The sequence below is a fragment of the Scatophagus argus genome, chromosome 7 (genome assembly GCF_020382885.2).
Source record: "Scatophagus argus isolate fScaArg1 chromosome 7, fScaArg1.pri, whole genome shotgun sequence".
NCBI lineage: Eukaryota > Metazoa > Chordata > Actinopteri > Scatophagidae > Scatophagus > Scatophagus argus.
Window position 1 is genome coordinate 22,488,488 of NC_058499.1, and position 132,730 is coordinate 22,621,217.

The 132,730-nt window shown below is 41.4% G+C and overlaps 9 protein-coding genes and 1 long non-coding RNA gene across 13 annotated transcripts; 5 read left to right on the top strand and 5 right to left on the bottom strand.

Annotated features, from left to right (window-relative positions):
- Positions 1-9,291: 9,291 nt before the first annotated feature.
- On the bottom strand, positions 9,292-21,198 carry csnk2a2b (casein kinase 2, alpha prime polypeptide b). 2 transcript variants are annotated; one of them, XM_046394863.1, is made up of 12 exons: positions 20,100-21,196; positions 19,555-19,666; positions 17,786-17,887; positions 16,678-16,728; positions 16,420-16,479; positions 16,241-16,324; positions 14,465-14,575; positions 14,214-14,315; positions 13,608-13,708; positions 12,333-12,481; positions 11,811-11,894; positions 9,292-9,957 (listed from the first exon to the last, which is right to left on the bottom strand). In XM_046394863.1, exons 1-11 carry the CDS (start codon positions 20,201-20,203, stop codon positions 11,818-11,820), a joined length of 1,053 nt encoding a protein of 350 aa, XP_046250819.1. In that variant the 5' UTR covers positions 20,204-21,196; the 3' UTR covers positions 9,292-9,957; positions 11,811-11,817. The 2 variants fall into 2 exon arrangements, with proteins under 2 accessions (XP_046250819.1, XP_046250820.1); XM_046394864.1 differs by lacking the exon at positions 16,678-16,728 and having other exon boundaries at positions 20,100-21,198.
- Positions 21,199-22,509: 1,311 nt separating this feature from the next.
- Positions 22,510-29,860, bottom strand: znf319b (zinc finger protein 319b). The gene is made up of 3 exons (XM_046393807.1): positions 29,494-29,860; positions 28,424-28,586; positions 22,510-28,324 (listed from the first exon to the last, which is right to left on the bottom strand). Exons 2-3 carry the CDS (start codon positions 28,426-28,428, stop codon positions 26,458-26,460), a joined length of 1,872 nt encoding a protein of 623 aa, XP_046249763.1. The 5' UTR covers positions 28,429-28,586; positions 29,494-29,860; the 3' UTR covers positions 22,510-26,457.
- A 298-nt stretch (positions 29,861-30,158) lies between these two features.
- On the top strand, positions 30,159-33,840 carry usb1 (U6 snRNA biogenesis 1). Of its 2 annotated transcripts, XM_046393811.1 has the most exons (8): positions 30,159-30,271; positions 30,458-30,625; positions 30,909-31,048; positions 31,189-31,372; positions 31,819-31,872; positions 32,406-32,511; positions 32,820-32,900; positions 33,385-33,840. In XM_046393811.1, the coding sequence occupies exons 1-8, from the start codon at positions 30,174-30,176 to the stop codon at positions 33,490-33,492; spliced, it is 939 nt and encodes a 312-aa protein (XP_046249767.1). In that variant the 5' UTR covers positions 30,159-30,173; the 3' UTR covers positions 33,493-33,840. The 2 variants fall into 2 exon arrangements, with proteins under 2 accessions (XP_046249767.1, XP_046249766.1); XM_046393810.1 differs by having other exon boundaries at positions 30,231-30,625.
- Positions 33,841-34,061: 221 nt separating this feature from the next.
- pla2g15 (phospholipase A2, group XV) lies at positions 34,062-44,126 on the bottom strand. The gene is made up of 7 exons (XM_046393809.1): positions 43,728-44,126; positions 41,643-41,799; positions 39,857-39,975; positions 39,560-39,658; positions 38,611-38,835; positions 36,377-36,489; positions 34,062-36,268 (listed from the first exon to the last, which is right to left on the bottom strand). Exons 1-7 carry the CDS (start codon positions 43,876-43,878, stop codon positions 35,867-35,869), a joined length of 1,266 nt encoding a protein of 421 aa, XP_046249765.1. The 5' UTR covers positions 43,879-44,126; the 3' UTR covers positions 34,062-35,866.
- A 217-nt stretch (positions 44,127-44,343) lies between these two features.
- Positions 44,344-52,146, bottom strand: lcat (lecithin-cholesterol acyltransferase). Its single transcript, XM_046393808.1, has 7 exons — positions 51,765-52,146; positions 48,921-49,077; positions 48,385-48,500; positions 48,059-48,154; positions 47,116-47,340; positions 46,682-46,877; positions 44,344-45,726 (listed from the first exon to the last, which is right to left on the bottom strand). The coding sequence occupies exons 1-7, from the start codon at positions 51,913-51,915 to the stop codon at positions 45,345-45,347; spliced, it is 1,323 nt and encodes a 440-aa protein (XP_046249764.1). The 5' UTR covers positions 51,916-52,146; the 3' UTR covers positions 44,344-45,344.
- Positions 52,147-54,428: 2,282 nt separating this feature from the next.
- uba2 (ubiquitin-like modifier activating enzyme 2) lies at positions 54,429-64,370 on the top strand. Its single transcript, XM_046393812.1, has 17 exons — positions 54,429-54,689; positions 55,568-55,651; positions 55,770-55,840; positions 56,022-56,086; positions 56,175-56,275; positions 56,422-56,543; positions 56,720-56,787; positions 56,956-57,077; positions 57,519-57,618; positions 59,143-59,294; positions 59,515-59,608; positions 59,784-59,896; positions 61,506-61,661; positions 61,874-61,970; positions 63,144-63,249; positions 63,378-63,520; positions 63,754-64,370. Exons 1-17 carry the CDS (start codon positions 54,549-54,551, stop codon positions 63,966-63,968), a joined length of 1,950 nt encoding a protein of 649 aa, XP_046249768.1. The 5' UTR covers positions 54,429-54,548; the 3' UTR covers positions 63,969-64,370.
- A 47-nt stretch (positions 64,371-64,417) lies between these two features.
- Positions 64,418-66,569, bottom strand: LOC124061683. The gene is made up of 2 exons (XR_006843791.1): positions 66,438-66,569; positions 64,418-65,691 (listed from the first exon to the last, which is right to left on the bottom strand). It is a non-coding gene; the product is annotated as an uncharacterized LOC124061683 (long non-coding RNA).
- On the top strand, positions 66,512-83,075 carry ca5a (carbonic anhydrase Va). Of its 2 annotated transcripts, XM_046393814.1 has the most exons (8): positions 66,512-67,079; positions 71,335-71,369; positions 71,504-71,701; positions 72,719-72,837; positions 75,229-75,324; positions 75,475-75,537; positions 76,486-76,644; positions 79,496-83,075. In XM_046393814.1, the coding sequence occupies exons 1-8, from the start codon at positions 67,036-67,038 to the stop codon at positions 79,664-79,666; spliced, it is 885 nt and encodes a 294-aa protein (XP_046249770.1). In that variant the 5' UTR covers positions 66,512-67,035; the 3' UTR covers positions 79,667-83,075. The 2 variants fall into 2 exon arrangements, with proteins under 2 accessions (XP_046249770.1, XP_046249769.1); XM_046393813.1 differs by lacking the exon at positions 71,335-71,369.
- Positions 83,076-88,550: 5,475 nt separating this feature from the next.
- On the top strand, positions 88,551-105,575 carry slc7a5 (solute carrier family 7 member 5). Its single transcript, XM_046394250.1, has 10 exons — positions 88,551-89,406; positions 91,740-91,865; positions 98,710-98,815; positions 99,566-99,610; positions 99,744-99,867; positions 101,109-101,212; positions 101,341-101,437; positions 101,861-102,010; positions 103,249-103,426; positions 103,532-105,575. The coding sequence occupies exons 1-10, from the start codon at positions 88,827-88,829 to the stop codon at positions 103,585-103,587; spliced, it is 1,566 nt and encodes a 521-aa protein (XP_046250206.1). The 5' UTR covers positions 88,551-88,826; the 3' UTR covers positions 103,588-105,575.
- Positions 105,576-121,898: 16,323 nt separating this feature from the next.
- On the top strand, positions 121,899-129,926 carry klhdc4 (kelch domain containing 4). Its single transcript, XM_046395030.1, has 13 exons — positions 121,899-122,130; positions 122,374-122,465; positions 123,778-123,856; positions 124,169-124,267; positions 124,606-124,742; positions 125,059-125,151; positions 125,779-125,941; positions 126,017-126,095; positions 126,234-126,442; positions 126,975-127,203; positions 127,288-127,470; positions 127,664-127,786; positions 129,473-129,926. Exons 1-13 carry the CDS (start codon positions 122,020-122,022, stop codon positions 129,643-129,645), a joined length of 1,770 nt encoding a protein of 589 aa, XP_046250986.1. The 5' UTR covers positions 121,899-122,019; the 3' UTR covers positions 129,646-129,926.
- Positions 129,927-132,730: the final 2,804 nt, after the last annotated feature.

The following is a 132,730-nucleotide window of genomic DNA, read 5'->3' on the forward strand; positions in this document are numbered from 1 at the left end:
TGATTCATAATGTCTCACAGTTCGTTAAATAATGATACATCAATATCAACATTTGTGTTTGCAGTACTGATGGTGCTCTCAAACAGAGATTAATATTATACCACACAATCCATACTTTGAAATAGCAGCAGGCATTATGACTTGACATTGTAGGAGAAGTACAGCTGGAACCAATGTTATTAACAACGGCTCCATAATATTAGGACCATCAGTGATGAATAAAAGCAGGACCATTTCACTGTAACACCTTTAGAGAATGCAGCTGATCCTGTGAATTGGCATTAGGTATACCTGTATTTGACTAGTCAAAATATCTGCCATGAGGAAGGTATTTAAATTACCCTTTTCACTGCAGCAACATTGACCTTAAATGCCATTGTATTTACCCTACTATTTAATGCCAGAAAACAAAATCAGAAAACTTTATTGGTTTCTTGGTTAAATGGCTGCTGTGAAAAAAGCCTGCAGTCTGTCTCTTCTTGTATTTCAATAACATTCAACATAAAGACATTCATTCAACATAAATTATTTTTTTCATCAGTTTCCTCATCACATCATATTTATTTTAAATCTTAGTTATTTATTAAAAAATAGTCACAACTCCTTATAGCTTTAGAATTAAATGGAAAGACGAGAAAAGAAAGTTGACCTGTGCGAGTTTCCCTTGTCTTTGTACATAGCTCAACATAAATGCACTGTTTACCTCAGAGATGGTTTGCGATTTGGTTTTCTATATTGCTTCTGCGTGATGCAAGAAGTGACTAATGGGCCCTTAGATTCCTGACAATTTAGGACAAGTCAGGAAAGCTTAAGCACACAATGGTATATCACATCTATACCACATACCATAGCGTTTCACCATGTGACACACTCATGCCTAATATGATTTGTATGACTGGATTATTTGACCAAAGGTAAGAACATCGCACTTTATTTTACTGGTTTCATAATTTCTTATTATTTCCTTCAAAGAAAGTACTGTTTAACTGTGAATTCCTATGCAAGTCCATGTAATTTGAGAGTACTTGTAGAGGAAATGAAGATAGTGTTCCGGTACACTTCCAGTTACTCAGAGGTGGGTAGCAGAGGATTACATGTCACCAGGACTGTGTAATCAACTTACAAAAAATAAGAAACTATAGTGAAGTATGGTAATTTGACTTGACTAACAGGCAAAATGCATTGAATGTGCACTGAAAATGATTTAAGGTTAAAAAAGAATAGAAATATTACAAATATTTTCGAGGTTTAATGTTTAAAAAGTAATCCAAAAGTGTTTATTAGAATACATTGTTTTCTAATTCAATTAGTTACAATTATTTGCTAATTACAAAATTATTATTATCCGCTAATTATAAAAACTGTCATGTCATTTTCTATTCATTGACTGACAATATTTCAAAGTAATCTGACTAACCTTGCAGTTACTTAATTCCAATTATTTGTTTGTGTTAACAAAAAATATGGAATGTGTCCAATAGAAACAAAAATAAAATAACATTTTTTGTGTTTCTGTGGTCAGTTAAGCTCAAAAGATAACAAGTTTGCTAACAGTAAGTTAGCTAGTTTGTTGAAAGCTTTATTTTCTCTCTTAAGTAATGTTTTATTGACCAAAATTGTGTACAACAGTGAAAAAAATACAGGGGGAAGTAAACAGCACTCTAAACAGAAATGGAAACTCAGAGAGGCTATTGTGACTGTTTATCTCTGGACTGGCTGGCTAGTGTGTCAGCAGTTAGCTTGTCAGTTACACCAGTTCATTCAGCGAGTTGTCATCATGTCACCACATTTATGGACCAAATACGTTGTGGGCACATCCATATTCATTTTTCAGGGCCACTATATAGTTATATATGGAACATCCCTCAAAAACATTGGTCTGAAAAAGAAAATTTCTCTTTAAGTATTGAAGTAGCTCATGTCCACACTGAGGTCATCACCAGTCATGAAGGGCATCCAGTGGTCCTTGATGCAGCTTTGTTTTACGTTCAGGTCAGCCTCACAAACTGAGATGTTTTACATGATTTTAAACATGCGTATTTGAATCATGTGTTGAGACAGTTAGTTCGAATGATGGTTTGGCAGTTTGATGTGCTGGCAGTTCAGCCCTTCTCCTGTTTCTCTTCTTTACCAGCTCATCAAAGTGAGTGTGTCTCACATCTATTGTTTCTTCCCATCAGTGATGAACAATATTGTAAGGATTGATGATATTTAATGCACCGATGCATCACATTGTTAAGGCACGTCACCTTATACTGTGTGACCATGGATGCCCGTGTGTGTGAGACGCCTGCTTCCCTCCTCACCCTGGCAGTCTTCTATTGTGCACCTGTTTTCTCTCTCCATCACTGTCTTTTTCTCCTCTCTTCCCCATTTTCTCATCTCTCTCTGCTGTCTTGACATCCCTCTGTCCTCCCACTCTCCCTCCAGTTTTTCTTTGTTGTCATGCTCTTCTGTTTTTTTTCCCCTCATTCCAGGAATTACACTTACTTCTAAATATACTCTGTGTAACAAAAGAGTCCTCAATAATAGACTGCGTGTCTGTGTATATGTAACCTGAAGCAACAGGCATGTGTGTGTGTGATGTTTGCTCACTGTGGTGATGTCAGAAGAAGGCGGGGCTATTTGGTCTCTTCTGAAGAATGATTGGCCTATAATCTGGCCTGGTCATGAAGGCATGTATAAGAGTCCTGTTCTGATGATTATTCCTTTATAACAGAGCATCAGCACTCCTCTTCCTCCATGGCTACTGTCGTCCCTGTAAGTATCTGTGTGGTGTGTATGTGTGTGTGTGTGTGTGTGTGTGTGTGTGTGTGCTAATGCATGCGCATGTACTTCTCAGACTTGCTCAGTTCAGAGTTATTCACTTATAAAGCCCCAAGCAGAAGTAAGAGTTGTGATTAAATGCTGTCTCACTGATGCAGACTGATGCAGCATTTTAACTGAGTTTTAAAGTGAATGTTGTATTCAAGCAGGCAGCACCACCGTTAAATGCAAACCCAACAGTGGAAGGGACCTACCAGGTGGAAATGCTGAGAATGAGTCTTGTTATTAAAGCTCTCTTCTGTATGTGACAATTTTAAGATACTGTAGCAGGTCAGCTATTGTGTCCTGTCCGTGTGTGCAAGTGTGTGTGGGTGTGTGAATGAGAAAACAACTACTGAGAGGCAAATCTACATGATCAAGTGTCGGTCCTGTAAATGAATCTGCACAGCTGAATTGTCTTTGTGTGATCGATCCTCTGTGTGTATGTGTGTGTGTGTGTGTGTGTGTGTGTGTGTGTGAGAGAGAGAGAGAGAGAGAGAGAGAGAGAGAGACCAGACCACTTAATTGGGCGTGGCTGGTACATCTGGGGACAAAATTGTCCTAAATGGTAAAACAGCTGATGTTAGGGTAAGGGAGGGTGACAAAGACTGCAAGAGAAAGAGAGTGGCTTGCTACTTAAAATGGAGCCATGTGTGTGTGTGTTACATTTGAAGTGTGAATGACAGAGGCACGCAGCTGAGACCGTAGCAGCTCACATGGCCTTATTCTGTTCTGCTGTCTGAATTGCAGTATCTATTATGCTCCACAAGATTAAAATGTTGGGAAGCCAATAATAGCAATTTGTAATTAAATAATAATCATTATTTCTTATGGTGTATCAGTGGTCAAATGATTCCTTGGGCCACCAAGTGGATAACGTAAAAACAGAGTCTTAGATCTAGTGAGACGGACACACATCACACAGAACGACATAGCGCACACATTTAGTTTTTATCACATTGTTCACTTAGGCTTACACACATATTCAGCCAGTCCAGTAGTGTGCTACTCCACATTTCAGTGCACAATTACACACTGCAGTTAAACTGTGCTAGGAAGAATGAAATGTACAAACTCAATATGGTGGATTATTTGTTTCAAAAGAAGTCCTTTAGTTGCATTTAGACGTTGAACTGAATGTATATGTGCTATCAAGGAGTGGAATTTTTACATAAATTAAAAGGCAAAACAGAATCATGAAGGTTTTGAGTTTGCAATTCTAGAATCATAACTTTAATGTTATAATCTTTTTCCAATTTAAATAGTATTTGGCATAGCCCTGGCTCTGTTGTCTGTATCATCTATCCACACAGCAGAAAACAACATCTGACAACCTTCTCCCTCTTGCTCTCTTTCCTCCCAGTTTGCATCCTGCTATGCCAGTGTTCAGCCACTGCAGCTGTTTGGGAGAGGACCCAGAGGGGGCAACTATCTGTCACTGCTCACACACCGGAGCCCTCGCTCCACGCCACGACCCCGCCTGGCATGCCACACTCCGAGGATGACCCTGAGACAGATCTGTCGCATGCTGAAGGTGATGAAGCAGGTCAGAAACAGAGAGGCTGCCACTCCTGCTGCTGCCGCCAGGTGAGGAGCTACTGCCCAAAGCTGTAACATGTAGCCAATGACTGGTGCAGTGATGGCCAAAGACAGTTAATCTTTATAAGTTTATTGACATCAGAAAATCCCACTGTTTTTAGCCGTACAGTCATTTATTGCTGATTCTCTGCCATTTTGTGTCTAATAACCATGCGTTTTTATAGTGGCTAAACTCTACAGCCATGCCAGCAGCTCTCTGAGTACTTATGCACATGGTGCTTTGAGTGAAATACTATCATCGGCAACTACCTTCTTTACTTACTAATTTAGCATGCTAATATTTACTTATCAGCACTAAACCCAACAGCTGAGGCTGATGTCAATGTTATTAGTTCTGTCATTAGTCAAATGAAAACTTACTGCTTGTGCCTTAGGCAAAGTCATTAATGATCTCACGATTATGAATGGTACTTCACTAATACTCAGAAGGAAGAAATGTAATATCGTATAAAACATTAAAATTTACTACCTTTTAACCATTTGTGAACTACTTTATTTATAAATGTTATGTTACTGTTGCTAAATAATTATTGTATGATGGGCTGTGTAGCTCAGTTATAAACCTTAGTTATAAACCATAAGTACACTCACATCCAGCTGTTTTGTGGAAGTTGAATGGAAATTTTTAACAGTGATAATGACTCTGACAGGTGTGGATAGGTATGTGTACTATTATTACATTGTAGGAAGGATTATAACCAGTCTGTGCTGGTGTTGGCAGCCCCAGAGTGGACTGTGATCACACCAGTGATTCCATCAGCAGAGGCCACAGGAGTCTGTGGTTAATTATTAAACCCTCTCGTGTCACTGCCAGAACAAACACTCAATCACACTTGCTCCTCTCATTTGTCTGCCTCCGTGTCTGGTTTCTCTCTGTGCACAGGAAGCAGGGGTCTGCAGTTCCGGCTCCAGCGTCTCCTGGCACCAAGTCGGAGAAGAAATGTGTACCGAGCTGTCTAAGAAACAAACGCAGTATAAAACGTGCTGGCTGATCCAGGAGCGCCACCCAGTTATGACTCTTTCAGAGACGGGGGATCACCAGTCTTCCAATGGGAGAGTTCATTCAGATTATTCCAATTTGGACAGCTAGCTGTTTGACTGAGAATGTTGGAGGACAATGTTGGCTTGACTTGCAGTCCGTCAGAGGAGAATGGCATGATGTTATTCAGACATACCCTGAGCTTTAGAAAGTGGAGCCATTCTTTTGATGTTTCTTTTTTAAAGACCAAAACAACATAAGCTACCATTTTAAAAGGGCTTCCTGAGTGTTTTTTGCTGTTTTTATTGTTCAGCAGAGTGGAACTATTACTGACTTTCTTTTTATTTTATTTTTTGGTCCCATTTAGTCTCCATATCCAAGATGAACATCACTTTTCCCTATGATTCTCTTGAGGAACTGAGGAGTAAAAATCTATCGGGCTGCCTCCTCCTTCCTACAGTGCAGCTTGTTGGCCTGGTTTCAAAGACCTTGTCTATTGTGTATTTAAATCTATTTATTTGCAAATTAAAGAAAAAAATTAAAACCCCATACTAATCATAACTGTGGGTGTTGAAAAGTTATGAGCACATCTGCCAAATCTGGTCAAAATAACTAACTGAACTAAAATAAATGAAGCTGTTCCCTCTGTTCTTTGCATGCAGTGTTGTTTTGTGGATTTGTCTCTTTAATGTGCAATAAAATTTTAAGAAGTCAAACGTAATAAATTGTAATTGTGTCATCCCACCTGCATCATCACTCTCACTCCTGACAAGTCCACTCTCTGTAGATCATTCAGTGCTTTCCAACTTGATACTAAAATGTTTGGTTGATATGGCACGTATTGTGTGAAGTTTAGCAGATGGTTTCATATTTTATTACATTAGATTCCTGAGTTTAAGTTAATTAAGTAGAGAGTGAGATGCCAGATTGTGGAAGCATAGTGATGTAAGTTAAAATAATAACCCCCCTTCCCCCAACACCGTTAACTATGCCAGTCCTCCCTTGACTACAATAGATTGTTGGAAGTGCTTCCTCAATTCCGTTTAAATGTGGACCACATCAAATGTTCTGTGCACCAGGGCTATTGCAAACCATATAACTTTTTGATATTTTTCTTGAAAATTAAAAATTCATGAACAATTTGAAAAACAGTCCTGACATATAGGCAGATAATGTTCCTATTGCAAACACGTTAGCAAAACTTTCCCATTTACAAATTCAGCAGTCAGGGAGCAGTTAGTATTTTTAGAATCATATTTCCGAACACTGATAAATTTAAGTTCATATGAGTTAATAAAATTCATAAACTTGTGAAAAATATTTGGCATTAGCTACTTAGCTCCCTAATCTGGAAGCTTCTTTACCAGCTAGTTGCTAACTTCCTCTGTCTGCAGTTTGGCACTGAGCAATGAACAGTGAGAGCAGAGAGGATGAGAACCATAATAAAAATAAAATAGTAAGCTAAAAGTGACTAAAAAGCAGTGTTTGAAGAAATACACATATCTCTTACTCGGGTGAAAGAAGTAATACACCTCTGTAAAAATACTAATTGCTTCATTGTGTTTTTCCTACCTTTGTGATTGAGCTGATTGGTTTCACCTGGTCCTGATTAACCTGTATGGAGTCCATGTGTTTTCTTTTTCAGTCGTTAGTTTGCTTGCGTGTGATCTGTATTCCTATCTGTGCTCCTGTGCGTTACTGCCGTTTTTTCTTTGCAATCTCTATAATGATCATAAGTGGTGTAGTTCAAAGAAAATAAAATCTGAACTGACCTTTGACTTCAGTAATGGCCTGATTTCCCCCCCTTACCCCACTATGAATTGGCATTCATGTTTTTGAAATACTTCCTGAACTGAATTCACTTCAGATCCTTTATCTTTTAATGTCATGTCATAATTAGGTTAAAAATGTTTTGCCCAATATTTTGTTTTATGACCAAATGCCTGCTAAATGACTTTCCCACAAGCCCTAGCTTTACTTTGTGTTTAGTGCCAATTTTTAAATGTTAGTACGCTAACAAGCTAAAGTAAGATAGTGAGCATGGTAAACATTATACCTGCTAAACAACAGGGCATTGATATTGTGATTGTTAGCATGTTAGCATAGTGACAAGCACATTAATGTCACGAAGCTGCTGCTGTAGACTTTTAGACTTGTTTAAATCTGCCACAACTATGATTTTCCATCTTTCCATCTAATCTAATGTGCAACTTGTTTTTACTTGCTTGCATTCGAAAAAAAAAACAAGTACATTATTGCACAAAAAGCCACTAAAATGTTGATGTTATACAAAACACAGATAAAACACCAGTTTAGTGAACACCGTCTGTTCTACTGTACATGTAGAAGAGTGAGCATCATGTGAGCTGTAGCAAAGGCAATCAGATGGAAAAGTACTAACTGAAAAGAGACCACGAGGTCCAGAAGTTTGTTTACTGCACAGAATTATTTATCTGCTGTATAAAAACCGTGGAAAGTACAGCTCACCTATACATTTGCACACAGAAAGCTTATCATATGTGTGCGTGTGTGTGTGTGACTGGGAGACCTGACACTGGGAGACCTATGACCAGTAGCCACTGCTGATCAGACAAGTCTTCTACTGAATGTTTCATGGCCAAGATGCTTTAAAGGGTAATGCAGACTTCCTGTGCGTCCAGGTCTACATGTCTCTTTCTATATATGTGTGTGTGTGCGTCTATATGTGAGTGCACCTGAACATGAGCGAGGAGTCAGGTTGTAGAACAGGGAGCTAAAGCTCTGGTTTCTATACAAGAAGGAAGCTGATACGTCAGATAACAGCACAACACACACAACAAAAACTGTGACCTGTAAAAGACTACTGTGTAATACGCCATAATTACATACTACATAACTACAAGGTGCAAGTTTGACATTATAAGTAAATAAACAACAGTAGCCTACATACATGTACCAACGAAAAAGAATTTCCATACTGCTCTCCCACATGAAACTGAATTTTCGGACCACTAATTCATAAATAAGAAAAATACAAATAATCCAAGGCGATGAAGTGAAATGTGAAATGCTGGGTGAGCTTCCACAAGCACCGAAATGTCTATGTGACTCTTTACCTGCATCACTATGTTGGTGCACCAGGATCGTGCTATTTGGTTAGGTTTGTGAAATTAAAAAGCAGAGCGTGACATCCTTTCATCATTTCTGGCTGTGAACTACCTGTATCAGCTTTACACATCTGAAGCTCAGCTGGCATAGTTACTCACTCCCTCACACACTGAGTTCATCAGCTGATTGGTGTCCACCACTCTCATTAAAAAGGCTCTGTGTCTGTATTGCGTAGGTGTGTCAGCTTTGCGGAGGTTAACATGTCATTTGGAAAGTTTGGTCATAAGGTTTTGTTTTCAGTGTGGGCTACAGTACATATGAATCAAGGTAGAGGTTACAGGTTGGGGTTTAAAATAGAGACAGTGGAATGTTTCCACTGATTACATGCGTCTGTGTGGGAGTGGGTTAGGTGGAACTAAAACAAAAACTGAAAATAAAATGGCAAAACGCAACAATCAGCTTGCACCATCTGTTTTTAAGACCTATTTTTACAGAGTGGTTTGTCATAAAATGATAATTCTTCTTTTTTCATCCGCTACATCTCTCTCTCTACATCCCTCATTTTATCAAGCCCACATAGCTAAAATGAATGTAACCTAACACAACAATCCTGCAATAAATTCTCCCTTATTAAAGGCTTACTGCAGGACAGACAACTGTATGGCTGCTCCTCACAAGTAAACTGACATCATCTTAACATATAAAGTTAATATAACACAAAACCCACGACTCTAGTTTTTCAACCACCTTCTCAAATCCGAAAGATGTCACACATTCTCAAAAATGAATGAACAAAAAATTCACTCTCACCACAGGCACAGTTCATCTAAATAAAAATCATTTATTTTTCATTAATATTATTATTATTATTAATATTATCATCATCATTCTATCTAGAGAGAGTCCACCATGCCGCTTTCAGAACTGGAGTAGTGCTAAGACGTCTGTCTGTCTGTTGGGGTACAGGATGGGGGGGTTAAACAGACGGATAAATGAACAGGTTGGGAGGGGAGGGGGGTTGGGACTTGTACAGGCTCACACTCCTGTTCATTCTCCATGCTGATGCAAACAAAGAGAGGATGACATAAAGGAGGGACGACAGAGAGAAGAGGAAGGACTGAATTGTCTTAAAAAGTAGTCTGTCCTCGTCGGCCTACATGACACTGAGCTGGGAGGAAAAACATGAGTTGGGGGACGACGAGGGAGCAGCTTCAAGCTCATTGGTCAGGCTGCTGGACAGGGAACCAGGGCAAGCCAATCGCAGACTGATACAGAGGAGGAGGGTGTATGTATACATGTCCGCAGGTGTGGATGTGCTTGCATTGGTGTGTGTGTGCGTGTGTGTAAATGTGTGTATCTGTATGCACATATCTGTGAATGTGTAACTGGTCAGAGTTACTTTGATCCATTGTCACTGTACACTTGTCAAAGTTACTGTCACAACTGGGTACAAAGTTGAGGTAACAAACATCGTTCTTCTTCCACTTCTGTAGAGAGAAAGAGAACAAAAGAGAGAGTGTGAGGAGGAAGAACAAGAAAAGAAGGGACATGATTACAGAAATCATGACTTAATGTTTCAGCCAAACTGAAGTGTTTGATATTCCCAGTCTACTACACAGTGAAAGCAGCAAAGGTAAACATGTTTTCACCCATTAATGATGCAGTCCTCTGGACAAGCCAGTCACAGTACAAGTACAGATGGGTGACAATTTAAAGGGAAAACGAATAAATGAGTGTATAAAATACAGTAGCAAGAACAGATGCTTCTATACAGTGTCAAAGGCTGTTTTTCCTTCTCCCATCATTCTGGACTGTTACTATATTGGCATGCATCTCCCTCACAGCACAGTCAGGTGGTAGTAATAGTGGATTTACTGAAAAGTGTGTTTACGCCAGCTGAATGTGTGAAGCTGCTCTTGAGTTCTGTTGTTTTGTTTCATTAACTGCCACAAACATTCACATGATCGCTTTGGTTAAAAAAAAAACAAAAAACAAAAAAACAACGGGGTGAGATTTTTCTCATTTCCAACGTGAAAGCAAAGCCAAGGACCTCAGATCTGTGAGTTAACAAGGAGACGCCGAATGGCCTGGATAGCAGCCGTGAGACGACCAAACATCACTGTCAACGCAATCACCAAAATCAGACACATGTTGGTGTGTTCACGGCATTTTCAGAAAATAAAATGAATGGCTGCTAATCTTGGTCTGCTTATTTCTATTTATCATTAACATGTCATTGATATGTCAGGTGCAGGAAAATGTCCTCAACTGCTACTTGCTCATATGGTGGCAAACACCAGGCCTACACTTTACAAACTGCCTGATGGTGATAATAAATATTGTAGTTCAGTAGCAATGTATGAAACTATATTCCAACTACTTTAATTAAGCCATAAGAAGTCCTCTGTGAGACCATGTGCCATTTACTCATGCAATAATGTGTAACACTTCTTGTTTAAAAGTCTTTTCAGTTTATTACAAACATTCTTGTACAGTGCAGTGACACTGTTAAAGTTCCAGTAACAGTGCAAATAAGGTGCCAACAGCAAAAGACTGTGTGCAAACAGATAAATAACACTGCAAATGAAGTGCAGTGTGCAAACCCAGATAAGTATCACTGCATGTGCTCATATGGATCGATTTCACCAATTTTACTAATTTTTTCGATGTACCGAGCCTTTGGAACAGGGTCCAGCTTGTTTCTGCTTTGTTTGAGAAAAAGTGAATCACAATGAAAATGTAAAATTTGGTGCAGTTTGTGTTGCTTTCAAAAATAAAAATTCATGATCCAAAAAGGCAGTCTGCAGCCAAAACATGACATCAACATGAAGTGCCAAAAACTGCAGTTCCTGGAGTGACCACTTGAGGGTGGCTCCAAAGGTGAGCCAATGCCAGGAAGATTCTATGTTAAAATGCTCAACTTTACAGTAGAAATAAACATGTCCATAGCCTAGAACAAAAAACAGTTTTGGTCTCTAAAGCTAAATTCCCTGTTCATGACAACTTTAAAGGGTGAATTTTTATATAGCTCACAAGATTAAAGAGTAATTCAACTACTTCTTTCTGCTGAAAATCCATTTAAATAGATATTTAGTAGTGTCACTGATCGATTCAGGCCCAAATCTTGACATTTTAGTGGAAAGTATTTGAATTTTCCGTTTTGTGCATAGCATAGCATATGCATAGCGACTGTCCTCTACAGGTTGAAACCCAGCTGACGGTTTGAGCGGATTACTTGGATTTAAAATTGTGACTGACTTGTTTCATGGTACTGTTAGCATAGATATTTTGGTGTTAAAGGTATACACAATGACCGATGAGTAACCTTTCAAGCTGTTACCTGCGTTTCATCGCGCTGTTGTGTTGCCACTGGAAACCATGTTGTTGTCAGAGTTTGACAGAGACTGTTCCTTTATTACTGGGTCTGCAGGAGGAGAGAGGAACTACATTTAAAGAATCCCTTACAAACTTTAGTTAATGCCTCATAGACATTAGGACTATTTTAAAACTGAGAAAAACACTGAAAATATAAATAGACAAAGGGTCAGATATTAATTTTAATATTTTCACCAGGAGCACATTTCCTGTTTGTTTACAATTATGAGGACCGTGAAACAAACACCCAGTATTGTGCTGCACAGTGAGCGTTATTTTCATTTAGGATGTATTCACCTGAGAAGGAATTTGCCACAACTTTACTGCCTTTTCACTCCAGATTACGATTAAACATTGAGCTTGTGCTGCAGACTGCAAGTATTTTCCTATCTTAGGTTTAAATGCCACATAACCTTCATCAAGTCTCACTGTATCACTGCGTGTGCTGCCTGTGTACGGTGTGCGATCTGGTGTGTGTCTTGCTTACAGAAGTAGGGGTGCTCCATGGCCTCTGTGGCGGTCAGTCTCTGTTGGTGGTCATAGCGTAGCAGCTTGTCCAGCAGGTCCAGAGCCTCAGGACTCACCAAGTGCTGGTTCTCTGTCTGCACAAACTGTTCCCAGCGCTTCCTGCTCTGCCTACAGACACACATAACAACCACCACTGCTGAGGGGACATCTACTGATAGTGCTGCCATAACTAACAATGATATTACTGATCCAATGTGAGCAGATTCTTTCATCTCCTGAACTCTAGGTCGTTTCTGTTTTCTCTTTTACATTATGCCCATATAGTATAAGCATTTGTGGCAAAGTATGTTCCTCTCTGATTAGCACATACAATTTCCCTTCATCTGTTCAACAGAGAAGCCATAGGTCAGGGATAGCTATAGAACAGGAACCCTGGAAGTGGCAAGCAATAGTTGTATCACAAAAAGAATTCAAAAGGTGTCATGTTCAGAAAACAACAAAAAAAAAACTTGAGGATTTACATGTATTCAGATGAGCAGTGGGAAATAAAGCAGCAGTGAAGTTTTTCTTACCAGAGCTGCCGCCAAACTTAAAGATGCCCTGTGACGCTAGGGAGCTAGATTAGCCTACCAAAACCTTTTCAAAATCAGACTTGGAAAATGGATCACCAGAATCTTTTTTTCACTTGCCTCTCAGGGCATCCTTAGAAGAGCTACTTGATATGAACGTTAATTGATTTAAGAAAGACTTCAAGGTTACACACTGTGTTGTTCTGGTGAAACACTGTATGTTTACAAGAAAACTTAACAGGGTACCTTTATGAGTGGCTTGCACATTACATAAGAGGAGCCACAACAAGGAGCTGCAGTGGAAAACATGAACTCATCTTTGTAACTACCACTGTGATGCAGTTTCAACATAGCACAATTCTTAACTTCTTTGTGTGCTGAAAAGTGAAAATCAAACTTACATTGTTTTACTTTCTTTTAATTTCAAATAAATCTTTACTTCGTGGGGGGGGGGTGTTCAATAGTTCCTGACTACAACAGGGGCTGAGTATGTTTCAGAAGAGAGCATATGCAGCACTAAAACTTTGAAAGTATCAAATTAGCGGGTTCATTGTGTTCCTTAGCGGGAAAGACATTCTTCTAATATTTGTACGAAGTCACTTTGTTGCCCCTCATGACATTTTTAGTCTGTAATCTGATTTGAGCCAACTCTACATTCAGCTCCAGAACACCTAATGCATTTCACAAAAAGTATGATGGGAATCCCAGTGACAGAGTGGACTTACTGTCCCAGCAGGTCTTTGAAGCGTGGGTCCAGTTCAATGTGGTATTTTCGCAGGTAGCCAAACAACTCGTCTGTCCCCAGGACCTTGGCAATTCGCACCAACTAGAAAACACAACACACCGGGGTTCAAACACTGTGTACTTTCACTCGCTGACTATTCACAAATAAAACAACAGTCAGGTGGATTGTTAGCCTCTGTGCTTAATCTATGTTGTTAGTTTTACTTGTCCCTGATCAACATGTATTTATTTTTCCCTGTCTCAGCTTTTCTAGTCTCTTGTGAGAGACGTTCAGAGTTCTAACACAAATTGTGCTGAACAACAGCGCCCTCTTCCTGTTACCACCATTGAAACTTCAGAGCGAGTCCCTACAGATTACATCTGATAAAAGTCCAGGATACAAATATAAGTAATCTCAATGTCATTTTATTTTTGGTACTTCCTGTGACACAGCCCTCTGTGTGCAGAGAAGCAAGCTTGTGTTCTTTCAGTGTGTGTGTGTGTGTGTGTGTGTGTGTGTGTGTGTGTCTTATTTGTCTGTCTCATTCGATATGAAAGTGTTTCTAGTGTAGCTGCATGTGGGAGTTACACATGTATGACAGCGGTACCTGGTCATAGTTGTCTTGTCCATGGAAGAAGGGCTCTTTCTGAAAAATCATACTGGCCAGCATACAGCCCAGGCTCCACATGTCTAGACTGTAGTCATACATCTGAAAAAGTAAATCATCAAACAGCACTGCACATGATGAAAACAGAGACGTTAGAATTATCCATGTGTGGTAACAACACTGTCCCATAAATACGTCACACAGAAAGAACCGTATCTCTAATGGCTGTTTGCTCAAGGTGAGTGTGTTACCTGGTAGTCTACCAGGAGTTCAGGGCCTTTGAAGTATCGTGACGCCACTCTGACGTTATACTCCTGGGATGGGTGGTAGAACTCTGCCAAACCCCAGTCTATAAGGCGTAGCTGTGGAAAAACACAATTTATCCTCACTCAGCTTCGCTTCATACTTTTGAAACAGAATATAGACAATGTGACGAAGCAACACTAACAGGTGTGATGTATTCTTTGGAATATATTGGGTCAATTCACATATTTGTGCACTTGCTGCCCCCTACTGGTCAACACTGGTAGTGTTTTTTAAGGGACAGCAGTGCATTAATACTGCTATATGTTAAGAGGCAATGAGTGGGATACCCTGATTAAAATGTACCGTATTTTATTTTTCTCATTTTTGTTCCTCATATTTCATTTTTGTGTTTTTCTGAACTCCAGTTCCCATAAATCAAAGCAGGGCCCAGTTCCAACTGTGGCCATGGCTAGTAGCTGTGACTAAAGCGTGAGTGGCTGTGGGTATGAAACATAGACGTTATAATAAATAGTGGACAGAGCCACTGTGACATCACCCACTGGTTTGCGGTTTGAAGCCTTGAGTCTGACATTATAGTTCATTGCTATCTTGGCTTTTTGGAATCAGTAGTGACCATATTTGGATGAGAGAGTGGAGCTGGGGAAGATATGCAATGCTATGCCTCTATTCTAATTAGATCGTACTGAGAACCCAAGGACACTCCATGCCAGCTACAAGGCAGCTACGCTCTAAAGCATAGCCTGCTTATCGTCCATTATACTCTATGTTTACTCTATGTAAAGCTCTGCGGTCGGCTTGCTTTTGTTAGTTAACATTATCTAGGTTGGTCTATTTTCCATTGTTCATTGATACTTTAGTCTGATGGTCGCTGTAGGTAACTTGGCTCTGCCGCTAAAGTTGAAATAGCTAGCACAGGCTTATTATTATGACTGAACAGTGCTAAAGCCGCAGTTGTGACAGATTGTGATTGTAGCTGTGATTAGACTGTGGCCATGGCTTTTCCTGTGGACATGGCTGTAGCTGCGATTATGGCTATCGTATCCAGTTCTGGGGTGGTTACAATGAGTAAGGCTCTGACGCAAACGTTTATGCAAGCCACAGTAAAGCTACTAGTTAAGCTAGCACAAACACCAGATTCTGCCAGCTTGCCAGGTTCTTCTGATCATGTCCGGCTTCACAATACTTTCTTGGCAAATGTAACTGTCTCTGTGCTGTAGAAAAAGACATCCAATCATAGACATAGCTAAGACTACATTAGCCATTAGCCATAACAAGATAACACTGCCCATTAGCGCTGTAGCCAGTGGCTATGACTACCATCCTAGCTTGGCTTGCTTGCACATGCTCACTCATCAAGAGATGATATTTCTTTGATCTAATGTTCAGAAAAATCACAATAAATGCTTTCATGAAATGGGTATGGACAGAATTGTGTTACAGTACGGCAATGGATTTGAGCTTCGCTCGGCTAGTACTTTAAGAGCTGTAAAGGAAATTATAAAATCCCACTGAGGACATTAATAGGTTAAGGATCTCAAGTGCACAGAGGCCAGTGCTAATGCATTACCAACAAACAACAATCTAACCCCTTTTCAAGATTTAAAAAAAAAAAAAAAAAAAACGCAATGAAAGGAAGTAGAGAGCCAGAGAGAAAGTAAACAGTGAGAGAGAAAGATGGGCTGAAACAGCAGGTGAGAGGTAATATTAAGAGTATGTGTGGATGTGTGAAGAAAAAAAGAACTATATAGGGCACCACCTACCTTTCTCAACTGGTGGTCGATCATCACATTGTGGGGTTTGACGTCACGGTGCATGATTCCCATACTGTGACAGTAGTCCAGAGCCTGGCAGACAAATAAACACAAAGCAGACAAAATATGAATATGTGTACACAGTCATCTGAAGAATTTGTGATTTATTGAATTTTGAAAAGTCTCACCTTCAGTAGTTCATACATATAGAAACGGATATCATAATCTGTCAACTTCTGATACAATTCCTATGGGGGAAAACAAATTTACATGAGGATTTGAACCTTAATTTGTTCCAGAAAAAAAATGATGCCCCCTGCACCATTCAACCCCCACTGACTAAGACAATACAACATGGAGATGAGATAAACAAGAATCATTCAAAGTGACCTCAAAGACTGAACAGCAGACCCCAGATGCATGCAGAAGACAGGTGATTGTTGTACCTTGAAGTCTGTGTTATTGATGCATTCAAAGACGAGCGCTGGAGTTCTGGACTGTACAGTCGAAGCAGAGAGACAGAGAGTGAGAGGGGGTGTCGGGGAGTTGAAATCAGTGAAAACAGAGCAGGATGTAGCTTTTGTGATTTAGTCCCCTGATTCATTGGAAATTTGACAAATCCACTGTGTGATCTTTACCCTTTCCAGATAATTTATCAAGTTATTTCTTTGGATTACACTTCTAAATTCTTTCATCCCGTGACAGTGGTGGGAATGCTGCCCTGCCCTCGTAAACTCAAATAACCACAAGATGAATAACAAAAAAGCTGCAATGTCAGAGCCTCCCAAAAGTGATTGTATCATTTGCAACACCTGTAATCACTCCTGAAATCCTTGATTTCCCTAAACCCATCATTACAATGTTGGCAGTTGCTTACTTGTGCTTTAAAAAACCATACGTGAGACAGACGTAAGGTAGCTCTTTGGTCACATGCTGCAAGAAGAGTGATTTTTTGTGACTGATAAGAGGTAACAGAAAAGTAAATAAATACAGTTGCTACTTTATTTTCTCAAATTAACTCCCGTGTCACCCGTAACCTAAGGTGTAGTCCACATTATAGAGACATACATTAACATGCAACAATAGACAGTGTGAATAATATATTAATTAATTATGGATATGCAGATACAATATGCGCCAGTGCTAATGCCAGTTCTGCCCCTATTAAGTGGCAAGTCAGTTCCATTAAAAACTGTTTCATTTCGGCCCCTGTTTTCTGCTCAGCTCCATTTGTTTGTTGGAGTGATCTAAAGCCACTATCTAATAGTAACTCATAGTTTCCACTTATAGTTAAAGGTACCCTGTGGAGTTTCTCACCACTAGAGGCGCTATAGATCAATGTTGTTAAAAGATCAGCGCATGCCTATTTGTATTGTCCTTATAGGAGTAACTAAAGCACACACTCAGCAGCTGTAATTCTGAGTTGTGGCCATCCTTCTGTGAAATCAGGACACCTAATAAAACATGGCACCAAACATCTCACAACATTTTCAGGCCAAAAGTCTCCATTGGTCTTTTAATTTAACAAGACAGACATGCTGCTAGTGAGCCTACCACTGGGTCCTTGACTGTGTCCACCAGTCGGATGATGTTGGTTCCTCCTCGCAGGTTCTCCAAGATTTTGATCTCTCGCTTGATCTTCTTCTTCTTGACCGGCTAATTCCACGGAAAAACAAACAAAGCAAACAAAGGCAGAGAATTAAAAGAAAGGTCTTGAAATTATGGGGGAGAAGAAAAATCACACCAAGATGTAAAGAGTAGACATGTTTGCCTGTATGTCTTTTCTGAATATTGATCTTGAACCTGCTGATCCTGCCGAACCTGCTGCTGCTGCATTCTTCAGAATCAGCCTGTCAGTCTTTGTACAAAGACATTTACTGTGGGAAGGATGTTGATGTTTACAATTAAATGAGAAATAACCTGACATTGCCTGTAACTCTGTCACTTGCATCCTCCTCTGTCACCTGCATCACCCCAACACGAGCTCCGAACATTACCCTGCAAAGCTAAAGCCACAGACAACATCCATAAATGCTGCTGACGTCTCTGGGCCTGAGCTCATCTGAGGTGGACTGAAGCAAAGAGTAGAAGTGTTCTGTGGTCTGACAAGTCCAGATTTCAAATTGTTTCTGGACATCATGGACATTGTGTCCTCAAGAGGAAAGAACCATCTGAACTGCTACCAACAGTCCAGCATAGGGGTAAAAAGTCAGCATATGCGATGGTATGGGGGTGTGTTAGTGTCCATGGCATGGGTAACTCGCATGTCTCTGAAGGCACCATTACTGCTGAACAAGCATTACAGGTTTGGAGCCACATATGCTGTCATCCAAACTGTGTCTTTTTCAGGGATGTCCTGAAGCCACATTCTGCACGTGTTAACCTCAGTGTGGCTTCAAAGTAAAGTGTAGAGTGTGGGTACAGGACTGGCCTGCCTGCAGTTCCAACCTGTCTCCCAGCACATTATTAAGCACAAAATACAACAACAGAGACCCCAGACTGCTGAGCGAATTAAGTCGTATATCAAGCAAGAATGAATTACGCTCCTCCACACTTTGTGCCCTCAGTTCTAAAACTCTACCCGAGTGCTGTTAAGACAGAGGATGATGGGACACAATGGTAAACATGCCACTTTGTTAAAATATGTTGTAGGCATCAAAGGATCTAGGCATAGCAGAGTAAGCATATAATTTATTTTATCACATGAAACAAAGACAAGCTGGAAAGGCTCACAACTGAGAAGCTTGAAGTCAAGAATGATTGACATGATGGCCAGCAAAATTACTTACTAAATAAGTATGTCAACCAATTAATGTTTTAGCATTAAGCTAACCTAAACATTTATCAGTCTACCAATAACATCTGCAAGAAAACCCTGAGGCACCACCTTCAAGCCTCTACTGTTCCTATAAGTCACTGCAGGGTGTGAGACAAGCGCGAGTCTGATACAAACACAGAAAACTATTAAGGTTGCAAATAACGATTTTCATTCGCTATTAAACTGGTAATTATCTGTAAAATGTCAGGCAACAGTGAAAAATGTCCATCCCAGTTTCCTAAAGCCCAAAGCAACATCTCCATGTGCTCATTCTGTCTGTCCAAAACCCAAAGATATTCAATTTACTGAAGAATGTTTGCTATTTTTGCATGACTTACTCAAAGAATTAAAATTCAGATTTTTTTCAGGAATTCTAACTATTCAGGAACCACAGTACTCATTGCAGCCATCGAAATCAATATTTCACTCCATTTCAAGCAAAGGGCTCCACACCACAGTCAGCTGAGACATTCAGCATTTAGCTCAAGGACATCCAACTGCTCACCTTCAGGATCTTGACCACCACCTTCTCATTGTTGGTGATGTTGATTGCCTCGAACACTTCGCTGTACTTCCCTCTGCCCAGCTTTCGAACCAGCTGGTAGTCCTCCTGGTTGCTATAGGGACAGACAGGGAAACAGTGCACAGCTTGTCTTACTATGCGAGAAAGAAAAATATTTTAATCTTCAGATCGTAATTAGGACATTAATGATGAGTGATGAAGCTCTGGCTCAGGGAATGAAGGGATTTCTGGTCCTGATCTCATGGCAGATGTTATTTAAGTCAAAAGACAAAGGTGAACTGGGGAACACAGATGCAGGTAAGGCCAAGGAAAGTGTTAGTGCAAAACAGCAGGGTAACGGAATGGGAGACTGAGAGACTGTACTACCGTGGTGTCATCACACCCTCACAGCTATATGTATAATAATAGACAGCCATCTGCCACACTTTCCCTCATCCACCAACACACATGCACACAGAAACTCATCATCTGCTGGGGTTAGATATCACATGACACATGCAATCTGCAGTAAACAGAAATGTTCTCACTTCCAGTTAGGTACGTGGGCCTCGTAGTCCCAGTACTCCCGGCTCTTCAGCGTGTTGACATCAGCGTACACACGGGACTTGCTACCGGCCACCGGACCCGGCATGACGAGACCCGAGGCTCGGGTGCTCTGGAGTATGTGTCACGGATCTGCTGGGGTGGGGATCCAACAGGAACGGGAGAGGGTGGGGGGTGTATGGGTAGATCGGTAACTGGATTTGTTGTCTGTGTGGGTGTCAAGTGGAACCGGCCAGCCTGCTAGCTTCCCTCTTCAGCCAGATTGAGAGAAGGGGATGGGGGTGGGGGCTTTGGGGAGAGAACCGGAGATGTCCGCCGGAGGTTCGCCGCAGTCAGTGCGCGCCGAGCAGCGCTCCTTAGTCGGATTGTCAGAAGCAGCAGAGCCGGTGTCTGTGGTGCTCGGAAAGGGGAGGGGGGCTGATGAGAGTCGGGGTGATAGTGCAGCAGAGGTTACACACACAGATGGGGAGGCAGCAGGGTGTTGAGGTAGAGAGGAATCGGACCCCTAAAAGGCCACAGAGGAGGAGGACAGAGGGTCGGTGATCTAAATATCACGGGATGAAATTCCGAAGCTACTCTCTGCGGGCCCTAAATCCGAAACGTCAGGGGAGGAAACGGGTGGGCTTCCTGCACTAGCCGATGGACGGTCGGGGAGGTGGGTGGCCCTCGGTGGTCCAGTGTTAGCTATAAATCAGCTGTTGATGTGACGGATCGGTAGTGGGGGTCGACCGGAGGGAGAGGGGGGTGGAGCAGCAGAGAGATCGATGTTGTTAGCTAACGTTAACCAGCGATGCTACTTCAGCGCGAAGATGTCGCACCGACTGGGAGCGCTCGGCGCCGTGCACCACCATCGGCGGAGCCCGCGTCATGTGCAACCGGCTGTGCGGGGAAGCAACGCCTAAATGGACCGATACCAGACGCCGACGGACGGCCCGGAATTCGGGAGTTTCTTCTGCAGCCACAGACCTCCCCGGTGGAGAGCGCAGGGAAGGGAAGCGGATTGCGATTGAAGGCGAGCGAGAGAGCCGCCCGGATGTGAACGCAGCTGGCTGCCGGGGTGAAGATGAGGAATGTGATTTTCGACTGAGCAGTCGGGAAAGAGCGCCCTCTAGTGGGGAGGATGTGACAGTGACCAAAGATGTTATGGAGACAGAAACTCCACTGACCTGATCTGATGGTGTTTTTCGAGTGAGACATGTTATCCCGAAACCACAGCTACGATTTCCGTAGTGTCAGTTGGCGAGGCGCCGGCCTAACAAGCACACAGCACCGCGATATATTTCACTGCATGTCGAATTACAATAACTAGCCTAAGTAACAGCAGGTTATCTTAGATTAGATGGTGTCTGTAGCCTGATAAACGACAGCAAGTCAATCTTATGCTGGTCAGTGTCCAATTGGAGACAGCTGAAAATAATATTGGCCCATGTCCCGTAAGGTGATTTATATTTATCTTGTACTCACAAAATAATAAACTTGTCCATGACTTAAATGCTAATTTCTCCTTAGATAATAAAAGCATCAAATATCACCTACATACTGTCACAGCAGATCTATCCATTAATCCTAGATCAAATTTTACAATGATTTTTCATGAATACACCTTTATTACTATTAATACAATCAGCCTATAACCCATCACTTAATTGTCTTAATCATTATTTCATATATAATGGGATAATTGCCATATTAGCAATAGAATTATGTGACTTTGTAGTATATGTTTGTCTCTTAGTTCCTCCTGTCCATGCAGGACATTGAGTGGACAGCAGATTGTGGTTATGTGAGGTAAGCACCTGCACTTGATATAAATCACAGTAGTGAAAAGTAGCTAAGTAGATTTAGTCAGGTACTGTAATTGAGAACGCTTTGCTTGAGTAATTCCAATTCTAATACATTTCAGAGGGAAATACAAATCTATTCAAAAACGGTAGTTAGTGTTTTTTTTAGAGATTAAATGGATTTTCATATACAAAATAATAGGTGGTCTTATAAATACGATGTATTTCTTTACATACGACATAAATTCTGATGGAAAATGAATGAAAATCAACTAATTTTTACATTTGTTTTGATATATCATTTAAAGGTACCCTGTGGAGTTTTTTGTAAACAAACACTTTTATGTTTACATTCATTATTTCTCACCACAACACGGCATTTACTCTTGTGGTCTAACACACATGCTAAAAGCATTTCCTTCATGAAACATTTGCAAGCAAGACATTTAAAGAATTTCAATTATTACTAGTAATAATAATCATATAATGTCTCATTTTGTGGTTGTACCATTTAACAAGTTATTTGTAAATGAGCTTCATGGAAGTACTGACTCTGATGAAAAACTGACCTTTGAATGTTGTTTTTTCCCCACTTAAATAATATCATGACTAATTTAAGTTAATAAATGAAAAAAAAAGTTTAATTTGTTAGTGCTGTGTGTAATTGAATGCTACATACATACATACATACAGTTAATCTTAGCATGAATTTACATGTACTGTACGTTGCCACAAGTTTCATTTCTTTTTTTCAACATCATTCACATAAACTACAGTACAATTTGAAAAGCTATAGGAGGGAACAGGGCTGTGAGGACAAGGAGGGGGGGGGGCACCAGTTCCCAAGGACAGAACACAGGAACTAACACAGCAAGCATGCAGAGAGCAAGAGACACCAGGGTCTGACAGCTTTATTCACTGGAACTGAAAAAAGAGCAGGGATGGTGGACTGGTGGGTGAACTGGTGCCTAAACTGACTTTTTATTCATAAAAACCATCAGTTAAAACACACAAGTGTGGATTTACTTAATCTGTGCTTATACAGGAGATTTTCCTCTCCTTTCCCTGACTGCTTATTGGATATGCTTTTTAAACACAGAACCTATGAAGAGGTAAAGAGCACAGTTCTCTATTTCACTTTGCAGTATTCTTAACTGTGGTCTCAGATTGGTCCATTAATGTTTGACACAGCTGAACAGAACACACAGGACAAATGCATGACCAGACATGAATACTAACAACTGAACCAGTGCTGCTGGGCTGGAATTGTTCTTCACACATGTTAACACTACACGTTATGCAAGGTCCTTATCCTGCACCTAGAGTGACTGGTTTTCCAGTGACTAGTGACTGGAATGACTAGTTTAGACTAGTCTGGCGATGTGTCAGCATCGATTTACAAATCAAAAGTCCTCAAGCATTTTGTAGAATCTTGGCATAGATAATCCAACCTTCACAGATTCCTGATGTGTTTTTGTTGTACTTATTCAACTTTTACACCACCTCCACCCTACAGAGTTCTTTGTGTAGATTTGGCATTAGAAACAACTGTACATTGTCAAAGCTCTATACCAGACCTAGCTCCCAAGGCCCTGGTCTCTCTCTCTCTCTATCCCTTGAGGAATATAGATATTCATATCAATTTAAAGAGTAATCATAAAAAATAGAAACAAATGTGGGAAAAAACATACAGTACTTCTTTACTTTAAGTCCAAGTTCTCAAAGTCTTATAATGCCAGATTTAGAAAATAAAAAAATACAAAAGCTGATGAAACCACCGCTCTGACCTTGCATGGTGATGATGATGGATAGAAACAGACAGCAGAAGAGGAAGAAGAGACACAGAGGCACTGTGCCCTCATTTAAAGGCTAAACTAAAATTACAAGCCAGAGAAAAATGTTACTTGACCTCCTCCATTTGTACTCAAAACTTTTCAATACTGTACTCAAACCATGAATGAACAGTGAAAAGGAGGGGGGGGTGGGGGGGTGGGGGTCAGGGGTGGATGGGGGGTGGTTCCCTTATGATCCGAAAAAGGAACAATGGCGACCACAGCTGACGTGTAAACCTACTTGTGTTCCAGGCTTCCTAAACTCAAGTAGAATCTCATAGCATTCCAAGAAGAGGAGGGTGTCATTCACTGTGGTACGAACCCATTCTGACAAACACAACGTCAACCTTAATGCAACATGTATCTTGAAAAACAGCATTAATATTTCCTTTCGAAACATGGAAAACACTTGGAAAACACAAAAACAGCTCAGACAGACCAGTAAGGTTAGTACATTAAAAAAAAAGGCGTAGGTCTGTTGAAACATTTCTAATACAATTCTCTACAGTCTGAATGTCCCTGTTTGACAGAATACTGTTTGTACATTCACACGCTCAAACACACACGCGCACACACACACACACACACATTAAGGGTTCTCTTTGAGACCCCCTGCAACATACTGATACAATCACTGAACAACAAAAGAGCATTTGTCAAAACAGTTCACATGGTAAAAAGTAGCAAGAATACAAAAACAGTTTTTACATATTGATTTTAAGAAAGACGAGTTCGGACATTTCCAGCTCACCTGGCGTAGCACACTCACACGTCCACAGTATGTACAGGCTGAGAGAGGAAGTATAACGTTGAAACAAGGACGTTTTCGGGACACTAAGGACAGTGATCTCTGGAGGAGCATGACAAGTATATTCAAATATATAGTTCTATGTGTCTGAACTGAAGGGTCAGACTGGTATCGATGATCAGGGCTTTTATTGGTTATTGTCCACTGGTTGGTAAGTCTACACACTTTAAGGATCAGGTTCTGCTTCATAATGGTGCTTCGGTACAAACAGGTGCAGCCGTGAAAAACAGGGCCCTGGCATACACCCACAGATATTTTATTTCCAGAATTATTTCACTATAGGACAAATCCTGAAACTCTCCCCACACAGTTTCCCTTCACATATGTTGAGGAGCTTACTGGCTGCTTCATAATTAATAAATGTAATAAAAATATTAAAACCCAGCAGGATGTGGATGCAGGGAGTTGGTTTGGGACTAGTCTGACTAACAAGTAGACTGCTGGTATAATCCTGCCATTGGCTGACCATTTCAGTCATCATTCTCCTCCCCTTTACTGTTACATTTCCAAACTGCTGTCACCATTTGACACAACAACCAGCTCAGAGAGGGAAACCTACATGCTGAAAATGGCGAGTTTTGAAGAAAATGTGGATGCAATAAGACAGGCCTACTTCGCTGTTACGCCAGGGCTTGCCTCCCCCAACACTATTTTGCAGAAGCACCATCGTTGTATCCTGACCTGAGTGCTGCCCAAGATGATCTTGATTGGTTTAAAGGAATACAAGCAAGGCAGAGTATTTTATTTCCCCTATATCAGAGTGACAATGGGTGCAGCCAGACCTTTCTCCAACTCTGACACAGAGCTAAAAGAAAGTGTGGAAATAGCTCTGGCTATACGAGACCTGTCAGGACCAGAAGGGTTGATAGTGTATTACTGGAGATGAAAACCAAAAAGTTATCCTTCAACTAACCAAAGACAAATATATTGGAATGGATGCGTGAATAAAACTCTGCAGTCTTCTGATACCAAACAGTGATGGCTGAGAGAGCAACAAGAGGACACAAAAGGAAGCAGAGAGGAGGCAAAAAGTGATAGGGGGAGGAACTGAAATGAAGGGAATGTCATTGGAGTGAGGGAGGAACGGGGTGGGGGGGTCTGAGAGGGTCTGAAAAGTCACTATGTTGGCAACACTGTGTTGTCAGATGCCCACAACTGAGGGAGGCAGCACGAATAGCTTCTTTTAGCACAAAAGTTTCAGTGATTGTATGGGCTCATATGTCATATTTGTGTTAAATATTTTGGCAGTAAATAAGAACTGTGACAAAAAAAACAAACAAACAAACTTGTGGCTGTAGCCCAATAGTCAAGTTCTAAACACACCCCTGGAACAGCTCCAGTTCAGGGGTGACAGAGACAGGTGTCTGAAAAAGGCCATAAATCCACAGCACATCCAGTGGCAAAACCAACCTGACCATGAGCAATGATGCACTCTGTCTATAGATCGCAAGCAAGCCTAAATTCAATAAGATTCTATGCCTTCACAATTCAGATTCCCATCAGCTGGTAGCATGACCTCTAAAACCCATAACACCCCTAACTTTTTTTTCCCTTCAGACTTACACTGACTTCATACATGGCCTCTCTGTAAAGTGGTTGTGCCCTCTTCACTGCTGCCTCTGAGAAAGAGGGGGGAAGGATAGGCATGACGAAGGAGAAGAGGTGGAACAAAAAGAAAAGTGTGTGGAGAGAAAAGGCCTCCTCTGGATTTTAAGGAATAACAGAGAACTGATGGTCTTTAGGCAGCTTAGTAAAGCAACAAAAACCTTATGTATGACTTGGGGGAATTGATGCATCTACAATAGCCTAGACTGTCCTGCAAATGTGGTGACAGTTAGGCTGAATAAACAGCCTACAAAGGATAAACAAGAAAACAGAAGTTTAGGGAAGTGTCTGTAGATGGGATAAAGTCTCCATGGGTTTATATGCACTGGGGCACAGCGTAACCCCCTCCATCAGCGGTGTGTTGCACTGTGTGATCCTGCAAAGAGCCCAAGTCACTGAAACGCTCACCACACCAAACACATTTGAACTGACCCTCTCTAGAGTGCGTGCTCTGGTGTTTGGCCAGATGCTCGCGCTGTTTGAAGCCCTTGTTGCAGTGGTCGCATTTATATGGTTTTTCCCCCGTGTGCACACGTCGGTGTCGGTTCAGGTCTGACGAATACTTGAAACGTTTCTCACAGTCAGGGCACTTCAGCGGTTTTTCCCGTGACGGGTCGCAACGGTGCTGGACAAATTCCGAAGAGGACAGGAAGCGCCGGTCACAGAGCGAGCATTTGAGGGGCTTCTCTTGGCAGTGAGAGTTTTGATGACGTTGTAATGTGGAGCTCTTCTTGTAGCCCTTGCCACAGACGTCACACTTGTACGGCTTGTCGGGCGAGGTATTAGATGTCTCGCCACACTTGTGTCTGAGAAGCTCTCCTGACTGGCTGAACTCTTTCTGGCATGAGGCACACTTGAACAGGTTGTCCATGCCGTGAACATGCTGGTGGTAAAGAAGATGAGAGGGCTGCATGAAGCCCTTGTCGCACAGATTGCATTTGAATGGCCTATCAGTAGGATCTTTGTGCGTGCGTCTATGACGCACCAGTGCATATTGCTGTTTGAAGCTCATCTGACACTCGTCACAGTGGAAGGGACGCTCCTCTGAGTGTGTGCGCTCATGCTGACGAAGGTCAGACGGCCGCTTGAAACCCTTACCACATGCGGCACAGCGGAACGGGCGAGAACCCTGCGGGTGGCAGGGGTGGTGAAGGAGCTCTGATGACTCTTTGAAGTGCAACTCACATAAGTTGCATTTGAACAAGTGCTCACCAGAGTGCACATACATGTGGCGCACGAGGTGGGAGCGGTGCTTGAAACTTTTTTCACAAACAGCACACTTGAATGGGCGTTCACTGCTGTGTGTGCGCTGGTGGTGCTGTAGGTGTGACGACTGGCTGAAGGCCTTGTCACACGTGTCACATTTGAAGGGCTTCTCTCCTGTGTGCACCCTCTCATGTCGCGTGAGTTCTGACAGGTGTTTGAATCCCTTCTGGCAAACAGAGCATTTGTATGGCCGGTCCCGGGCTGAGGGAAAAGGCAGAATAGATGAGCTACTGCTAGCTGACGCCCCATCACTGCTGGACTGCTGAGGATTATTTGAGTTTGGTGTGACGTTTCCAGAAGAACCAGGACGATAGGTCTTCTCACATATTGAACACTTCATTGGGTTGGTGCTGTTATGGGATGTATGGTGCTGGGCTAAAGATGTGAGTAGGGAGAATCCCATCTTACACACCCCACACACAAACGGTTTCTGCTCCACCTGAACACACTGATGTTCCAACAAGTCTGTCGCCTGGTGAAAAATCTTCATGCACTGGGTGCACTGGAAAGACCTGTCCTGGTTCACCATGCACTGGTGCTCATGTGGGTTGGCCAGGTGGGAGATATCATGTCCACAGGCCCCACACTTGTGTCCCCCCTCTGTCCCTACCTGTAGGGAGGTCTGCTGGGCCTGGGTGGGGTGCTGCTGCTGACCATGCTGCCCGCCTCCATGCTGCTGACTCCCGCTGTGTTGTTGGCCATGCTGGCTGTGCTGTCCATGCTGGGTCTGTTGCTGCTGCTGTAAAGATGTAGCATCCGGCTGCAGGACAATGCCGTACACAGCACAGCCCAGCGCGTTCTCAGCTCCTGGAGGGATGGTGTGGACAACTTGAGGTGGAGCGACTGCATGCTGCTGCCAGGCCTCTGTCATGCGGGCTCTGGTGTAGGGATTCAGTTTGGCAGCCGGTGTGGCCCAACTACAGTAAGAAAGGAAGACATATTTGTTATTTGACTATATTTTAAACAATGCACTTAAGGCTTCCAAGTGTGTTGAGAAAACAGAACAAGAAACTCACTCCATTTCAACAAATACCACTGAAGAACAGCCAAGTGTGCTTGGTGAAGGGGCTGTGACGGATGATTTAATGACAGGAGCAGTGTCGCACAGAGGAGAACAGCTGTGTGGGGATCAGACCTGTGTGGAGAGACTGGTGAAAATTCTTGGTCTTCAAGTGGTATCTGTATGAAGAAGAGAATAAATGTAAATCAAAATATGAAGAGAACAGTCAGCAACAACAGTGTTTTTAGGGTTACGCCATGGGCTCCAGTATTAGACCAAGATTGAAAATAATATTTATATACCAAAATGCTTTCTAAAAATATATAAAGACTACAGATTTGGTTTTGAAATCCTGCTCCATCAACTTTAGGAGTCAGTTATACTCTCCCCGTGTAAATTCAGCAGAAAGACACTAAAAAAAACTCATAATATTGTAGGACATGTTGCAATGTTTACAGCTCCTGGACGCCAGGATATGTAGTCTGCCTCTCCAGGTAACAAAAGCTGTAGTGATTAAAAGGCACGACTATTATCCATAAGGGACAAATTCATCATGCATAAGAACAGGAGTAATCTGAACAGTCTTCCCATAGTTTACGCTGCGTTTTACATGCTGAAAGCACCCAACGGCAATGAAATGTAATCGTTAAAAACTTGAAAATTTGCAGCATCCATGAACGCAGAAACAAACAGCAAGTGAGCACTCATTAACATACACACTGGGACACAAACGCTAAGTTGTATATTAAAGTCTTTAATACACTGGTTATGTAGTCCCACCCCGCCTATGCAAAAATCCAAATGCTCAACGATTCGCTGCTAAAAAAAAAAAAAAAAAGAAAAAAAAAACTGGAAGGCAGCGTCTGCGCATCATAACGTTTTCGTCTCCAACCAAATTTTACTGTAATCAGGACTGGTTAGCTAGCTAGCCTAGCCGCTTGCTAACACAGCCACAGAGGCACAGGAAAGAGCTAACGTTAGCAGCTTAGCCACGGGAATAAATATCATAGAAGCAACCGCTATAGCGATACGTTTGTTAGTGAGCAGTGCGTGTAAACTGTGGTGAGAAATTCCACAATTTCATACCTGGAGTGTCCATTCAAGCCCACCAAGGACTCCCGATAAAATGCCAGTCTGTAGTATGTTAGCTGCTCCCCTAGTAACGTTGGGTCCCTTCTTCTCATCCACAAACGGTGCTCGGATGCTCTGTTGTTGTGGGCCAAAATATGGGTTCTGCGGTTCATTAAAACGGGCAAAAATACTCCCGCGATCTCCCAAATCACCCCATAAACGCTGTCGTTTCACATATACATTCACTGGCTCCTAGGGCACCCGCTCGGCTCGCGAAAAGATATGCATTTTGTTATAAATTGCTAGCTAGCTTTCGGCTAGCCTCTGAGCCTCTGCCCGCGCACGGGAACATGAATATACCAAGAGTTAATTGGCATGCTCACAACACACAGACACACGCCACACACACATACACACACACACACATGCACGCCCCCCGGCTTTAATGAAACAGTCATGCAATAGTACTGTCATTTACCACATCTAATCACGAGTAAAATGTTTTGGTGACTGCTTCTAAATCCAAAATATGAGCATAAATAAGTAATGACATTGTTTTCTAGTTTCAGGTGAACCCAACACATTTTAAATGTGACATTAATTTTCTTTTTGGACAAATTAAGACATTTAAGAGAACCTTTTAAGACGAGCAGGCCACAGTATACATAAATCACCTGTACACAGGTTAATCGTTTATGTGCCGTTCACGTATTGTAGCAACCAACTGCAAAGGGGAACTCATCAGAGGCGGGGTTGTGTTTCACTGGGACCTAAATCATTATTACAATCCGCTGTTTACATCAGAAGCGCAGAGCTGTGTTGAAGATATGGCGATTGATTGACGAAGTCGCATGAAAATGCGTTTAAAAGCCGAGCGAAAATGTTTGCTTTCCCTGTGTTTATTAACTATGTTAATAAGTCGGCTTTTTTAGCTAATTAACGCATATATGTTCGATATGTTCTGACACACCACGCACAGCAGGATGTTGGTCGGCTACAGCAGCAGCTCGGAGGAGGAAAGCGAGACGGTCGCAGCTACCGCTCAAAATAGAAACTGCTCTCGAAAGTGCCTAGAGGAAGATGATGGTAACGATGGCTGCCCGGCGGGAAAGAAACCCAAAACTGGAGAACAGGTTCCGAAAACAAGGTGTGGGAGGAGTTGTGAGGTGCCTCTCTGTCTTATTTACTGACACAGAAAAAATAAACTTTTCTCAACTTTAATTGTATGACTAAGAGATCTCATTAAGATGACAAATAGACCAAACTTTAGATGTAATTTACTAATTGGTAATGGCCACCGCCCTGCATGATAAACGTACTGAGACGGCATTTTAAGGTAAAAGTTAGTTGAATTTTCAAGCTATGCAGCTACTGGCTTCAATAAGAAATGAGATGATGTGAGCACCTCGGTACTGGGCTGTTTCCTGCAGGCTGCCCCTTCCTGGTTGCCTGTTGGCCATGTTTCCAGAGGAAGCGGACCCACAGACTGACGACAGTGCTCTTCATGGTGGACGCATACGCTCCTTCAAACACGAGAGAGGCAACTGGGCCACCTATGTTTATTTACCATGTAAGACCGACACGCTTTAACTGTTGGTGATTTAGAGTCACATCACTATGCGTGTTATCCAAGTATGATTTTGGATCATTTCTTTAACCTGATGCCTTTCTTGTGGGGATATTTCTCTGCCTGTCTCGTCTCCACATCAGACCATCCTGAGGAGGAGTTCAGGGAGCTGTTGGAGGAGCTGCTCTCAGTAGCAAAGGCTCATGGTGTGGTTTTGAGCGCTCAGGAGGAGTTCCACCTCAGCCTGTCTCAGACTGTGGTGCTGAGACACCACTGGATCCAGCACTTCACACAGAGCCTCAGAGCAGGCCTGGTGCACTGCAAGAGGTTTGCTAATACTGAATACACATACACAGGATGAGTTGAGTTTGCAAGCTATTTCCAGGGTGTGTACCGATGATCATCAGCTGGTGGCCCGAAGCTTCCCGTCTGGTTCACATAACGTTAATAAATGTTTTGTAAAATTTTGGTCCATGGAAAAATGTAGTTGGTTAGTTACAGTATGTACTCAAAGTACATATGCTGATGAAATTAAACAACCCGTATCACAGAAGACAAGGTGCCACGTCAAAAGGAAAGTAAACAGATGAAAAAAGTGTACTTATCAGTGTATTACCATAAATGTAACTCTACCATAACCAACTCAAGGCAAGACAAATAAAGCTCTCCGACACTAGAGTAGGTGGAATGGTAAAGTAAATTAGGAGAAAATATGAAAATTTCATGAGAAGCTGTCTATAGTGGAATTTTCATTCTGTGTTTCCTTTTGCCAGGTTTGTGTGCTCAGCAGAGAGACTGAAGGTCTACTGCAATGCTGAGAGAACCAGGTACAGTCATTAATTGTCTCCTTGTCATAGTCCAGATATATGATATATGACTTTTGGGTGTGGTGGAGTGATTAATGAGAAAAATACCCCCCCCCCCCCCCCCCCATTAGCCGACTGATGTGCCCTTGAGCAAGGCACTTAACCCCCCCAATATGCTCCCCGGGCGCTTGATGCTGCCCACTGCTCCTGTGTGTGTTTCACTGCATGTAATTTGCCGGGTGTTGCATGTGTGTGTTCAACTAAGGATGGGTCAAATGCAGAAGACGAATTCAGTGTGTGTATGTAAAAATATATATACTGTCAATAAAGTGATTCTTCTTCTTCTGACTTGGTCATTGGCCAAAGTGTCATAAACTAAAAACTCTCCATGTGGCACATGCTGTTCAGTTGTTACTGCTGCCAAAGTGTATCTGTCAGAGCCATTTTTATGTGTCTGACTCGTGGTGCTCTCCTGATGCGTCTGTTTTGCTTCTCTTCGCATCACGTCTTCGTGGTCCAACTGCCTGTACGTGTTTGTCTGTTGTCCTCTGCAGGACATTTTTGGGGATAGAAGTGTCTACTGGACATGCTCAGTTGTTGGACCTGGTCCAAGTAGTGGACAGAACAATGACAGAGTTCCACCTGGACACCTTCTATAAGGTCAGGGTGCAACACATTTGAACAGACTAATTGATTTTATCTGCTGGTGTCTGCAGCTGGACAAGTTTGTGTGTCCCTCTTGATTTTAAATTAGCCTTTTCCTCTTATCGAAGTGTTGATATAGTGGCAGATATATAGAATCTGATATGTTTAGCAGTGTGGTATAATTTGTTGCTGAAAGGATTATCAGTGATTAACTGAGAGTGAGTCATTGTTTTGCCTTTAAAATTATGAAAACATCATTCCAAAGAATATGGAGTGCACACATTAATGTCTACTTCCACAATGTTCCCTCTGGTGTGTTTTAGGATCCGTCTTTCCACGTGAGTCTGGCTTGGTGTGTTGGAGACATGACAGAACAGATGAAGGAGTGCATTAAGGAGCTGCAGGTACTGAGAAGTCTGCTGTCTATCCATCCTATCAGCTTCACTCTAATTGACTATCAAGTCTAAATCATATACTGGCAGTGCAGTGTATTGGATATTAGTTTATTGCAGCCATATCGTTTTAAGCATAGTTGTTGAAACTGCAGCATATAAATGCCAAAGATATGAGTGAGGTAATTTATGAAGTTACATAGTCTGTCCACCAGAGGGCACCGTTAATACATGATGCCCTGTTCAGGTCCTACTTATTGAATAACCAAAAAAATTAAATCTGTATGTTATTGTTAAAAAAAATGACTATACTGACTATTCAGTTAGGCTGTAATTAGGATTTAGATTCCATGAGTGTTGTGAGGACTCATGTGACAGCAGCTAAATTAATGTTGGACACAGAAGACATCAGTTGGCTTCAGTAACAACAGTTTTGACTGAATGACCTGCATAGAATCTACCAAATGTTTTTTTTTCTCTGTTTTTCACTGTTAAGGGACTAATTGATGAACATGAAGAAGGACCATTTGTGCTAAGGTTGGACTGTGTGGAGCTGCGCTGCAAGACAGGAAATAAAACCTTTCACTTCCCTCTGGAGCCCTGACACTTGACACGTACATTTACAGCTGGCCGACAATAAATGTGATAGGGCTAGGGAGAGAACTGAATGATACGATTAAGGCCAAAACAATAACATTTTCAGAGTATCACATCTGTGTCAAGTACAGGAGCCATGCAGGACTAATCCAATCCAATGCAGCTGCTATTAAAGTGTTGGCAGAGAGGATGTAATCACTGTAATCATCATAATCACTGCTAACAGATATGCAGCATGTCCCAACAAAGACAGTCAAGGCTAACTGGCAAAAATAAGGAAAAATATATGATGTTACTGTATTTTTTTATGTTATTTTTAATACTGTATAGAAATAAAGCTGTTACTGTTTCTGTATTAAGTGTTTTTATAGGGCTCAGTATTATTGTCGTGTTAACACATTGGTTGGTTGGCGCCGACAATTGTTTTGTTTTTTTATGAATTATTTTTAAAGTGTTGCTCACTAAAGAAAACTGCGTTTGATGCGCGATACAGTGACTGTCGGCGTTGATTAATTGATGCGTTAACTTGCCCAGCAGCCCTAGTATTTTTACAATTAAGATGCATGTGTGAGAAGCTGTACATTTGAAAAGAAGCTGTGGATTTAATTTTGTCACCATGTGGTTTCAACGCGCAGTCATATTTTCCATTTACCTCACTGACATGTACAAAGAAGAGGCAGTTAAAATGACTTGCACTATCAGATCCTGAGGCTCTGGAAGGTCAACACCACTTTCAGCGTCTGTGCACTTTACTGAATTAAAACATGACAGATTATTATCATCATCAGCTTTAGAGGTAAACTATAGCCCAAAAAATAAAATATATTTTTAACACAGCATGAATGTAGAATATACCAGGTGAACTTATGGCATAAAGAAAAATAAATGGCTGAATATATGGAATATTTGAAATATTTACTCTACTGAAGGCATCACATGTTTGACACACACATCTGATAGTTCACAGCAGATATGAGTATATCATCTTGGTCTGGCCCAGAGCAGGCTTGATGGCACAGTACAATCACTCAGGTCAGAGAGATTCTGGATGCACGCTGACGAGGACAGGAAGTCGGATTTTAAACTCTGCGTTCAGAACTTTTCAAGTCTATCTGAACAGAAAGAGGATACAACAAACAGGCAAGAAAATTATATACCATAAAACAATAAAAGTCTCCTCATTTATCCTCATCTAAATCCATCCTGTCTCTGCACCTGATCCAAACCGAAATTGGGGGAAAAATAAGTATAGAACCAAAAAAGTGATGAGAAAGAGCTTAACATAGTTGAAAATTACAACATGAATGCTAAAAAGATCATTTGGACACTTAAAAACATCATGCCACTATATGAGCTCCATGTTTTTGGATGCAGCAAACAATCGTGAGCAGAGTTTCAAATGAATTTGTTCAAACTCTTAAAATAATTTGATTTCAAAGGTCCGCCTACTAGATTTTCTGGCACTTTGACCTACATCTCATTTGAGTTGAAATTTTTGATCAATTTGTAAGTTCCACTGTTGAGTGAAACAAACTCAAAAGAAGGATCCGACTCACCTCACCTTCACTCGATCAAGATGGTGAGATGCCGTTCAAAGCTCCTGAAAATGCTAATTAGTGAACTCTGAGTTCACGTTTTATGGACCTTTGTCAGTTTTGTACAGCTGTTGAAAAAGCTTTTTGTTTGACCGTTGAGTTGCTTCAACGTGACTAAAATCAACTTCCGTATCCAAGGTACGCTTTTAGTCTCTCAGCACACAACAAAAAGTCAGCTCAGCTGCATGCAAACAAACAAACAAAAACACTAGAAATGAAATAGAGAAATTATGCACAGACAAAGATGCGAATGCAGTGTGCGTTTTAGCCAAACAACATTAGAGTTGAAGGAGTTCAGAAATCTCTTTCACAACATTAATATAAAGATCCGACTTGGATTAATAACTCAGGAGGTGGCACAAACAGTATATCCCTGGTTTTTGACCTGTACGTCCACATAATCTTTATCACAATACCATGAATTTAACTGGTAAAATCTCAGGGTCTTTGTAACCTGAGACTGATATAAAAGTCTTTGTATTTAGGCTTACTGAACAGTAAACAACCTGACATTAACATACGTCGTGTGATTACAGCTATAAAATTTGTTTTAAAACTTTGATTCTGCAATTGGACTACAAAATGTCAATACTTGTTGTGGAGAACTGGGGCATGTACAGGGAGAATATTTTGGCAGTCACTGTTTGAAAAGACAGGCGAGATGAATCAGTCCAAGTCTGTCTTTCACATGGCTGTGCGTAGAATTTAAATAATACAGTGTGTGGCTGTGTGTGTGTGTGTGTGTAAGAGACTAAAGCCATCTTCCTGCTCGGCTTCCTGCCAGCATCACGGAGAGAACAGCACAGTCTTGATGTAAGCCACGGTCGTGAAGTTCAGCAACATGGTCACATGTTCGTTCCCTGGAAGCTCTTTTAACGTCACAGGCTGTTTTTGCTTCCCTACCCAACGCTTGCACTGCATTCCACTTCGCAGGTTCACGGTCCCATCCCCGTCGCCGTACACCACGGTGGGCTCCACATCAGGGAACTTGTCAGAATAGTGGAAGGCCTCCGACGTGGGGACGCCGCTGCCGTACAAGCAGTGGACGGCCACGCCGGGGGGCGTGAGGTCGGTCACCAGCGGCTCCGTGTCCTGCCGCATCAACCAGCCGTCCTCAAAGCCGATGTCTGAGTAGAGGCGCTTGTAGTCCAGCACAGTGTAGTTTCTAGCAGGTGTCTGCACCAGAACCTGGTGATGGATGGGGTAAAAAAGTTTCTCAGTCATTTGTAGACACGGAAAATATCACTACTTTACCAAATGGAACAGATGAAGACAAACACACACGCACACACACACCTGATCTTTGGGCCAGGTGTGGGCGTAAGGGAGCAGCCAGGTGGTTGAGACAGCAGAACGTTGCTGGGAGCGAATCTTCAACGGGCTGATCACTGGGATGCGGTCATTGTCACCTGAAGGCAGGGAAAAGAAACCAGTAACAGAGAACTGAAAATGAGCTTGGAGTTTCCAGCCACAAACCCAAAACCAAGGCGCTTCACTGTGTGGCTGCTGTAAATAAAACAGCTTATGTCTGAGAGACACTGACATTGCGTGTCAGGCTTGTGATATGAAGTAGTCCAGCAGAGAAACACAGGGAGGATGACAACAGTTCCTGTACATCATTGAGGCTATTACACAGGCTGCCCTCATCACGCGTCAGCTTCCCACTTTGATGACTGCAAAGGATGACGAGCCAGTAAAGAGTTAAGGTGGCACCATGCAGTCTTATGTTTTCTTCAGTGGCAAATAACAATGAACTAAAGGTTTCTAAAAACATCTTTTAAGCACCAGCATTAGTGGATTTGGTCTCAGCTGCTAAGAAACAACTGTTGAATTTTGTACTCATGTCTTGCTCCCTGCATCGAGCAAATCACAAAGGGGGTTTGAAAATAAATAAATAAATGAATGCACAGTGTCTCTTTATTAAGCCATGGACAGTCCTACCATCCCAGAATGAAGTTTTGATGACAGAGCAACATCTAAATAACACGCTGGCTTTAAGTATTAGGTTTACACATGTGCAGTAGTGCTCGTTCTTTTGCACATTTATAAACTGTAAAATCTCAGACTACTGGATTAGAATGGATTTAGCAGACTTTTATTTTGAAGGGTACAGGTAATGTGTACATTGGCTCACACCTACTATTTGTAAACCCATCACTAAACAACACAAGCTGTAACTTAACTTCCATTGATAACAGCTTAAGACGGGCAAACTATTTATTTATGTAATGCTAGCTGCCAATCCTTTTAAAATGAGCGCGTTTATATGGAAGCTCCGAGAGGCAAGTGAAAATTTGTGATCCAAGTTTCACCCAAGTTGCTTTCTCTCCTGCGTTTATGACTTAAGAACAGGTGGAATAAAAGGTTTCGTCAGGATAAACTTTCAAAGTTCCTTTTTATTTCATCAATGAAACAGGTTGGGAGAAATGATTTGGATTTTTCTTTTTGGTCAGAATTATTAATTATTAGAATTTATTTTTGTTTATCTGCATCACTACAGTATGTTCTGAATAGGACTTAAAGTATTCATATACTGTGTGTTAGCAGGTTATTTATTTTGATTATTTAGTTGTACTTTATGGGTGGCATGGTGGTGCGGAGTTTGCATGTTGAATTTTACTTTATTGGCATTTGGTAGTTTGAGGTGTTTTGGGTTATTTTTTTGCAAAGCAACTTCAGATATTCCTAATTTAGATAACGATACAATGATATTTTATCAAATGCCATATCAGATGTGTCAGCCATACTATATAAGGTAGTGAACATTTGTTTAGCCAGGTGGTTCCAGGAGCTATGTGACAGAGCCTGAAGGTAGTAAGTGTAAATATTTAGTAAGAGCTAATCTCGACATTTTTACAGCTTTACAAGCTGTTTTAATTCAGTTGTGCCTAAATTCCAACTGAGTTAATGATCGCATCATAATTAAGCTAATTTTGAACTTTCAAAGATCTGGTCTTATTTCCTATTTCTTTCTGTTTCCTAACAATATTTTACTTTTTATTTAAATGTGTTCTAATGTAGAAATCGCAACTTTCCGGCAAACTTTGTGTCTTCATAGGAAGATGAGCATCTTGTTTATATTAGGAAATGTATGCATTGCACTTCTTCACTTCTCCTTTTCATTCTAGACTTCCTTGAAAGGTTAGGCCTGCTGTTCACGCAATTTACAGCTAATGTTTTCCCAGTATATTAAGTGACTTGAATCAAGTGTAAAGTGCAGGGCTGCTGTGCGGTTTGCACTGCTAAACGTGTACTACTGAGTCTATAATGCTGTTACATCTTCACATAAATCATTTATGCAAGTATCTCATGTTTCTCTATTTCTAAGGGTATAATTAATAATAATAATAAAGAAATAATAATGTTTTTCTTGTTATGACAATTTATTTGTAATTTTGGTGTGCATATTATGCTTTCTTCTTTCTTCAACTCATTCTGAACATTTCCCAGGGTGCCAGAGGGATGTCTAATAAAAAGCATAATCTGAATTACACTAAATCTATTTATATAATACTGGTCCCATTTCTTACCAGAGGTGAGCACACGAAGGGTCTTGGCCACCCCCGCCCACGGTGGGCCCAAAGCAATGAAAGCTTTGATGTATTTGTCTTTCCAGGCCTGTGGCTGCTGGTTGAGGAAGTACAAGGTGTACATGTTGCCCATGCTGTGAGCAATGAGCACCACGGGCCCACCAGCCTTCTCCGCCATCTCTTCAATCATCCGCTGCAGCGCCAGAAAATACTCTTTATTCTCATCTGATAAAAGAAAAACAAAGAAGATGAGGAAACAAAGTTCCCCCACTGGACCTCCTGTGAAATTCCCTGCATTTCCATTATTATGCTGGAGTGCTTCCAAGCCATAATATTTGATTCTTTCCTGGTTGGGAACCAGAAGCTCTGACAGGTGTGGACCAGGTGAAAAATGTGGCCTGGTGGGTAAAACTCCCCACACTTCCCCAGGTTGTTTAACCCCATTTTTCTCAACTTCATTGCATAAACCACGCCTTCACAATAAAAGCCAAACAATTCCACGTTTGGCAGGAACACTGTTAAAAAGCATATGCTCACATTTATATCAAGCATTATTTAATTTGTTTTATTTCCACATACCACAGACAGTCACTGACACTGACTCACAAAACTGAACGATGCTGGTGTTTACTTGGGCTGAAAATGATTCTTTATATTCCTTCAATGCTGATTTAAGCACAGAAACGCAGGTCATGGCTACAATGACCCCTTCAGTTTGGTTCTCAAAATGCATCTAGTATGCTAATGCCCTTGTTCTTCTGTCCTACATGAGCTAGGACTACAGGCTACATGAGCCAGACGTGTCTCACGTGTTGTAGTGGGATCAACTCTCGAGCCTTGTGAAAACCATAAGTGCGTTTCAGGGTTCATCATTCATAAGACAGAATAAAGGTTCAGGAGATGAATCCCTTGCTGTAGACATCAGGTTCATGTGAGTGTTTCTGCTTACTGGGGGCTTTCCTCCAATCATATGGAGCTCCTCTGACATCATCATCTCTGGTGTAGCCCCAGTCCACCAATGCCTGCACTATAGTGAAGAAATACATGCCTAGGAGACAAACAAACACGCACAAAGAGAAGAGAGGGGGGAAAAAACATTTCAGTCTCTTACTAAAACAGTGACAAAAGTAACAATCTGATTCTTCCATCTTTGTGAGGACCAGTTTAGACCTTAAGAGTGGAAACATTTTATGGACATTTTGCCCAGTTCTCACAAGAACTGTTTGGTTGTCGACCTTCAACTCACCCACACTGCGTTTGCTCGGGTCCAGATACTCCAGCGAATACGTCTGTCCGAAACCTGGGACACGGATGTCCACACCCGGTGGGGATGAGGTGGCATGTGTGGTCTTGTTGTAGATCAATCTACACACACACACACACACACACATTGAGAACCTGATCAATGTTGGTAGGCAACATTTCACTTCCCAATTTAATTCACCACTACTCTTAGTTGTGTGGAAACAACTTCCCCAGCTGTTTTTTTGTTTTTTGATTTCATGCAGATGTGAAAGAAGATGTCTGGGTTTGCAAAGCAGAACTGAAAATTTGAATATTTTCAAACTACAATTAAGCTTTGATTTTTAAAAATTACAAATTAATGTTAGATAAATATACTAACTGGATCTTGGGCATTTTCTAAAACTGTGTAAATTTTATTGACCAATATTTTTGTTGAACTTAGAAAAACTAGCACAATTTTGCCTTAATTTACCACAACATCTGTAAACTATTTCACTAAACTTACAATCTGTGACCCAGACAGATACATTTCAAGTAAGTTCACTTAGCCCGATGCACCTAAACAAGTACAAACCTGTAGCTTGACTCATGTCTCACTAACATACTTTAAGTCTGTCATCAAAGTAATGTCAGTTCTAGTGAGATCATGTCAGTTACTTGGCTTAAAACGGGGCTTGGTTCTGAATTACTTGGCTTTGAAAACACCTTTTCTAGTACAACTGGTATGTTAGCATATGGTGGTTCACATTAAAAAGCACAGATATTACTGTGCAGCTCTGGATCTTGACCAAGACCTTTCAAGATTAACTGAATAAACTAAAATATGTTAAATATATTTAGATCATATAGATCATCACTGAACACATTTTGCGGAAAATTAGTCATGCAATTTAATCCCTGGTTTCAAACTGCATTATGTTCAAGGTGAGCTTTAGCTACTTTGCAGCCGCAATAAAAATGTGCTGCTTGCAGCCGCAGTGTCATTCCAACCAGTCATCTAAGTGCAATCATATGATCAGCCAGTCATATGAGTGTTGATCATGGCCTCCACTCCCTAATCACGATGCCTTCATTTCAAAATAAGAGCCCATCATGAATCAAGACAACCTAGTCCAAGATCAGAAAGTCAGTCCTCTCATTGCAGGGGAAGTCAGAAGCCTTGATTAGAGAAGGCACATATTAAGAACAAGGACCAGAGCAATAATTCAGCATCATTGTAGAATGCTTCTCTTTTTAATTACATCATGACAAAGTTCTCATTTTGAGTTTTGTAGCTCACAATTCTCATGTCATTCCCATCATCATTAGAGGTCCACTAACAAGGCATATGATGACTAGCATGATTAGTGGGATAGCTAAAATAAAGGCTCACTCAGTATCCAACATGGAAGTCTTTTTTAGCTGACTGCTGAGGTAACTTTAAAGGAATGCTATCTCACTCTTTGTTTCCTGTACTGCTTTTTTGATAAATGGACGGTTCAAGGGTCAGTTTATCCAGTGGAGGTCAACAAGTGTTCATGGAAAGTCAAACACGCCTACGAAGGTCATCGCACCTACCTTCTACCTACTCCCTCATCCTATGTCCAGCACTTCCAGGAATATGCAGTTTTCTCTGTAAAGAGTGTGCCCAATAAAAACCGCATAGGCAAAATAGTTTGACCTATTTGGTCACTGAAACATACCACGCTGATAATGACATGATAACAAGTCATCTACAAACCTTCTACAAGAGAAGATACATCTTGTGTATTTGGTGAGGAGGGAGGGAGACCCATGTCATGTCATACCTTATGTTGTCTATCCAGCAGTCTATGGCCACAGGGACCAGCAGCTCCAGGTTGAGCCACAGAGTGAAGAAGGAGTCGGTCTTCTTATAGCAAATGTAATGGACCACGCTGGGTTTGTCGAGCTTCGCCTCCAACTGGTTTCCCAGATCCCCTGGAACTACAGCGAATCACATAAACAATGGGTCACATATCTGCAACACCACGGTCATCGTAAGATTGTTCAAAATGGCATAAAAGCTATTGTACTTATCACAATTATTGTGAATACATATTACAATTAAATCAAACAGCAGAAACACCTTGCTCTTCAGTCTATACGATACTTAAGTAAATAACTGTTATGATGGACGCCGTTTAGCAAAAGCACACATTTCTAAACACTTTTAAACTGGAAAAAGGCAGACAGCTAGTAAAACTTTTGTGCATCAGTGTTTTTAAGAGTGAAACTAACTAGGCATTTTAGACACTTCTATAGTACGTTCTAATGGCAGAATTGCTGCACATCATAATTAGATATAAAAGAGTGACACTGATATGTGCATGTGCTGAAAAGGGCCTAATTTCTCCTAATCCAAAATTTTAAAGAATTTACATACACACTATCAAACTGAAAACTGGTTGAACACCATTTAGTCCAAGTGTGAATTTTATTTAAAATAGCACCGTGTACTGGAAAGAATCTGACACTGAGATACGTGTCATGATACAGGGGTTACGAGTTACTATATTGCAGAATTTTGTGATAATGTAATTAAAGCGATATATTGTTTCATAGGCCTATGTAGTTTGTGAGCAATATGTGCTCACTTTTTCCTGTCTCTCATGTTGTTATGTTTGGAGAGGAAGAGTCAAATTGGCTGAAGATAGATTACATCACTGCTATGTAGCTGTCGGAGGGAGGGGTGGTATTAAACACAAAGTGAAGCCATAACTCTTCTCATGTAAAACTATGAGTTAAGAATCAGCAACACATCATATCACACTACTGCACATATTCCACAGTTTAACCACAAGCACAAACAAACAGCAAGGGCTCAGTGCTGGTCAAGCAGTTTACACACAGTGTTATCACACACACATAAAAACAACAGAGGCTGTAAGTTGTAACTAAGACAAACACAGATAAGATTCCTCTAAACTCAAGACCCTTCGAATGATGGAGTAGAAGGATAATTGCAGTCTATGTAAAGCTCTGAACCCAGATTAAAAACTTATACTATAAACACTTCTTTGTGGGTTCAAACAAAGTCTAGAATAAGACTAAGATAACAGGTCTGAGTATCCTGCAGTGCTTGACAGCCGTATGAAGTTCCAACTCAGTCATATGACCAGAGGACTGCAGGCTACAAACAACCCCGTAAACATTAACGCGGGCGCACACAAGGACGGAAGACCAACTTGCAGTATGTTTGGGGAGGGAAAAAGGCTGAAATGTTTACTAAATCTAATATATACATGTCAACATTGTGGTCATTTGGTGACTCATTTTTGATAATCCTCGGTACACGTGTTCTATACGCCCGGCTAAACTCCGGCCACAAACATCGTAATATTAAGGCGCCTTCCCTGACAGTGATAGTAAATCTTCAACAAGCGATGACTCAACACATTTTCCGAACCGATGGAAACAACTTTTCGACACAGCACAAACCTAATACTCGAAACGACATTTCTGCAAATAAAATTCGACAAACAATCTGATAAACCCGCTCTCCACGACGAGTCGCTAGCTGTTAGGTGGAACAAAAAAAGACAAGGAGCGACAGGCCAAACATGTGTAAAAGTTTAAATTTAATCGACGTATGTGCAAGTTGAATGAATACGCTATACCCGAATTTAAGACTGGCAAAATACTAATTTGAAAAGTGCTGAATCTTACTGTAAGTTTCCTACAGCATTTCCGTCAAGCGAAAAGATTATGAATTGGTTTCATTTTGAATGTAGTTTGGCCTGTCTTGAGCATCGTTCACCATCGCTAGCTGTGAATGAGCTGGCTTCGGGGGTTACGAATTGCGCTGTTATTTGGCAACACATAGAAAGATGAACAAGACTAGAAAGACTGTAAAACACGAAGAAAACACTTACTAATGACCACGGGAGGTCTAAGGGGCTGACAGGGCTTGTCGCCAGCACATTTCTCCAACGGTCTCCCACTGCTCCGCGCCGACAACAACAACAATAACAAACCGGCTTGGAGCAGCGAAGAGAAGGCGGTTATCCGGTGCCAAGCCGCCATGGCTCCTTATATCTCATAGCCAAGCGGCCATGGTTGCCTCCTCGTGAGTGTAGATCTGCTGCTGTTTGGGGTTGCTGCCAAAGCCCTCTGATGTTACTTAAAGCAATGTAAACGTTGACAATGATCAGTGGCCAAAAAGCTGGCGATCACGAGGTCTAGATTACGGAACGATCCACCCGGCAACGTAATTCCAGCAATCAAGTCAAAAGTCATCGACAGCAGATGTAGTCCGACGGACGCCGAGAGTTCGACTTGATTTGTACCGGATATAAACTAATCAACCCTGCACGGATAAGGCAGGTATAGAAAATGGATGGATGGATGGATAAACTAATCATTTAACGACAGTGGCGGAGTTTGATGGACAGGGGCAAAATAAATCAAAGAGCCACCAGGTATATGAGGTGGGACACCAGGTTGCAGAATACTGGGATGCATTTATGGTTAGACATTTACAATCTGTGGTTAAGATTAAAATTGTTTTTTTATATGACTCAGATTCAAAGTTAAAACAACTATACAGGAAATATATTTACTTAACCATTTAGAGACACATCGAATCTAACTTATTATATGGCACTTCATCACGTTTCCTCCACAGAAAGGGCATCTCGGAGGGCACTTGGTCATGTTTTTTTGTTTTGTTTTGTTTTGTTCAAACATGTGGGCAACTGCCCCCTCTGCACCATTCTTGAGTCCACCATATAACACATTAACTTTTGTGATAGTAGGTGCTTTATTATAAGTCGAACCATACAAATACATTTCACATATTACATGTAAATATAAAAGATTCCTTTGATTTCACACACACATTATTGGTTTACTGTGCATGTAGATGGTACTAAGGGCCTGAGGATAAAGTGATCATATAATAATTTATATACCTAAAAATATATAAATCCACACAGAAATACTGGTGACATCATAACAAAATAGGCTGCTATTCATTATTCAGTCTTAACTACCCAATAAATGTGACAAGTATGTGTCATTGGGTGTGTGTGTGTGTATGTGCACAATGAATGACTGATGATCAATTCATCCTCAAAGTAAACCAAAACAGAAAAAAATCTCCACCAAAAAAATATGTATGCTTTCTAATCATTGTGGTGATAATTATGATAATCATTATTATTATTGTTGTCATTATTATTGTTAGTGTACCAATGTTACCACTCTAAGTTGCATTATAATCAACATAAAATATAAAGAAAGTAAAACAAAATACACAGCTTGGAAAGAGAAATGAACAAATCAGAGACAAACCCACACCGCCAGTACTGAGCCTTTGGTTTAGATCAAGGTTAGATTAGTTTGGACCTGCTGCACTTACTTTGGCTGGGAGGGGTGCTAATACATGCTAGAGCTATGTTTATGTGCTGTTTTGTTTTTATACTTGAACATACTAAAATATAAACTAGGTAAAAATCCAGTACTCCATGTGTTTCTGTTTTTTTAACATCTTAAATGTTCTTGTCTACTTCTTCAGTTTCATATCGGACATCAACCTCTCTGGGTGTGTCTGAATTGCCCTCCAGGACGTTCTGGATTTGGTTGAGCACCTTTTCATGGAACACCATGTCCAGGTGGGCCAGCCCTCGGTACTCTGTAATGTGGACAGGCTTCTTCTGCTGTCCAATCCAACGTTTGCAAAGACTCATGCTAAAGCTGTCCACTGTGTCGTCCCCATCGGCGTAAACAAAGTCCACTGGGTCCACGTTTGGAAAGTCCTCGTCGTAAATGTACGTTATCGGAGTTGGAAGCCCCACGCCATACATACACCACACCTCAACACCAGGTGGGTGTAGATCAATAGTGAGATTCTTGGTGTCCTCCCACATATACCTGGAATCAACAAGAGGATAGAGCAGGTTGTGAAATCGAGGGGAGCACAACAGTTATGATCAATATTTTCATATCAGCAATGGATCACATGACAACTTGTGAAAGAGTTCGTCTGAGGTGACGAACCCTCAAGGAACTATCAAGTGACTGCAGTTCCCCTCAGCTCTATAGAACTTTAAAGCAAACTTTTAAATGAGTTTCGAAAGAAAGGGGTCAAAATCAATGCAGCAGAGTTAAAACCTGCTCCTGTATTACCCACCATGCAATTCGGGTGTGTTATGCTACTGGCAGCTGATGCAGCCTTAAGCAGAGGTAGGGAGCAGGTTAGAGAGATCTGGTAAGCTCGCTTGTCTCTAACTCTATTCTGCCAGATTTTTTCATTTCATTTCAGTTTCTTAAGCCCCAAATTACATCAACTCAAGTAACACCACTTGAGCAAGTTTATCAGATTTTGCACAGCTTCCTCTGGAGCCACAAATGACTTCATAAAGTCCGAGTGTTGGAGTAGTCCTCCCAACGCTGGTAAACTGATGTAAAATTGGTGGGTTTGCCTCTCAAAGCTTGTTATATTCACTCTGGTTCACTCTCATCAAATCCTTGTTGCTCTTTGAATGAAAAAAGCTCAAAACTGGCATCACCAAATGGTGTCTAGCTGGTGAACATTTACCAGCTAAAGAGGAGAATATTACCCTTAGGACTTGTGGAAGAAAGAGTGGAAACGTTGGAGCAACACATAATGAAGAGACTGTCTAGTTATAAAGAAGTAATTTACATAATGGAGCAGGTTCTCATGTGTACTAAGAGGTAAAATTGATCTTAGATTACCACCCTCACTATGTAGTCATTGTTCTGTGGATCATAAAAATTTCCAAAGCATTGGAGTCAACTACATATTAAGCTCAGGTGGGTAAATGTTCCATCTAGACTGTGTAACAACATTAAAACTGTGAATTACCAGCCATCCTCAAAATTGATGTCTGTGAAGAAGCGCTGGTAGTCCTGGTTTGTGTAGTTAAAGGTAGGTGTGGAGATAAACACGTGGTCCTTTGGCCAGACTTTATCTGACGGCAGCATCCAGGGATTAGTTGTTGCCATCCTCTGTTCCTCACGGATCTTGATGTTGGAGATCATTGGGATGCCGTCATTTTCACCTGCAAGTCAATAATTTGGGAGGGATATAAATCACAGTTGTAAATATGACACACAAGACTGTACAGTCGTGCAGGACACATTTCATATTCAACCCATGTTTGGATCAAAGGTGAAATAATACTGTTGTTTCAATATTCCACATAGGTAACACTGCCCTGTGGAGTTGTTATTATGAGTGGGCCAGGTTCAAATCCCTTTATTAGCCTCTTCTGTTATACTGTATTCTATTCTCAGTACCTGATGCCATGACTCTAAGTGGTTTAACAGCACCCCCCCATGGAGCTCCCAGGGAAATGAAGCCCTTGATGTACTTGTCCTTCCAGGCCTGTGCCTGGTGGTTGAGGAAGTAGAGGACGTAGTGGCAGCCCATGCTGTGTCCCAGCAGGTAGACAGGCTGCTGGTACTGGTCGTACATCTCCTCAACCAGGTCCTGAAGCTTTGTGAAGTACTCTGCATTCTCATCTGTGATAGAAGGCATGACAGGAAGGTTGGAGACTGATGGCAGGAACACTGAAGAAGTGCACATTTCAGTCTGTGTCAGGAATGATCATTATCCTCCTCCTCATCATCATCATTAGTATAAATAATGACACACGGTTTGGCATGACTAAATTAGTGTTGTTCTAGCTGAAATCATTTCTTTTGGCCACATATGGTCAGAGGAGTCCCACAGCAAGCGGGCAAACCCACAGTCCTGACATATTACAACCTAATGAAACTGTTATCACATGGCTGACATGAAGCTTTGTAAAGATTTGGAGTTTTTGGAATCCTGAACACCTGAATGTCTCATACATTTTACAGCCCACAACGTTTTTCACTGCTCCAGCTGCAACATTCATCTGCTTTCTGTTAAATCTACTCTTCATTACCCTTCTAGCACCAAAAGAACAAACAACATTTGCAACCTTAACTATTGAACATAATGAAGCACTCAGCTGGTAAATATTATTTTCCCCAGTCAAAACAGAGTGAGAAAGAGAGTGAATAGTTATCAGATGGCCAGAAACACAACTGAATGTTAATATTACTCTGTGTTATATAATAAGAAATGATTGTACCCCTTTATATGCACTTTATAGGGGTGATGAGTAGTATGATGAGGAGTATGTCAGTATTGTGTTTACAGCTTGCTCTGTGACTGTTTATGTAACGGTGCATGTGTAGTCTTGCTACTTACTGGGTGCTAATCTCCAATCGTATGGCGCTCCTCTGACTGTCTCATTTCGAGTGTAGCCCATGTTAACCAAATGTTGCACCATAGTGTGGAAATAACCTGCAAAAAGAACAGCAGCACTCTGAATCAATACCAGATGTCAGGACCTGAAGCAGGATTTACTTAGCGCAAAGCTACCAATTTGAGACATGAAGAATAGGAATTAACAACAGACCTATACATTATTGCTTTCATGAGACATTTTGATATTTCTGTATTATTCAATTAAGAAATACATGTAAAGATTACATAATCCAAAAATTGTAAACCTCAAATCCACCAGTACCCACCAGCCAGTTTGTTCGAGTCAAGAAACTCGATGGGATATGTCTGCCCAAATCCTGGCACCCGCACCTGCACCCCTGGTGAGTTGGATGACCGCCGAGTCGTCCTGTTGTAAACAAGTCTGGGCCACGGACAAAGACATTCATGTCAGTCTAGCTGGTCAGACACAGTGTATATTGTGATTGTGATAATATCTGAAGAACAGCTGAAAAATTGTGTTTCCTCCAGTATAACTGTTTGGTGATGAATGTGGAAGATTAATCAGCAATAGAGTAACAAAATCCTAGCCCCTTCATAAATACAGTAATACTGAAATCTGTAAAGAGACGACCACCAGGAAGAGAGAATGTAAATGTGACTGTGCTCAGGAAACATTGTATAAATGTCCTCAACTTTTGACCAAATGTTTAGCAACATGTGCGTTCACCCACAAAAAGACAAAAATGTATTGCAATGGTATAGAGATAATATCATCATGAACTTGGAGGTGAAATGTAAGACAGAAAGAGGACAGATGACATTAAAGGTCAGTCGGCGTTACCTAATGTTATCAATCCAGCAGTCTACACCTATAGGCATGAACATGTTGAGGTCAATCCACAGGGGGAACCAGTGTTCAGTTTTCTTGTAGCACAGCCAGTGGACTAATGTTGGCTTGTCTATCTTAGCTTCCAGACGGTTCCCCAAGTTCCCTGGCACTGGACACACACACACACACACGCACACACACACGTGTCAATGAATCACATTGAAATGTAAGCATTGAAATGCTAATTATACTGTAGGTCATTGGTTCCCACATGGGGTCACAAGACGTTCAATGAAACAGGAGCAGTAAAAGGCATTGTTCCTCTACATAAATTTAAATCCATTCAAAACTTAAACATGAGATAAATAACATGAGAAAACAATTTGAATATCAACACTAAGTGTAGTCCCACAGTGTTTCATCCTCACCACAGGGTGGCGACTGTAACATACAAGCTGCAGGAAGCCTACACTGCATCACAATGACAACACCACAGCTGGATAGCCAGATAGCGTTGTTGTTAAACATACCGTACTATCACATTATATTTACTGTTTGTAAACTGTACACAGTGTTACCGACTTTTAATCTTGTTAGCATAAAGTTAGCTCACAGCTGAACCAGAGCTGAGAGGACCAGACATATCTCCTGTGGTCAAGTCGTATCAAAGGTTTGTCTTACTCAAGTGGCTTGAGTGGTGGGGAAGTGATGTGGTTGCAAAATATAAGATGTATAACAAACTGTAGTAATAGTAAAGAAGTGCAAGAAATATAACGATAATAAGTAACGACAAAAGGAAAGCCATATAACAAATTTATTTCACCAGCTCAAGCAGAAACACACAGTTAAGCTCAAGAGGAGCCAAAATTCCAACAAGGAGCACTCAGCAGCAATTGTGACTTCTAAACCCAAAAGAAATACAGAGAAATACTGTCATATCATTTTACGGTCATTTCACCCAATCCTATTTGTCATAATGTTACTTTGCCATTATAGACGAAGAAGCTGTACAGCTCACTGTCTGTCCTCGACTTAGAGTTCCCCTGCAGTAGACTGCGTGTATCCACATTTGGACAATGACCTTTTTGACGACAAACACTGAAGCATAAGTGGTGGGAGGAGAGAATGTCCTGCACAGTAATCTTCAAATAAATGACTAAATCTGATTCGTAATAAGGTCAATGAACAGAACACCCACAGTCTTGAATAACACATCTGTAATCAATACTATACTTTGCATATAGAAGTCAGGTGGGTTGCATGATAACTGCAAAGGAAGATCTGCAAATGAAAATAGCAAATTTGCCCCAAATCCCTTTTATAATGTCTTGTATATATGTAAAGAAGGTAGAGATGGATACACATGCTTTTACTAAATTCCATTACTAATTTTTTTTTCGTGTCAGACACTGATATTGAGTGAATTGAAATTATTAAGTAATTTGAAGACCAGAAACACTGGCATAACAATGTATATCAGTTGTCAGTACACTATGGCAACGTCTATCCATATTGGGGTTGCACTAACGATCATTTTCATTAACAATTAATTTGCTATTTTCTTGATCATTTAATTGTTAATCATTTAGTGTATGAAATGTCAAAAACGAATGATCTGTCAGTTACCAGAACAGCTGGTAAATGAATTTCTCTCAGTCAGCTAATCGATTAATCACCAAAGAGTCTACAACACACACCTGAATCAGATTAAGACCATTTATATCAGAATCAGAAAAACTTTATTGATCCCTGGGGGAAATTGGGTAAGATTATATGATTCTGGTGTAAAACTTAAAGGAACACTTGTCCATTCAGATACAGACAGAACACTTTATGCTGCTAAATTCAATTCAATTCAGTTCAGTTCAATTCAGTTTATTTATATAACGCCAATTCACAACAAAGGTTATCTCATGACACTTTCCAGTTGGAGCAGGTCTAACCAAACTCTTTAAAGAGGAGTTTGGCTGAAATGGACCTTTAAAGGTCCAGGACCAGAGAGCCCGGATCATTTTCAGGATATTTAAGACTGCTCTGAATCCTTAAATTTGCTCCTAGGTTAATCTAATACAAGGGAGACAGTTTCTCAGAAATAAAGACTTATTTTAAGCTTGGAAAGGGTGCTGACCAGTGGTGCCAGTAAAGAAAGAATTTTTATTCTTGCCTCATGTGGCTTGGCAGCTTTTCCTCTGTGTGGGCGGGTGATTTTTACAAAAAACTTGCTCATACCAATCAAGGTTTTTAGCATCCTCACATTAAGGTGCATACCGAGACCCTCCAACAGATTCTAAGACCAAAGCCGTGACCAAAGCTACATTTGAAAACCGATTTGCTGTCTTATTTTGAGAGGCCGGGGCCTGTAGTAACAACGATCTCTAATACTGCACAGAATAATATTTCGATAAAACAGTGAGGCCAGTGAGGAGCATGACCACTGCATCACGTTTTGGCCCTTTGAGTCTAAAATGCCTTAGTATGGCCTAGATAAGCAGGAGACAAACAGTACAATACAGGGTCAAATGTACAGAGTGCAGTGTCCAACCTCACTGATAGCTTAGACATCAATACACAGACAGACAGACGGTCAGTCAATCATAGATAGATATATAGATAGATAGATGGATAGACAGATTAACCTTGACACAGAGAAGAAAGCAGGACCCACTAAGACCCTTCTCATATTAGTTGGTGTTGTACTTTAGTGGAATAGGCTCCACATAGTATTTTGAGTTAAACTCGTACAAAATTACGGAGCTATTCAGGGCCACTGTGGCCCGGCTGGATTCAAGTCTTGACCCTTAAAGATAGAGTTCAGATTCTATATATAGATATAACCATAACACTCCTCACACTTACCGATAATGAGCGGCGGAGTGCTGTTACTTGGTGCTCTCGGTTTGGCGTTCGGCGGGAAGACGACGTTGACGATCCAGAAACCCGAGGAGTGATGAAGCCCCAGCAGAAACACTGTCAGCAGCACCGAGCAGACGTGTCCTGTGGACCCCATCTCTGATTTCACACAGCCGTGGTGCGGGACAGCGTTGTCTCGGTTTGTGCGCTCCTGCGGGCGGAGGTCAGACCACCAGTTCAAACAGCTATTAACTGGTTTTATTATGAAAAACTAGTCCCTATGGGCCCACTGTGACTGGAATGACTTCTCAGCATATTTAGCCTCTTCTAATCTCTGAGTTGAGACACCTGGGTTACAGTCATCGGCCCACGCGCGCACACTCACGCGAACACACAATTTAAGGCACGGGCAGGAGCGTAGACAAACAAAACGTGTACAGGTGACCCGCTGTCCTATTGATTCGTCCAAATCACAATTTATTTACACAACGGGATGTTAATGATTGACAACGAGCGCTGACAAGAACATCATTTTCAGACAGCAGGCTGCATTTTTCTTAAATTGATAGGCATGTAACTATTTACTATGATGATATTAAATGTTTTCTGTTCCCCCAGGCCTAGTGATTATTGACTTTAAATGAACAGCGCTGTGTTCATTAAAGTCGCTGTTATTAAACTTACGTTGTGTGGCTAAACAAGTTCACGATATGACGCCAACTTACTGCAAAGACAAAGCCTCCACTCCTCTCTTCGCAGAGTCCAGCGGTCTCTGGACTACCTTTTTTTTTCCCAGGATGGCAAAATTTTGACCCGCCCCACACTGCCTTTGATTGGTTAGTACTCTTTGTGTGTTCGGTGAGATTGGTTTGAGTTCGGGCTAGAATATCAGGGTAAGCTAATCAGAGGCAGGGTAGCGTGGCTCATACCTTCGCCATCTTATCAATAAATGTCGCCTCTGGACAGCGAGAGCACTCTGGTATCACTAATGGGACGTTTATTTTCCACATAAACTCAAGACATTTTGTGTGTAAAATGCCAATAATTAGTTCCAGTGGAAGAGGCTGTTATCACATAACCACATAAATGTAAAAACAAATTTGCATTTTGACGGTTTGTTTCACAGATTGCCAAAGTTTTTTTTTGTTTTTTTGTTTTTTGCTCTGCAGACCCAGAGTTAGCCAAGTGGAAAAAAGTAAGTTTTTATGCACTGACTACAACCACGAATTGTTGCCAAGGCTTTCATGCTCTGAATGAGGCGTTTAACTGGCAAGGTACTCCATACTGACACCGAATAGACCCCACTTTAGTAGGCTGTAGCCTAGTGGTGGCTTTTGTTCTCCTTTCTGTTTCAGAGTTTAACACAGTACCGAAAGGCGTCATGTTGTGACGTCGTCATATCTTGGTGTTGCCATGGATACTGAGCAGCAGCAGCTACAGGCTTCTGCAGCACAGCAGGTTCTCCTATCATAATCCGATCATTAGAACATAACTGGTTCCTCTCGTGGAGTCTTGTTTGTTTCATGAGTGACAGCAAATACGGTTCAAGTAAGCCTCATAAGAACATTTATTTTGTTTTGTTAGCCGAGTGTGACAACACGACATCCTGGTTATAATGCACTCTGTTGTTGTACTCCTCAGTGGTGTGCGTAGTCCCAGGATGTGAGGTTACCACAGAGCATTAACTTGTGGTGAACCGCATGTTTGGCCACACATCTCTCTCTGCTTGGAATTTCCTCCACACCAACAACATTCCCACATTATCATTTATATTATAGTGTGAATTTTTTTCTTAATAATATTTAGTCACATAATGGGCCTAATGGACACATGTAGATTCCTGCAGCGTGATAAAAAGCTTATAAATAGTAGATAGTATGAGTAAATATTTACAATAGTAATTTTCTTGGTAGCTAATAGCCATCGTAAAGTGATCTGTGTAGACCTACCAATGATGTCAGATATAGGCAGACCGCAGCAGACATTCATGCGAAGTGGAACTTCCTTTTGATATTTCTCAGGTTCACTTTGGTGAGGTATTATGTTTTTCATCCATCCATCCTATTCTCAGCAACACGATATCTCAGGAAAACTTTAAAATTTCTTCAATTTTAAGACAAATACTGTCTTGGACTGTCTCATCAAACATCCACCTTGATCCTGTTCTAGAACTCTGCACTCATCATACCACCACCTTTACACCACCTTAACAGTCTTTACACAAAACTGCCTTCAAGGTATGAATTATTTTAAGTAACCGGGACATGATTTGAGAAAAAAGAAGAGTCGGAAGAAGTACTGAAAAAGACCATCAAAGTATACTTTTAGTCCTAAAAGTAGAAGTACACATTATGTAGAATGGCAAATTTTGGAATATCATATCATTGGATTATTACTGATGCCTTAATGTGTCATCATCTTTAATATTGAAACTGGTAAAGGTGGTGTAATTTGAACGTGAATTTCCCTCTGGGGTCAATAACATTTTATCTTAATCATAATATTGCGCCTTAATTTATTTGTAGATTATATTTTGTAGACAACTAAGTGGCCTAATTAAAAGTACATAATAGGTGGGACGCCATCAAAGTTCAAACGTTAGGTGAAGCAATAACAAACCGCCCATAAGAGGGCGCTGTGACAACGATATGGTCAACAGGCGTCTCAGTATTTTACAGAAGAAGTTACGTAACCCGGAAGTACGCGGGACTTCGGTTCTGCAAAAAAGGAAAAAGCTAGCCGTTAGCCTCCCGGTGCTGCAGGGTCTGGTTCTGTCTCTTAGCGATCAACATGGTCCAGTTGGTGGGTTCGCTTCGAAAAGAGCTGGCTGACTCCCTTTCCACTTGCAGGGTGCTGGTGGTGGGAGCGGGAGGGATCGGCTGCGAGCTGCTGAAGAACCTCGTCCTTACCGGCTTCAAAAACATCGAAGTGGTCCGTCACACTTGCATTTGTTTGTGTGTGTCTGTTAGCTAGCTAGCTATCATGCTAGGTCTTTGTGCTTCACATACTGCGCCTGGAGGTGTGCGGGATCAGGCTAATTCCTGAGACGTGGCATTCAAAGAAGTAAAACATATGAGTGCTTGTGGTTGTTTCTCGATACCCATAGTGCATACTCAAAGAAACAGACTCGGACACGAAATAAATTATTAAAAATATGAGCTCTGCGGCAACAATGTAGCTCGAGAATTTGGCGCCATTTACCTTGCTAAGTTAGCCAGACAACTTCTTTGTAACATGACGGCTAGCTAGCCGGTCGGCTGGGTAAATGCCTGCACAAACATCATTGGACACGCCATTGTTTAGCCGGTTGTGTTGTGTTATGCTGCAGATCTGAAATATGGGTTTTTATAGCACTTGTTATTAGTTGTGGATATGTTTGTCCTATAAGCCATCTGGTGTTTGGAGCCGAGCGTTGGTGACTTTAATTGGATACCAAACAAGGGTTCAGGGACCTCTAGAGGTCCTTGAAGGCTGCTTGTGACCTAAGTAAAAGATTAATATTCACCATTATTCCCTTCATTATATTATCTAGGAGTATCTTTTTTTCTTGAGAGAGCTGAAATCAAGAAACATTGTTAGTAAAACAACTAGCAAAGCTGCAAGAAAAGAACAGCGCATCAAAGGCAAGGCAACCGACGGACAACAAATCAAATTGATAGAAAGTGGTTTTGTTCCTATTTGTCGTCATATAATTAATTAAAATTACCACGTCAAAAAGTTGACATTGTATTTGTGCCAGGTTGGTTCGAGTTTGTTGTCATATAGCACACTTTACATGTGTACACGACTGAGTTTCTTGATTTTGGCAGATTGACTTGGACACAATTGATGTGAGCAACCTGAACCGTCAGTTCCTCTTCCAGAAGAAGCATGTCGGCAAGTCTAAAGCACAGGTATGGAAACAACAGCAGATTACCCTTTGCCACTTGTGGCTGTAGGCTTGTTGTTAAATTGTACTACTGTTTGTACATTTTTGACTCAGTCAGGCGATTTGTCCTTGTGGTTTTGCAGGTGGCCAAAGAGAGCGTCTTGCAGTTTTGTCCTACTGCAAATATCACTGCCTACCATGACAGCATCATGAAGTGAGTTCCTTTCTGTGTTTTGTTCCGTTTACTCAATCAATACATCAAAGAGTTTAATCAGACTTGGATACCAGTTTTGTCAGTAAGGTAAGGTGACAGTAAGGAAAATATCTGCAATATGCTTTGTTGATGGCTGTCCACTTTTGATTTGGAACTGACTGTGTCCCTCTTCTTTAATCAGCCCTGACTACAATGTGGAGTTCTTCAGAAAGTTTGTGCTGGTAATGAACGCTCTGGATAACAGAGGTATTTAACATGACCATACTACTCAAAACATTTGCTGTTACAATACATTCAGATGATAAACAAACTAAAACACTTCCCGTCTCCTTAGCGGCCCGTAACCATGTGAACAGGATGTGCTTGGCAGCAGACATTCCTCTGATAGAGAGCGGCACAGCAGGATACCTCGGACAAGTCACAGTAATCAAGAAGGTAGGACATGCACATCTTCGTTACGTTACTTGTTAGAAAATCTGTTGCATAGATTTCCTATCCAGTAAAAGGTTGAAAGACAGGAATTATCTCACCATGTTTCTGTATCTGTCACAATCTTTTTCCTCCCTGTCTTTGTTTCCTAGGGCATGACGGAGTGCTATGAGTGCCAACCTAAGCCCACCCAGAAGACATTTCCAGGATGCACCATAAGAAACACGCCGTCTGAACCCATTCACTGCATCGTGTGGGCCAAGTATCTCTTCAAGTAAGGCTCATTCTAAACCCAGCTTAGCACTAACATCGTTCATGTGGACTACAGTTCACAGTTAAACCCTCACCAGGCTGATCGTGCACATGTTTAAGAATAATCAACAGGAATGTAGAATACATGTGATTATGTTTCAAAGGTGCTAAACCAGTCGTCTTGTCTTGACACTACAGTCAGCTGTTTGGAGAAGAGGATGCAGATCAAGAAGTGTCACCCGACACAGCGGACCCAGAGGCTGAATGTGAGTGACGCTGTGCTGTTGCTTTTCTTTGGCTCTTCTGTTCACTCATTTTGTGACAGCAGTTAATGGCTAGCTTGCTGGTTCACACAACAGAATGGTTAGTGATACTGTTAGAAACACACAAGCGTCCTACACAGTGAAACGTGAGTGAGTGTTCTCTGTAAACAGGGAATCCCGAAGAGACGGCAGCTCGCGCCACGGCCTCAGAAAAGGACGGGGACATCAAGAGAGTCTCCACCAAGGAGTGGGCCCGTTCCACAGGATACGACTCTGTCAAACTCTTCAACAAGGTACCAGTCAGAAAAATTCAGATGCAGACTTTGTGACATGCTACAAAGTATGTATGGGATACACAGACTTTCTGTTCACCTAACTAATGTACATAGAATGTTGATGTGATGCTCAAGCAGGAGATTCAGGCAACTAAAAACACAAAACATAAATGGGATTAGTTATTTAGAGAGTGAAAATCTCTTGTTTCTTGTTTTACTCTGATTCATGGCAGTAACCTGCAGGCAGAAATGAGACCTGACAGTGATTTGTTGATGTTGTGTTGGGGGAAAAACATGTTTTATTTTTTTTCTTCAAAGTGTGCTTTACTTTTCTAATAATGCTTTGTTCAAAACTGAACACACAACCGTTGGGAGTGTTTTAATCATGCACTGTGTGAGTGTATATATTCAGCACAGACATACATTAACAAGTTTGCTTCTGATTGGCTCTTGTTCCAGCTTTTCAAAGATGACATCATGTACCTGCTTACCATGGACAAGCTGTGGAAGAAGAGGAAAGCTCCTACTCCTCTGGACTGGCACCAGCTGGAGAACAGTGGTATGTTTGAATGTTTGTGTCACAGAAAGCTTTTGGTGAAATGAATTTGGTGGCTTGTTTGCTCTTTGTTTGTCCCGCCTCATCACTTTCCTCATCTTTGACAAAACTAGCCTCCAGCATCTGTCATTGTAATGATGAGTGATAAAAACAAATCATGGCAGCAAGACAAGAAGTTTAGAATTGTATTGCAGCAGTATGTGTGACAGCTTTACTTAACAGTCATCGAAAATGTCTCTTCTGTCAGAAAGGAAGTGAGCATCTATCCAGAAAACCAAACTTCCAGTGTAGCTTCAGGCTGAGAGGAAGATCTAAGTTTATGTCCTAACAAAAGTTAGAACCAAGTGTGTAACACAGTAAAAAGCTGTTGTGAAAACACTGAGTAAAGGAAAGTTGGATCATCAGGAATCCAACTCCATGAATTTAAATCAATTCATAACGCAAGTTAGTAATTTTGAGCAACTCTTGCAAACAGTCAAGTGTAAGTCTGATTGTCACTGAAGTGCTTTGACACATTTTGAGTTTAATCTCCAGAGTAAGAAATAACTGCGTAACTGGTACAGTAGCAGGTCTTAGAGCAGCTGTTTTCAGGTGGTTGCCATGGTGTGCTGCACTCTAACACTGCATGGATTTACTCATGTTTTTATTCTGCTGCTGTTGGAAACATAACTAGTAGTTAAGCTAACTGGTGTGACTGACTGAAATATTCACAACTTTAACCAATTAGTGTGTGGAAGTATGCATGGTTTTCTTTTTTTTTGTCTTTTTAAAAACCCACAGTGACTGTGCACACATTTTCCACATACTTTGCATAACATTTGAGCATTTATCACATGTGCCTAGTGGAAAAAAAATAGAATTGCTTAAATTGTCACATGATGAGTTACTTCAAAAACCAGTTTGGTTCAGCTGTCATCTTTAGCTGTTCGGTGATAATGTGTTTCTACTGCTGTGCCGCACCACACTCTTGTGGTCCTGTTTGGTAGCAGGGTTGACCAAAGATGACGAATATTGGTCTTCTTTGTCAGATTCTCTCTCTCTGTTCAGCTCTCTGTACTTTTGTGGTTTCTCTGTGGTTTGGAGTTTAGTTTTACCCCTCCATTCCCATTTGTACTTTCAGATATCCACCTTATTTTACACAGTTTTCTGATTGCTTGGAGTTGTATTTGGAACTATTTTAAATTAAGTCTGATTCAAACCAAACCTTTCTACTTCACATTAAAAGCTTTATACTTTCTACTGGTAAACTGTTTTGCTGTGAAGAAGTTATAGGAACCCAGTTAGCAGAGCTTCATTAGCTTCAGTAAAAAACAGATTAACCAGATATGGACATATTCTGCCCTTTTTGGTCAGCAAAACAGTTTAACAGTATCTCAGGGAGGAAGAGTACAAAGGGCTGCAGTACACTGAGAAGGGCTGCCTCCCCTAATATGGAAAATATCATCACATGCATGTAAACATAGCCATAGTGGGCCTGTATGCCAGCTATCTCAGGTGTTTATTTGACTGTCTTTATGTGTGTTGCAGCATGTCCTCAGGGGGATTCTCCAGTTTCTGGTTTGAAGGATCAGCAGGTTCTGGGTGTATGGGGTCACTGCCAGCTGTTCCAGCACAGCGTGGAGACTCTTCGCTCACAGCTGCAGGAAAAGGGAGAAGGAGCAGAGCTAGTGTGGGATAAGGTAACGCTCAAACACAACCAGCTGGAAGCAAGGTCTGCACACTTGTTGTATACATGTATGGATGAATAAACTATCCGTGCAGAAAGATAAGACGCTCGGTCCAAATTTGTTGTCATTTCAGGATTCTGGCTCTAGACATGGCCATAGTGTAGTGTTTGTGACACACAGATACATGTATGTTGTATTTAATGGCTCACGTGTACCTTCCTCTTGTTGTCAGGATGACCCTCCAGCCATGGACTTTGTTACTGCAGCAGCCAACTTACGTATGCACATCTTTAGCATGAACATGAAGAGTCGCTTTGACGTAAAGTGTAAGTTGTTCACACTGGAAACTAACTATCATTTGCTGTGTTTTATTTAGTAAACATAGTGTACAGGATCTAAATTAGTTTAGGATATCTTCTGCAGCAGTAGTGGACACCCACATTGAGGTAAATTTCCCTGTTTATTTATTTATTTATTTTTTTGTTTGTTTGTTTGTTTCAGCCATGGCAGGTAACATCATCCCAGCTATTGCTACAACCAACGCTGTCATCGCTGGACTCATCGTGCTGGAGGCGTTGAAGATCCTCTCTGGCCAACTGGAATCCTGTCGTACGGTTAGTTCAAAGTACCAAGGGTCCATGATTGTATTAGATGGCTGCATGGTGCCACAAACACACTCTTCTCACTGGGAGCAACTGGGGAAAAAAATGCCGGTGCTCATTAAAAAAAAAAAAAATATATATATATATATATATATATATATATATATAAATATGTGTGTTCACATATGTACAAAGGATGGTTTGGTTCAGAACCTTTATTAAGACCCCTGATTTCTGTCTGGCCTCAGATACATTTTTGAATACATTTTTGCACAGAAGTTGGGCTGTGGATTTTGTTCCCCATTACTTACATTAAACGGGAGAACAGGAGGAGGAATTGCATCAGTGTTCACACAGGCACCTGACCATTGTTTCAAGACAGACTTAGAAAACTGTGAAGCCATCCCTAAGATGTCATTCAGATTGCACTTTTTATATGAACTTAGAACTCTTGTGTCAGCATTAACACTGATATGTACTGTCCATATGACTGTGGTATCTGTCCACCAGCAGAAACTGTAAGAAGCCATCTGTAATAATAATAATGGTAATAACAGTAGCTGCCATGTTGTTTGCTGACACAGAGTGCACCCACACTAGTTCTGATTTGTGTAACGGTAATGAAACATTTTAAACTTTTTGACCATTCTTAGGATACATTGGTTATAAACCAAGCATCAAGAGTTCAAGATCAAAATAGTTTTGTGTCACACACACAATCATACACAGTACGAGTGGGGCAGTCGTGGATCAGCGGTTAGGGTGTCGGACCCGTAACCGGTGGATCGCTGGTTCGATTCCCCGTCCCGGTGTCCATGGCTGAGGTACCCTTGAGCAAGGTACCTAACCCCCACTGCTCCCCGGGCGCTGCACGCGGTCGCCCACTGCCCCGGGTTTGCTGTGTGTGTGTGCACGTCACTTGGGTGGGTTAAATGCAGAGAACAAATTTCGTTGGAGTGAGTTCCCTCCAATGACAAAATATGTCACTTTAACTTAACTTTAACTTAACTTTAACTTTACAATGTGCAGTGAAATTCTCTTTGTCCCTGCTACCAAAAATAGGTAAGATGAATAAATTAAATTATTAAATATAATAAAATAGAAAAACAAAAATAAGAATGTACAGTATTTACATCTAGTGTAGGTGGGAGTGGGTTTGTCCAGATTAATGCTCACTGTTGAGCAGACAGATGAGCTGGGGGAAGAAGCTTTTCCTCATCCTCTCAGTGTTGGTTCTCAGGCAGCAGAATCAACGGCCTGATGGCTGCAGGGAGAGGAGTGAGTGTCCGGGTTGATGGGGCAGCCTGAGGATCTTCTCAACTCTCGACCTGCATCATTTGGTTGGTCTACCAAATGATGTAGAGTTGTTCTGGTAGTCCGCTCAACTGAGCGGCCTACCCTCCTAAGGGCCAAAATGTCCTGCTTTGTGCAACCGCCCATCCATGTGGTGATGCTCCCACTCAAGATGCTCTCAATGGTGCAGGTGTAAAAGTTCCTGAGCACCATTGAGAGCATCTGAATTTGGTTTCTTCATATTATTTCTGAGATGTTTTGACCCAGAAGTGTGTCACCTGAACAACAGTGCCCAGAGTAAAATCCTTTTGTCTTCTTTGTTCTCCAGATCTTCCTGAACAAATGTCCCAACCTCAGGAAGAAGCTGCTGGTCCCGTGTATCTTGGACCCACCCAGCGCCAACTGCTATGTCTGTGTCAGCAAACCTGAAGTCACAGTCAAAGTCAACGTCCACAAAACTACTGTCCTCTCTGTGCAGGACAAGGTGATGTGATGAGCTTTGTTTCTGCACGTACAGCAACCCGCGACAGTGGTTCATTCACTATATGACTTTAACACCTGTTGGAGTTGCTTAAAATATTAAAACTGTCCTGATAGGATACTGCAGCTTCAGTTCACACAGCATCTTTTTTAGCTCCCACACTGCACATTTGTTCAGTCAGGAAACAGTTTTTGTATGTTATTTTTTTTTAACAGATCCTGAAGGAGAGATTTGGCATGGTGGCTCCAGATGTTCAGATAGAGGATGGAAAAGGGACCATCCTCATCTCCTCAGAAGAAGGAGAAACGGAAGGTAAAGAAGGGGGAAAAGACAGTAATGTATCACAGTGTAAAAAGTTGAGGGGCTGTGCAAGACTGGTAAAGAGAATGTTAGGGATGGGAGTAATCCAAAAAGTAGTGACTGATCTGTGGTGGAGTGAGAATGAAAAGTGAAGTGTGGTGATTCTTTATCTGGACAGAAGAGGTCGCTGTGGAAGCATCTGTCTGTTAGTCATCAGATGAAACACTCACTGGCCAGACAGGAGGAGATTAAAAGAGCACTTTAGTGTCTCTGTTGACACAGTTGGTGAGAGTGAGCTGTGCCTCCTGGTTTGTCAATGTTTGTGATTACAGAATTGGAGACGAGCAGTTTTGGTTTGGAACATTTTGTCACAGCATTTAGAGGACAGGTGAGATAAATACACAACAGGGAGAGTTGTTTATGGACCTCAGGTGATATTTTGAGTGAAGCAATGGGAAAATAGTATATAATTAGAATTAGGGCTAGAGTTAACTTTGTTAAATCAAAAAGTAAAGAAATATATATAAAGAAATAAAAAAAATGTATGAATATTTTGTAAATCAAACTTTCATCACAATATGATATTATATGATGACTGGTGTTTTACAGTGTACAGATTATTTTGAGGGCCATTGGACTATTTCTTATCAAATAGCATCAACAGTTGCATCTTTTTTTCTTGCTCACCACTGGTTTAAGTCACTATAGCAATATCAGCTGCTCCATTTCAAAAGGGACAAATTAGTGAGATGCCTGGCCGGGTTCGTCTGGTTTCTGAATAGTTTATCCCGTAACAGCCTCGTTTGGCGTGCGCTTTGTCGGTTGACCCTTTTCTGAAATCTAAAACTTTTCTGTCCTGCTGATTTATTCCCAAGAGGGAGGTAAATGTCCTCATCTCTTTTTTTTGCCTGCTTGCCATTACCTGCCTGGTGCTCGCAAGACATTCCATGAGAATTTCAAAATAAAAGCGTATCTTAAAGATGATGGTATGGATTCTCATTTTCACTTTGCCTACCCGATCACTGAATCGATGTATCGATCCAGATTGATTGTTACACTCCTGATTTATTGTGATTTACATTTGGGGAGTATATAGTAAGGAAATGATCATCCATAATTGCTCTGTCCTCACGTGTAGTTCTGTAAACACAATATGTAACTCCAATCCTATCTGTCCCTCCACAGCCAACAACAGCAAATTTCTTTCTGATTTTGGGATCCGTAACGGCAGCCGTCTCCAAGCTGATGACTTCCTCCAAGACTACACACTCCTCGTTAATGTCCTGCACACGTATGTAGCTCTGTGCACATAAATGTATGAATGAAATACACAGTTGAATGTGTCTTGTTTAATTTCTTGTAGGTTGTGACTCAGGTGAACAAGTGTATGTGTGTGTGTGTGTGTGTATTCATTGGCAGCGAGGAGCTTGAACGGGATGTGGAGTTTGAGGTAGTAGGTGAGGCCCCAGACAAACCTCCGCCCCCTCAGTCAAACCAGGAAGAGGTTAACAGCATAACCAACGGCAACAAGGACTCCGCCCAGCCGTCCACCTCTTCTAAAGGTCAGTAGGACAGAACTTTTTTTTGCTCACATCATTTTTTACATCTTTGTCAACCCACCTTGAAGTCAGTCTTTGATGTGAACTGACCTTTAGCATATTATAAAACATTGTAAATTCTTTAATTGCATTCAGTTTGGTTGTTTTGGGATGGGGGGGGGGGGTATTCGTGGAAGCAAATTAGTGCTAGTACTTACTTTTCTTTTGTCTTCTTTTGTTTCTGTGAACCCCACCAGCTCCAGCAGAAGACGATGACATCATGATTGTTGACTCTGACGAGGACGAAGGGGCGTCGTCGAGCTCTGCAGCAGCAGGCGCCGGCGGCATCAAGAGGAAGCACTCGGATGCAGAAACTGGCGAGGCCTCCACCAAGCGCCCACGGACGGACCAATCAAGTGCCACAGCTGGCCCCACCGACAATGACGATGATGACATCATCGCTCTGGACTAACCCGTCCTCCCTGGTCTCCTGAAGGACTGAGAACTCTTTAAACGTTTGTCATTTTGACTCAAGACTGACAGTAGGCTTAAATAAAACACCTCTTTTATGGAGAACAGTTTACTGCCCTGGTTCATCTGTCGTCACTTCCTCCTCCCGAACTGTGTGTTTGTGCTTTCATACTCCCTCTGCTCTCTGACATGATGCTGTAAATAGATTCTGCATTTTAAGAAGTTTTGAGAAATACATAAATACAGCTGCTTTTGTTATTTTTATTCATTTCCGACCCCTATAAAATGCTTCTCTTGATGGTTTAAAAAAAAAAAGTGCTTTTGTATTTTTTATAAACGTACTGTATTTCTCATGCTACACAAGTCAGGGTGTTTTTGTGCTTTGTGGTCAGGTTACAAAAGATTTAAAAAAAAAAAACAAAACAAAACACCAAAACATTTTTTTTTGGGGGGGGGGGTCATAATGTTGCTCAGTCGTGTTGTGAAGGGATGGTAACCGACGACGCCAGGAGTGTGCAGCTTGTACTCCAGCCGGGGTGCTTGTCTGTAGTTGCTGGTGATGTCTGCGATTGGGTGGGTAAAGCACAGAGGCACTGATAGAGAGTTTGGCCATGTTGTGCCATGGGGTGTTAGTTTGCTACCTCTTTTCTTGAACTAACATGTTTTGGCTGCAAATGCGTAAACGTGCCCTCCGTAACACCGCCACTGCGTCCAGCTCCTACAGAATCAAAACAAAGTTACTGAGAAGCAGCCATGGGCAGGCACAGTGGCACTAACATGGCTCCCTGTGGAACTGCTCTGTACCCAAAGTGCTCCGGTTCAGCATAAGTGGCTTACGTTCAGGCTGGTAGTTGTTTAAACATGTTGTGGTTGCTTTTTACTAGTATGACTTGGTTCTGTTTGAGCAAAGATGTGGCAGTTTGTTTATACGGTTAAAGACGACCAGACATGGAGTCATTCGTTTTCATACTGCAGAGGTCAAGGTGAAGGCAGTGGAGTCCTGCACTAAAATAACATAAACACCATCGGCACAAAGTGTAGCAGTTGAGCTCCTGCTGCCTTCTCAAGTCTAATCTCTTTCAATGTCCATAATTTCATATTTCATTGTGATCTGATTTGTTGAATGCATATAAGAGCCCTTTGGACCAATTTTGGTGAAGACAATAAACTCAAGTAATGTAGAGCTTCTTGTGTTATCTTGTTTATTTGTCTGTCCTTCCTCTTGGTACAAAGTCCATGTATTAGTGTCTATTATAAAGACCGGAAGAAATAACCCAAACAGATGTTTTGGTTTTTTGTTTTTTTTTTTGTATGTGGCTTTTTGAATTATAAAATATACATGAAAATAAGTGAAGGCTCAGAAAACAAAACAACTACAGCTACTAAAACCCCTCTGTCAGAGTCTATTTTTTGCCAAAGCGTGCCATCATCAGCATGTGATTGTGTTCTTTTAGTTTCCTGGTAAATATTTTCTGTTGGGTTCAGGGATTAAAGTCTGACAGTCATGTGATTAGCTCTGTACAGAATGTGACATTCTTGAGAAGAGTAACTGATGCAACGCTAACAACCCACCAAACACGTACACAGAGACGGCGCTTTGCTGTAAACAGGCTTAAGGAAATGGAATCTGATTGGCAGATACTTAAGTGTTCCCCAGTGGATGATGCAGTCAGGACACAGGATGAATTTGGAAACAAAAATGAATGACACCAAGACATCTGGGGCTGTGGAAAAAGACCAAAAATTTTGAGTTGGCATACAGTAGTAAGAAGGCAAAGCTAGTTTAGTTGTGTAGCGCTTAAACAGGGAATTCAATGTTCTTTATATGCAACATTTCATTAGAAACAATAAAGGAACAAAGGCATAAAATAAGACATACATTAAAGGCCTATCTTATATACTATTATATTATAATAATATAGTAATTATATACTAAGGGGCTATTCTGCTTACGGACTAACTAACTAACTTAAGAATGCAGGACTTGTAATGTATATTTGTCAGATCTCTTATTTCAATAAAAGCAGAGATGCCTTAAAATTTGTATCCATACCATAGGGTTAATGATTTACAGGAAAACAAAAAAAAAGTGCAACTCTTAAAAGAGTATAGCATGTCAAATAATATTGATGAAAAAAACTATAGATCAAACAAATCTTTCATTGTACAGCAGGAGTGGATATCAGTGTAGATTAAATCAGCTACCCTGGTCATAGTTCGTGTGTGTGTGTGTGCATACATATAGAGTCAGCCAAAATAATGTATACACAGATCAGGGAAAGAAAAACATGCATAAATATTTAATATGTATAAGTACTTCTATACATGCAGATACCATATAGTTTGATCATATTACCATAACACTGTGTACTGTTGTACGATGTTTCCCCAGCAGATGGCATTACCCTTTTTTCCTGATGCGTGTATACATTATTTTGGCTGACTGTATATATCATTTAAAATATCCCACCTGTCTGTCATCGATGCATTAAGTCTGTCCTTCATCATCATCGCCTCGCCCCTCAGTGGCGGCCCCTGATTGGTCAGTTTTTACCCCCCTTCTCCACTCGTTCTGCCGAGCTAACAGTTAACTGACAACACCTCTATCTAATCTGTTATCTGGGGTCCGTACTGTCAAGGACGTTATTTAACTGGGTTATTTTGATGCTGTATCTACAGGAGAAACGGATGTTGACTTTTGCGGTCACGGTTTGAACGTGGGTATAGCAAAAGACTGGTCCTTCCCCCGCCCTCAGGCATACGGTACGAGGGCAGCGCCAGAGAAAAGCAGGCAGCCGCGATAGTTTTGTTTTGAGCATACGCTGTACCGAGAGCTTAACTTTTGTGGAGTTAAAAAGACAAAGCTGACTTTTAGCTAAGGGTCAAACAGCGCGACGAGAGACTTTTAAGGGCAGCTAAGCGCCTCGTGTAACCGCTCGTGGTGAAGCTGGTAACGTTAGCGTGATCAATATGGTGACTTTGTCATCCGTAATAAGACCTCTAGCTTCACAGCTTCACCGACGGCTCGTCAGACACGCCAAGAGTCACCGGATAACGCCTGTCAGGAGATGCAACCTCACGGCGTGCTCAAGCAAATATGTGCTGTCGCAGAGTAAGTACTTCGTGTTAAACAGCTGCACGCCATGATTATTGTTTTTCCAGCGTGTCGACACAGCTGCTCATTATCATACAGCTTCAAAGGGGAACATTTTAATCTCGGGCATTACCGCCAGCTGTGACGGTGTGTGTGTGTGTGTGTGTGTGTGTCAGCATTGCAGTGGTTTGGTTTGAGTTCTTATTGTGGGTCACACAGCATCAGTTAATGGTCACTTTTGTTGTCATCTGAAAAACGTGCATGGGGAACGGTGGAAAGCTCGGACGGGACTTTGCTCATCACTGGACCTGGATCAAACACGGCTCTGTTGACTCAGCTGTGTTTGAGACTGGCTTCACGCTCCAGGTTTTCCACGGAAGTATTGATATCCCTGATCACTGCTCCATACAGGGGCCATCTGAAGCCCTTTGACCTATATAGGGTCCGTGTTCGAAGTCGTTATATATGCACAGTGTCAGCGATGTTGTTTTCAGAATCACACTTTTACTATTTTGTTCCTTTTATTGTCTCTATCATATCCATATTACAAAGTTCATCACCCACATGTCCGTGTCTACAGCTTGTAGATCATGTAATAGACATTTCATAAAATGTTAAAATTCGAATAGTACAATAGTAAGATGCACCTGTGCTCATAACAGTAACGTCGCTGCTCCTTTGCATGTTAAACTTTCAGTGTGAGTCAGTTGCCTTGATTGCAATGTGCCCACAGAATATTGGAGACACCCAAGCTTGTCTGACAGGTCGCAACAGCTCCTTCACCACACCCAATAACATAAGCCTTGTCTTGTTTCCCATCTCATGCTAACTACAACCACAGGGTCAACATGCAAGCAAAAAAAATTACAAGTGGATAAATAGTCCAGTCCAGCAGAGGCTTTATTTTCAACCATGATAATAAACAGAGTTCATATTTAACTTTAACAAGCTTGTTGAACTGTCTGTCTGGCACTTTATGAAAGGCTCTTTGGTTTGTCTTTGAAGTAGTCCACTAGAAATGAAGTTTCTTGCCAGTGCATTGGTCAGCCCTGTGATTGTCCTGGTGCCATTTATATTCAGAATGAGGCATTCCTGTTTATAAAATCGGACTTGCAGATAAGTGAGGCAGTCTGTGCTTCCCTGAGGCAGGTCTGCATGTGGCCGTCATTTCTACAGGTGAGGGGAAGAAAGATTGATGACTCATGGTGTGTTTGTTTCCCAGTCGGAAATTTCAGCCAGGACATCCCCTGAAGTCATATTTTAGGCTGGGATTTGATGTGAATAGCTGTATTCAAGATTCATGGTGGGTTTTCGCTAGCAAAGACAAAATTGTTACAAAATTCATTTTATCGAAACTTTATTTTTGTTGAATATTACAGCTCATTACAAAAGGATAACACAAAATCAGTGACTGTTAGGTTTTTGATTAAACTAACAGGAGCTACAAGCTCACAACAACATAACAACCAATACTTCAAATAATGAAAAAATCCTTAAAGTAAAACAACTAAAATAACAAGAGTAATGTTTACTATGTTGTCACTGACCTTTGTGAGTCCAGTGGCTTTAGGGTCAGCATCTAGAAAGGGAATAGTTTAATAAAGCATCATGATGGAATAAAGAACAGAGGGAACTATTTCTTGAACTATTTATAGTCTCATTTCCTACTAGGAAAAATGGAACACAAGTAAGAGTGGACAATATGGCAGAATCGCTAATCACAGTGTATTTACATTTATAATGGTAACAATATATACCATAAGTAAGCAACTTCATGTATTTGGAATTTTAGTACAAACAGATACAGCTGCCTTACATGAGACAATGCTAAAAGCTCAAATCAGTAAAAACAGTAAATGAATGAGTCATTCAAAATGGAAATTTTCCTGCTTTGCTTTTACAGTGTTTTTACAACCCAAATACTGACACATCACATTTCAGCCCTCAACACTCCAGTCCTGTGTTATCCACATTTTCTTTGGTACAAGGGACCAAAAAGTTCAAAAGCACATTATTTCACTCCACTAACATTGGGTGCTACGTGTTGCATATTTTACAACAAGCTGAACAGGGTGCACCTTTTGTTTGATCTGGGACAGGAAAGCTGTCAGATGACCGTACAGACAGGTTTATTCAAGCTTATTTTAAATGAGAATGATTAACTGTGACGTTATTACCCAAACCGTGTTGTAATCATCCATCCCAGTTTACAGATTGACTTCCTGGTTCAACTTTGACCTACTGTACTACTACTGACAGCACAGACAGTACAGACAGTTTTCCTGTACAGCTAAGGATTATTAGCAACTTTTCAGGTGTGCTCACTTTTGTTTTTGCCTTAGATAAACTGGTTTATACGGTATAATCAGGCTAAACTGTTGGTTCTGACTGCTCATGTTTCGTCACTGAAGTGCTGTTGCCACGTCACTGTGATAGGGTCAGTGTTATCATGACTGATGGAAACGATGGACAAATGTACAAAAATGATATCGACATTGTCATAAACTGGTATTAAGTTTTTATTGCTCATTTAAGCCAGTTTACACAAGCACATATTTTTCCCCTTCCTCATTGTGTTATATGATCATACAGATAGTTTCCGTTTTATCTTTCAAGTTATCTGCTCTTCATCTGGATGTGAACACTGTGCAGAAGATCCCAAGTCTTCTGTTACATTCATTTCTAAATCAGTGAACAGGAGTCCTTACGTTCATTTACGTTCAAAGGTAGACATTCAGATCTGTTTCTCAAAAGACTTGTTATTATTAGATACATTTTTATTGTTAATCCATAAGAGACAATAGAAGTTAGTCTTTCTGCGTATTCCTCCCCACAGTTAGGGAAATCATCATAGATGCATTTTTGTGAGTACATTTGATCTGTTACTGTCTGGTCTCTCTATCCTAAGCCATCATACCTCCCAGGATGAAATAGTATGAAAACCAGCTTTCATAAACTAGCAGTCTTGCACTGTGAACGTTTTGTCTGTTTGTTATTTTTTTTAAACTTGTGTTTATGTTGCATGGTAATGCAGCACAGACTTTCCAGTCGGGTTTGCCCTTCCAGGTTGAAAATGGTCTTGCAGGGAGCCGAGTGTAAGAGCGCCGGCTAAGTGACGGGTACAAAAAGAACATCATAAACTCAGAACACTGTAGCGTTCTATGAAAATGGGTGTTGAGTATATGAAATATGTGGAAGTAAATATGAAAAGAAACTAGTCTGTGTTTTTAACAGGTGAATAAGTGGATACTGGTTGAATAAGCTGCGTTAGCATTTTAGGCTTCACGAGTCAGCGTTCAGTGTTTGCTCAAGGACGTTCCACAGAGCAAGTCTTTATTTCTCTGTGTTAACACTGAGGAGGTCATGGTGTCCACACTCGACCATTTGATAATATCTGTCCATGTTTAGCATTTGTGGCTGTCGATGCGGAAGACTTCTCTGCCGTCTCAGAACTCTCCATACACGTTTGTGATTTTCTGATTCAAGACATCTGGCCGTCATGTGACACGTTCAGGAGCACCGACACACCATGAATCAGAACATCACATCTTCCAGTTACCCAGCGAATGAGCATGAACGGCGGCCAACTCCCCCAAGAGGAGCCGCTGAAATCCGATGAAGATGAAGGTCATCTCCCAGTCAGACCTGTTCAGCTCGGATCTCAGTGGAAACTTTAAGCTCCGTGCTGAATGAATGAAGAGGAAAACAAAAGAGCGCACTGCTTTTGTATGCTTTGACAGCAGCACTCGACAGAATTTTTTCCTTTAGATCTTGAGCATGAGAATGAAGAAAAATTACTTTATAGGTGGATGATTAGCAAGTGGATGAATGTGTTTGGTTTTTTGGGGGGATGGGGGGGGGGGTGGATTTCATGAGAATAAGAAGGAAGGAGGTAGGGAAAGTGAGCTGAGTTTTGTGTAATTAGAAGTCAGGTCCTTTGACAGACGTCGGCCAAGCTGGCGGTTTGACCCGCCAAAGGTCCTGGTCTGATTTCCCCCGCTGTGGAGGGGAGCTGGGGGCGAGCCAGGACATTCCGTGTGTCACTTTCTGTACAGCCTGCCCACTTCTCTCTTATTTTGTAATTTCCTTTTAGAAAAAAAGGTAAGAGGACTAGGAGGAAGTACTATTGCTCACTTGCTCCTCTTTCATTCAGTTCCTTCAGACAGCTTGAGAAAGAAAAAGGGTTGAGTGTATCCAGGTCGTACTGACACTGTGTAGTCTTTGAATGATTTTTAAGAGGCATCTTTTTTTGTTTGAAAATGGACTGTCTAAGAATGCATCAGGAAGCAGCTGAGTACAACATGAAAAGTAGGTGTCAGCATTTTTCTTTTTTTTTTCTTTCCATGATGGCAGCAGACACTGAGTTCTGTTTCAGTTTCTCAGACTTTTTTCACTTGGATTTCTTTCCTCTTCTTCTTCTCTTCCTCTCTCCTGTCCTCCAGTGCATCCCATGTGGCAGGGACCCCTCGAGGTACCGGGAGGTGAATGTCAGTCTCCCATCGACATCGTCGTTCGGAAGAGCGTCTTCGACTCGGAGCTGAAGCCTCTGGTCGCCGATTACGACCCGCAGACCTGCCAGCAGATCTGGAACAACGGTTACTCCTTTCTGGTCGAGTATGATGACACCACAGACAAGTCCAGTAAGTACTCTTTCTCATATATACGCTCTGTCTGAAGATGTGTTTAAATCTGCTCAGTCTTACTCTAAGTTGCCCTAAAGAATGTACAAAGTAAAATAATGTAACTTTCCATCTAAGTTCCTCTTTATGAACTGCTAGACTGTGAGAACGTCGGTAGTTTCCCTTTAAATCTGACTGGATTTAAAGGAAATTTCAGCATGGGGTATGCATGTTTTGATCTATGCAAGAGGATTATCCCCTAGTTAACCCCCTGCCCCTTAAAGAGACCGCTGTCTGTAAGAAAATTCACCATCTATGCTACACTTCGAGCAGCAGATAAAACCCACAATTGTCATGTGGCTCTGTGACAGTCATGTGACTCGTGTGTTTGCCTTGACCTCAGAGACTTCTGTATAGCCTATCTTTAAAGCTCTGGTCATTTTGGTATAATTACTGGGCTGCACCAAAACACTATATAAGTTTCCAAACCATCGAATAAACTTTATTTTGGTAAAATTACAAATGTTCAAATGCCGCTGCTTTAAAATAAACTACTTAATGGTTTTAGCACGCTCTCAGTCTTTGTATTATGAGCTTAGTGTGGTGCTGAGGGAACAAAAACAGGTTTATGAAAATGGAAAGTTGAGAACGGTGTTTTATTCCCAGGAAAATAAACAACGAAACAATGGAGTGACCCAGACATGACCACAGGTGCTATGACTCCAGGTTTAGTATGCAGTATCTCCTCTTTATCTGTTAATGCGATTGCCAGAACCAATGAACACCTTGCAGGTGTAATATAATTGCTTCATACGTGACTGTTGTCTCTATACGTCTTCTTGAACGTTTGTAGGGTAGCATTAGTACCTGAACAACCTGTTCGTCAAGAGCCTGTGTGGGATCATCATCTCCTTTTGGAAGAGGAAGCAGATACTAATAAATAGTACAAGATATGATGGAGAATGAGCATTTCATTCTCTTCAAAGGACTGGGAAATGTGATGCACTGATCTGCCTGTCCTTTTACTTTCTGGTGCAGCGCTTAAAGGGGGCCCCCTGCAAGACAAATTCAGACTGTGCCAGTTCCACTTCCACTGGGGTGAGAGCAACGCCTGGGGGTCGGAGCACACGTTGGACAGGAGGCTGTTCCCTGCAGAGGTACTGCGTCTGCTGCAGCAAACACTCTCCTATAGAGGACATGAACTTAAAATAATTCCTGCAGGGACACCAGGGTGGCACATATTTCTGTGATATTGCCATAAATATAGAAGAGACAGAAGAGGAAATTTGCCATGAAAGCAGTAAAAAAAACCCAAAAAAACCCCGAAAAACGACAGGAAGACGGATATGCCTTTCTTTTTAGAATATCAGAAAAATAACATTCACCCTTTGGGAAATATCTGCCTCACAATATTATGAGCATGAACTGGGGGGTTATACAATAACAAGATCACTTTATTGTAGTCCTGTAGAACATCATCAAAATACATCTGGTGCAACTTTTGATACAGTTAAAGGATTTTGAATTTCACTTTTTTATTATGATGTTTATATTGAGGTTTAAGGCTGAATGAAATATGGCCAAAAACTAAACTCCCACGGCATCAAAATGATGTCAATAAATACGAACATTATGTCCAATCCACTAGCTGTCCTGGGAGACGACACTCCTGGGAGTTGTAGTGTGTCTGCACAGCCTGTTGCAGAGGTGGACAAATAAATGGAACAGGCGGACGTATCAGCCGATATTAGCTTATTGCAGATATATCAGTGTCAGTGCACATGTTGACTGACAGTGGTGGAAGAATTTAAATCCTTTACAGAGTATCTATGAGTATTTAAATAATAGTGCAGATTTAAGAATGCAAAAACACTCACAGTACAGTTATATTCCACCACTGTCAGCCGACAAGTAATAACAAATCACGGTGCAAGTTATTATTAAAAAACTTTAACTTCATTACATAGTTTGTCCACCAGATAACACTGATGAGTTGATTTATCAATCGTATTAATAAAGAAAACCTACAAATAAACTTTTAAAATTCGCACTTCCCATTGAAAAATGTTTGTCCAGACCCCACCCACCCACCTGCCCCCCGACACACACAAAGCAGTGTCGTGCTCTGTCACATAGCAACAATGCTGTGCTGAGCAATATGTGAACTGATTTTTGAAGCGACTGTAGAGACTGATGGTGCCGTGCAGCACCTCATTAACCTGTAACAACAGCATCTCCAAATCTTTAGCTTTGCTGCACACACCCTCTGTTGCTGCTTTAAAAGAATCCTGATATGCCTGCTGCTGGAGTAATGGGGCATGTTAAGTACAGAGGCAATGCAGTCACATGTATGGTGTGTGTGTGTGTGTGTGTGTGTGTGTGTGTGTGTGTGTGTTCTCATGTGACCAGACCATTGAGTGAGGAAAAAAATTATGTAGTGCTCAAGAAAGCAAGAGAGACTTCAGTTAATCCTCTGCATTTACTTTCCACATGACCAAATGGTCTCTTCAGGGTTAAAAGGAGAAAGGGAAAGTGGAAGAAAACCAACCTGCACCTGTTTAAACAGTGCAAATGTTGACTTACCTTGTCTACTCGTTTCTTTTCTGTTTGTGTGTCTCCTGTGAAATACTTGGAAACATACTAAGTGTGTTGTATCACTCACATCTTTATCTTGCTGTATGATGTTATGGTCATACAGTCAGTATCGTGTATGCTCCCAGAATCTTTGATCCAGCTGTGGTTCTCCATTTCTTTTTTCTATCTTTGATATAAATCCAAATTCCAACATAGCCACTGTATTTGTGTCCCAGTGGGTGGGATTTGAAACGGGTACAGTTGTCCAGCCTCACGTTTGACCACAGAACGTCTGTTTTCATGTTGTTCCATTAACTTCAGCACAGTTATGTAACAACAGGTTCCATTGACTCTGTGTGTGTGTGTGTGTGTGTGTGTGTGTGTGTGTGTGTGTGTCCGCGTCCGCGTCCGCGTGTGTCCTCTGCCAAGCCCTTGTTAGTGGTGTTGGGAATGTGTTCATGTCATTGTTCGCATCACTCAGCAGTCTTTGTGTGTATGTCAATGTGTGTGAGTTCACACATAGAGGATCATGTTACAGTCCTGACTAACAACTTTTTGTCCACGTGTATTTTCAAACCAGCGACGATGTGCAAATGATTAGAGCTGTTGCATTGTCCCTTCTTGGGACAATGACTTGAATGTGTATTTTCAGTTGTTTTTTCACCCCCAGTTGACTTTCACTGTTGTTGATACTTGAATATGCACACCTGTTGCTCCTCATTTAAATAATATCCTAATATGGAGTTATCACTTTCTTTCACACATCACAGTGAATTCATAATTAGCCTGTCACAACAATGAACTATTATTCTGAAAAGACAAATAACACAAGAAGTTAATGGGTCATTTGGAGGACAGAGTGAGTGGGCGGGCCTGGGATTAGGGCACAGGGGTTCAAAAGATCAAGGTTATGGTTTATAGTCACACATACACACACACATAGATTCACGATGTATGTGTGTGTGTGTTTTCAGCTCCATTTGGTCCACTGGAACTCTGACAAGTACAGTTTGTTTGAGGAGGCAGTGATTGAGGACAACGGACTGGCTGTGATTGGAGTCTTTCTTAAGGTATTCAACACACCCTTCAGTGATGACGTCTTTCAGTCTATCTCGTTGCACACTGGTGCTGTAGACATGCTGCTAATGCTGTGTGCATTAAATAGTGTGTGCAGCCTTACACGTAACTGTAATCTGGATTAATGTCTAATGCTTATGTAGGTGGGAAAGAGACATGAGGGGCTCCAGAAACTGGTAGACGCCCTGCCTGCTATCAGACATAAGGTGAGTGCATGTGTGCACACACACACACGTGCGCACGCACACGCTCACACATCACATTTTTGCTTTTTTTCAGATTAAATGCTGAACTCTGAAAGGTGCCCTTCAGTCAGGCAACCAGATATATTGACCCTTACAAAGTCCATTTCAGATCTTGGTTTGAGTGGATACATCCCTCAGCAGAAGGTAGATACTGACACCCTCTAGTGGTTCAGTAGAGCAATTACAGGACTGTTCTCTTAAAGAAATGAGAATGTAAAGTACTTAGTCCTTTTTCTGTAGTTTCTTCTCCTTAATGTTTAAGTCCCAGCAACTAAGCTGATGTAAAAATAAAAATGTATAATGCACATTACACATTTCAGTGCTAAATCAATGCACAGCCTTTTGCCTGTTACCAGTAGTTACATGAATATAGTCCTTAATGGGGAAAAAAGCTATGATATATTCTGACATGAAAATATGTTTATACATTCTTACATGCTAGTAGCTGTACATCTGTAGGGTGAGTGACTGGAGGTCATAGTTTGCCCTTCTGTTACAACATTGCCACTACACCTCTTATCATTAATGATGTCTGATAAAGTTTGTGTTTGTTCAACGAGACAAAATGTCACAGTTGTAAAACCCTCATTGTGTAATAATTGCTGTGTTGGATAATGATAGTTGTAGTATTAAAATGGTGGGGTTTTCTCAAACTTTTTCATGTCTTGGACCCCTGAATTGACACTAATTAGTCCACATTCCCCCTTTTGCTTTTAGATGTTTTATTACAGAAAGTGTGAAGAAGTTATTCACCTTTTTGTTAGGGACCCATTTGAACCCCCCTGAAGGACTCCACTTTGAGAACAACTGATTTCTTGTCTCTGGCCTTTAACGTCCAAAATAATTCAACAGGCAACATAAATGACCTTGTGGTTTTTTTTTTCCCTGTGTGTTTCTGGTCGTCTGTAGGACAGTGTCGTAGAGTTTACCAGGTTTGACCCCGCCTGTCTGTTACCCGCCAACACTGATGAATACTGGACGTACCACGGCTCTCTGACAACACCCCCTCTGACAGAGTCCGTCACCTGGATCGTTATGAAGCAGCCCATAGAAGTCAGCCATGATCAGGTGTTGTGTGTGTGTGTGTGTGTGTGTGCGTGTTCTTTCTTCACACAGGTCATTGTCAAGCTTTATAATTTGACTTTAGTGTTCATTATATTTTCATATTGAGCTCTATCCTTAATTTAATCAGGCTGCATTTTATTGGTTTACTCCAGCTTAAAGCTTTGATAATCAATATTAGGGGTGTGAGTGTCATGATTTGGTTCAATTCTGATTTTTGGGTCAGAATAAGTTGTCAATTCCAAACTGTTCTTGACTCAGCAAACAGAAAAGGGGGCACTATTTTCATACTCTTTGTCCAGTCCAGTGAAATACAATATTAAACACAGCTGGCAATGAAGATAAGTGAGCAGCAGTGTTTTCCTTCTGAAAAGGTAACTGCATTAGTTAATTAATGAGTTCATTTGTCGTGCATGTATGTGAATGACAAGCTGCACTGTTAGCTTGAAGGAAAGACATCGTTGTCCAAGATGCTGAGCTGATGCAGAAACCGACTGAGTGTCGTGCTGTTTTCTTTAACCCGGTTTAAAACCTCCCACACACAAGCTAAAGTCGCAGAAACCACAAAGGCCGACTCGTGTATCACCTCACCTCACCTCACTTCACCTCAATTCAACCGTGTCAGGACCAAGAATTTGCACTTAAAATCACCACAGAGACTACAACCGACCCGCATGTTGTGCACTTACTGAGGAAGGAGATGGTGCTCAGTGGCAGCAGTCTGTAGTCACCAGTTAAGAAGGGAAACTGGAAGACTGATGGTTTCAGTTGGTCTTCTGTTGCTTTATTCAAGGTGACTATGTTGTTATGAAAATATTAGCGATAGATCATAGATAGAATGATAGATTTAAAAAAAAAATGATTAAAGCCTTCTGTCACCTTTAGATTTTAGTTGTTTGCTTGCTTTCCTCATTCCTGTTTACCTTCTTGTTCGCTGATTGCCCAGTGCTTCTCAAATAGTGGGGCGCGCCCCCCTGGGGGGGCGCGGTGCGATGCCAGGGGGGGCGCGTGTGACCCTGGGGAACATGCTTTTTTTGCCGTACTAGAATAAAGTGTAATTGCACATCCACTACAGTAGTTGGCAGTGGCGCTCTCATTGTCAGAGTGTGCGCAGGGAGTATTAGCTCTATGGTGTAGCGGCTTTTTTGCACCGAGCAGGCGATATGAAGTGCAGTAAACGAACCTTTAAGAGACAACATGAAGACATTTTTAACAGGGATGAGAAGAAAGGCGGAGAGAGACGAAGATAATGAGACAAAAGTAACTCACCCGAAAGCTAAGACGAGGAAATATGACGAAGCATATGTAGCGCTTGGCTTCACTGTGACTACAGTGGGAGACGACAGACCGGTGTGTTTACTGTCTAAAAATGTTGGCAGCGGACAGCATGAAGCCAAATAAATTAAGGCGCCACTTGAAGACATTACATCCCAATCATGCTGATAAGCCGCTGGAGATTTTTCAGCCAAAACGTGCCGAATATTGCCAACAATCATCCCGCTTTGTGAATGCTACTTCAGTAAACCAGCGAGAATTGTTAGCATCCTATTATTACATATTATTAAATATTATTACATATTATTATTACTATTATTTATAGTCGCGGCGGAGAGGTGGGGGGGGGGGGGGGCGCGAATTGTTTTCTACTTGCTGGGGGGGGGCGCAACAGAAAATAATTGAGAAGCACTGGCTTAGCCGAACAGCTAGTCAGTGTTTTCTCTTGCCAACAGATTCTGCTGCCGATTCAATCTGTATTCAGTCCGCAAAAATAACGCCAACAAGCCGTGGCTTGTGCCAGACAGCGGAAGACACAATGCAAAAACTAGGGCCACAGATACTGCCAGCTCAGATTTGGCAGACAGTCAGCAGTCAGCTTGGTGTGTCAGGGCCGTTAGTTGTTAAAGGCTGCAACATGTGATGGTTAGCTGGTCTCATTTGATGATGTTAGAAGTATATACAAATTGTAATTAATTGTTTGTAAATGCCACCTTTTGTTGAGATGCATTACAAGATAACTCTTGTAATGTGCTGTGGACTGTCTGGGTGCTGCACTGCCTTTGCAATTGAGTTCTGCCATCTTCAATATCACATTATTAAGTAACATTTAGAAAATGGCTCTTTGACATTTGTGAATGGAGTGTGAATCTCCACAGATGAGAAATTATTCTTTTATTTTCACCCTCACCTAATCAATGTATTTATTATGTTAACAGTGGATCAAAAGACTATGTTGAAGGTGGTGCAGCTCTGTGGGACTCCTCGTTCCTCAGCCTTGTTTTCAGATGCAGCAGGGAGCTGCTTTACTACAGGAGATAAATAAGCGTAGTGACTACATATAATGGAGCATTTAAAAAATACATGTTTCTCTCAAAAGTTGGTGGAGACCAAAACTGAGATTAGTGAGTGTCATTACTGAAGTCCAAATGGTGACCTCTCTCTGCTGAAGGTGTTAATAGGGACCTGCTTGTAACACACTCACCATTACATATTTTAAGGATCATATCCAATGTTTTCCCCAAACATGCAGCTTTAGGCTGAGCTGAACTCTGGACCAACCACCAGAGAGCTCCAGTTCCCCTTCAGAGTAAAACTCTGCCCTTCCTTTTCAGTTGTTTATTTTTTTTTCCAGCTACGTTGTTGGTTGGCCACATTACAACAATCTGACTATCCAGTTTTTCGAGGTGTGTTCAACTATTTTAACAATAAAGGCAGTAGAACTGAGCTGAACTTGCACGACTGGATTTGTTACCAATTAGTATTAAACAGAGGATGAGTGAATAGGTGTGTGAACATATTTGCATAAACCCGTTTAAGACTCGATATCCCTTTTCCTGACTTTCTCTTTTGCCCACTGTAGCTCGCGGTCTTCCGCAGCCTTCTGTTCACCTCAGCTGAGGAAGAAGTGCAGAAGAGCATGGTGAACAACTTCCGCGTGCAGCAGCCCCTCTGCGGTCGCACCGTCCGCTCTTCCTTTTCTCCCTTTCTACAAGAAATGCCATCGGCTGAAGACAACAAGCACGCCCACTAACTCTCCTGCTCCCAGCACACACATCCTGTCACACAGTAACACACACAGCGACCACCGTTACACACACGGGCCGTATCAAAATCAGCTGTCCAGACTCTGCTTTCTATTCGCTCTGACACGACAAAATGTGTCTCAGCAACATTTGAAGCAGGAAACAAGTATGACAAAGTTTTCTCAGAGTAACTTCATTGACCATAAACTGTTTCACATGGAGGGTGTAGGGAAACTTTTATTTCTGAGATTTTAATTTCCTAAAGTTTTTTCCTTTGGTTTGACAGCCAATGACAAATAAGGGATGGTTGCCATGGGGAAAATATGTAGTTTTATTGATTTTTATTAACATGAATCATATTTATTATACGTTTACCGTCCTTCAAGTTACTGTACGTGAGTATTCAACAGCACTAGCCTCAGTCTGTAATACAGCAGAGTCTGCTCTGATGTTTATCCATATAAGGAGGCTGGAGTCGCTGCTAGTTTACAGCAGAAAGCTATCATATCATCAAAGATTTTGTACCACATTTGTCACTTTTTAAAATCCTGTATGGTGTGTTGTTGGGTTTAACCTTGATTTTATCATTCATGCATTAATAAGATGGACAGAATGCACATTTCCTTCATCTGTTACAAAGAGATTATACTTTATACAGTACATCAGAAACTTTTAGTTTAATGCAGTATGTGACTTTCAAACATCCAGCACATACAGCAGAGTTTTAAAGGAACTCTGAGCTTTGGTTCTTTTTCGTCAAACTATTAAATATGATAACGCACAAACTAACTTGCCATGTTACCGTAGCACATATACAGAATGCATTTAGAAAATATTCTAATTAAAATAAGCAGTTCTCTTCCATAACTTCAAGTACTAAAAATACCACAACTACAGTGCCTTAAATGTTCTCTGTGTGAATCACTGCAGTTGGCAGAGTTTCCATGAAGCTCTGGTTCAAGTGCTGCAGTTAGACATGTGCTCACAGTAGCAGTCAAGGCTCAGGTGACATTTACGGTGATCTTCACCTCATTTATCTTCTTTTTTGGGATGGAGTGAAAAGTGAAATGGAATCAGCATCAGCTTCCTTAACATACGACTGTGCTTCAGTCAGTAAGCAACACGGGAGGTTAAGTTACTTTCCTGTTCCTCCTTCAGTTATTCATTTTTGGGGTTGAAGATTAATCACGTGATTAAACAAGTTATAGTGTTTTGGGCTGGGAAAGGACTTAAAGACTTACACATATTGTTGTAGTGTAATGTAGAGCCTCTGCACTGATCTATACTGTTGCTTTACTTTGTTACTGTCATTATGAAGTGGGACCAACCGACTACGCAGACAGATATGTCCATATTGAAATTCATTATAGAGAGTTACATCTTGTGTAGGATCTGTTCTGTTCACTTCTCTAACTCAGTCCAATCTTTCTTTGGTCTTTCTGAAAAATGAAGCATGTTTCTGAGGTTTACTTTCCATATTCCAGGACAGAATCGTTAAACTGCGATTATGCTGTGACCACAGAAAAAAACTACAGCTCCCATGGAAGAAAACTACAAACACGGTCTCTGTTGTCACTCAAACAGTTGAGCTGAGTTAGTCTGAGCTAGTGGTGCCTTGCCTCTTTGGCTGAGCAGTGATGATTAGCTCTTAAAGTTGTGGGGCTAATGGGGAACCGTGTTCATTAAGGCCATTTAAACCCAAAGATGCCGTAAGAACCCAGACCCCTGTTTTCTTTATAGGAAAATTGTGGGGGATATAAAACAGATAAAATGAACTAATTCTGAAGTTAAGAAAAAGTACCTCCTAGTGTCCAAGATCTGGATTGTTACATATGTTACATTGGGTGTTTATAGTAAATCATTATTGTGTCACTGTTGGTTCTTATGGGTGAGTTAAACAAAAATATTAATGGCAATTCTGGAACAGAACCTGGAAGATTCAGTTTGACTTCGGCTCTCTGTTTGAGTTATGGCACACTAGATGTTCTTTATCCAGAGCTTCAAAAGCTTCACACTAAAGTAAATCAGAAACTTCTCTGTGTTTTTTGACATGATCCAACAAGCAGACACCATTGACGAAGAGGATTAAGTATTTAAGGGGGAACATATGCAACCTTGCATCATCTAAACAAGTCTGACAGCCCGCCTGCTTTGCCTCGTGTCCAACAGTCGTGATGCATGGTGATATCTTACTGTGCAGCAGAATTAGAAAATAAAGAGAGAGAGAGGATTGAGGAAAAGCTGGGCGGGAGAGATGGTAGGGACGATGGAAAGTTATCGCAAGGTTCTGATTTTGGCTCACAGCATTAAATGAGCAGTTAAGTGTCTCAGATGTGTCTGATTTCAGAACAGGAAACTGTAATTGCACTACAGAGCAGAAAACCACATTACACTTCTAACGCTCACATGTGAGTTTACTCCACTGACATTACATTTGAGTTGAGGCAGGGGGTGAGAGGTCACGGTTGTGTGCATAATCCCTGGGTAACAATGCAACTGTCCAAGAATTCCCGCCCCTCAAGCACACACGCTCACGTCCTCCATCAGCTCCCCAGTTGAGGCCCAGCGTGAGGCCACATGCTAACAGGGTATGTACTGAAAGGTTCTGACACTATGTGATGTTAACTCATAGCGAAAGCTGCTGATTTGCTCGACGCTGAAGGAGTGTGCTTTGGTGTGGAATTTTGTGTCACGCGTTAATAAGACCTTTAGGAATGTTGTATGGTTACCTTTACTTGCTTTGCAAATGATGCTGTATAGAATCTGTTTTCATTGTGTTATACTAACAGGGAGACAAGGGACCCATTACTGCCTTCATCTTGTACGGCTGTATTTTATTGATGTATTTGAATTGTGCACCATGAACTGCCTCCATGTTTCATGACATTTTTCACATATGAAGTTACAATTTCATGCTTTTTTTTTCATTTTTTAACTTTCAGATTGTCATTTCTCTACATGGGTTTTTCCTGCCAAAAATCTTATTTTAAGTGTCTGCCTTTTTCAACAGTACAATGCTGTCACCATGCTGTATTTCCTTCATGATGATTTCACTCTTGATACATCTTCGACTGCCTCCTGTAGCTCAGTGTTTTTCGTGTTATAGCAGGTGTATGTTGTGTCATGTGTATGCTGTACACTCTATGCAGTACATATTTTAGCTGTTTATTTGTGCAGTGGGCAGTAAGCATTCCTGCCCAGCGGGGCTAAACTGGGCCCCTGTCCCCTCCCAGTATGCTAGGCTCCACCTGAATGGCTCTTTATAGGCCCCTGAGCAGCTGTGCACTCAGGAAGTGTTTTGCTCCTCAGGGAGAAATGTTGAAAACCGCCCTGCAGTGTCACATGATGCACATGTAAAGGTGAAACTGACATATTACTAAATGATGTATAACAATAAAGTACTGCGTGACATAAGAAGGATGTCTCTATATCTCTGTGTCTTGTATTTGTGTCCCCATGACAGAAGTAGAGGTAAGAGTAGAGGCTTTTTATATCATCTGTTTAAACTTAACAACCAAACACCAAATTGAAGTTTGAAATCTTCAAAGGTGCTCCTATACAAACTCTAACTAATGTATACATCCCCACTGTTCCTCCTGCAGACCAGCCTAACCCAGCTGCTCTCCAAGTGTGATCCAGGGCAGGAACATGTTTGAATAAAAACTGTTGGGCATTGCTTCTCTGTCTCAACCCCCCACCCCATCCCCACTGATACCTTTGAAGCCCCCTGACACAGAGAGGGGATGTTTGGTGATCCCCACCCAGTCGCCTGTGGTCCTGAGGGTGGGTTGTTTACACTCTTTTATACATTATTACCACGGCTGGGTGTGATTTGGGGCTCTGCCTGATTCAAACTGAAGAACTGGCAATTGAAGCTGACCTCTGGAGGTGTTTATTGTGCTTGGCTGCAGAGGAGAGGACCTTGAGTCTATAGGGACACACAGTCGGTCTTTGCTGGGCTTCCCCTGATTGTATAAATGGACAGACTGACTGGAGACCCCAAAGCTTTGAACTGTACACTGTAGGATTCTAGGCATGTGTGTCCTTGTAGTAACACCCTGATTCCCAAAAAGCCGGGACTGACAAACAGAATGTATTCTCAACTGAAAGCTGCAAAGCTTTATCTCATTAACCTAATTGGCTTTTGTAGATATCTTAGCATATTGTGTAAAGACGGGCTGCACAACAGGCTAGACTTGTTAATCAGAGTGTACTGTCGTGGTATGTGTTGTGGGGCAGCTCTGCTGGCTGTTTTACAAACCAACCTCAGGCAAAACACAGACACAAGCAGAACTACAGTCTCTATGTTTTGACTCAGACTAATGGAAGAAGAATAGATAGATAGATAACCCTAACATAACGGAATTTGGTTTGGCAACAGTTCACTGAAAAGCATATAAAAATATGTATAAAAACAAGACTATTAAGAGTCATAATCATTTACTTTTAGGAGAGTTAGTGTTTCCCATTAGTCAACACTCTGATTGCTGTGCTGACTCTTAGCATGCTGTAATAGAATTTTGAGGGCTAAACTGGCATTTAAAGTAGTAAATGGTTCCCTGGTGTTATGCAGAGCTGGAAAACCTTGATAACTGGCTGTAAATATACAATACAATACAGTTAACCAGTCAATTAGAAATTGTTCCTTTTATGCTGTAGTGGCCTTGTTCCCAACGATGCAGAAAGATGAAAAAAAGAAGATGAAGATGGCAGGTTCTAATTAGAGACCTCGTCTTCCTGCTGCCCTTGTGTTCTCTGAGGGGAATGGTTTATAGATCAACAACCCACCAACCCCTCCAGTTCTCCATACAGGCTATGATATAAACAGGAACATACAATCAGAGGCCCCTTTTCCTTTTGAACTCCAAGGTAGTTGCTCTTCCTCCTCTTCTTTGTCCTTTTTCACTCATCTTTGTCCTCTACAGCCCTTCGGATGTATTTGTTTGGTGCTTCAGATATTCCAGACAAAGGACTTCCATCCACATGATCTCTGTTTTCACTATAATGCTCAGTCTAGAGTGGTACTGTATGAATACATTTGTGAGTGCACCTTATGCCGCAATATCATATTTATTCAGGCTGTACTATATTTCACAATACAGGCTGCACTGTTAGTAGTAACTCCTGATGTCTCCTGATGGAGACATTAAGGTCCCCAGCTGGACATGAAACACCAGTGCTGCAGCTTATTGTCAGTGCTAAGCCATCAGGGTTATTTAAAAGTACCTGTAAATGTAGTTCAGAAGCCAAAACAGCCATAAGTGCAATTATTTTTAATGCAGTTATCTCAGGACAACATAGCTCATTTTTTGTGATTATGTATCTTGTCATATTGAGAAAACAGCAAAGAGTGGAAGCTGTTACAGTTGCAAAGGAGGGGACCGACTCCATGTTAGTGTCCATGTGTTTAGAATGCAATGTCATTAAAGTCCCCGTTTGTGTGATGGTCAGATGTCCCAATACTTTTGTCTATATAGTGTGTCTGTCTCTCTCTAGCAGGTAAGAGCTAGTAACTCTGTCTGTGTGCTGTTCGGCTCTGGGCAGGTGGGTTTATTCGGGTTTTTGATTTTACTGAGAAAAGGCATGGAAAACTAGATTTACAAAAACAAAAGCTTTATTCTCAGCAGCACCGGAATCATCTTTCATAAAAAACAGTACCTACACTATGACAGGTGTAGGAGATGCTACTGTTTCCACCTGGGCATCTACCTGTGAGCAGTGCTGAAAAGGCTTCACGCAGCCCGGTTTGGACAGTGTTGAATGGGTGGATGGTCAGCCTACGTCCACATTCCCTGGGAGAGAAGCTGGAAACAGTGGATGTTACTACAGCTGCCAGGACAGGAACTATCCCACGCCCACTCCACAGAGTCACGTTCTCTTCAAACATTTTCTCATCAGTGCAAAACTCTTTCTCATATCTGCAACTCTGTGCTCTTTGGTTTAAAAAAAAAAAAAAAAAAAAAGAAATCCGTCCATTGATGTGGGGGTTTAGGAATTTGTTTTCATGAGCATAATGTGTCGTCAGTACTGAACAAAGTCAAACTGACAAGAAGCAGCACTGTTAAAGGTGTCGTGTGAAGAATTCTGCCATGAATAAATTCTTATCACATTCATTATGAGACATTAGCCCCATAGAGGACCAGTTCTGAGAGCAGATCTCAGCGTGCCAGTGGGTCAGACTCTGTCATAAGCCTGCTGGATTTTTATGGTCTGGTGCTCCCACAATGATGCTAGTCGTCTTCCAAAAGTTATAGTAATGAAAGAGATTGATGGGAAAAGATTTGCGTAATGTTACTCCGCAAACCAGGACTGGTGCGTGTGTAATTGGTGTAAAACTGACACATGGTATTACTCAAGATCATTCACATGCCTTGTTGTGAGCATTTTGGGAAAATATGTATTTTTGATTTTGGGTTTAAACGGCAAACATCCACATGTCCGTGTCTGAGAACTATAAACGTTATTTCTATGCTCTGCTGTTTTTGATAATATATTTTTTTTATATAATATATTTTGCAGTCGGCCTCTCTCTTACAGACACACACACACACACACAAACTGCTACATTCGTTTGCATGTCTCTTGGGGGCCTGTGGCAGCTCTTGTAAAAGAGACAGACAGACAGACAGACATGGATTATGGTATATTTGTGTCTCCTGGTCTGTGGATGGACCTGAGATGAAGGTCCTGCATTCTTTGGGCTTTGTGCAGACAGACAGAGACAATACCACCTTTAGGCTGGATTTGGCCAATAAATGTTGTCCTGTTGGTCCACGCAAAGGAAATTGTCTGCTTGTTGTGTGTGTGTGTGTGTCAGTGGATGTGTTTGTATATATCAGAAGTATTAAGAACATGGCTCAGACTTGTGTGTTTGTCTTTCATAGTCCACCTCTGCAGAGCCATCAGTCTATTCTACATTCATGTATATGAATGCTGTGTATGTGTGGGTGAGACAGGTGGTACTTCTTCTTTTAGAAACCTTAGGGTCCGTGGTGGTTATATAATGTTTGGCGTTTGTGTTTGTCTGTCGTTGAGCTTGTGGGACTGGCACAAAGATGGTTCTAGAGTCAGCTGTCAGAGTCAAATTGCAGCGAATGCATTGCCTGGCATGTGTTCATCCTGGACGTACATCTGGTACATTCTTTTAATATCATTCAGAACACTGACCCCAGTCACCCACTGCTCTCACATGACCAACACCAAAAGGTCCAATCCACCAGCTCCTCGTCTCAAAGTAAAATCTGAAGCACTGGATGCCAGAAAAAAAAACCCTCAGAATTTTGTTAATTACTCTGCCACTCCTTGGGGAAGAATGTGGCCTGACATAAATATCATTATTACCAGTGTTGAGGAGTACCGTGACAAGTAGTAGCATTACGAATTTTACTACATTATCCCATAGCAGTAGTAGTGGTGGTGGTGGTGGTGGTGGTGGTTGTAGCAGTGTCACTGTTGTCTCAGGAGAGCAGCAGCGTTTGTGAAGTTCAAACACAGGGGAGTGTTCTGCTGCGGTCTGAAATCAAAATCAAACTGCTAAGGACCTGTAGCTGACAGAAGCACGCCCGTATGACGGTGACATGACTCACCAGCCTTTTGGCTGACGCCTACGACGTCCTCGAGTATGAACATGCAAGCTTCAGGGAATCGGGATGTGTGAGGTTTGCACTTTCTCTTTGTTTCTGTCCTTTAGTTACAAGTCGTGCAGACTGGATGAACTGGTGACCCAGTTTACCTGTAGGCAGGAGTGTGAACACACCTGGCTGTCCTGTCCAGTGTCCTCTAACTTAGAGAATGCAGAAATATGCTGTCCAAGAATGGAATAAGTGGAATAAGTTTTTTTCTTTGTGTTTTATCTTGTGTGTGTTTGTCCTTAAGGGGCACCGTAGAACTGTGTTTCTCTATTTTTTAATTTTTTTTTTACTTTTTAAAAACTGATGTTTTTGTGACAGCTGTGGTGGGTGGCATTATGTTTTCACGTTGTCCATTCATCCCATTCTTGATATCTCAGTAACACCTTGGGGAAACATCTTAAAATCTGGGAGAAATGTTCACTTTGACTGAGTAATGAACTGATTAAATTTAGTGGTCAAAGGTCACTTTGAGCTCACAAAACATGTTTTGGTCATAACTCCAAAATTCATGCACATATCTAATTAGATAAATGATGAAGTGATGGCATTTTATATCCCAAAGGTCAGAGGTCAACTTCACTGTGACATCATAATGTTTTCTGTCCATAATTCACCACCATGACTCAGGAACAGAAGGGCAGATTGTGACCGTATTTCACATTTGGTTACATACTGAATTGGTGACTCTAATCTTGGGTGTCAACCTTCAAACTGTGCTGACTGAACAGATCTGCTTCAGACATGTCAACGCGGCGACATCTTTCATCTTGCCAAGAACTACGTTTATTCTCTTTTGTTATATTCCTCAAAAGTCTTCAGTGCATACAGTATATTAGAACTAAATAAATGAGTGTGAACAGACATGGATGTAGACTGTAACTTGACTGGCACACTTGCTCCAGTGTTGTATTACTGGTATTTCCTTGGTATTTTTTTTTCCTTGATATTTTTTTATGATTATAAAGGTCAGCTTTTTGTGTGATTAGAAACCAATGTGTATCTGCACACATATTCTTAAACTCTCAAACTGACATAGTTTTCCATTAGTCTTAAAATAACATCAGCAGAAAATACTTCCTGACATTCAGGAATGGTTTTGGTGTGCCACCCCAAGGTTTTCAGTGGCCCCATCCGGCCACCCCATGAAGATTTTCCGAGTGCGCCACAGCATGTAGGGGCATTTGGTCCCTTATGTAGTATCACATATCACCGCTAGAGGGTGGAAAAGACAAAACTAATGCAGGCCTTGCTGATGAGATGCAGATCTAAAAGCAGGGGCTGGACTTGACTGAGGAGGGCAGTCATGACAATTTCTCATGATCCTTTGTGCACGGGTAGTAGAGCGAAGAGGAGACACGTTACACTGAGTCACTCAGACAGAGACGACGTGAACTCCTCGTGGCTGAAACCGACCGGCAATTTGACTACAAGCCTAACTGAGGGGAAGCACACACAGGCGACAGAGGGGAATAAGGCGGCAAAGTGGGACGCGTGTGTCTCCCGAGTGAGGAAGAAGAAATAGAGAACAAAATCAGCGATGTCGGGGTTGAAAAAGAGAAATTCAAATTCCTCGGCAGACAGGGAGGAGGACAAGCAGGTCATGGAAAAGATGCTGGACAGCGGCGGGGATAAGGTGAACTCCAACCAGGGTGGAGCACCGGGAAGCGACGCCAAGAGCCCCAACAACGCCTCCGAAGAAAAGGAAGGGGTCGCCCTGAAGAGAACAATCACCCTGGTGAACGGCGTGGCCATCATCGTGGGCACCATCATAGGCTCGGGCATCTTCATCACACCCACCGGCGTGGTGAAAGAAGCCGGCTCGGTGGGTCTATCGCTGGTAGTGTGGACAGTGTGTGGGGTGTTCTCCACGGTGGGAGCCCTTTGCTACGCGGAGCTGGGGACCACCATCTCAAAGTCTGGCGGAGACTATGCCTACATCCTGGAGGTGTACGGCTCCCTACCGGCTTTCCTCAAACTCTGGATCGAGTTGCTCATCATTCGGCCGTCCTCGCAGTACATCGTCGCCTACGTTTTCGCCACCTACCTCATCAAGCCCCTGTTCCCCGTGTGTGCGGTGCCGGAGAATGGGGCCAAGCTTGTGGCCTGCCTGTGCATACGTAAGTTAACCGTGCCGAGCCGAGCCGAGCCATGCTGCTCAGTATGATGCAACTTTAGGCATTGTTGTTGTGAGTGGTGAAAGTAGAAACACGTAACCCTGTTTGTGTGTCAAGATGCGCGCGCGCACACACACACACCTGAAGGGACACGGACATTTGAGATAGCTGACCCAGCACTCACACTTAACAGTTGACTCAAGTGGCGTTGGTGAGATGCGATACGGAGCACGCGCGATAAAGACGAGAGACACGCGCATACGTAAACACACACTCATTCACACGCGCAGCCTCATACGCAAAAATACCGCGTTATTACATCAGATATGCTACAAAACCAGCGTGGGTAGACCTTGATGGTTGTCTCATTTAATCTCACCCCGATGGAAGCAGTGTTTAGTCATTCGGTTAGATTTAGACGTTTAGATGTTTAGTTTTAATTTTCTCCTTTGTAATTTATTCAACTGTGTGTGTCTTTCAAGTTTGAACGAGGCTTCAAATGTTTATATGAAAAACATCTTGGATTTGACAGAATAGAAAGGCCACAGTGTTGTCAATATGAGATGCGATATATTATGGTATTCAAAAATGAATCGTCCGTTGAGTTTATTCAGTGAAAACTTCAAGTCCAACAAAGAAAAGCCTGTAGCTTATTAATCATTTTTGTGTTAATATCAGCATGTGGCAGTTCCTGCTGCCTGTAACCACCCATTGTAGGCTACTAAAATATCATACTAAATCCCTCTTAGCTCTAAGGTTGAGGATACATTTACAAGAATAAAAATAATGTGTGGTTTGTCAGAAGGTCAGAATCTCTTTATTCACCAAATGTACAATGTACACGGGAATTTGACCTGGTGTAACAGTGCCACATAACAATAAATGAATAAATAAATAAAGTTAGAAAAGGTTGTGCCTTGAAAAATATATACAGTTGAGGTGGCATATATAGAGAATGTGGTGACCAGAATAAATGTGACGAGCAAACAGGTAGGCTCACACTTTTCACTTCACTCAAAGCAGTCATTTAAAGCTCGTTGTGTGTGTGTATTTTAGCATGTAGACGTTGTCTAACCGTGAAGTTTGGTTAACTTCAGCGTGTCTCACAAACACATTGTCTGTTTTGTGCAGAGTCTTAACAAGATTAACTCTGGATTACTAGCTGCTTTAGCCTCTCAGCACCAATCTCAGGTTGTTTTCTTTGACCACTACACTCCCCCACTTTGCCTCATGCACTCCATCTCTATCTGACATTGTGTGTGCATTTTTATTAATATATGTTTGTGTGAGTGTATGTGGCACCAACTAGTAACCCTCATAACTAATCTTCAGATTGACTTAAAGCTAAGTCCTGACTGAGATCACATGACAATGCCATGAACTGAGAGGCTCAGTGTGTGTGTGTGTGTGTGTGTGTGTGTGTGTGTGTGTGGTGTAGGCATTGGGGTGGTCAGGGTCACTGTGGGGCTGAGAGCCAGATCTGCACACACACACACACACACGCACACTCACACATCCACCCATAGGTCCATAGGTTTATGTTGGTGCAAGTTATTCTACCATTTGATCTGTTTCTCTTGTGTTTACATGTCATGTCATCAGTTTGAACATAAATGCCACCTACACACATATATGTCCAAGTATTTGTGAATGACGTGTGTGCACATGTTTGTGTGAATCTGGATGCCATCGTGTATGTGTGTGTGTGTGTGTGTGTGTGTGTGCGCGTGTGAGTGTGTGCCCAGTCCTCTACTGTATTCAGTCTCCCTCTCGCTTTGTCTTGGTCTCGTTAACACAGAGCCTCATTGTGCTCTGTCTCGTCTTTCTGTTGTGGCCGCGACCTGATTTAGGAGTTCTGAGGGGACCTGCTGCTTTGGTTAATCGCTTTTAATGGGGTCCAGGGTTAGGGGCCACTTCAACAAACCTATTAGTCTGTCTGTGTGTGTAGGAGGGGGTTCGTTACCATCAGTGTATCAATGTACATGTGTTTGTAAAAGAGAGCAGAGTTAGTGGAAATGTTCTTATTATTCCCTGAAGAATTTGTTTACCATCTTTGTGAATTGTTCTACAGCTAACAGTGTGCTTTCAGAGCTGCAGGTACACACACACACACACACACACACACACACACACACACACACAGGAAAGTTAATTCTCCATGTGGTCCCGGTGAAAGACTTTGTTGCATATTGCCTAATTCACAGGTGTAATCTAATTCAGTGTGTGCGTTTTGAGTAAGATGGGACCTTTTTCCTGTTGTTCCTGATGTCAGCTCACTAAGGTGTCACTTACAGTGTCTGTCTCTTCTCTTATTCTCTGTTTCTCTTTCCCTGCAGTCTTGTTGACGTTTGTAAACTGCTACAGTGTGAAGGCAGCCACCAGAGTACAGGACTTCTTTGCTGCAGCAAAGCTGCTGGCACTTGGACTGATCATCATCATCGGCTTTGTCAAGATTGGCCAAGGTACTTCTCAGAAGCACAAACACACACACATGCTCACAGAGTTCCTGTTAGTGCGGGTGTTTTCCCCACCCATGAACATCTTTAATGGCTCCTTCTGACAGTTAATGGTAAGAGTGTATGATCTACAGAATCACAGCATCACAACCATAATCACAGCAGACAGCATAAAAAACTCAGTGTGTCGGTGTTTCTGAGGTGAGATGCCCTACACCCAAAGCTCTGGACTCTCCTTTTGGAGGGAAGGGGCTGGAAGAGGGGGGGCTAGCATGGTGAGAGAGGCGGGTAATCACCTCCTGCGTCTTGCATCTGATAAGTGGGACACATATGGAGGAGGAGACAGAGGGAAGCTCATTGCATGGGCATATAATTCTTTCTAGCCGTCCTCTTTCAAGGGGAGTTGTGTTGCCATAGCACACTGTGTCTGAGAAGGCAAGGACACACCACGGTAGCTCTGTAGAAGTACAGATTGCTTCCCCAGTCACAACAGATTGTTTGAGCTGCCACAGGAAGTGAAGGCTGTGGTAGTCCTTGTTAAATATGTGGCTGGTGTCAACCATATGATAAGTTTCAACCATTTCCTCTTTGTTCTCTTTGATGATCAACCACGTCACCTCTCTGGAAGCTCATTTACATGATGAGCTTAGTTTTATATAATCCATAACAACACAACAAAGTTCCCTGTTTTGGGAATCAGTTTGGTTATCATATATGTAACTCAGCATACACTTACCTTTGCATCTGTAATATATCAATGTAGGCAATTATTAATATTGCACCTGCAGTTTGTTTCCTATACACTTGCAATGTGATTAATCCATCAGTTATCAGAATTTTATCATTAAAGTCTGTATACCCAGGGTCTCATATTGCATTTAATTGAATGTATGATACTTAATGTGAAATAAAGTGAAACAGGACAAGCTAAACATAAAATTCCTTTAAAAGCAGAACATAGTTTACTATTTTAATCCTGAAAACCCTCAAGCGTTAATGGCATGTTACATGTTCCAGGAATCAAAGAATTGTCCTTGACAGCAGTTTGTACAAATTAGCATGATCAAAACTTCAGATTTGACATTAGAATTTTGGAAATTCTTCATTTGGAAACATAAACACACACCTTAAGGTTCAAGGCTCAGTGTTGTTTGGATATGCTGATGCAACTAACTTCTCGCATTTAGTAATTTGTTCAGGGAGTGTACTGCATAGCGTGGTTGTAGTGTGTGCCACATGACAGGAACACTGACAAACAGGAAGTGGCTGATTTGACTTGAGCTGCTGTTTCTTTCTATAACGTCTTCACTGGTGATGTGTTCTTGTTTCCTCCCATGACTTAAACAGGCACTTGGATGATCTCAAATGATTTTTTAAAGGCATCTATTTGCCACATACAGAAAAATGTGTGGCTTGTGTGTCTTTCTGTGGAGCTAATTTAACTGTGGCAATCTTATCTAATCTTTCATGCAAAATACAAGTAGTATAAATTCAAAATAAAAGATGACAGTTTTCTTATTACATTAACTGGGAAGATTCTGTGTAATTCCAGAGACGGATGACACTGTTTTTCTCTCTGTGAACCCCAAGTTTGTATTCCACAGTGTTAGTGTTGAATGTGATCAAATTCCAGCACTGTAATGTTAAAGTTATTTTCAGTCAGCTCTGTCTTTGTGCCACAGGAGCAGTGAATCTATAGAGGTGAAGTAGCTGTTGTTTAGCTTTCTGGATTTGGGCCGAATCCTCATTAAAGCCACAGGATGTTGTGAAGTATGGCCGAGGACAGCTCGGAGAAACCTGACAATGGCGCTACAGTAGAACGCTTTTATTTGGAACTCATTAGTTACAAGACACCTTTCTGAACAAACAAGAGCTTGTGTTAGTTATCAGAGCGCTGAAGAACTATCTGACTTGAATAAAACGGACAGTGAGCGAGCTCAGGCAATCAAACGCTGCCCTCTAAAGGTAGACAGGGCAACTCTTGCCTGAGGATTTGGAGTTCACTGGGTTCATGTCATAGAAATTAGATTCCTATGGTTTGCAGTCCTAGAAGGTGGCATAATACCTCTTCCACTTCCCTTCTAATGACAAAAACCCTTAAACTACAGGCTTATATACCACCTGTGGTCTAAGTGTGTGTGTGCTGCCAAGCCCTGCTGTGCCCCTATGGCTGCCTCTCTTCCTGTCTGCCGAGAAGCTGTCAGATGGTGGTACGTTTCTGAGAGAGACAAAGAGAAAAATAGAAGACAATGGTACATTAGATGGCTTTAGGGCAAGTCAACAAGCATGTGTGTTTAGTTTGTATGAGTCAGGGTGCATTGGACATAATCTCAAATTGTAGCTGTCACGATATGAGCTTTTCAATACACGATTACAGTGATCGGAATGATTCAGGATAACGATATTGCCACAATATCTATAGAAAATTAAAAAGAATTAATGCTATCAGTCAAATTCATCTTCAGCTTTCTTTACTGTGTGTTTTGGCTCATCTTTGACAAATGAATTACACAAGAGCAGTGAGGTATACAGAGAGGGTCTGGATCCATAACTGTAGAAGAACACAGAAAAGGAACAATTTGCACACAAAATATGAAAACCTTATGACCATGTGGCAGCCATGTGAACTGCTAAACAAAAGATCCATGAGGCCTAACATCTGCAATTTGATTGTTTACACAATGTGTGTTATTAATTATTTTTAAAAATCACAGTTATCGTCAATACCCGTCTATGATGAAAACCCCTAACCACATTGGTACAGATTAGTAGCTTTTTTTTCTTTACCACCATCAGAGTCAGATAAACACAAATCTTGACTCCATTACCACGCTGTATGTAGCTGATGTTTTAGCTGTAGTAGAGGTCCAATCACATGTCCAATCACATGCAAAACCATGCATCCAACAGTCATTCTTTGTAGATTCAGGTACAAAAAAGATCAAAAGCAGATAACGTTTGACTGAAAAAGTTTGCCTCTGCCTTGAGAACCCATGACCTCTTCCCCTTTGGCCTTGCACCTGACATTAACTCTAGCAAAGCTGTGAGGTTCAGCTTTGAAAATCAGTTTTCTTGACAGTCTCAGTTTAACTCAAACGGTAACACCAAACCTATAGTTTAAAGCTTGAAGCGTCCTAAATTATAAAAGTACAATTTAGAAGTCTTTGTTTTTGGTATGCAGCACACTTGTGATTCATTCAGAACGGCATTGAGACAATTTTTTCAGCTTTATCATGCGCACTCGCACACACACACACACACACACACACACACGTTGTGGGTGCAATGACACACTGCATATTTGCGCGGAGGTCGAAGGTGACAGGTCTCAGATCAGCTGAGTGGTGGGCAAACAGAACCTCAAGACTCAATGGAATTATTCAGAAGCAGGCCAGCACGTGAGATCCAGTAAGAAGTTTGTGCAAACTGGTTTTTCACTGGCAGAGAACCCAGGGAGCACAGAGAAAAAGCAGAGCTTTTAGCTGTACCTGCTGCAGCATATGCATAATAAAGTTTGGATAGAGGCATGCTGATGATGCAGCTGTGTATGTAAGGCTGGCTTAGCTTTCTGAAGCCAGTTTGTTTCTGCAGAGAGTCAAAGTTACCATGACGTTAGACAGAAAGGCCCATTCAAGCCACATGGTTGTCTGATGGGTGTGTCAATGGTAAACAAGCTCGAAGTACTTCCTCGTTGAGTAATTCAGCAGTGTAAACAGTTTGTAAGGGCTAAAGATGGGAGGGTTAGGCTAAGTAGATTTTTACAAATAATAATAATGATGATCTTGGACTTCATGTTTTCATACACTCATAATCTCGTATAGCCTTCAAATAATAATGCGACAAGTGAACCTTCATGTAATTAATCCAGGCCAAAATTGATGCTGGGTTATTCAAAAAGTTCAAATGCACCTCATAGCTCATGTCAGAGGCCTTAACTCACCACCACATTGGACAAAACAGTCTCACTGAGCAGTAAGATAAGGATTAGTATTGATGACCCGTGTGCATCATATGGGTGACATTCTGTCTCCGTTGTAGCCATATTAATAGTTAGTTCATCACTTGAAAAAGTTGAGAGCTTGAAGCCACTTTACAATAAAAATAAAAAATTTGTTCATTTTAATTAAATTGAATCCATCATTTTTTTAAATGAGGGGGTAAAATCCCACCGTTGTCTGTCCCAAATCTGTATGTTCTTTTGTCTGTTCTAGATCTCTCAGTGTCATCTAAATAACATGGATAAGCTCTAACTGATCCCAGATAGGTTGACTGCCTCTCTAATACCTGTTTATGTGTGTAGCAGGAGCGTGAAGAGTAATTCTACTCAATTGTAATTCCAGTGCTATTTCAAAAGGGAGCTTTTCTAACATGATGTGTAGCCTCGTGGCGCTCTTATATCTTTAACACCAGTCTTTTCCATTGCAGCACTGTTGATAACTGTTTTAAGTAAGATTTGTCTGTGGTTATCTGGATTTAGACAAAGAATGGCTCTGATTACATATATAAACTTGCCTGACAGGCTGCTGTTTGGCAGTTGGAGTGAAGGTTATGTAGTGAATTGTTGTTCTGTTTTAGTGTACCTGCTTTAACTGTTTAAACAACCATCTGATCAAGGAGGAACTTGAGATGCCGAGATATGACAAAGACTGTTTACAAGTCATTGAATTTCTGTAATAAAGTAATCATTTAAAGAAAGGAGTATTCCAGACTGGGGAGTTGGATCAGTGGGTCGCAGGAACAAGCCAGGAGCTTTTGAACTAATTTACTTTTCCATTACAAAGACACTCTTCATATGTAATAGAAAACTTCACAAAAGGATTCCTTGTACAAGATACACTATATTGACAAAAGGATGCGCCGTTTTTCCGGTGTTGGGCTCGACCCCTGACTTCCAGTGAAGGGAAATCTTAATGCTTCAGCACACCAAGACATTTTGGACAATGCTATGCTTCCAACTTTGTGGCAACAGTTTGTTGAAGGCCCTTTTCTATTCCAGCATGACTGTGTCCCAGTGCACAAAGCAAAGTCCATAAAGACATGGCTGGATGAGTTTGGTGTGGAAGAACTTGTGGAAGATGACCTGGAACAGAGATTACGTTTCAAGTCTTTTGATCCAACATCAGTGTCTCACTTCACAAATGCTCAACTGCATGAATGGGCAAAAATTCTCACAGAAACACAAAATCTTGTGGAAATCCAGGTGTTCCAATACTTTTGTTTATATAGTGTATGTAAATCTGGGCATGCTGAATCTGTCAGCAGATTCTGTCTAGTTGCCATGGTGATGTTAGTTTGACAAAGACAAACCAAAGTGACGCCACGTGCACTCTGCTCATCCTGACCCGTCGTTAAACTGCGGTTTCATGCGCCATATTCATTCGGTGTGTGTGTTCATGAAGCTCAAGGCTCATGAGGTCAGAGACTGCTGGTGTCTCAGATTAGAGGACAATATAATCTGATTAGCTGCAGTGTACCCCTGCTTCCTCAATCTGACACCTGTCCACATTGTTTGGCAGTGAGACACTCACAGAGACTCTTGTTGACTGGACACATAGACCCACTACTTTCATCTTGTTACAGTCTGTCTGTGATGCGTTCCTATTGTCATTCTTTATCGAGCCAATTCTTACATAGATTATTTAATAAAACACAGTTACACTGACATTGTTATACCTGTTTTTTGTACTGCTGGCTCACACACAGCACAACTCTTCCTGAGGTGTGAGAATTAAAGGTGTGTGTTTGTGCACTGGGAGAGGTTCTTTAACAGACTTAATTAACAAATAGTCTAAAGCATGCAGAACTACATTCATCTCAGCCTTAAGAGTGGGACTGATCCATGTAGTGCCTCTGTCTTTACTTGATCTGCTGCCTCCATACACCCAGATAGCCTGAGTTTCATCCACAGGAAGACAATTACTCATCCAAATTGACAAACACAATCATGAAGACAGCAAGTATGAATCAGGGACAACGACTTTCCCTATTAAATCTAAGAATTTGCTGCTGTTGGATAAACAAAAAAAAATCATTTGAAGATGTTGCTTTGGTTTGTGGGATATTATGATTAGAATTTGGGGAGTAATGGGGAGTAACAGAAGAAAGAATAACGCTTTAAATTGAATGTAAGAGCAAATTGGATTGGAGGAAGGGGATTGGAATGGTTAGGAGAATATTAATCGTTCATTTCCCACGGTGCACTGTGGCTTAGTGCTAACCTACCCAGTACCAACACTGCCTAAGGCTGTTGGTTTAGCAACCGTCGCTGTGTCTGAGAATGTGCATGCGTGCTGTAGTGAGCAGCTCCATCAGGAATGTGGCACAGATCATCTCGAACCAGCGGCAGCCCAGAGGTCAGAGAACCGGGGCTGTGATCAAAATGTCATAAATCCTCGCAGTGGCTAGTCAATTTAAGTAAATTAGACCCTCAACTGCTGTTGTCCTGCCCTTCAGCAAGGCAATAAACCACCAACTTGACGCTGTCTGCCTTTCTCTTCTTGTAGCCCCCTCTGTTTGTCTGAGTGATCCGTCCATGCCTCAGTTCCATCCAGAAAGCTGTGTCACAGTCAGGGGCACTTATTGACCTTCTCAGCCTGTCTTAACTCAATTACATTCTGCAGTCCTTCACTGATCCGCATACTGAGACGGATTTAAGCCGCCCCCCCCCCATCCATCCACCTTAAAGGCTTTTTTAAAATCTGTGTTAGGCAAATATAGCTCATGGTTTCATTTATTGTTCCGCATTTCGGGTGCTCCAGGCTGACTGACTTGCCTGCAGAGCAATACTGCAGACAGGTGGATTTGAGTTTTTTCTTCTGTCTTAACCCAGCTCTTTCTTCCTGTTCTCCAGGTGATACAGACATGCTTCTTCCAGAAAATTCCTTCAAGGGGTCCAAATATGAGTTTGGTAGCATAGGCCTCGCACTCTACAGCGGTCTGTTCGCCTACGGTGGCTGGTAAGTTCACACGTCGCCCAACCAGTGTGATCACTTTGCAAGCAGCTTCGCCTCTTGTTCATGATGCATTCATTAACGTTCTATGGTTCGTTACTGACCCCTTATGATTAAAGGATGTAAATTAACATATGTAACCATGAATCATACAGGGTCACCAGAACAGATCATTTCCCTCCATCTCGCTGGCACACTGGGCCCCACCCAACCTGAGAAATATGATTTGTGAAATTTCATTTAGTGTTTTTATGCCCTTTTTGATGAAACCCTGCCCATTTATCCGGGCTTGGGACCATCGACCACCGTTTAGGAATGTACTGCCTTGTGCATCTTTACAGTCTGGAGAGCAAGGACAGGTTGGCATGTGGACAGGGGGAGTTGGGGTGAAACCACCACCTTGTGTTTAGTAGACATCTCACTCTACATCCTGAGCCACAGCAGCCCCTCACTACAAAATGTTCTTAATGAATTACATAATATGCCTTATCGCCAAGATACAACTGAATGTCCACTTACCGTAATGTTGATTTGCCACCCAGCCTACTTCCTAGAAGCTAACTCTGTTGGGAATTTATTCCTCTGGGGATCAATAAAGTCACTGTCTTTCTTGTCTTTCTGTTTTTGTTTAAAATCCAGCTTCTTTTGTCCATTTAGGGATTAGTATGGAATGCTTTTATTTGTACACTATGCATAGCTGGCTCTGTTTCTCCAGCTCTGGAATCTGTCTTTGATTGTTTCCTACTTTGCTTACAGGAACTACTTGAATTTTGTCACTGAGGAGATGATTGAGCCTTACAAGTGAGTATTAATGAGTGACTTGCATGCTTTGTATGTTAAAACACAGACTTACGTTTACAGAGGAGCGATTGATAATCTGTGGTTGTAATCTAGTGAAGAGTTGCAACTATGAGCGTTTGTGTATCTTCCTCAGAAACCTTCCTCGTGCCATCATCATCTCTTTGCCCATTGTGACGGCGGTGTATGTACTGACCAACTTGGCTTATTTTACCACCCTCTCCACTGATCAGATGCTCAACTCAGAGGCTGTGGCTGTGGTGAGTTCACACACACTGTGCTACTTTATTTGTATGAACAGTGCCAAACACAGTGAATACATTTTACTATTTACTTAGCCTTGAGAGTTTTCCCTTTGTGGGATTAATAAAAACCTGCCTTATTTTATCTTATCTTAAGATGAAAACAAAGACCCAACGATTATAATGTGTTCCGGGACATCACTGATCAGTTTGGTTAAATCATAGCTCTTTGGCTTCCTTCTGGATATGCTCTACATTTTGAATATGTTCAGATATTTCACAACAGAGTTGGGGTCTCGTCACACCATTATTTGAAGTGACGACACAGCTGTCAGTATGTCTGACAGTGGATTTGCTGGCAGGGGTCATGTAACTCTGCACAAACCTGTGATGTCAAATTCTGATGTAGTGAGCTTCAACAAGCAAATTTTGCTGCTCACCAATGGAAAGATGTTTTAAAAATATTGTATGTAACATTTCCACATTAAAATATCTAAAAATGACATGACCTGAATAACGTGAATAAAAAACATTATGTCGTCGGTGAACATTTCTGCATTTATGAGTCACGTCACGTAGATTTTCATGAAAATGATTGCCGTTTGATAATGAAGACAACAGTTATCCTGCATTACTTCACTGTGTCTTAAAACTATGTGATTTGTTTTTATTGAGAGACCCCCATTGACAGAAACTGCATATTTAACTGTGCTGTCCTTTTGAGGAAACAGCTAAAGTGAGAGTTCAGAACACAGTAGCTTATTACACCATCCACCTTCATTCATCCCTCTCATCCTCTCCACAGTAGAGCAATAGTACGCACACAGTTAGGCAGACAGGAACTGATGGTACAAATACATCTTATCATTCTGCTAGCAGCCGCGCTAAAGAGCTTTCTGCGGTAACTGACAGCTAGCTAGTTAGCTCTTTGACTTTTCATCCATCTTTCCTAACTTCTAATTTAAATGAATTACATACAGCCTTCAGAACAAAATGTCAGGAGCAGAAAATGGCCCAGTAGAGCAACAAAAAAAAAGCTCATAGGGATTTTGTGGCTGATTAGTGCTAGCATGTCTCTGGCTTGCTAACATAAACTCGCCAGCTGCACCAGTTCACCAGCTAGCCCTGGGAGTATTCCCTACACCACCAAGCCTCTGGCGCTGGCTATTTTGTCATAATATCCCTGTGGTTTTTTGGAGTAACTGGGCTAATTTTACTTGACTTCTTAACACATCTGTACTGTGTGTGTGTGCGTGCAGGATTTTGGTAACAGACACCTGGGTCCAATGGCGTGGATCATCCCAGTGTTTGTAGGTCTGTCCTGCTTTGGATCAGTCAATGGCTCTTTGTTCACATCATCCAGGTAACAAACACACCAAATGAAAAACATACCCAGAAACATGCACGTGTAGATCAAAGTGGGTTAGGGGAAACACCTGCACAAGCATTATCTGTTCATACTCAGTATCCGTTTCTCTCCTTCCCTCTCAGGTTGTTCTTTGTGGGTTCCCGGGAGGGTCACCTGCCCAGTCTGCTGTCAATGATCCACCCTAACCTGCTCACCCCACTGCCTTCGCTTCTGTTCACTGTATGTACTCTCATTTTCTAATTCTCTGTACACTAAAACCCACATGTCTTACATTATGAATATCTTTTTTTTATCTTTCTCAGTTTTTATATCAGAAGGGAGCCAGTACACTGATTTACAGTGATATTGGGTTGTTAGGGTAATGCTGCTATATAGAAATAAAGCATCAATCAGCAGTATATTACTAGTGTTTTGCTGTTGTCCCTTACACAGCAACTTAGGCCATACCAAGTTCATGACAACTGTTACATCTACTTTAAAAACTTGGTGTTGTAATGTAGCGCTGAAAAATATATCACACTGACATCGTCAGTGATACAGTTAGGATGCATATGTAAATTAAGAGCTTTATTATTCGTGTAGACAGAAAATAAAAACATGCTGGTATTGCACGCTTCACTGTTTCCCTTTCCTTCTCTCCAGTGCTTGATGACACTGCTCTACGCCTTCTCCAACGACATCTACTCCGTCATAAACTTCTTCAGCTTCTTCAACTGGCTCTGCATCGCCATGGCAATCGTCGGGATGATGTGGCTTCGTTACAAAAAGCCAGAACTGGAGCGACCGATCAAGGTGAGCCAAACTTGATGCAGTCATCAGAACATAAGAAAAAAGCAGTTGTGGTATGGATAAGGCTCCTTTTTCCTCCCTGACTTTCCAATGACCATCATGGATAGACACACACAGAAGGTTAGAGACGAGTGAACATGAAAACCTAATATGGTCTTTGTCACCATCAGCTCTCACTAGAGTTAGCTTTGGCTGCACCAAATGTTTCTTTTTTGTCTCATGCAAGCAACAAAGATCCATTCAGCAGAGCTCAAATGAATAGAGGCTGTTCGCAGATGAAGAGAGAGAAGAGAAGCTGGATGCTTGTCAGCTGCTGTTGAGGCCTTTGGGGAAGTGGTGTGTGTGTGTATGTGTGTGCATGCGTGCATGTGCTTACAAGAAGAGTACTAGTCTTCCGTTGTACTAGGGTTGCACTCCATTCACATGTGACTTTGTGTGTGTGTGTGTGTGTGTGTCTTATTAGAGCCTGATGCCCCCCCCTCCTCCCCCTGAGTCTACTCATCTGTCCTTTGTGTCTTGGTTAGAGGCAGAGTCTATGAATCTGTGGATCTGGGGCAGTGAAGTGAGATCTGTCAGTCCAGCACTCTGCATGCGCGTGTGTTTGTGTGTGTGTGTGAGAGACAGAGAGAGACACTGAGTGGTGGGACAGTGGTGGCGCTGTCTCTTTGATGACCTCCCCTCTCTGTCACTCTCCCACTCGTTCTTTCTCCTTTCCTTGTCTGTCACATTCCTGCTGTCCAACAGATTTGGAGCACACAATCATTTGTACTAATTAATGTCCTTTCTGAATAGACATGTATATCAGCAATTTGGTAGATTTATGAAGTCTTCAGTTCACAGTCTTTATGGCCAAAAGTATGTGTCCTCCACTCATTGTTGGGAATATTAATCTACTCCTGTAACAGCCTCTTATTGTTCTGAAAGGACTTGGCACTAGAGTTTGGATGTGGCAGCAACAATTTGTGTCCATTTATCCACGAAAGCATTGGTGAGGTCTTGCGCTCAGTCGTGGACTCAGACTGTCTGAGGGGCCGGAGTGAAAGAATAAAAAGGGCTCTGGCTGTATGTGGTGGGGCACCAGAGCATTAAAATTTGCCACCATTAGTGCACTGCATCATGTTTCGCCCACTGAATGGGCTCTCCAGAGAGCACTTCACCGCCCTTCAGTTCAACATGTTTTTTTATTTCCTTTCAGCGTATTGTTTTGGTTCACTGAAAATCCTTCTGTCATCTCCCTGCAGGTGAATATTCTCCTGCCGGTAAGTTTTGTGCTGGCCTGTCTCTTCCTCATCATCGTCTCCTTCTGGAAGACTCCGAAGGAGTGTGCGATCGGCTTCGGCATCATTGCTACCGGCGTCCCTGTCTACTTACTCGGTGTGTATTGGAAGACCAAACCCCAGTGGCTGTTGCAAGGAATCTGTGAGTACAACGCCTGACCCTTCTCACATATGAATTTCTGAAAAAAGGTATTTTACTTGACACTGTGGGTAATCATCACTGTGTATGTGTGTGTGTGCTCTGCAGTCTCAACTACAGCCTTCTGTCAGAAGGTGATGGAGGTGGTGCCTCAGGAGTCCTAAAAGCGAGTGGCCATTCAGGTTGACCACTGAGCTCTGACAACCCAGCTGATGAAACTCTGTTGACCCGCCACTCTGTCTCTCTCTCTCTCTCTTTCTCTCTCTCTCTCACTCCCACACATACACACTCCCTGTCTGCTTGGTGCTGATAAGGACCTGATGAAGACAGAAACATCTATATGTTTGAGACTACTGTGTGTGCAACTGTTTTTGTTTTGTTACTGACATTTTTGCAGATGTTATGTTGAGTATGGATTGTTTTCAGTCACTGACTATCCGTTCTAGGTTGTTATGTGTTGTTGTTGTTTTTTATGATGCATTTCAATGAATTGTTTTTATTTTTTGTGAATATGTTCATGTACAGGAACCCTCCTCATCAGAACTCTGTTGTAATTTAGCAAGTTGTGCCTTATGTGACAAATGAAGGTGTACCTTTCAGCTGTGGCATGGGTTGTCAGTTGGTAGTTTAAGACTGTGGTCAGCTTAGACACTGTCCTGTGAACAGCTTGAAAAAGAGCTCTCGCGAGTTAAAACCATTTGAAGCCAGGAGTTTTTTATCTCCTAGAGTTGGGGTTAACAAGTTTTGTCAGGTGTTCATGAAGGATACTTTTGGTCCTGCTCTCATTACAAAGCTCCTTTAGTTAAAAGTCTCATGTTGTCTGTGTTGTTGCACAGTGCAGCATGTCTGTCACGGTAACACATGTGACCACCAGTGTCTGGTGTCTGTGGAGTGTTAGCCCATCCTTTCTCTTGTTTTTGTGATACTTTGCCATTAGGAAGTCATCTGTACTGCTGGTGAGCGAAGTTGAGCTTGGTGGGTTCTTATTTAGTGTCATGTTTTACTTTCATCAGTCAGCCAAATTATAGACCTGCACATGGGTAGTCAGTGGGTTAAGTTTACTTTGAAGTTAATTTTTCTCTTAAGTCTTTGTTGAAAGTCTACTTACATTACATATTAATGTCTAAAGCATAAACATAATACTGTGAGCTGATGTCATCTCACTGGATTTGTGACATTAATTGCTAACATGAACATGAAATCGTATTTAGACTGTCACTGAAAAGTGGGTCATAGTTTCAAAGTATGGTCTGTTTTTTTGTGCTGCTGGTTATTTTTTGGGTCAGTGATCTCATTTTCACTGTGGATCAATATCTCTGCCATTAAAACTCCATTGTGCTGAGGGTGCTTAGGAGACAATGTTTCAGTCTGTATCCTAAAGCCAATGAACTTTCCACACAGTGTCAGGGTAGAGCAGAGGGACTGTGTGTGTGTGTAGGTGGTGGTGGGTCTGTATTAGGGATTCAGTCAATTTCTCGTATCATTTACTTTTACAGACACTAACAGGCGCTTGTGACAATTACATGTACAATACTCTATCACACAGTGTGTGTGTGTGTGTGTGTGTGTATTTGGTGAAAGGTCAAAGAAGATAATACAAGTTGACAAACAACTGTGTGCTTCAGTCTGGAGAGAGAGCAAATGGGAAATTGATTTATTTTTGTTTTATGGTGGGGCTGTGTTGAACGTGGTTGAAGAACATCACATTGTCACATCACAGTATGAACTTTTATGTAACTTTTTATTTCTCATTCTCATGTTTTGTTTTAACTTGTCCATGCACAGAGACTGTTAGTGCTGCGTTATTAACATCGCCCTTCCTCCTGACAGCGGACCAAAAGTGCACGTTACTGTGGCAGCGTTGTTTCCATAGAGACAATGTGAATACTGTAGATCCAGCAGAGTTGTCACCATGGAGACAGCACCGCCAGATGCAGGAGAGGGTAATGTGTGTATTTTTTTAGACATAGAATCTTTCTAACACTCCAGCCATCACACAAAGCTGATGGGAAACTAACATGAATAGGACTGTAGAAGGTTTATTTATTTATTTTTAGACAACTTTGTTGTTTATTGTCATTAGTCCTTCTAATTTGTTTACAGGGCATTTCATGGAAAGTGCTTTACAAATAAATCTTGAGGTTTTTTTCCATTCTTGTGTTCTGTTGTGTTTTGTTTTGGTCAGAGTTTCATCTAATCTGTTTTCTTTAATTTTTTATTTCATTTTTATCCATTTATTTTATATGATTTTAATGTGGCTGAATACCAACACAATCACTCATGGATGGTTTTGACTTTGACTTGTGGCTTTATTGCCTGTTTTAGCTCAGTCTTGCAGCTCTCACTGCCCTTGTTTACAGTGAAAAAGAGCTGATGAACCCACTGCACAGTACCTGAACAGCCCCCCAACAGCAGACAAAGTTAGCAAATGGCAGCTGAACGTTTAGACAGATATTTCCTTCAGGAACAGAACTAAAAGCAGATTTAATAGTGGAGTTGTATACATCAAGTTGTCAGCTCCAGATGAATGCTGGGTCTGTTGGCTGTGTGAACAGGAGAATGTCCTGATATTTTAGCTATAACAACTACAAGTTGATCATACCAGTGCCAGTGTTCTGTTTAGAGCAGGTTGCACGTCCCCCTAGTGGCCAGAATAAATCATGCAGGTTTCAGAATTTGAGAGTTTGTTTCCAATTTGTCCTTGATTTCACAGTTTCAGTGCATACAAAAAATAATGATAAGATTGTTGTCTACCGTGAATTTGATTAAAACAAGTATTAAAATACAATGACTTTATAGCACAGTGTTTTACAGCATTGTCCAAGCTTAAAATTCAGTTTGTCTTCAACTCCTTTATGATTTAACCAGTTTAATAAGCAAATTCTCAGAGTAACAACCAGTGAACTATATTTTATTCTGAAAATCTGCATGATTTATTATAAATCAAACTGCTGGAGTTGAATAGGCACAATGAAAGACAAGATGCATCCTGTACAATAGGATCACATGTACAAAACTGCTGTCAAATGAACAAGTTTGTACCCAGTTTACTTTGAACAACATTGTCACAGTCTCATTAAGTCTTTAACATGTAAATATTGTCACAAGCAGCAGCACAAGAAAGGAACACTCTCTCTGTTTGAAGGAATTTCCTCTTAAGTGATGCCCAAAACAACATACCGTACTTAAAAATTAACTAGACCAACAATATCACTTCTTAGTCACATTTCCTTCAGTGCAGGACTTCTTCCAAACAGCCATCAGCTGTTTACTTAGACTGGCCTCTGGGGCACTTTATCATGTTGTCTTTCAATTATCTGTCTTTTGTCTTTTATTTGACATTGGAAGGTGTAACATTAATACTCCTGCGTATTCTATTCAGTAGGAGTGTGTGAGGAGAAGTTGGATTCACAGTTTGAAAGGACATGGAGCCCGCACTGAAGCTTATGAAAGCACAAGCAAATTAAATAAAAAAATTTCAGCAATTTGACAACATGTGTGGTGCTCAGAGACAGAACACAGCCATCTTTGTGTTTTTCTTAAGACTGACTTCAGTAACTTTTTGAGGCAAAAAAGATTGCAAAACATTACAACTACAAATGTGTCCCAGCCAAATTCATCACTTTTTTTTATGTCCCAGAGGAATAGATTGGATATGTTGTCATCTGTGCTACTGGAAGCATGTTTCTGCCTCTCAATTTGAAAACCTCTGCTCTAGACATTTGTAAAATCAGGCTTTCCTTCATCTTCCACTGTCCTGATTGAACTTTGTTGTGGCCCCCATGACAAGCACTTCTGTTTTGCACTTTTGTTTTTTCTGTTCTCCACGTTCCTGTATTTTATTTAGTCAAGTGCTACTTGAACCTTTTTAGAATGTGGCTGTATGAATAGATTTACTATGTGAGTTCTTTCCTCTTTTCTCTGTGCTCTCTCTCCAGCTAAAGATCATTACTTATATAGACAAAAGTATGGGGGCACCTGACCATTACACTGTTCATTCATTTTCTATACCGCTTATTCATCACGGTCACGGGGGAACTGGAGCATATCCCAGCTGACTAGGAGAGGCAGGGCTCATCCTGGACTGGTTGCCAGTCAATCACAGGGCTGACACATTAAGACAGATAACTACACACTCACACATGCGCACCTAGGGGCAGTGCAGAGTAGCCGATTAACCTAATGGGCATGTTTTTGGGATTGTGGGAGGAAGCTGGAGTACCTGGAGAAAACCCACGCAGGGGGAACATGCAAACTCCACACATTTTAATAACATTGATTCTAAATACACAGACAGCCTTACAGCTGTAACAGCTTCCACTCTTCCGGGAAGGCTTTCCACAAGATGTGGGATTTTTTGCCCATTCATGCAGCAGAGCATTTGTGAGGTCAGACACTGATGTTGGACCAAAAGGCCTGAATCACAATCTCTGGTCCAGTTCATCCCAAACGTGTTGGATGGGGTTGAGGTCAGGACTCTGTGTGGGCCAGTCAAGTTCTTCCACACCAAACTCATCCAGCCATGTCTTTATGGACTTTGCTTTGTGCACTGGGACACAGTCATGCTGGAATAGAAAAGGACCTTCAACAAACTGTTGCCACAAAGTTGGAAGCATAGCATTGTCCAAAATGTCTTGGCATGCTGAAGCATTAAGATTTCCTTTCACTGGAAGTCAGGCGCCGAGCCCAAACCCTGAAAAACAGCCGCATAAAGAGGTCTGTCTGAATACACCTCTTAAGAAACAAACAAACAAACTAAAACAAAGTAGCATGTTTTAATCTAAAAAACCTTACCTCTTTACTTACTTTATTTATCTTAATTACAGAATAGATTTATTTTTCTAAAGCTTTGATGAATGCTGGAGTGAAATTTTAAATTATTTTTTCCTGCGTGGAATTATGATTTTTTTAATTAATGCTTGTGTTAATGTCTATTTTTGCAGTGTCCAGTCTTAACCATCACTGTGCCTACAGGTGTAATGTACCTGCGTTAAACTGCCTGGTGTCTAGCTCTGTAGCTTCTGCAGCACACACAGGAGACATCAGTGTCTAAGTGATCTTTTTATTTTTAAAAGAAGAATCAAAGGGCTTGCTTAGCAAAATGTGTCCGTTAAGTGCTTTTCTGATCTTTGCCAGGCCGTATTCTGTCTTCACATGCTCTTTACACACTCGTCCTCCTCTGGTACTCCAGTTTCTATCAAACACTCAATCTTGCAGGAAATTCTTGCACCCTTCTTCTGTTCCTGTTTATAGGCCACAGCTGAATAAATTTGGAATGCCAAGGCCTCTGAATCACATTGCCCTCAGACCTTGCACTGTACAGATGTAGCCTGTAACACTAGCACACAACAGAAACAGGTTGCTACCTCGTTTCTACGGAGGAGAAATAATTGCAAACGCTGTTGAGTTTTGAGGGACAGTATGACAATTTTAAAAACCTGGAAAAGTGAAAGCAGAGGGCTTATTGAGTACAACCTGTCCAGTGCTTATAATTTGAAATGATGCTGTGACGCAGACTACACTGAGATGTGATGTGAAAATGTGATGAGAGCGTGACAGCATTAAACCACTGTGCTGCTGCTGATTTTATTTGCATATGATTTTGTATTTCTTGGTTTTATTCTGGTAAATTCAAAATAAAGAAAAGAACACAATAAAAACTATAAAAATTAAAAATTGTGTTTCTCTCATAATATGAATTTTTAGCTCAGTGATCATCCGTCCATGATCACATTCATTGTCAGCAAACAGCATACTGCCTATCCCAGCTGATTACGGGCGAGAGGCGGGGTACACCCTGGACTGGTTGCCAGTCGATCACAGGGCTGACACACAGACGGACAACCAATGTAGAGAAGCCAATCAACTCAGCAAAGAAGGGCTCAGACCAGGATTCCCATTGACCTTCATTGTTTAAATTCATTCACATTTTCATCTAGACCAACAACATGCCTCTTATACTCCATCCCAGCTAAGCTGCTCAGAGAAGTTTTACCCTTGCTTAGCACCTGCCTATTAGATATGATCAATCTGTCCCTAATAACAGGCCATGTACCCCAGGCCTTTAAAGTAGCTGTAGTCTAACCTCTTCTTAAAAAGCATACACTTAAGAGGTGTTAAGCAACTGTAGACCAATATCTACTGTAGCTCCATTTCTCTCCAAGATCCTGAGAGAACAGTCACCAATCATACAAAGTAACAGTTTATTTGAGGATTTTCAGTCTGGCTTTAGAGCTCATCATAGCTCAGAGACGGCATTGGTCAAAGTCACAAATGACTTGCATCAGATGAGGGACTTATCTCTGTCCTTGTATTGTTAGACCGTAGTGCTGCATTTGACACCATTCTATCTTATTGTACAGATTGGAACACCTAATTGGCATTAAAGGAACTGCATTGAGCTGGTTTCAGTCCTATTTATCAGATTGATCTCAAGTTGTTCATGTTAATGATGCATCGTCCATACTCACAAAAGTTAGTCACGGAGTTCCCCAAAGTTCTGCACGTGGGTCCATACTGTTCACCCTTTATTCGCTTCCCATTAGTGATATTATTAGGAAACACTCCATACATTTTCACTGTTATGCAGATGACACACAATTGTACTTAACAATGAAACCAGATGAAACAAATCAGCTAGCCAAACTTCAGGCGTGTCTGAAAGGCATAAAAACCTGGATGACTTGCAATTTTCTACTTCTAAATTTGGACAAAACTGAAGTTATAGTTCTGGGCCCTAAACAGAGGGCCCTGATCAGGACGTGTCCTTTAACTCACACATAACACACATTTCAAAGACTGCATTCTTTCACCTCTGCAATATTGCAAAAAAAAAACATTCTCAGTCAGAAAGATGCAGAAAAATAATCCATGCATTTACTACTTCCAGGCTGGAGAATGCTGCTGCACCATTACTCACAAGAACCAGCATTAGAGGTCATATTTCTCCTGTACTGGCTTCTCTACATTGGCTGCCTGTAAAATTCAGGATAAAGTTTAAGATTCTTCTCCTCACATATAAAGCCCTGAACGGCCAGGCACCATCATATCTTGAAGAGTTGATTTGAGTTGAGTTCCCTATTATCCCACCAGAGCTTTATGTCACCAAGATGCAGGGTTATTTGTGGTTCCTAGAGTCTTCAAAAGTAGATTGGAGAGCCTTTAGACTTTAGTTATCTCTGGTAACCTTTAGTTGCCAGAGCCTTTAGTTATCAAGCTACTCTACAGGACACCCTATTTATATTTAAGAATAGATTTAAAACTTTCCTTTTTGATAAAGCTTATAGTTAGGGCTGGCATAGGCCGGCCCCTAGTTATGCTGCTATAGACTTAGACTGTCGGAGGACCTCCCACAACACACTGAGCTCTCTTTTCCTCTCCCTCTCCTTCTGCACACATTTATGTCCCATTAATGCATGTTGCTAATTCAACTTCTTCCCTGGAGTCCTTGTGCTTTCTCGTCTTGCAGGTTCCCATGGATCGTGACTGGACCTCCTGCTGCAGTCCTGCTTGAAACCTACTGCAATTACTACTTTTTAGTCATAATCTATTTTAATTCTATTGCTACTCTGTACAGCTACTACTGTTATTATTATTACTACTATTGTTATCATAATCATCATATTACCTTCTGTATACTTCATCATTATCATTATCTATAGTTCCAATACTTCTGGTATTATTGCTGTTGCTACGCATCTCTGTTTGTGTGCTCCTTCTCTCACTTTGAACCCTCTTTCTGTGAGGCAACAGCGCTGACCATTGCACCACCATGGCACTCTGAATGTAATCATGTGAATATGTATTGACAGTAAACATTAGTGTAAGATTAACTCTGTCAGGTTGGTTGCTGAGGTAAACCTGACACATAGCTGATGAATGCTCCCAGACCCAAACAAACTAATCCTCTCAAGTATCCAGAGCATTCAGTGCACCCTGGGGTGGAAATGGATGACTGATCCAAGGTCAGATTTACAGCCCCATGGTAAGGTGTGAATACAGGGAGGCTGGACCCTCACAACACAAAGAAGCAACCTTGATGCAGGCTTTCATGGCCTGATTAAAGCTTTAGAATTTTGATTTTGTTCAGTTTAGTTTTAACAGTGACATCTATTTGTTATCCATGCTTTAAACTCAAGATTGGTGGACCTCAACAGCTAAATATTCAGCCATGACTTTGGAAATGAATTCTTGCTCGAAGTTCCTCCAACTCTGACTCAAGTTTCCACTGTCGTCTTCTTGCACCAACTCACCTCTCGCGAGATTTCACAATGAGACTTTGAGAGTCTTGGGATCTTTTAGCTTCACTGTTTTGATTCACTCTCACCGCAGTTATCAACACTGCAACTCTCTGCAGCAGCTGCAGGCAGCTCTTTTACAGTAAAAAACTAACAAAAATAATACATTGTGAACACATTCATTAGGTCACAGATTTGACAGAAATATCTACCAAAGAAAATTCATCTGTGCTGCAATAAATAAAGAAAACTACATTATTTATTGACTCAGCGACAAGAAAGTGAGAGTTGCTCAGAGTGTCACAGGGCCATGCTGGCATGTGACACAGCATGAGTGGCGCCACTCATATTCTTTAAAAATGTATGTGATGTTGTCAAACAGCCTCTAGCAACAGTGCAAAAATGGCAAATGTTTCAACACTACTGTGTCTTCATCAAAATGTACATAGACAGGAGGCAAACATGCATGTAGTAAACCTGGTGCAGGTGAACAATTGCAGTTGCAAAACTTGCCAAGCAGATAGTTCCTGTCCAGGTGTCAAACCATTACTTTATAATCACACCAGAGACTAAAAAACACACGTATCTTAAAGTTACAAAGAGTACTACAAATACTGCAAACATCAAGTGTAATAAATAAGAGGAACCATGACAAATTCAGTTCTTTGTTTTGGCCAAAGGCTCCACTGTGTTCAGAATGTGATTATTACATGGTTTAGAGATGGAAGGAACACATGTGGAAGTAGTGATAACTGGCTGGACAATCTGACAGGGTGAAGATACATGGCTGTGTGTTAACCCTGTTAACCCCAGTTTGTTTTTTGTTTTTTTCATTTCAATGGTGTTGAAGAGCCTGGTGAAGCCAGTGAGCCAGTCACAAACTATGTTACTCTGAAATAGTGTTTTAGGAAATTGCAGTATTGAGAAAGTTGCCACAGGTTGCTGCAACATTTCACAGCGAGACCTTGGTTGACCCCGAGTGTCCCTGTCTGATGGACAGTCGGCGTCATGGGTTTCTTCACACAGCCTGAAAGATGCAAGTGTGAGAGCTGATCATTAGTCTGCTGGTGGAAGAATGTGTGTGAGTTATGTTGTAGTTATAGGGGTGCACAGTCCACCAGGGAAAAAATGCTTTAATGTCTGGATTTCTCAGTGTGTGTATCCACACACTATGAGCAAAAGTGGGACCTCAGTGAAATTCATTTTGGGTTGAACTTTGAGTGTATTTTCTCGTCCAGTCTCAGTTTTAGTTCCATCTGTGGATGTAGGCCTGCTGTTTTACTGCTGTGCCTTTTTGATTGTGAAATGAAGTCTGTAAATCAGCCTAACAATGATCTGATGGCAGATGAATGTCTTGCCTGAGCAAGGCTCGGTAATTAGAAAGACTAAATCACAAAAAAAGAAAAAAAAAGAAATTGAATTGAAGAGAAAAATTGTGCTGCATGCATTTCCAAGACATTCTCACTGTCCAGCTGTAGGTATGACCACAAATTAACCTGTGATCACCTTTGACTACAAGTTCACAAAGCAGAAAAAGATATCCCCAGTCTTTCCCAAACTTTGTACAGTCCTGTGCCCCTTCAGACATTAAACTTTCAGCTACACAACCTCCCTCCTATATGACTTGTATGCCTATATGTATATATGTAAGCCTATTTCCACACACAGTGCATGCGTGTATTTTGCTGTCATGACCGTTTGAGTCAAGACAAAGTCCTTCCTCCCTGCTGTGAGACAATACAACCAGCACTGCTTCCAGCAGACCCCATGTACGCCACAACAAAAAAATCTCTGTAACCATCTGAGTGCAATACTGTAATTTTTGTATTGTTTTTAACTATTTCTAACTCTTTAGAAATGATAAAATTCTGCAAATATTGTGTGTGTGTATCGTGTTTTTGACAATTTCTTTAAAGAAGGGTGCAAATATCCTGATATTTTTTTTTACTTTATTTTTGAATTTATCTTATCTTATCTTGAACTGATTTTTCACAGATCCAAACTGTCACTGCCACGTGTGTCCTTGACAGTTGGTGTTCTGTCATTGATAGCTGCTGATGTCTTTGTGGATGGCACGTAAAGTGCTTTTAATCATTTATCCATTTTACTCGCAACAACTGGATGGAGTGCTGCTCCTCTACACACTGAGGGAGTTAACTGTTTTTTTTACATTCAAGCTGAATGAATTGATCGTACCTTCATAACTTAGTTAAAATAAGGAACATCCTTTCTCAAAGTGATTCTGAGAAGTTGGTCCATGCATTCCTCACTTCTAGGTTGGACTACTGTAATTCTCTACTGCCAGGATGTTCTAAAAACCTTCTGAAGAGTCTCCAGTTGGTCCAGAATGCTGCAGCGAGGGTATTGACAGGAATTAATGAGAGAGCGCATATCTCACCTGTTTTAGCCTCACTCCATTGGCTTCCTGTAGGATATAGGATAGACTTCAAAATTGTGTCTTGCACTCTCTCTGTGTCTTCACAGATTTCTCCAGAGCTCCATCCACCAGCACCAACCTCCACCTGCATCACCTCCTTTCCTGTGCTTCTACCCTGCCTGCCATCCCTACTCATCAACCAACTTGCTGCTCCTGCTTTCGCTGTTCATGGCCCAGCCTGCCCACCAGGAGCTGCCTCCATCAGCTCTCCCCTGATTGAACATCCCCCATCTATCCCATATTTCATGTTGTTAATTGCTTTCCTGCCTGTACAACATCCATTGCACATCTGCCCGTCCTGGGTGAGGGATCACTCCTCTGTTGCTCACCCCGAGGTTTCTCCCATTTTCTCCCACTCCTTAGTCAATGTGAAGGTCTAAGGGCAGAGGATGTTGCTATGATGTTATGTAAAGCCCCTTGAGACAGAGTGCTTGTAAAATGGGCTTTAAAAAAGTTTAAAGTTGTCTTGTCTTGTCTACAGCCTACCTGCCTGTCCACCCATGTACCACCCATGTACTCTGCTCTTGTCCTCATTGCGCATTTCCCAATACTAACATTCTAGTTTGTGAGTACTAAAAGCAACAATTATTTATTAGACTTTACACGTGACATGAAGTAGTGAGACACAGACAGCGATTACAAGGGTAGCTTTCACAATATTCACTCCAGAGTGACGCTTCTGTTGAAAATCCAGCCTAAACCTTCACCACAATACTCTAACAGTTGAAAAACAAGTTGTTGCAACAGTAACACACACACACCCTTTCAACTGCTAACCCAATTAGCATTGAGCACACACCCGCAGCAGTTAACAATAACTGCCTGGCCAGGTAGAATTTCCAAACAGCTTTTGCTAGAGTTGTTTATTTTTGTATTTATTAACCAAAAAATGCCAATGGAGCTTGCTGAATGAGGCCATTTGCTGCTCAATTATGTATCTCAGCTGAAGCTGTGCAGCAGTTTGTATAGTCAGGCCATATGCATTCGTGTGTTTCAGATGAAAGTCTTTGGACCAAGGCCTTGAGGGAAGAAGTGGCCTTTTTTTTCAGTCAGATACTTTCAAAGTCTGTCAGTTTTTGCTTGTTTCTCCAATCTTACCCACCCTAGCTTTAACTTTTAAGGCATGGTTCTTACTCACCGTAGGCAGGATCCAACAACAGCACTGTACAAATTACATTTCTTACTTAGTCATAACACTCATCCTTGTGGCACAAATGATCTTAGTTTGCTGAGCAAGTTTACTCCTAACTACAATATATTTACACACAATTTAAATGCAGAGTCCATCTCAGGGTTTCAGGGAGAGCTGCTACTATAACCATTACTATGACAAGACTTTATTCTCAAGATGAGGTGTGGCTGTGAGTCACTAAGTTGGTCATTAGTTATGATGAAATAAAATTCAGTGACCTTTTGGAGGATTAAACAACTTTAGCAGCTTGTGATCATCTTGTTCCCGCAAAAACAAGAAACAAAGAAAAACTGCCAACAGTTACTTATAATATAAAGAAAGATCTTTTCATGCGGATGGGTAGATTTACATTCCTCTGCAACCCAACAGTGTGTGACCAAGCTTCCATTTAGATGATGGCAGACATGTGCTCTGAGTCTGTTGAACCTCAACTTCATCACATGCTGCACATCTTAAGGAGGGCACATGATGACTAACATTCAGAGTCAAATCTGTCAAAAGCCATCCTTTTTTTAATATTATTTAATCTGAACATTTTTATTCCTGACTCACAGGAGTTTTCTCTCTCTCTCTCTCTCTCTCTCTCTCACACACACACACACACACACACACACACACACACACAGAGTACGTGTTTTTATGATCTCATGGGGACAAAAACTTGTTTGTGGTGACTCACCTACCTTATGGGGACAAAATGCAAGTTCCCATGGGGAAATGAATGACTTTTAGAGTGGAGACTTGGTTTAAGGTTAGGTTGAGTTTGAGGTTTAGGTTAAGGTAAGGGTAAAGGTTAGGGTTAGGGTTAGGCAAGTTATGGTTTTGGTTTGAGTACCGTATTTTCACGACGAAAAGGCGCACCGTACGAAAAGGCGCAGTCTCAGTCTCCCACCCGCTCTTTGCTCGACGATCCATTGCTCCAGTCTTTCCTCCAGCTCTGGCCACCTTGCCAACTACGTCCGCACACAGATAGGGCGCTCTGGACGATAGGGCGCGCTGCACATTTTGAAAAAAATCTAAGACGTTTATATGCGCCTTATAGTCGTGAAAATACGGTAAGTCTGCAGGAAATGAATGTAAGTCTATGTAATGTCCCCATTGGGCATGGAAACCTAAACACACACACACACACACACACACACACACACACACGCACACACACACACACAGAGAGAGAGAGAGTTCATGTTTTCATTAATGTGTTGATGAATCAGTATTAAACCAATACCAAACTCATTCACAAGCTGACCCTTAAACAAGCTGCAGCCTTTAGACCAGCTGACATAAGCCAGGCAGTAAGTGTTCATAAACTTTGTGTAAAATGAGTTCAATTTTCTGTTTTGGTCTATTCTATTTGGTCTATTTGGATATTCCTGACTAAATCTCATTCTATACAGGAAAATCACAAAGCAGGTGTTGTCAGTTGAAGTTGATTTGAGATTTATAGATGACGTGTAAGTTATAAATTCTTTCTTAGTACCTGCTTAAGGAAGATGTTTTGTATTCAAAATCTTTTATGAATCAAACGTAAGCTCACTGTCAGAAATGAGCTTAAAATTCATGTATAAATCTCTGAACAGTTTTAGAAATGAGGCCCCTGCATTCAAAATTTTTAATTTGATGAAGCTGATGTATCTGCACGATTCTTGCAGTATTTGGATTAGTGTCCACCTGGCTGAATGCACGTATTGTAAGCTGCTTTACATAAAAGCATCAGATGAACAAATGTGGACTATCTCCTCTTTTTCCCACACTCTGCTGCAGCTGATAAAGGCTCTGTGAGAGGAAACCAGATAGAGAAGTGGCTGCAGGACAACAAACAGTCCATATCCACACTACAGGGAACAGTGACAGGTGTGAGCTCTGATTTTCACTTCCCTGTAAACACACACACAGACACACACACGTAGAAGCATTTACATGCTCTTATCCTGAGCGCACATGTGCACAGAGGCTCTCACAGACACACACTGGGTGCTGAATTGGGATCAAACAGCTTTCTTGTGTTTGTCTTTCTCTATTGTTTGTGAGATTTAAAGGATCGCAGAGGAAGAAGATGTGAAATACACACACACACACACAGACACAGAGTTACGTTGTGCAAACTTGCATTTTGTCCTCATAAGTAAGGAGGGTCCTCACAATGTGACTGTGGAAACAGATTTTTGTTGTCCCTGGAGGAACGCTGCTTCGTTTCACTGTTCACTGTTACTGTAAACATCTGAAATGACAATAAAAACCTCTTGACTTGACAACTGCAGGGATATACATCCACACTCACTCACATACACACACACACACACATGCATTTTGTTTGTACTTTCTGCTGACTGTATTTTTACAAAAAAATATAGTCTTTAGAATCCCGGAGGAAGGTTTGTTTTCATATCCAGTTATGGTCCCAAAGATCTTCTATCTCTTGAGCATGAGACCTGTGTGTCTGGACTGTCTATAGCTTATTTCAGAGCCAGATATTCCAAACCTTGTGTATTTTCTCACTTTGGATGGAGCCAAGCTAGCTGTTTCCCTTTCTTTCAGGCTTTATGCTAAGCTAGGCTAATTTAGTTCCAGGTTCATATTTAAGTTATAAACATGCTTCTGGTAGTAAATCTCACATAAAGTAATCGTGTTTCCTAAAATGTGAAATAGTGTGATAATTTATTTCCAGCTCCAGCCAAAGACACATGTGGCGGAAAAGCTTGGTGAGAGAACAGATGGTTAACACTGAAGCCTAAAGTTTAATTTGATTAGATCTGGGATTAGATGAAGGCAGTAATCACAGTATATTTGAGGTGTGACATCTCCCGCTATACTAAAATATGTTCAAAATCCCCCCCTTCCCCAATATATGGATATAAAATATAAATCTAAAACAATTCCTACATTACAAAAGGCTACCACACACAACTGTATGAAATAACAATAAAAAACAATTAATATTGCTACCAGTTCTACTATTACTTCAGTTTGTCCAGGTAATGTTGCCATACCTGCAGCACAAGTTGTTGCTCGTCTGCTGTGAGCAGTCAAAGACTGGATTGTTTCTCTGTTGCATTACTTTCAAATACATGCAAAAGTGAAATGCAATGCAATTGACCTGTAGGCTATATCACCGTCAGTTGTGTTCGGTTGTGTGAAGTGAAAGTACATTTCAACATGAAGAGTGGTTGCTTCCTGAGCAATGAAAGAATGACTTTTCCATGTTGGTCCACAGTTGTGCGTGTGTGTGTGCCTGCTCCCTTGTTCGTGTGTAACCAGAAACAGTGTCTATTTCTAAACCCTTGATAATCACAGGCTGGGTAATCTTTTCAGGTGTTAACATCTGTGCTCATCTCATCTCCTCCGTCCTTTATTCTCTCCCTCCGGCGTCAGTCACGACCAGACGTTCAGGCTAACAGGCAGAGGGCACGGTGCTTAGGACAGTATTGACGCAAGGATGCTGAGTCACAAATGCATTTGTAGGTGTGTGTGTGTGTGTGTGTGTGTGTGTGTGTTCATGCAGAGGGGCACAGGTGCAAGCCAGCCATCTGTTCTTGTGTTTTCATCACAGTAAACAACATTTGTTCAGAGAAGATGTTCATGTTCCCTTCTGGCTCACTGACCTGAGTTCAAAAGTACCCGTATCGTCAAGTGTCGTTAAATTATGCTGAATAAACTTTGGCCAGATCAGTCACACTCGTGTCAAGCATTAGGTAATTCAGGTCAAATCTAGTCAACTCATGTCACGAATTCAGAGATAAGATGAGCTGCATGTGGTCTGAATTACTTTTTATTTTGCCTTGTAAAGGAAATACAATTAAATCAATCAAGTCAAAACAAAGCAAGCAAAATCAATAAGTCAGTTAGTTTCTGTTTGATCAGAGGACAAAATGACAAGTAATCTCAACTAGGCTCACTCACAAAGGAACTCAACCTTACACTCCCAGTTTACATAAACTTATAACCTATACAGAAATCTCTCATCTCTTACAGTTCAGTGCAAATATCTCTTCAATAATGACTCTCATTTAAAGAAAAGGAGGCTGATGTGCCTGACACATAGGCAGTCACTGAATGACACTGCACTGCAACTGTGTTGTCGTTGTGAGCACAGACAGTGGTTATTACAGAAGAAACACCTGCATCCATTGTGCAATATCCACCATACATGACCCAAGCCAGTAATTTCAAGCATGGTATTTTCAGCCGTCATCTGCTTGATGTTGGATTATTCACCGTGTCAGCCTGTTGCTGATATACACCAATATAACTTACACCCTGGATGGCAATGACATGCATCCTGCGTTTTCAGTCTGCAGGCCGGTCTCAAGGACAGTAGTCCGGAAACAAGTATTTCTTATGGGCTTCCGTCTCATGGATCCCCATGTGATTCCACTGAAATGTTTTAGTGGGTCTGGCTCCCAGGCAGGGAAAGCATTTGGATCATAAATACAAAACAAATTTGTGGTTCAATCTTCAAATCATTTCATTTAACAGCTTGAATAGATTGGTTCCAGCACAACTGGAGAGCTTGTGATAAAACGTGTGACTGCCCTGAGGTGGAGATGATGAAGACGTGATCCTTTAGGCTCTCTGCTAACCTTTCCCTCTGAACAGACCGCTCTCTCTTTCTGTCACTCTCTCTCTCTCTCGCTCCCTCTCTCTCTGTCTTTTGCTATATAAAGACACATGCAAACAGCCAAGATGGAAGTGAAAAAATTCATTCACATTCTGTCCCTCACTCACGTGCAGCCTCACACACTAGCACATACCATAGGCGCCTCAAAAAAGCATCAAAGGTTAGCAGTGAGGAGTGAGCGCTGGGCACAACAGTCATGTGCTCTGTGTGTGTGTGTGTGTGTGTGTGTGGGTGTGTACTCTGCTGATGTGTGTGTGAACTCTTGTGAGTGTTTGTTGAGGCCAAGTAGGAAAATGAATATCACAATACGTTGACAGATGCCTGGAAATAGCTGATACCCACAGCAGAAAGTGGCCTTGATGAATTCACAGGTCACTTGTAAACATTAATCACTGTGAACTGATATGAAATAATTAGAAGTGATGGAGATGAGGGATAAGATCTCCATTTAACCACAGAAGGCCAATTCCATTCAAAGGAGCGGAAGGCACAGAAGAGACATCCTCACTGGGACAGCAATATAGCAAGACATAGCACTGCCACATTTCATTCTGCAGTGGACAATAATAGTGACATCATCACCGGTAATAAAACATCCAGGTGTCGCTTCAGTTTTCTCAACTGCCAATTTTCAAAGGAAATAACACATTACACACTGAGGTTCTCCTGATATTGTTATTCTGAGATTCAAGTCATCTGCAAAGATTTTGTTTGAACGGGTAAAGAAGTGCACAGCTGCCCTCTTCTGGTCAGAACTGCCATCCACAATGTCCTTAACTCTATTTACTGTACCTCAATGCTGTACAGTTCATCTTTCAAAAAAAGAGCTTTTTCAAAGGTCACATTTTAGGTGCAAATTAACAGATGTTACTGCTGTAACTTTAATAAACAGGATGGACTTCTGCTGCTGTCGAGAAGGGATTTTAATGACAAACAAATGCCGTATCAGGGTGTTAAGACGCTTCCTTGCTCATTAGTACCTGTTATTTCTCTGTGTGACATTCCACACACACAGAACACGAATGAACATGTGCACTCAAACACGCAAACAGATGCCTTAGGTTGCCTGTGTGACAGCCACTATGTCAAAATCTGGTTTGAATATCTCCATCGGTATTTCATGTCCTTTGAGTTTAGGGGTGAAAATAAACAAACAAAGAAAAGGAGCACCAACTGTATGCGGCATGGGACCAGCATGCAGAAAGTAGATGCATTTATGGTGAAACAGTCACCAAGCCAAAAGTCCTGGCTTAGAATAAAATTGTTTTATTATATGACTTATTACTGTTATTACTGTTATTATTGTGCGACTGTTATTACTGCTATAACAAACAACAACTAACTAATAACTAACCATATAGAGCTGCGTGAAGGCCAGCTAATTTTGTAGCATGTCGGGCTGTCTGTTTGCCAGTACATTATGTTTTCTCCCCTGGCATGTCACACACGAGGCCACTTTCTCATGTTTTGTCACAAATACACACATATTTATGTGAATATGTACAAATACTCCATGTGTTTTTACGTAATATGTGAAACACACTTTAGATCAAGGAGAAAAATAAAATAAAATGTTTGATATTTCCATTGTTTAAGACCAAATATCAACAATTTTTGCCTCCACCCTGTGCTTTCTGCCTGCTTATATTAAAATAATAAAATATTCACGCATGAGAGTAAACACTGTCCTTGACAGTCAAGAAGTTAGACATGAAGTTTCTTTTACAGCACAGCAAATTGCTTTTTACTACTGACAAAGCTTTAAGATCATACTTCTGGTATGTATATCATTTTAAGGGTTTAGAATGTTGTGAGATGATGCGTAGATTGGATATAAAGATATAATAATATATAATCTAAAATTTAGAAAGTCAATCTGTAGAGTTTTAGACATACACAGGACTCTACTTCTATACGTCCTCCGACGCACTAGAGGGCGCTGTTACATTGCCACACTGTGCTTTCGTCCAGTGTGTTGCAGGAAGTACATCCCACTTGTGAGAGGAAATGTTTTCATTTCGGCATGCAAGTTTGTTTGGACGTCCATGTGACACGGATTTTGTTTAAAATAACGGATAAAACACCCGGAACTTTAACGCTATCTGTCAGTGCATGACAGCAGCCATGGGCAAAAAAGGCAAGAAAGAAAAGAAGGTGAAGGGGGCGGAAAAGACAGCTGCCAAAATGGAAAAAAAGGTTTCAAAGAGGTCCAAAAGAGAAGAGGTAACGCTGAACCTGGACTGAATTAAAATCTTTACTTTTAAGATTACACAAAGAGGACGAACCTAGTACATGCAGTTGCTAACTACAATTCAGCCCCTCAGTAAATTAAATTAGTACAAGGTAACACAACTGTCTGCAAAATCACAAAGACCCACAAGATGAGTTAGTTTTTCCAAGCCGTTTACGTCATTCTGGTTTGATCTTATGGTCTTATTCATCACCCTTCACCCTCTCTGTCTCCAGGAGGATTTAGAGGCTCTGATTGCAGAGTTTCAGAATCTGGATGCAAAAAAGACACAAGTTGTAGAGACAACATGTCCACCTCCATCACCAAGGTAAGAGACTGCACCACTTTCTTCAATTTGTCTTGCAGCCAGGTGAAAGACGTGACCAAACATAAAACAAGTGTCAACATTATCATCCATCATCCAGTGTAATCATCCAGCCTCATTGTCACGCACCAATTTTCATATGCGAGATCATCAGCTGACTCATCGAGAGCATTTGGTGATCTTTGGAGATCTCAGCCTCCATCCAGATGGAAGAAACTCATGTGACAAAGTGTGTTCTTGTCACCTGTTTAGAGTAGGACTTCGGCTAATGATTGCTTTCATTATTCATTAATCTTTTGATTATTTTCACAAAATTATTTTATTAATAATTTAGCTATACAAAATGTTAAACTACTAATTGTTGTAGCTCTGATCAAGAGATTATCAAATCAAGTAATACATTCCCAAATCCAGAGATGTTTGGATGTTGTGTAAAACATAAATGAAAACGGAAGCCAACTGTGTTTACTAGCAGCAGTTTTCCAAAGTGTTCCTGAGCTCATGTAGGGATATCCTTTACACAGTCAGGTATTTGACTAAATGCCTGTGAACACCTGAGCCTTTCGAGGATGCTCCTTTAATGTCCTGATCCTATCAACTGTTACCAATGAACCTGTTTACCTGTGGAAAGTTCCAAACAGGCGTTTAAGAGCAGCATACAACTTACACACTCTTTTGTTGCTCCTGTTCCAAATTGTTTCATATGTGTTGCTGGCATCAAATTCAGAATAAGCATATATTTACAAAAATCAATGAGGCCGATGAGGTTAAATATATTGGCTTTGTGTTGCTTTCAGTTGAGCATGTGGCAAAAAGCAAATAATCACATTTTCTGTTTTATTTATGTTTTACCCAGTGTCTAGAAAGAAATTTGTAAGCTTAATTACTGACTTTACTATTGAGTTGTGTAAAATTATCATGAGTTTTTCCCACCCTGAACTAGCTTCTAAAGGAAGTTAAAATGGCTGCTGGACTGTTGTACAGATTGTTGTTGTTATGCCAAAAAGGTGATGTTTAGCAGGCTTAATGTTTGCCATGTTCACCACTTTAGTTTAACAGGTTAACATGATAACATTTAATCAACACTAAATATTATTTTTGTTGGTATTTGGTTGTAAAGCATATTATTGTACAAATTTAAATTGACCTGATGATGGCGCTAGATGAAGGTTCAGAGTGTCACAAAAGGATCACAAATCGCCATGAGGGGTACATAACTGCTGTGGAAGAAGCAGTTTCATAGGAGATGGTAACGATATGCCGAGGTGGGAGGATATACGTGTCTCAGTCTCTGATCTCTGTTTATATGTTTCAGATTGAGTGCATCGCTCTCTGCCCATCCTGAAAAAGATGAACTCATCCTGTTTGGAGGAGAGTTCTTCAATGGGAAGAAGGTAGTTAACAGTACTTTAATAAAGGCCTCCCTGTGTTAGTAATGACACTTGCTACTTTAGATGCAGTATTTTGAAGATGAATGACTGAATGAGAAGGTAATTATGAGGCTCCAGACCGGTTTCTTTAAAGCGGAATCCGTCTTTATTCTTAATGTAAACAATTGCTCATTTGCTTTGTTTATTCACATCCATCAAAGATCCTGAACTTTGATCCATATGTTTCCTTCTTTTCCCAGTTTTGCCAGCACTTTATAGCAGATATTCCACAAAATAAGTTCTCAGTTTAAAAACCCGTCCTTACCTCTTTTGCAGACGTACCTGTACAACGATCTCTACTTCTACAACATTAAGAAGAACTGCTGGGTTAAATCTGAGATCCCCAATGCTCCTCCCCCACGCTGCTCTCACCAGGTGCGTTCACAACGAGGATCTTAAAGCCTCTTCCTGCCTACACTCACACATTGCTTTGGTTTTTTGGAACCTCTTTATGACTGGTATTAAGATTAATAACATCAGTGGAACGTCATTTATCTCATAACTTGATAATCAGTTATGTGGTTCTTCATGTGGACCACCAGGGGGCAGACTACCAGCACACGGATCAGGAGAAACTTCGAAACTTATCAGCAATGTCATCATGGCTGATAGCTTGTTGCAAGAAAAACAATTAAATCTGAGGACATCAAACCTCCTTATCTCACTCCTCCTTTGTGTTGCCCCCCTCTGTCTCGCTTCTCCCTCCCTCTTAGGCCGTGGTAGTTCCCCAGGGTGGGGGTCAGCTGTGGGTGTTTGGAGGAGAGTTTGCCTCTCCAAACGGGGAACAGTTCTATCATTACAAGGACCTTTGGGTGCTGCACCTGGCCACACACACCTGGGAGAACATCAAGTATGTGCGCAGGGTTATAAAAATAGATTTAATGATGAACAGAAGGCAAGATAAATGGAAGTGATGGTTGTATGTGTGAATGCAGAGTTTATGAGTGGAATTAGTTCATCATATGTTTTGATGTAAACCCAATCAGTAGATGATTTGATCGATTAGTAAAATAGAGTTTCATAAAGTCATTGCTTGATAAAGTAAAAGAGGTCCCACAGGTGCATGTTATGGATTTTTATCCTTTTTTTTGGACTGCCGTGTCTTTGTATTTAGAATCATTTTACAGACGTCAGTGATCAGAAGTTATTTTTCTGTGTTTCTCCAGGGCGCCTGGTGGGCCATCAGGTCGCAGCGGCCACCGGATGGTCCTCAGCAAGAAACAGCTGCTGGTGTTTGGAGGTTTCCATGAGAGCACCAGGTAGGTAGAGGGTTACTGACTCATAACCAAGGACAATATGTCTTTAATGGAGTGAGTGATGCGAACATGTCTGAGTGTCTTCATTACTTTGTCTTTACTGGGTAAAGTGTGAAAGCCTCTTCCAAAGCCTGTTAAGTTTATTTCTGCAAGAAACCATTGTTATCCCATAGACATCAGCAAAGTTTATTATCTGTTCTGGTCAATACATCAGATATGACAAGTTGGGTTTAGTCATAGGGATGAATCAACAGCAGGTCAGATTGCTGTGTGCACAATGAGTGGGGTCACTTATAGAGACACACTGAGAGTTATCACCTTGTTTGAAAGCCTTTCATCTGATTGGTCTGATTTCATGACCTGTTACTGTTGGTTCAGTTCCTCTGCTCTCGTCAACCAGCTCCAGTGCGAGTGTTCTTATAAACCCGCCCAGCAGCACACAGCAGACAGATACAATTAGACTGACATTCTCAAAAACAGAATGTGAATATTGTACTGATGTGCTGCTCAGAATATGCTGCATGTATGCTGGTTGCTAACAAGTTAGCCATATCAGCAGGCAGAATGAAGAGCGTCGTTTGGCTTGGTTTCTGCTGTTTCATCTCTCCGTTCCTCATCCTCCCCCTTTAGGGATTTTATCTACTACAATGACGTCTACTCTTTCTCCCTGGACACCTTCTCCTGGTCGCGCCTCACTACATCGGGCTCCGCCCCTTCCCCACGCTCTGCCTGTCAGATGACCGCCACGCCCGACGGCACAGGTGTCATCATCTACGGAGGATACTCTAAAGTGGTGCGTGTGTGTGTGTGAGTTTCTCATATTGATGTTACTTTTTGTGATCTAATAATTGCGTGTGTGTTTATCTAGAGAGTAAAGAAGGATGTCGAAAAGGGGACCATCCACTCTGACATGTTTCTTCTGAAGCGAGAGGGTAAAGACAGTCAAGGTAAAAAAAAGCAAAACTTCATTGTGAAAGATAAAATCATTCAAGACATTAAAGTGATGAACATTGATAGAGCATATATACACCTGATATCTTTGTCAGTGTTTTTGTAACCTGCCTTGACTGTTTTCTGTCCTCCAGAGAAGTGGTCGTGGTCCAGGGTGAACCCTGCCGGTAACAAGCCCCCTCCTCGCTCTGGTTTCTCCTTGGCGGTGGGCCCCGCAGGGCGGGCGGTGCTGTTTGGTGGGGTTTGTGATGAGGAAGAGGAGGAGTCACTGGAGGGCGACTTCTACAACGACCTCTATTTGTATGATGCAGTGAAGAACCGCTGGTTCCCCGGCCTGCTCAGGGTTAGATACAATGAATGAATGTGTGAATCAATGGCATGAATGAGGGTCTGCATGAAAGTATACGTCCTTTTTATCAAAACTCACGTCAGTGATGTTGCTTTGTGCACCTTTGTTACTGTCGTGTACAAGTTTTCTTGTTTATCTCCTTGTATTGTCATCTTATACATCTACAACTAATCAAATGCAGCCTAAATCCTTGTGTGCTGTAGCTGTATCTTTGTAGGAATAGTTTTCTTGTTATAACTTCCAGTTTCCAGTTTGAAGTTAGTTACTCATCTGCTAGTTTTATGCCCAAGTATTAAAGAATGAATATTTGTGAATTTTTATTTGCATGCTGGCTCTCATCCGGCGCCAGCAATGCACATGTGTGTCAGTGCACTGTGACGTCAGTGCTGGGTGTGGTCACAGATGCAGCAGAGCGTACCTCTGACCCCACCCATCAGACTTTGTGGTGAAACTCTATTTGTCAGTGTGGTGTTACTTTACAACAGCCTTACAATATGAAGTGTTGCGCCTTCTTCTGTGTGTCCAGGGAAACAAGTCAGAGAAGAAGAAACGACGGAGGGGGAATAAGAGTGGAGCAGAGGGGGAGGGAGCAGAGAAGAAGGATGGGGATGAGGAGGAACCCCCTCAGGCACCCACTGAAGTTATCAAGGAGATTGTCAGTGAGGACGGCACAGTGATGACCATCAAGGAAGTGATCCCTGCAGCTCGGGAGGAGGAGGAGGAGGACGATGAGGATGAAGAGGATGAGGATGATGGCAAGACCACACGTACATTAATCTGAAATGTGATCAAATATAGATAGGCTGGACAATCACATGATTTTATCTCCCCTGGTTTAGCCTCAGCCCCCCTGGTGGAGCCATGCCCGAGGTCCAGCGCCATGGCGGTGGTGCGTCAGGGCAAACTTTTCCTGTACGGGGGTATGTTTGAGGTTGGCGATCGCCAGTTCACTCTGAATGACTTCTACTGCCTGGACCTCCACAAAATGGACCAGTGGGAGGTTCTGGTTGAAATGGACCCAAGTGAGTAAAGAGGAACTAGTCAATAACACATGAGTGATGCAACAGGACAAGACAAAAAAAGACATGATATGTATTCAGCATCAGCTGAGCAGGAAGTCCTAAAGCAGCCGGGGGGGGGCGATGTGTCTCGGCAGTGTGACGCAGGAGAGCGGTTGGATGGTGTGATTTTAGATTTATGATTCTCTCTCCGCAGAGACGCAGGAGTGGCTGGAAGAATCTGAGTCAGAGGACGAGGAGGAGGAGGAGGAGGAGGTGAAAGGAGCAGAAGGGGAAGAAGAGGAGGACGAGTCTGAAGAGGAAAGCGAGGATGAGGAAGGTAAACGATGGTTCTGCGTCTTCATTGTCTTACCTGTCTTTTTCTTTTGCACTTCACCTTTTCATGTGACTCACAGTCAACGAGTTCATAAAAGCACAATATGTAGATGAGGATATGCTTGACATTAAACAGATATAAGTTACGCCAACCTTCCAACACACACATGAAGACACCTCCAGTATGAAATGTGACATCAGGAAACCGTATAGTCGCTGACTTTAGGCTCTGAATGCCTAGATTTAAGTAGAAATCATCTTTTTTCTAAGTATCTTTTTAAACTGACAACGTCAATACATTCGCTGACATCAGCTTATTGGAGATATATTGGAATTGGTGAATGTGTTGGCCAGTGAGGAAATTGCTGGACACAAATCCAAACATTTGTTTGAGCTGGGCTGTGAAACCATTAGTTCGTCCAGCATAGAGACAAGTCTGTTTTTCAACTTTAAAATGACCTTTTCTGGTGAGAAAACTGTCGCTCTTGTCTTCAGCGTGAAAGAGTTCATTCAGCATTCAAGACGTTGGCACATTATTTTTTACATTTGTCTTTGTTCAAGCAGCAATCAGACATTATTCAGTCAGTGCAGACTTTGAAAAAAGAGGCCAAAGTGTAAGATAAAGAAGTAACCGTAATATTGTCACAGGCCTCCGTGTCAGAACTCTTTCAGTACTTCACATGTACAACTGTCAACAAAGAGGAGGAGGAAACAAGATAGCTCACTCTGTATTACATTATTTCCATCATCGACTTCTGAAAAAAAAAGTGTTTAATTAAGAACACACTTTTTAAAAGAAGTTTTGATGTGTTCTGGATACTGAGGTATATGATCTGCTGCTTTCTGCTGTTCCTTGAAAGGCAAATGCGTGACAGCAACAGGAAAGTAGTCAATCACATACTTTTAGGGTTATTGAAAAGTTTAAAACACTTCTGATATGCACTAATTTTGGCATAAAAATGGTAAAAGCGTCTACAGTCAAGCCAGCAGATCTTTGAGGCTAAATGCTAAGTTTAGCGTGCTAACATCCTCACAGTGCTGGTGAGGCTGATGGACATGTTGTCTGGTTTGCTGTGAGATGCTTATAAACTGGACAAGTTGGATAAGTTTCGGTCTGATGATTGTCTGGGGATCACCAAAGTCTGGAATTCATCCTCTGGGGACCATGAATGTCTGTACAACATTTCATGGTGACCCATCCAATAGTTACTGAGATATTTCAGTATAAGATAGATAGATAAATACTTTATTGATCCCAAGGGAAATTCAGTTTCCAGTGTGTAGATGAATCATCACAGTTTCATGGCTTACATTGACACCTGTACCTTTCTCGCTGCTATGACAAGTCCAAATGTTTGGTGGCCTTTGTTGTCTGTAGGAAAAAATAAATACTGGCTGATTTATCATGCCACCTCATTAGTGGTCGGGTTATGCTCACATTGTTCTAACTCCATTTGTAGCTTTATGTCTGAGATAGAAAATCTCCTTTAACATAACTCTAACCTTATCCGCTCCTGTTCACTTGAATTAATCAGAATATGCTTGCGGGGAAATTAGAAGGACTTTGGCTCCTTTTAAAAGTGGTGGTTGTTTTGGCAGGAGTCCGGCTAGAAGCTGTTCTCACTAAAATCGAGCGTTTTTAAAGTGTTAAGAGCAATGTGAACCTCTCTGTCTCACTGTGTGTTTCCAGGTGAAGGAGAACACCCCGCAGTGCAGGAGGGAGAGACGGTGACGGATTACCAGATCCGTACAGAGCAGTACTGGATAGGACTGGCACGTGCCAACATGGGCTCCGACGCCAAGGACAAAAAGGTCACCAAGGTCGCCCTCGCCATGGCTAAAGTCTTCTATGAAGACCAGTAGTGGTATAACAACTGTCAGAGTGACTGTGAGTGGCTGTTTATTTGTTGTGTGTGTGTATGTTTAAAATATTTTTTTGAATTACCTTTTACATAAAATGGCATTGAGCTGTACTTTTAAGTAATTCAGTTATGAAAGCTGAATTCCATTCAGTTTTAAACCAAAAACACCTTTCTTCCAAATGATGAGATGACATTTAAACATATTAACTGTTTTCCATTTGTGGCCACACCTTTTGCACAAAAATGGTTTTCATTCATGTTCAATAAAATAACATTGATAAATAGTATTTAACATTTCTTGATTTATCCTGCTGCTGTCCCATTTTGAGACCAGTGTGGTGAATCAGAATCGGGGAGAAATGAATGAGCAGGTCGGTACTGAAATTACATTACATTTAGTTTTGGTTTTGTGAAGACTGATAAGTTGGAGATTGTTCAAACTGCTAAGTTGTACTGCTTCTTTATAACATGGTTCATTGTTTACACATATTCTAAAATCAGTCAGATGTGTTTGTAACTTGTAACTTCTCTTACTGGGCTACGAAGCACATGGGAAAATGGCTGATGGAGCAGCCATTTTCCCATTGTTTGAAACTTACAAACAGTTGCACTTCTGTTTACAATCCACAACACAGCAGGTTTTGTTTTATTTTTTAAGTTTCTCTGATTTCTTCAGAAGTTCAGAGAGCTGTGCAGTAAACCACCAAAAGTACCACAACTACAACTGGTCTGCACTTGATTGTCTTTTCTACATGTGGGCAGCAGAAAAGGCCGCACACAGTTATTAGCAGATACAGACTAACATCAACGTTCATTTAAAATTGAAGCAACCAAAATTCAATTTACAGATCATAAAAACAAAACAATGAGCTGAAAGACACTGAAAGATTCCTTAGAGTCGCTTGCTTATCCTCTGTGGGTCTGTTACTACGAGTGACATCTTTCACATCACACAGTCATGTGCTTTATGATGGTACTGATTAGTGCAGCTTTACAGCAACATGATCCTGTTGTGTAGAGGACAGCTTAGAAAAGTGGCAATGCGAAGTGAAGACAAAACTGGAAAGAAAATGCAAATGAATGTCTCATTATGCACCACACTAATGGAAGTAATCAAAAAGAACACAAAACACATAAATAAATGATTAAACCACAGCTTGCTTACTCTTAAAATATTCATTTAAATCTGATAATTCTGAAGCCCAATAATTTTGAATAAATCCAATATCCATATTGTACTTGTGTGTTTCAAGGATTTGTCTCCATCTGGTGGACATGTTTGTCAGTGCAGCCAGTCACACAGGGGACCACGCTGCTTCAGCAACTTGCATATATTGAGCTGATTTGCAAGCAAACCAACAGTGTAGAGCTTTGAGTGTGTTAAATCTGAACAAAATAAGACAGATATGGGAGTTATTTTAGTTTTCTGCTTTAACTCTGGTGTGAATAAAGCCCCATCTGTACTTTAATAACACCCACAGGTTTTATTGTTGTTGTGCTGTGTAGACAAAAGTACTCCAGGATGTAATTCTAAAATAAGAAACATGATCTAGTGGTACATGATGATGATGATCTTCTGTTTCTTCTGTTCCTGCTGGACTCTGAACATCTTTTTCATCATTCCAGCTAAGTTGCCTTACTCCTCACTAGTCCCGATCCCACCTTTTCTTCCTTAACTGCTTCATAGATGTGATGGTTTGGTGAACTCCCTGCAGGTAGCTAACAACAGCACACGTCTTTTGAGTTTTACTCATCTGCAACAAGCATGAGGGAGGAGGCACGTGGCAGGAGAAAGTGAGAGGAAGGTGAACTGAACTGAGGAATCAGCATTTAGGAATCATCAAAAGGTGAGAGGGATGTGAGGGGATGGAGAGCAAGTACGGAAGTCCGGGTTACAGCGGTGCCGGCAGCAGGGAGGAAAAGGGAGGGGGATGCTGGGACGGAGGAGGGGGAGGAGTGCACGATGTGTGAGGGAAGACATCAGTCACTGTGCGAGCACCAGCCTATCCCACGGTGACCTATTTTATCCTCCGTCAGCATGGTGAATAAGGGAAGAGAAGAGGCTGATGAATAATAGAGGAGAAGGAGAGATGGATGAGAATGAGGCTGCCTTCCTTTCGTTCACTCCTCCCTCCTTCACGGCACTCTCTTCTCCCTTTTTTCCCGCGATCCTCTTTTTTTTCCCTCTTCTTCTTTTTCAACTCTGGGACAAAAAAAAAAGGTTTATAAATAACTGAAGAGATTTTTTTGGGTGCAGTGCTGACGTGGGGGCACGTAGCGTGTAATCGTCAGAGATGCATCTGTCGTGAGTGTGTGTCTTTGTGTGTGTGAGTGAGAGAGAAACTTGTAGAATATGATATGTTAGTTTTTCAGGCGAGGGAGGTATTTCTAGCTTTTCCTTTTTCCGAATCTTCATAGGCTCATGATTGAGGATGTCAGTCAGCCAGCCAAAACTAGAGAACCAACACTGATTTCCATTTTGACCAGTGGGAAATCCAGTCCGGGTTCACAGTATCTTTAGTTCTAAGGTGTACTCTTAGGTTACTACTGACCATTCAGAACACACTGACCAGACTGCTGGATTAGTCTGCACAGAAGAGAAAAACTTTAACTTTTGACTATATCTGTATTATCTTTGTTTGATCCAACATGCTGTCAGATGTTAGCACAGTTTTCTAGGCTGGAGTGAATACTGTTCACACTGTGATTTTAAAAACAAAAGACATATTATGTTTAAAATTACACAAACTAGTGAAAACATCTAATGCTTTGAGTAGATGGCATTTTTAAATTAATGACATAATTACAAATTTAGCATAATACAAATTTCATTAAAGCTGCAGTGATCACTGTTTTCACATTTATGATGGAGCAAAGGAATACATGTAATGAGAAAGGACTTTGGTGTGCTGATAAATCTCCTGACTCTGCGGTTATCCTCGGCTCTATGGAGCGTTTTGCTTGCTTTTCAGCTGTTTGAGCAGATTTGGAACAAAGTTAATTTTGTCTTCATATGACCATAAAAATCATTGGTCATAATCTGTACTCAAGTTCACTTCTCCAATTAAAATGAACAAACTTAGGAA

Coding starts and splice junctions, on each gene's coding strand:
- csnk2a2b (XM_046394863.1), bottom strand. CDS start 20,203: ATGCCGGGTCCGGTGGCCGGTAGCAAGTCCCGTGTGTACGCTGATGTC. Junction 17,888..19,554: donor TGGTGGTCAAGATCCTGAAG/GTGAGCAGTTGG, acceptor CCGTGGAATTAG/CCGGTCAAGAAGAAGAAGAT. Junction 16,480..16,677: donor TCAATAACACAGACTTCAAG/GTACAACAATCA, acceptor TTTCCCCCATAG/GAATTGTATCAGAAGTTGAC.
- usb1 (XM_046393811.1), top strand. CDS start 30,174: ATGTGCCGTTCACGTATTGTAGCAACCAACTGCAAAGGGGAACTCATC. Junction 31,049..31,188: donor CACCTATGTTTATTTACCAT/GTAAGACCGACA, acceptor TCTCCACATCAG/ACCATCCTGAGGAGGAGTTC. Junction 31,373..31,818: donor GGCCTGGTGCACTGCAAGAG/GTTTGCTAATAC, acceptor TCCTTTTGCCAG/GTTTGTGTGCTCAGCAGAGA.
- pla2g15 (XM_046393809.1), bottom strand. CDS start 43,878: ATGGCGGCTTGGCACCGGATAACCGCCTTCTCTTCGCTGCTCCAAGCC. Junction 39,976..41,642: donor TGCTGGATAGACAACATAAG/GTATGACATGAC, acceptor GTGTGTGTGTAG/ATTGATCTACAACAAGACCA. Junction 36,490..38,610: donor CCTTCGTGTGCTCACCTCTG/GTAAGAAATGGG, acceptor CCCTGCCTTCAG/GTGACAATGACCGCATCCCA.
- lcat (XM_046393808.1), bottom strand. CDS start 51,915: ATGGGGTCCACAGGACACGTCTGCTCGGTGCTGCTGACAGTGTTTCTG. Junction 47,341..48,058: donor CGATTGGAGATTAGCACCCA/GTAAGTAGCAAG, acceptor CTTCTATCACAG/ATGAGAATGCAGAGTACTTC. Junction 46,878..47,115: donor ACTTAGAGTCATGGCATCAG/GTACTGAGAATA, acceptor ATTGACTTGCAG/GTGAAAATGACGGCATCCCA.
- uba2 (XM_046393812.1), top strand. CDS start 54,549: ATGGTCCAGTTGGTGGGTTCGCTTCGAAAAGAGCTGGCTGACTCCCTT. Junction 59,897..61,505: donor AACTGGAATCCTGTCGTACG/GTTAGTTCAAAG, acceptor TTTGTTCTCCAG/ATCTTCCTGAACAAATGTCC. Junction 63,250..63,377: donor CTCGTTAATGTCCTGCACAC/GTATGTAGCTCT, acceptor ATTCATTGGCAG/CGAGGAGCTTGAACGGGATG.
- ca5a (XM_046393813.1), top strand. CDS start 66,938: ATGGTGACTTTGTCATCCGTAATAAGACCTCTAGCTTCACAGCTTCAC. Junction 67,080..71,503: donor CAAATATGTGCTGTCGCAGA/GTAAGTACTTCG, acceptor CCTGTCCTCCAG/TGCATCCCATGTGGCAGGGA. Junction 75,538..76,485: donor TGCCTGCTATCAGACATAAG/GTGAGTGCATGT, acceptor GGTCGTCTGTAG/GACAGTGTCGTAGAGTTTAC.
- slc7a5 (XM_046394250.1), top strand. CDS start 88,827: ATGTCGGGGTTGAAAAAGAGAAATTCAAATTCCTCGGCAGACAGGGAG. Junction 89,407..91,739: donor TGTGGCCTGCCTGTGCATAC/GTAAGTTAACCG, acceptor CTTTCCCTGCAG/TCTTGTTGACGTTTGTAAAC. Junction 101,213..101,340: donor TCTTTGTTCACATCATCCAG/GTAACAAACACA, acceptor CTTCCCTCTCAG/GTTGTTCTTTGTGGGTTCCC.
- klhdc4 (XM_046395030.1), top strand. CDS start 122,020: ATGACAGCAGCCATGGGCAAAAAAGGCAAGAAAGAAAAGAAGGTGAAG. Junction 124,268..124,605: donor CCCCACGCTGCTCTCACCAG/GTGCGTTCACAA, acceptor CCTCCCTCTTAG/GCCGTGGTAGTTCCCCAGGG. Junction 125,152..125,778: donor GGTTTCCATGAGAGCACCAG/GTAGGTAGAGGG, acceptor CTCCCCCTTTAG/GGATTTTATCTACTACAATG.